Source organism: Oxyura jamaicensis, chromosome 20 (assembly GCF_011077185.1).
Source record: "Oxyura jamaicensis isolate SHBP4307 breed ruddy duck chromosome 20, BPBGC_Ojam_1.0, whole genome shotgun sequence".
Taxonomy (NCBI): Eukaryota; Metazoa; Chordata; class Aves; order Anseriformes; family Anatidae; genus Oxyura; species Oxyura jamaicensis.
Genome location: NC_048912.1, coordinates 13,461,250 through 13,601,767, shown reverse-complemented (window position 1 = coordinate 13,601,767; position 140,518 = coordinate 13,461,250). Strand labels below are relative to the sequence as shown.

General features: G+C 46.5%; 6 protein-coding genes across 25 annotated transcripts in view; 2 read left to right on the top strand and 4 right to left on the bottom strand.

Moving 5' to 3' along the window:
• COL20A1 (collagen type XX alpha 1 chain) overlaps positions 1 to 1,371 on the bottom strand; it is a 44,661-nt gene extending 43,290 nt beyond the window's left edge. For both annotated transcript variants that reach the window (XM_035344223.1, XM_035344224.1), the window contains exon 1: positions 997 to 1,371. The gene's annotated coding sequence lies outside the window, so the exon portion shown is untranslated. The remainder of the gene's footprint in view (positions 1 to 996) is intronic.
• Positions 1,372 to 3,641: 2,270 nt separating this feature from the next.
• Positions 3,642 to 20,534, bottom strand: LOC118176863 (DEP domain-containing mTOR-interacting protein-like). The gene is made up of 9 exons (XM_035344134.1): positions 20,255 to 20,534; positions 13,359 to 13,537; positions 9,922 to 10,045; positions 8,580 to 8,758; positions 7,793 to 7,978; positions 7,284 to 7,424; positions 6,907 to 6,977; positions 4,934 to 5,038; positions 3,642 to 3,915 (listed from the first exon to the last, which is right to left on the bottom strand). Exons 1-9 carry the CDS (start codon positions 20,338 to 20,340, stop codon positions 3,790 to 3,792), a joined length of 1,197 nt encoding a protein of 398 aa, XP_035200025.1. The 5' UTR covers positions 20,341 to 20,534; the 3' UTR covers positions 3,642 to 3,789.
• Positions 20,535 to 28,482: 7,948 nt separating this feature from the next.
• ARFGAP1 (ADP ribosylation factor GTPase activating protein 1) lies at positions 28,483 to 51,137 on the bottom strand. Of its 9 annotated transcripts, XM_035343861.1 has the most exons (15): positions 51,017 to 51,137; positions 49,410 to 49,411; positions 47,989 to 48,052; positions 46,984 to 47,093; positions 45,337 to 45,508; positions 44,376 to 44,476; positions 43,534 to 43,623; positions 42,732 to 42,828; positions 40,252 to 40,308; positions 39,888 to 39,920; positions 38,536 to 38,565; positions 36,635 to 36,691; positions 34,602 to 34,661; positions 33,398 to 33,474; positions 28,483 to 32,942 (listed from the first exon to the last, which is right to left on the bottom strand). In XM_035343861.1, exons 3-15 carry the CDS (start codon positions 48,046 to 48,048, stop codon positions 32,588 to 32,590), a joined length of 1,299 nt encoding a protein of 432 aa, XP_035199752.1. In that variant the 5' UTR covers positions 48,049 to 48,052; positions 49,410 to 49,411; positions 51,017 to 51,137; the 3' UTR covers positions 28,483 to 32,587. The 9 variants fall into 9 exon arrangements, with proteins under 9 accessions (XP_035199752.1, XP_035199751.1, XP_035199748.1 ...); XM_035343860.1 differs by lacking the exon at positions 49,410 to 49,411 and having other exon boundaries at positions 50,987 to 51,137; XM_035343857.1 differs by lacking the exons at positions 49,410 to 49,411; positions 51,017 to 51,137 and adding an exon at positions 48,639 to 48,659 and having other exon boundaries at positions 43,534 to 43,620.
• Positions 51,138 to 59,788: 8,651 nt separating this feature from the next.
• NKAIN4 (sodium/potassium transporting ATPase interacting 4) lies at positions 59,789 to 108,963 on the top strand. Of its 3 annotated transcripts, XR_004755489.1 has the most exons (8): positions 59,790 to 60,184; positions 84,106 to 84,243; positions 84,501 to 84,581; positions 92,513 to 92,710; positions 99,358 to 99,418; positions 102,522 to 102,606; positions 106,983 to 107,079; positions 107,531 to 108,963. XR_004755489.1 is itself a non-coding variant. In XM_035343664.1 (7 exons), exons 1-7 carry the CDS (start codon positions 60,131 to 60,133, stop codon positions 107,538 to 107,540), a joined length of 627 nt encoding a protein of 208 aa, XP_035199555.1. In that variant the 5' UTR covers positions 59,791 to 60,130; the 3' UTR covers positions 107,541 to 108,963. The 3 variants fall into 3 exon arrangements, 2 of the variants coding, with proteins under 2 accessions (XP_035199556.1, XP_035199555.1); XM_035343664.1 differs by lacking the exon at positions 106,983 to 107,079 and having other exon boundaries at positions 59,791 to 60,184; XM_035343665.1 differs by lacking the exons at positions 102,522 to 102,606; positions 106,983 to 107,079 and having other exon boundaries at positions 59,789 to 60,184.
• Positions 108,964 to 111,067: 2,104 nt separating this feature from the next.
• Positions 111,068 to 119,714, bottom strand: BIRC7 (baculoviral IAP repeat containing 7). Of its 8 annotated transcripts, XM_035343659.1 has the most exons (9): positions 119,380 to 119,399; positions 119,272 to 119,274; positions 117,812 to 118,337; positions 115,009 to 115,108; positions 114,334 to 114,412; positions 114,191 to 114,236; positions 113,010 to 113,225; positions 112,031 to 112,087; positions 111,068 to 111,542 (listed from the first exon to the last, which is right to left on the bottom strand). In XM_035343659.1, the coding sequence occupies exons 3-9, from the start codon at positions 118,326 to 118,328 to the stop codon at positions 111,340 to 111,342; spliced, it is 1,218 nt and encodes a 405-aa protein (XP_035199550.1). In that variant the 5' UTR covers positions 118,329 to 118,337; positions 119,272 to 119,274; positions 119,380 to 119,399; the 3' UTR covers positions 111,068 to 111,339. The 8 variants fall into 8 exon arrangements, with proteins under 8 accessions (XP_035199550.1, XP_035199549.1, XP_035199548.1 ...); XM_035343658.1 differs by lacking the exons at positions 119,272 to 119,274; positions 119,380 to 119,399 and adding an exon at positions 119,610 to 119,714 and having other exon boundaries at positions 117,812 to 118,342; XM_035343657.1 differs by lacking the exons at positions 119,272 to 119,274; positions 119,380 to 119,399 and adding an exon at positions 119,596 to 119,706.
• Positions 119,715 to 128,896: 9,182 nt separating this feature from the next.
• The window catches only part of YTHDF1 (YTH N6-methyladenosine RNA binding protein 1), a 14,652-nt gene continuing 3,030 nt past the window's right edge, over positions 128,897 to 140,518 (top strand). The window contains exons 1-4 of one of the 2 annotated variants that reach the window (XM_035343654.1): positions 128,897 to 129,261; positions 129,588 to 129,612; positions 130,904 to 130,983; positions 135,143 to 136,669. In XM_035343654.1, the coding sequence (XP_035199545.1) occupies positions 129,235 to 129,261; positions 129,588 to 129,612; positions 130,904 to 130,983; positions 135,143 to 136,669 (1,659 nt within the window). In that variant the 5' untranslated portion in view covers positions 128,897 to 129,234. Of the gene's footprint in view, positions 129,262 to 129,587; positions 129,613 to 130,903; positions 130,984 to 135,142; positions 136,747 to 140,518 lie in introns of both variants that reach the window. The other variant, XM_035343653.1, reaches the window with a different exon arrangement.

Here is a 140,518-nt window from a genome sequence, read left to right as displayed (position 1 = left end):
GATCCCCTTATTTGTACAGGAATTTTTAAAAATAGTCGCTTTAATTAAAGAAAAGAATAATAATTTCTATGAAAAAAAAAAAAAAAAAATCCCTGCGGTGTTTTTAAATCAGCACAGCTGGAAGTGGAGACTTTTGGGTACTGTGAATTATCTGCGTCCTCCACAGCCCCAGAAGCTGGCTCATGGCTTGGGGACAATTCCACCCTCCCTTATCCCAGAGGGTGCCACCAGGTGTCTGCAGAAGCACTGGCAGAAGCAATGTCACCTCATGGCCCATGCACAGGGCAGCAGCGGGGACCGTCCTGCAGCACACAGCCACCTGAGGTGCCACCAGCCTGCTGCAGGGAGCAAACCTGTCCTATGCTCCCTGGGAACTTTGCTAGCTAAAGGACCTAAAACAGATTAAGAAAGCCAACATTCATCAAACCCCGTCTGTTCTCTCCTGGAAATCTGTATTTCAGCTCCACTACTGAACAAAAGCCCTCAGTTACCCCAGCACCAGTCCCAAACTATAAGGGACAAGGTGTGCTTCAAGGCACAGACTTGAAGGTCCCCACAGCCCAGGTGGGTTCAGCAACTTTGGCAAACCCACACCATGCCTACAGGTGGAAGAAACCCACCTAGACCTGCCATTGCCAGCAAACCCTTCCAAGCACCATCCTTTTGGCAAAAAAATCCTGCAAGCTTTACACCATGGCCCACAAAAGAGAAGGAAAAAAAAAAAAAAAAAAAACAAACTGACCGCACGTCTCACACTCCAAAAGAACCGAGGGCTCTCTATAAAGCAGTCCCAGCGATATTCAGACCTGGCCTGCAGCAAACAGGAGTCCTGAGGCCATCGGGGCTGCTGCCATCCCTCCGGGCAGCCTTGCTGCATTGCTCCAATGTCCCCACAGCTGGAAATCCTGATGAAGTTCCCTGCTCTGATGATACTGACCCCAAAACAAGGCAGCCCCTCCTGCACCCCCATCCCCGCACACCGAGCGAGCCACAGACCTGCACGCAGCAGCACGGCTCTCCTGCAGGCAGCCGCAGGCAGGACGGATCCTGCTACATCCTCAGGTCCTGGGAGAAGCAGCCCCGGTGCTTTGGCTGCTTCTCAGCGTGGTTGAGGAGATCTCAGCCCCAGACGTCAGGCCAGCTAGGGAAGGAGAGGGAGGGGGGCAGCGATTCCCCCACCTCCCTCCACCACGCGGCAGAGCAGCGGCCCGAACGCGTGGCTAAATAAAGCACGTCTGGGAATCAAGAGCCTGTTTCTGCAAAAATCAGCAAACGGCTCGCAGTGTTTTTGCTAACTAAATGCTAAATTTCCATCTAGGAAGCCGCGTACTGATTTCCTAGAACTCAGCAACAAGTCGGGGCTCCCACCCACCGTCATGCTCGCGGGGATGAAGTCAGCCCAGCCGCATTCACATCCCATTAAATACTTCTGAGAGCCCGGCCTTTGCACTGAAGGCTAATTGTATTGCGTTTGTTTGAGGAAATTAAGCACATCTGGAGGCTTTGCAAGCCCAGGGCCTGAATCACAAGCTGGCGCTCCAGCTGTGCTCGCAGCCCTGACCTCCGGCAGCACGCGCGCTCCTGCCCCGGGAGAGCAGCTCCGCGCCAAAGCTCGGTCCAGAAAGATTTTCTCCTCGCTGCCAGGAACGGAACAACTGACTGCGGCGTTCCTCCTTACGACTGGAGACCAGATTTACAGCTGGGTGCCTGGGGACTGACGGCATCGGCCTCACACTGCAGCAGTGAGCAGCAGGAAACGTGCATCGCCCGTTCTCTGGGAAACACGGGCACCTTTGAAAGTGTCACACGGAAGAAAAGCACTGTTTTAAAGTATTTTTGCACATTAAACAAGTATTTAGTACTTCATTGAAGTTTGGTTTTATGGCCTAAAATAATTTAAATAAATTTAAATTTAAAATACTGAGTATTTTAAAGCATCAGAATATAGAAGAAAAAGGGTTCTATAAAAGACACTAAACTTTGAACTTTTCTTTTAAACACTAAAAGAAAACCACTTAAGTCTTTTTAAAACAAAATATAAAGCACCTGGTACCGGAGCCTTTGGAGGCAGAACTGGCAGTGCCCTACATTTAAATACCACCAATTTCCTCTGTTGTAATTCCTACCGGATTACAGGAGCTGCTCAGACTGGAGACAGTTTACTACAAAGCTAGGAGGTGAGAAAGGAAAGAGCACACACCTCCTGCACTTCACTTTCAGGGAAATTCAAAACTAGAGCCAAAAATTTATGCTGTTTATGAGAGAGAAAAACAAGTCTGCTTCCCGTGCTTACATTTGTGGTGTTCTTTTCTAGCCTCCTTTTCCAGGGTGCCCAGGCAATGCCAGAGTCTCCTGGCTTTGTCTTCAATCCGTGTAACTCTGGATAAAACCTTGGGGTCATCACAGGTGCCTAGCACCTCTTTAAACAGCAATACAAAACCTAGTTTAAAAAACAAAAAGGCAGAGGGATGCTGCTTTGTGCACAGAACGGCTAGATGGAACAACTCTGAGCAGGCTGACAAAAGGCTTAAAAGACTGCTTTTGCCTATGGTCTGGAAAGACACCTTGCTTGGACCATGCTCCAGGAAGACTGAGCTGCAAGTAGTCCTGTTCCTCCCCACCAGCACTAAGGAAGCACACATCCCTTTACACCAAAGAGAAAAAAGGCAGCCAGCAGTAATGCAATACCTTACAAGAGACTGGCACCGGATTTTCCAAGAAAGTCAGCTCCCATTCAAAGACAAATTAAAGTGATCAATAACCAGGTGCTTTTGCTTTTTGTTTGGTTTGGGTGGAGGTCAGGAAATCTGCACTGAGGGACCTGCCCTAAGCAGGACTGCTGGAAATCATCCATACAAGCAGGATGCTCCGTGAACTGGAAAGCAAGAAACCGTCCCAGATTCTTGTTATTACCTGTTATTCTATATTTGGTTCACTTTCAGAGTAGGTAGCATATGAATATTCCACATTGTCTACAAGTGAAGTCATCCTGGGAGCAGCAGGGCTCAGGAGGCCTGAATTTGAGTGCCTTTCACTCATTTCCCTTCCCTCCCAGAGTCAGGCTCTGACCGCAGCCCTTCCAGCATGTGGACCCTGCTCCAGGTCTCTCCTCTCCCTCTGCCTCCTTCCACCAGGTCAGTGGCAGCCTCTGGGACCTCTTGGACCTCTGCCCTGCTCCATGCCAAGATGACACTGGTTAATTAATTTACGCATCACAGGGAATTAGGGACACAGAAAGAGCTACTACAGAAGTCTCAGCTTTACAAGAAACCCAGCTGGGAAAAGCAACCAGTCCTGGCTGCGTGCCTACACCAAAAGTGTGGCTCTTGGTCTTCCTTTACAAGGCAGTGCACATCACTGCAGTCGTTTCCATATTTTTTCTTAACACGGATGATGGCACAGCTTACGGGGCCATCTGGAAAGCACGTTGTGCTCCTGGTAAACTCGCTTGGTCCTGAGCTTCTTGCTGCTTACCAGCCTGCACCGCTCACCTCGCAGCTCGCTGTGTGGACGGCTTGGTGGAAGGCTTGGCTTCGTGGTGTGCTGAACTCTCCCACCAGTGTCAGAAAGGGGCTACAGGAGCTCAGACCCTCTCAAGAGCAGGCAGAGCCACATATTTCAACATCAACCAAATCCAAGACTTGTCCTTTACAATGTATTTATTTGAATATATGTCAGAACACCTAACATTTCAGACCGAAAGGTCAAGCTCGGTCCCTCCCCACCGTCCGTCCTTGCTCTGCAAAGTGTCCTGCTTTTCCACCCAGCGGTGGCACGAGGCTCCTTCGCTCATTCAACGGCTTCCATGACTTCCATGACGAGCGTTCGTGGTCCTGTCATGATGAGGCTGCTGATGGTCTGATAGTCCAGGTGCAAAACATACATGCCATTCACGGAGAACACAAACTGGCACACCTGCAGGGAGAGGAGCGGCCGGTTACCTGCAGCCGCTGCAGTCACAGCAACTTCTGCTCGTGCCTGGCTGGAGCCAGGGGCTGCGCTGCAAATAACTTGCTACAAAAGGCTGCACACCCCAAAGCGTTGTCACTCTATAAGCCACGCTAATAATCCCTGGGCTATAATCACTGTATCATGAAAAGGGGGCCAAAGGGATTTAGATTGAGCTAACAGAGAGAGAAAAGACTCATTTGTGAGCAGTGGTTCATTTCACAAATGGAAATGAGGCACAATAATAACATTTAGTAATTTGGCAGCAAATGAGATTAGGTGAGGAGAAATGAACTGGGCTCTGCAGCAAATGAAACGGATTCAGCCATCTCCTTCCAACCCCGCCTGAAGCAAACAAGGAGTCACATGCTGCCTCTGAAGAATCCCATTATTTCAAACATCCACGTGGCTGTAGAGTTGTACCAGCCTGCAGAAACTGCTCCCTCACTGCTGGGGTTCTTGCAGGGGAACTCTGAAAATCATTTCTTTCATTTGTTCCTAAATCCAGGCCCCCGGCTCTACACACAAAACCCACACATGCTTGGATAGCAGGTCTGAGATGATTTTCAGGACCTCAGATCATTTCACCTGGGCTGCAAATACTGGGAATTACCTGACAAATCAAATCAGGGTATCAGTCTAAGGTTATTCATCTTTCACGAACACATAAAATAGTTCGATGCAGAACTACGGTGATAACAGCAGACAGACACAAAGAGCAATACATCTCAGGAGCTGTGAGAGCGGCGGGTGAGTCAAAATAAATCTTTACTCCTTCCCTGCTCACTTTGGCTATGTGCAGCAAGGCACTGCGCTCTGCCTGCAGACAGCATCCTTCCCTCGGCCTCTCACAGCACGGCCAGAGCGCTCTGCAGGCTCCATCTCCACTGCAGGAGGTGTGAATATCACAGGGGATGCATTCAGCCCGACGGTCTCTAGCAGGACATAAATCCTGCCTCGTGTCAAGTCGCCATGAGCAAAGTACCTTCATGCCCGCAGCAGCAGCGGGTCCTCCCGGGTCCACCGCCTGGATGTGGCAAGGTCTTCCTCCTCGGACCACAAACCCCCAGCCCACAGCATCGCCCACAATCTAGAAGCAGAATTAAAAGGTCTTAAATACAAAGGAAGGGGCTCAACAGAGGAGATGCTACGGTTCCAACTGATGCAGAGAGCTCTGCTCATGATCCTCATTTCCATCGTGGGTGGGGAAGGAAAGCAGGGTTTGCCTCAAGGCTCCGCTGACACCAGTAACAAATAGGACCTTCATTTCTTGTCTTCTGTTACATTAGCAATAGTTGTTGTCACCCGATGGCTCTTTCTCTATCTCCCAGATGGGAGGAGAACATCCTTGTGGGCACCAGGGAGCTTTCCATATCAGTTAAAAATCTCCGCCAGCTCCCTGCATGGCAGCTGGGGACTGATTGCTCTTGAAAAGATTGGTGTCAAGGGCAGCCTGTTTCTCTCTCTGCTTTTATTCTGGTGGACCTTTTCATTCACCTGTGCCAGAGTCTCTCAGCACACACTTGGCAACGACACATCCCTCCCATTCTCCCCATTCCCCCCATGCTCAGCCATGGGCAGAGATTAGCTTCAGGTTTCCACTCTGAATTTATGAAAGGGTTTTGAACAGGCACCACCTGAAAATACAGCATGTTGGAGGTCTTTGCCCTGCTGGACTATTTATTTCTCTGTCTGCAGGTATAGTTAATGGCAGCATGAAGCCAGGGCAAGGTGTGGACCAGGAGCACGCTGAGGGCACTTCCAAAGCTCGTGCATGCTGTGCCCTTTTGCTGGCACCAAAAAGCATTTCCAGGACGGAAGCAGCCACCCTTTTAACTTTTCCCACTCTGATCTCAGCCTGTCAAAGCAGTGTGCTCTAGTGCTGTGGCCATTTGATGTGACTAAAGGGGAAAAGGAATTCTCAAAGGACCTTGCACATTAGCCATATAAATAAATAACAGCAACTGCACAGCTAAGCAGAAGGAAACGAGCCATGAAAGGCCCCGGCTGGCAGAGTTGAAGGGCAGGGCAAGAACATTCAGGAGGAGAATAAATGGCATGTCCCCATACATGCCACACTAATCACCTGCTTTATTTTCTTTTTTCCTTCCTACCAGATTCTACAGCCCAGTTACCTTGGGGACCAGACCCTTCTGTAAGCCCACTTGCATCAAACCAGTACAGGGAGAGCCAGCACGCCTCCCCGCTGGCCACCACAGGTTCCTCCTCGTGGAGGTGAGCAGGAAAGGGCTGATATTTACCCCCAAATTACAGCATGCCAGGATCCTTGGGCAGGGGCTGTGGCACTCGCAGCCAGCTCTCAAGGTGGAGCTGCCTTGGCCAGCTGCAGCTTTCTGGTCCTACAGCTTCCGAAATAATTTGAACAGCAAAAGCCCCAGACTCTGGCTGTCTGCAGAATCACGGAGATTTTGTGGTGTGCTCATTTTGTTCATTAAAAAAGCCAATCATAATAAGGGAACAGTGGTGCCTGAATGCTCCACATCCAATTCTGCTCCATCTGCAGGTGATGGAGTGCCTCGATGTATCTGTTCTGGACCAGGAACCCAAAGTGAGTTAAATAAAGCAGGGCAGAAAGGTGACATTTCTGCAGCAGACAGGATGAGCATCAAAGTCTCAACTGTCACCAGACTTGACAGAATCTACAGTTTGCACAGAGCTGGATGAAACAAATCTGATTGTTCCTGTCCAGGAAACATTCTCTTTCCCCTTTGATATGCATTAAAGCGGAGGCTGTGACAGTCACCGCCACTTGCAGCCACAAGAGCACCTGAAGACATCGACCCGCCGAGGGGCACCAGGAAGGAGAGCCGGGATGAAGTGACATGCAATCAAAGTTTTAACATGCAAGGGTCAGAGCAGCAGGCAGAAAGTGATCAAAGAGCAGCCAGGGAGCTCAATACCATCAGATTAGCAATACCATTCGCTACGATCACTTACGGTTAAGGTCTTCTTGACATAGGGAGCCCCGGGGGACAGGAGCTCTTCGTTGGTGACAGGTCTCTTTAACACTAGGGCAGAAGGTGACAGATCCTATCAGAATCGTGGGGTTCATGCAGTAAAGCACAAGATAAGGTGGATTTGGGGCTCATGGGCTGGAGAAGAGATATCAGAATCTGCACCCAGAAACTTCTGCATTCATATTAACGTTTTTCAAGATGACCTCACAACTTCTCAAATCAGGCCTCGGAGGTGAGGCTGACCCTCTCCTCCTGCAAGTCACCGAGCACAAGGTGGAGGGTTTGGGACCTGAGGCCTGAGCTAGGTCGTGCCCAGAGGGAAGAGGCGCAGCAAGAGGGCCGTGCCGAAGCCCCGACCTGATTTGGGGTTGCACTCAGCCACGGGAGGGAACACCAGCGTGGGAGTAACGCTGAAGTAGGGGTTGGAGTTTCCAGCGAGGGAAGTGATGCTGCTCCTTCGAACTGCTGAGACGATTTTGATCTCCTTGTTGGGCTGCACTGAAAAAGGCAGAGAGAACAATTATCTGAGGAAAGAACAGACCAGTTTGGCAAACTTCCCACACCGGCCTGACCCACGTCTGAAGGGTACACATGCACCAGATAAGACATTTGAGTTTTTACAGAACAAAACTAGCTTTAAAGATGGACCAAGAGATGAGATGAGCTGCTGATGAGTTATTTCCCTGGGATTGGGAGCTGTGATAGAGACTGCCTCTGCATCCTGACCTCCTCCAAACCAGTCTGTGGGATGGGCAGTCACTTCATAGGATCCCTAATGCTCTGCTGGGGCTAATCCCTCGTCTCTGAGATGCTCTGGCAATGGAAGCCTTGGTTTCACCCCACTCCACCAACACAAGCACAGTTACCAGAGAGAAAGCTGGTGTTGCCCGGGTCCGGGTTGAGCTTGCGGAGGCAGAAGGGGCTGTCTGGGCTCTCGGACAAGGCACGGGAAGAGTTCTCGTTGAGCAGCTCGGTGAGACGCCGCCTGCGTCGGAAGTTGATCCAGAACTGGTAGAGGAGGTCACCGTCAAAGAAGTGATGCCTGTTGGAGACTGAAGAGAACAAGGGAGGAGGAGGAGGCTGAGGGGGTGAGAAAAACCTATGGAAAATATACTGAGGGGCCAAGGTGAATTGCTTTTAGTGTTTCTGTTTTATATTTCATATTTTCTGACTGTTGGAGAAAATTACCTGTAGGGAAAGAGGAAGAGCAGGGCCACCTCTCCACACAATGTCATTGCCCAGAAGCACAGCACTGAGCCGCAGCCCCCTGCCTGCCCCTGTCCCAGACACTCAGAGGACTCCCTGCCCCCAAATGGAAAGTTTAAACCCCGCAGATGGGTGTGATCTCCGACCGAGTGGAGCTGAACATTACATCCTCGCCACCAGCCCTCAGATCTCAGGGTGGATCCCAGGCCAGCAGGCTGGGGCTTTGAAGAACCGCAGAAATATGGGCTCGGATTCCAGCTCAAAGCCCCAGCGGGTGGTGGCAGCTTGCTCGGGCTTCAAAGGTCACCAGCTCCAAACATAGAACTGAAAAGGCCCATTGCTATCTCCAAGTGGGCACTTGACCAGCACTTGTTGCGTGCCATGAAAGGGGATTTGTTCCTGGCACGACAGCTATGCTCATCGCTTGCTTCCCTTCCCCTCGCTCACCGTGCTGAATGATCCCGTGCTCCAGCAGCGCCTGGCCCAGCTCCACCGCCTCCTTTCGGCTCTCGGCTTCCCCCTCCTGAACCAGCCAGTCGACCATCTCGCAGCCCAGGAACGTCCTCTGGTACTTGACCGAGTTCTCCTCCCTCACCTTCAGGATGGACCCCTCGGCACCGACCAGCCTGGCGGAGGTGGGACAAGGCGCCGTGACGCCGCGCGGCCCTGCCGCCGCACGCAGCCGGCCGAGGCAGGGACGAGAGCAGCGGGCAAAGCGCTCCAGCCAAAAACATTGCTGCTGGGGGGCGTCGGGAAGGGAACAGGAAAGGCAGAGCTGCAGTCAGGTAATTTTGTAAATCCTCAGCCCAGCAGTGGAGGCAGATTCAGGGAGATCAGTTCGGCTGCGACTTCAGCTAAAGCCTACGGGGAAAGCTGAGCAAGCAACCCAAGGCGTGCGCGAAGAGCTGGTGCCAGACTGGTGAAGAAGATGAGTTTTGGTAAGGCCACGTTCGTTTTGCAGCGCGGGAGAGCCACATCCAGTGCCTCCACGAGAGGGTGCAGCAGCCTCAGCCGAGAGACGCAGGATGCTCGCCCTGGCTGCTGCTGAGAGCAGAAGCAAACCACAAGCGATGCACAACGGTCAGAGGGGATGGGGACAGCAGGAAACCTCCCCTGTCCTCCGAAGGACACCTCCCTCCGTGCCGCTTCATGCAGCTGACTGCTTTGAGGATCAAGAAAATAGGAAGAGGCTGTTAAAGAAAAGGGGTCCACAGGGTGGTAGGAGGCTGAATCCGGTCTGACAAAAGGATTCCTCAGGTGTAAGGGAGGACAATTCAGATTTGGAATCAAACACCATCAGCTCCAGGAAAACCAAACACTTGGAGTTGTCTTTGCTGTCCGAGAATTAGCTTTTCCATTAGAAACGTTGCACAGAGGCTAAGTGAGGGGCAAGGAGCCAGGTCCAGAAAGGCCCTGACATTCCTGTGCCCTGCTGATTTTGCTGGGACAGAGCCGAGCAGGGCTGGTGGATGTGACTGGCCTGGGGCTGTGGGGGCATTGGGAATGGCCACTGGACGTGGCCCTGCTGGGGGTGCTTATACTGCAGCCTGGCCCCTCGTGCTCCCCATTACCAACCCCCAGCACGACAGCAGCTGTGAATTGAGAGCCCAGCACCTCTGCTAGCCCAAAATGTCCTGTGGCAGGGCTCAGGAGACAGCATTTCCCAATGCTGCAGCACGGGGAACAGAAAAGAAACAGCGAAGCTTGCTGTGGCAGCGGGTCCTGGCCACAAAGCAGCAGCGAGCACAGCCCTCGCCTGGAGCCGCGGGGCAGGGAAGGACTCACGCACTTCTCGTACAGGCTCTGCCCCCTCACGAAGACCTTCACATCCTTGTTGAGAGGGAAGGTCCCGTCGTCCTTGCGGAAGCGGTACAGCAGCTTGGCATCCTTGTAGTCCGAGTGCTCGTCGCACACTGGAAGGAGGAGGGCAGGGCAGGGAGGTGAGTGTTATGGATGTCAGTCCCTACGGGACAGACGGACAGCGGCACCGGGCACAGGCTCAGCTTTATCCCCAGGTTAGAAGCTCCAGGGGCCGTGCAGTGTCCTGCCCTCCACCTCCCGACCACGTAGCAGTAACCAGCATCCGAGCCCTCGGTCCCCAAAATTAGGGGATCGCGAACGGCCGTGGGAGAGGTCAGCCCCGTGGAAGAGGCCTTGGGAAAGCTTGGCTCTGGGGCCACGCTCTGACCCGGTCACTAAATTGCTTCGTTAGAATGGGGATATTGTTGATTTTAATTTAAATGCTGGTGTTTAGGTTTAGACTAAAAGAAAACAAACAGAATTGTCTCAATATTTTTTTTTTCCTCTAGAGAAAGCTACTGCCGTGTTTATGGAGACTTGGAAGAGGGGAGGAAAAAACCCTACATCACCACATCCAAAATCCCAGACCACCTACTTGCAAATTATAAGGTATAATGACAAAAACTTTTCCACACCATTTTGTGCCAGCCCTGCCCAATTCACTTGTTGGCAAGCTGACCTCAAAAGGGAGGTTTTTTATTTTCTTTTTTGTCCTCCAAAGCTAGGTGCACACAACTGGAAGAAACCAATCACAATGAAAAGTCCCAGCTTCATATTTACCTTGTGGATGAGAACACAGTCTATAAACGCATGGTTATTAAATTCATGTGACATTCAGCAGGCAAATATTTGGGATACAGTTCTGAGATAACTTGCCTAGAACAAATGCCTAGATTACAACTAAAAAAAAAATAGAAATCACAGTCCAGTTCTCAGATAAATCAGCCTGCCTTGCTTCAGGTCCGTTGTCTGAAGGAAGAAGGGAAAAACTTCACTGATAAAAACAGTGTAAAGAATATATCAGAAAACAAAGAAAACTAGACCAGAGAGAATGGAGAAAGACAGAGAAAAGAGAAAGCCACGCTGCTTTGCTCACTGAAGTAATGTAATACACCAGAGCAAAATCCAAATGATAGAAGATACTTCTTGTGAAAACTTTAATGCTTGTTCCTCCTCCTTCTGAGAAAACTGGCAAAACTTAATTCCCATTTTGGCAATGGGCTCAATGCCGAAGCCTGTCAGATTATCCTGAGATCCTAATTCCTCCTGAGCAGTCGTCCCGGTGGGAAATCAGGACACCGAAGCCCGTGAGTCATCAGGCAGAGGGCAGGTCAAGACGATGGTTTTGAAAAGTGAGAGTTGGGAACATCTTAATTGAAAGGAGCGGTGGTTTAGGCGCCTTTGCCATTGGGTGATAGATGGAAAAAGAGCACAAAATCTTACAGGACAGCATCCACAGGCAGCCAAAGCATTTTGCTGTGTGAAGACCAACACTTTTGCAGCATACAACAGAGCACCAGCTTGCACCACATCAGGCTGCCGAGAGGCAGCGCAGGCAGCAATCTGCATGAGATAATTATTGCCTTCTGGGTCCCAGCAGAGAAGAGGGCAAACAGTTTGGGCAGCCGATAGCAAAGCACTTAGCGCAGTGCTGCGGTTAGCAGACAGCCCGATTTCCATAGGACTAACGAAAATTAATGGTCCTAAAGTGAGCTGGAGAGTCAGCGTGTGTGTTCTGCGAGGAATTATCACGGGAGCAGGAGGGACGTGCCCACGATAAGCAATCTAAGCAGCACCAGCAGCCACAGCCACGCAGGTTTAGCCAGCTAATGGCTTTATTTGAAATTGTTGGCTGGAGAGATGGAAAAATAATCAGCTTTCGGTGTTAATGGATAACTGAGAACTCACCGCTTCGGTGTTATGCTTTTGCAATAAAGCACAGCAGCGGGGTTTATTTTTTTTCAAGGCAGCGTAACACAAAGGGCATGAACCCAGCAAGGAGCAGATGGAAACAGAGTGCATTGCGCTGGTCAAAGGCAGCTCCTAGAAGATGGGGGAAGAGAGGGCTGAATTTGGTGTCTGATGTCTGTTTCCATCTCCTCAGCTTATGACAGACTGACACCACACGCCAGGTTACTGGCGCTCGTGTCCCAGAGATCTCATATTAAAATAAGGTTTCCCTTCCCCTAGAAAACAAATCTGTTTTATTATTTTAGTAGGAAAAAAAAAAAAATAGGCCCAAAGCCTTAAGATTTCTTTGGAAAATCTTAATTAACATAAATCTGAAGAAATCTTCACTGAAACTGAGAACATTCCTGTTTAAGCACCTCTGCCCTTGCCTGTCCGAGTAGGAGATGCCTTCCAAAGGCAATGGCAGGGCTGGGGGAAGCAGCCCCAGATGTGGCTGAACACCTCGAAGAAGCATGGCCACTTTTGAGAAGTGTGTAGGCAGTCTGAGCATCACTGCCTCCATCGAGAAGGCACAGCCTACAAATATATTAGGAAAAAAAAAAAATAAAAATCAAAGGCTGAATAGCTTTCATCAAGCTGAGATTCTGGGCTCTCAAAAAAAAAGGAAGAGGAAAAAGCAACTCTCTCTGCCAGAAGTGAAGGCAGCTGCACACGCAGGACCAGGGCCTTCAGCAAGGACGTGCCATGCATGTTTTTGGAGAGAAAGGTGAAGGCAGAGGTGCAGGCAGGGCTGCAGCAGGTGTGTGTGCCACGGCTGACCTGAATAAGAAGAGTTGGGCTTGGGAATATGAAGCTTTTTTTTTTCCTCTCCACCTCCCCCCCCTTTTTTTCTTTTCACGGGTTCCAAAGAAAAGCCTTTGAAATTGCATCACAGACCTAATTTCCAAGGGATAGCTTTGCCCCCAGATTTACAGGTGGTTTTTTTTGTTGTTGTTTATGTGTTTTGGATGGTGTGGGCTCCACACCCCCTCTTGTCCTACCCCAGCATGAATGGGGAAACTGGGGAACACTGGGCCCTTACAGTAAAAAATGGGTTTTCCTGCAGCTAGGAAGCGTGCATCGTCATTCAGCTTCCCCTCCTGCCTGGCACAAGCACGAGCTAGACTAGCTTCTGCAAAAATAACCACCCCCCTGCTGGTGCATTTGCAGGTAGGTGAATACAGGTCAGGAATCACTAAACTTGCTTTCAGATAAGAGCCACCTGAGACGCTTTTACCAACACCCAGCCCCATTCCCTTTCTGCAGGACAGGGAACTGGTGCAGCCCCCAAAAGCACTGCAGCAGCTCTGATCCGACCCCATCCAGCCTGCCCATCACCCCCAGCTCCTCCTGGAGCATTCACCCATGGGATGGCCACAAAAAGGGACCTGATTGTGTTTCTGACGGCCACATGCAGTGAGCAGACAGCCAGCCACCCCCTGGGAAGGCTCAGTGGGTGCAGAGAAACCCACACACCGTGGTGGATGATGTAGTGGTCCATCAGCTTCTGCATGAGGCGGATGCCCGTCTCTCGGTCTGGGGCTTCTTTGTGGTCAATCAGCCAGTCCGTGAGCTCCTTGGCCACGAAGCAGTTGGGGTACGTTCGGAGGTGGTAGCGCCTGTCCTTAATGAGCTTCCCATCGTGGAGGCGAAGCCTGGGGAGAAAGACGGCCGCTGAGCCCAGCTGGTGCTGCAGGCAGCTCTCAGTCCAGCACCCAGCACCTGCCCAGCCTGGGGAAACCGCTGCTGATTTGGGACTTCTGGTGAGCACCCAGTGGCTAAGAAGTACAACCAAACCTCTTCGCTTTGCTAGACTGCATCAGTCCATCCTAAGGAGCCCCCCTTCAACATCCCTTCCTCTCCTACTCCCACTGCATGGTTTTTTTTATTACCTACATTGAGCCATACAGGACTTTTTTGCTCTAAACAAGCCCATGAAAAATACACAGCAGCTCACTGAAGCTTGTGAAGAAGGGCCAAAACACACACATAAAATAATAGCACATATATGTGTCCCCTTGACACGGTTCTGTGTCTAGCTCTCCTTCCCCATAAGTATGGGAGCAGGAACGTCGCTGCCACCAGGACAAAGGCTGGAGCCCAATCAATAGCTCAGGGTGGGACCGTCAATGGGAGCCCTTGCTTCTTCTGTCTCACAAGGACGGATGCCAGGCGGATCTGTGCTTTCCTGTGTTCCCGTACCAATAATCCACAGCAAACACGAGCAAACTGATCCGAACCACGAGCTAGCCAAATACAGCTCGCTCAGAGATAGCACTGCCTTCGGTCCATCAGTAGTACTGACTTGTTCTGGTTCAAACTGGGATAGACTGGGACAGATTTCACCAGAAGTACAAGCGTCCTACCCTGAGAACCGTGACGTTGTGGCTGGTCTGCAGCTCTGATGTAAAGATGCCTAGGAGTGAAGGTTGTTCAGGTGGGTACAGCCTTGACTTTTTTAAAAGGACTTTAACGACAGAGCGAGCCACAAAGCACAGAGATCTTGTGTGCTCACGCCAAAGCTAACCCAGCCCGGCAGGAGATCTGACCAGCAGCCAAACTTCTGCCCTGTAGTCACTGCTGTTCTCAAAACGCTCACCCTGAAAAACACCCTGTGCACGCAGCAGACTCAGAGCGGAGATGTTTAATTAATATCTTCTCTGTAACTTCAGGACATTTCTGGTTCCAAACTATTTATTTCAATTCACAGTTTTGCCTCAAGCCAGTGTATTTTACAAAGGCATTAATCACTGCAGCATTTCTTTGTTTAATTCCTCAAGCTCCTTTGTTCTTTTTGAAGAAGTTTGGTAGACACCACATCGTAGCAGCCTGTTGAACAATAGTTGCAAGCACCATATGAGAAATCTTAAATATCCTGAAATCTATCAGATAATACCGGATTATCCCACATTATTGGATTAACAAATGCCTGGGTCTCAAAAGTCTTAAAACCTTTGTTGGATAAAGATGTACTAACTGATTGCTGCAATTAGTGTTCAGGCTACTACAGGCCAATGTAATTGTTAATAGATAGGCTCAGACCTTCCAGGTAACACCCAAAGAAACGTGGCAGGATTTGACAATGCAGAGACACAAAGAAAGCAGCACAAATGACTAAACCAAAAATGTCACATTTCAGAATACTGCAGGAAATGCACAGATCTTGAGGGGAGGGGAAAAAAAATAAGATTTTCAGAAAAGAAGTACTGTTAAGAACTAGGATTTAAATACATACACATTCTTATTTTGAAACTATTCCACCGTGAACAATTGTCAGGAAGGGAATAAAGTGGGGTTTAAACATCTTGGAGCAGCACTGTCTTAGATCTTTTGTGCTGTTTGGAGTTTGTGAGAAGTTTGCCCTGCTGCCCACAGACTCAAGGCAGTGGAGGACACACAGCTCGAGTGTCCTTGTGGTCTTGTTCACTGTCCTCATGTTTCCCATCAACTAAGAGGAGACAGATCGTGTCCTTCAGAAACACAAGGGCAAAACATCAAGTGCATCTTTGAGCAGCTTGGCTGACACCCCCCTAAAGCAGCCTAAATACCACGTTGGAACAACAAAAAAGCTGTTGGTTTTTAAAAATATTTAACAACGCTTCCAAAAGGAGAAAAAAAAAAAAAAAAAAAAAAGTAAAGGAAGCATTTGTCATGCACTATTACAAATTTTCTACATGCCAAAACCTTTCCCACGTATATATTACTTCTTCAAAAGGACATAAAATAAATAAATAAAGGCACAGTACAAGGATAAAATACTTGCTGGAACACGACAGCCAACTCTTATGAAACAAGTTCCTTGTTTCTTTGTCAAGGTCACTAAAAAGACACCATCCTTCCCTCTGCGTGACCTTGTTGAAAGGCTGAGCTGCAGCAGCGTAAATAGAAAATAAATTGTAAGAAACCCTTGAGGGAGTCAAGAGTTTAAGTCCCCTGGTTGTTACCAACACCCTGAAGGATGCCCACTGCTGGGGCATGTTGCCAACCACACAGCTCCGCTCTCCAGAACTTGTGTGTGCTCACGTTTCAGAGTTTGGAACCAAGAGCGTGAATCAGAGGCAAACAGCAACACGAGGGCTTCCTTGCATTGGAAGGGGTGCTGGGTTTACTGCACGGGAGCTGGACAGCCAGAAAAATCCCTGAAACGAGAGCTGCCCTGCACCAAGAGCCCCATGTGTTGGCACAGAGCAGGACCCCTCACCAGGAGGTGGGGGGATCGCTGCCCACTGCTCCCCATCACCTCCTGCTTGCGTAAACAGGCCTTGAGCAGCCCAAATGCCAAGGTGAAGATCTCAAGGACGTTAACTCAAGTTTGCATTCCCACGGAAATTAAATATAAGTGAACGACCCTGAAGATACATCATCCAAATGATCTTTTATTTTCCTGTCTTTAGGGTGGGGGAAATAAAAAGCTGAGTGCTCAGTAGAAGGGAGCAACAGTCACAAGAGCACATCTGCAGAATAGCTGCTGGAGAGGAACATTCTTACAACCCAACCACTGCAGAACCCAGCTTGCTGCACTCCCCCTGCAAAAGCAGAAGTGCATTGGGGAGGGGAGAGCTTTGCATGACTGTGGCAGCCCACTCGAAGAGGTAGAGGTGTTTTTGTTTTCCTTCTTCTATTTAAATGCACGTTTTGGAAAACTGAACTTAAACTTCAAAAAGCAATTCCAGCAAGAAAAGCTCTGCTTCTTAGTCCTCTCTTTCACCAGCACTAAAATAAATATATAATATAGTAGCAGGCTTTCTGACCACGTTGTATGATCTTCCAAGTAACAGCCAGAAGTTCACCTGGTGACTGCCACACCAAGCACCTCCTGTGGACCCACTGTCCCAGCCAGGGATACAAACTAGGGCAGGTTCAGCTCCACACCTCGAAGTGAACCCAATTTCCAAAGCAGAGCATTAGCACTCTGTATAACAGCATCTCAGTCTGAGTATCCAAGTAAAACACCACCTTGGAATGTCCTGGACAGCAGTTGGAATCACAACTTGGTTCTTCGTAGGAGAAAACCTTCCTTCCCCCCCCTTTTTTTTTTTTTTTTTTGTCCAAGACCGGGTATAAGTTTACTGAGAATATTTCACATCTCCGAGTGATTAATGCAGCTTAGCAGAGTTACTGGAGAACAGTTGGTTCACCTGGCCGTGATGAATCCCCAGGGGAGTGCACAAGGACTTGTCTGTACTTGAGAAACCCAGCTTACAGAAGGGTGTGAATTCAAAGTGCAGTAGCTGTTCCCGGATATTTCTGTGCAGATAAGCCATTTGTTGCAATTAGAAGTGACTAATTGGGCCTCTCTCCTGGAATGCCACCCAAGAGCACTCAACACCCAGTAAAACTAGTGGGATTTTCATGCAAGATTACATGGCTGAAACGAAAAGACCGACAGCAGGAGACGCGAGGAATGCCTGACACAGCAGCCCTGTCAAACACAGCACCAAGATATCGGTGGAAATTAATATTTTTGTCTTTCTGATGGGGAGCTACTTGGGACCCAAACTTCTCTTCCCCCCCCACGGACCAGGAAGCAACATCTGTGTGGAAGCGAAGGCAGCCAGCAGCATGCAGCATCCTCCCCAATTTCTGTAGGATAAGTTCATCCCTGGCCATCCCCAAGAAGCATTTCCTCACCCCTCACTTGTGCAGCTATTTCTGGCTGGGAAATGCATCGTGACACTGAGCAGACTCATGGTTCCAGCCAAAGCAAACCGAGAGGGATTTGCAAACTTGCTGGGAAGCCAAAGAACCATAAAGACGGAACAAAGGTTTGTTTGGCTAAATACAATAGCAAGGAGGAGGCAGGGCAGGAAATGGAGAACAGGGAAAACAAATGTTTGAGGTTTTATGTAGATACAACAGCATTATTTGCTGATCAAGGCTTACAGAGCATGCACGGGAGAAGTCTGCGAGGCTCCTTTATGCGGTGCCATGATTCCTTATCCAAGGGCAAGCAGGGGAGCACAACACAGGCGTTTAGTCCTGTCCTTGCCTCAGCAAGGTCATCCAGCCTCTGTGCCTCCGTTTCCCCATCATTGCCTATCCAACTGGCCTTGGGAAGATTGGTGGCACTAAATCTTCCTTACCTGCCAAGCTGGAGGATCCCTGAAATACAAGAGAGGGACTCGAGCATGCAGCGTGCGCTGCTGTCACCCAATTCTCCTTTCAGCTGGACAAACTGAGCAGCAGGTTGCTGGAGTCCAGCTCTCCACCTTCGTGTCCAGCAGCAGTCTCCAGTCTTTCTGCATTGGGAACAAGCTCCTGCCCAGACCAAGGCAGAAGGATGAGACTGCTCTGCACCGAGACCCATTTAGGCCCATCACCTGCAAAGCACAGGTGAACAGCAGTGCAGCCGTGCTGGATGAAAGCCACCTGCTGCCCTCTACGAAACAAAGAGCTTAGAATCACAGAATCACTCAGGTTGGAAAGACCTCTAAGATCACCTGGTCCAACCTTTGACCTAGCACTGCCAAGCCCACTATAAAACTATGTCCCTAAGCTCTACATCTACACATTTTTTGAAGACCTCCAGGTATTTGTAGGGCGTGATAAGTTCTCCCCTGAGCCTCTTTTTCTCCAAGCTGAGGAACCCCAGCTCCCTCCGTCACTCACCATAAGACTTGTGCTACGAACCTCAAGGGCTTCAAGAGGAGCAAGGTTTGGTTCAGGACTGCAACCTGCTGCAAGGGGTCTGAGAACTGGGATTTTGGGAGCTCCCTAACTCAAACCAGGGAACTCCCAGACACTCCAGCTACAGGGAAAAAATACTTATATGGGTGTCTCAAGAAGTACCTGCATCTTGTCCCCCAAAGTACATACATCCTGTGTTTTTAAAGCTAAATGACACTTCTTTTAAAGCCTGGTGGCACATTTGCATTGGCAGTGAGGACCGAAGCTCCTAGACAAATAATGGGAGGAAAAAATGAGTTGGAATTGTAGGTTTTCAGAAGAATGTACCATTTGCACTGCATCTTTGCCTTACTTATAAGAACTAGAGCAGTGCACAGGATGGCAGAAAAGCTCTTTTCACAAATAGATTTATTGTCCCCATCTCCTCTTTACGGTTACAAATGTCAAAATGCTCCAGGATTTGACATGCTCCTGTCCTGCAAAAAAAGCTAGGAAGTCACATCGTCGCCCTTGCACACCCACTCATTGCAGTCTTAACACATGGCTCAGTTAATTTATTTTCTGAATACCTGACCCCTTCCCTTGGCCCAGGCTATAGTGCCCATGACCACAGTCACTCCAGATGAGTAAAACACTGGAAATATAAACATGAATAAGCCTGCCCTGCCCGTGGGATGGAAAAAGCAATAATTTAGTGTCACTTGCAATGAGTTATTGAAATGAAGCAACTCACTCTTAGATCTGCTGCTGCTCTTCCCTACAAGAGTTAAGCTCATTTTCTAAACCTCACTTTCAACACAGGCAATATTTGGGAAAGATGATGGAAACGTGGCTGACCATCGCGCATTTACATTCCAGCCACTTTGGACGTGGGCTGTGTTTCCAAAACGGAGCCCTATTTTTTAGCTGGAAATTATCAGTTCTTAATATGATGCAAATAAAGCTGAAGCTAACGTGAATGCTGAGGCTGGACAGCACAGTGGCACGGAGCTAATTTTAGGATTCTGGTGCTAACAGACACGGGCTCCGGGCTCTTCACATTATTCAAGGATATATTTCCTAGTTCCCATCCACATTTCAAAAATAAAACAGAACAGGTCCAGATACAAACAAGCCAACTCTGCTGGAGAGCGAGAAAAGCCTAAAGCTGCATGCTTAGATGCAGGGTTTTTTTCTGACCCCAGATGCACCAGGAGCACGCTTCTCAGCCACATGGGTTTTCTGCACAGCAGAACTTATTTCTGCCTTCATAAGAAGAAAGCTCAGAAGTTGCTCAAGAACCAGGACCACGAAACAGCACAAATTCCCGAAAGCAACTTTCACAAGACCCTTCAGGTTGCTCGGATTCAGGATCACGGCACCCAAGGGATGCCCTCCTGCATCACCCCAAAAGTCCAAGCCCCGTGGGCAGGGCTGAGCCAGACTGCCGGTGTCCCCATAGGATGCCGGTGTCCCCATAGGATGCCGGTGTCACTGCAGCAGGCTCTGGGCTTGGTGCAGGATGCCAGAGGAGCAGTAAACCCGCTGCCACCCAGAAACACCAGGTGATGCCCTGGCTCCTGGAGGCAGACGGCAGGAGCTGCCCGGTGCTGAGCAGCAGGACGGGGTGACACGGGGAAGGTCCCGCTCCTCCGGCAACTCGGTGCGAGAGAAGGGGGTGCTCAGCCAACCGAGCACCGGGGGGCACAGCTGGGAGCCCCCCGCAGCTGGGAGCCCCCCGAGCCCCCACCAGCCCTGCGTCCTACCTCAGCTGCTCCCCGGCGATCATCACCTCCGCCCTGTAGTGCAGCTCCGCGGCTTTCTTCTTCAGGCTGCCGCCCAGGCTCTCCATGCCGGCCGGGAGGCAGCCCGAGCGGGGCAGGAGCTCCGCACCCCTCCCGGGACCCCCATGGGCTGCGGGGCCGGAGGATGCTCGGTCCCAACCCCCGGCCCCTGCGGCGGCAGAGCGAGGCTCAGGTGGGCAGCCCCGAGCCGCCGGGGCCGATCCCGGCCTCTCCTCCCCTCTCCGGAGGCCGGAGGAGGAGCCTCCCGGCAGCCGAGGCCGCCTTCGAGGCCGGCCCAGAGGAGGCTCGGAGCTGGCCTCACCTGCAGGGTGCTCGCCCTGCCCGCACGGGTGCGGGAGGCTGCTGTGTGCTTGGAGGATGCTCCTTTGGTTGGCGGTGAGGAAAAGCAGAGACCCCATCCTTATGTTACACCTTTCCTAAGAAGGTCTCCTGCTGACTCCCAGCGTGGAGGCTGGTCCCAGCCTCTTCCCTAAGGGCTTTCCTCCCGGCTCCATCCCGCACCGTGGCCAACGCGGGCTGAAAAGAGGGCTCAGGGCAGCTCGGGTCCTTCCTCGTGGTAGCAACCAGCGCGGAGGGCGGATGGAGAAGCTCAGCCTGCAATTAGCAAGGGCTGGAGCTGATGGGTCTCCTGGTTTGGGCCATTAGAGCTTGCCTCCAGGCACTGACACCTCCTTCCCCCCTGCCTGATGTTTCCTCTATCGGAGATCTTTCTCTGCAGGCCAGAGCTAAAAATATAGTGACAATATCGAGTAAAGCAATAAGCAGAGGAACTGGGATATGGAGGTGATTAATTACGGCTGTCATTGCCATCAGATGCGTGTGCAATTATATTTCCATTAGTTAAAGGCAAAGTGGAAAAAAAGCGGCTGGCGAAGAGGATGAAATCCCTGCAATGTAAATTGGGCGGGGGGGGGGGGGAAGGAGCCTTCCAAAAAGAAAATGCAGAGGAGATGGGTTTGAGGGAAGGAAATTGTATCAATTAAGGAAACTCTACTTCAATTCAAAGTGCAATAAAGCATCAGTAAAGTCGATGCCATCATTAATTAGATAATCTCTAGCAGCAGTTTACCAGTGGGGAGCTTTTAGACAATGTCCCCATCAGTTTCCCCAGTCCACAAGAGATTGCTGGAATGGAACAGAGAATGTACTGCAGTGAAAGATGAAGAGGGAACTGGCAATGCCACCTCTCAGCACCCCGATGCTGCCCTTGTCACCTCAGCAGTGCCGACACCAGCCTGGGCAGGGGGGAGCAGGATGAGCCCCCCCGTGGCCACCAGCCCGGAGCGCTCTGCTGGGACCAGAGACGCAGCGATCTCTGCTAGTTACTGCAGGAAATGCCTTTATTTACACCAAAACCCTCTTATGCTGCCGCGTCAGTGCCAAAGCTCCGTACAAAGTCATCTTGATACCAGCGAGGCTGAGGAGGAAGTTTTGGGGCAAATCAGTGGCGACGTCTTCAGGCTCCCTGCAGCAGGCAGGGCACTCGGGGGTACTCCCAGCCCTGCCTGCGCAGCACCCAGCAGTTCCTCCATCCATCCCCGTTCCTTAAGGGACCATCTGGTTCTTTGAAATACCAGAAGGATACAAACCCCATTTTCTGCAGCAGTATCCGCGTCCTCACAAGCAGAGTCTTCCAGGTTTAAATTCCCCCCCCACGCCACAATATTGGTAAATCAAACAAGCTCGGGTCAGCGCTTGGAGAAGCGCAGCAGGCAGCAGGGTCTGAAATCAAAGGGAGAACTGTGTGGTGCCTTCTTGGAAAGAGCAGCGAGCTGGCACGTGGGACCACAAGGTCTCGGCATTCCTGAATGAGCTCAGTGTCCCAAAACCTGCTCGCTGTCTGTGGCTATAGGGCTGCATGCCGGCAGGACAGGCTCTGTGCTGGCTGAGCTGCCCTGGTCTCTGTGCCCCCAGTGTCTTTCTTACCTTTCCTGACCCCTTCCCTGAAGCAAACCACTGAGACACTTCCCTTTTGTCACCGAGTCCTAAGGGGGGAGATTTCAGATTCCTGGATGCCTACGAGGTGGGTGCTGAAGGGTTTCGGAGGGGGACGCAGATGTCTTGCAAGCTCTTCGGAGTTCGGGCTGGGGCACAGCATCCTGTTAACACCCAGCTCTGGATACAGGCACAGCTCCACTAATCCTTGCCAAGTCTGGAGGGGGTCTTAAACCCCCTTTACAAGGCTGAGGATGTGCCAGCAGAGGCACTTTGCTGGGATACAGGTGCTGCTGCTTTGCCATCTAGAGGCCACCAGAGCCACCCAAGCAGGGCAGAAGGCCTCGGCTGACCTGCCCTCTAGGTTTCCCACCCCACAACACAGCCCTGCCTCAGGCTTTCACTCTTTGCCACAAGAAGTGGTTCCACCATCAGGACGCAAGCACCCCGCAGGGGCACCACCACAGGGGCACATTGCCCGTCTCCAGCTGTCCAAGCACGGAGCTGAGTCTGAGCAGGTTGGGGAATGTATTTCCGCACACGGAGAGGTGAGGGCAGAGTGAGAAGGAGCAGCAGATTTGGGGTAAAGGCACCCTGCAGCTGTAGGTACGCTGGTTTTCCTCCGTCTCTCCCTGCTGCAGAGGTGAAGCCGGGGGGGTGGGGGGAGGGCTGACCACGTCTCAGCTCCTGTCCAAGCCAAACAGCGGCTGCAGCCCGGGGAGCACCAACAAGGCTGCTTCTGTGCAGGCTCTCCCAGGCATCCTCTGTCCTGCACCCGGGGAAAACAGGCTCCCCTTGTGCGCACAGGGAGGCTCGGCCGACTGATGGCCGCTCCAGCATCGCTGACGTTGGGGTGTCTGTCCCAGGCTGTGCAGTGGGCTTGGAAGGTGCTTTCAAGGCAGGTAGCGCTGCAGCATCCTTTGTAACACGGGCACAAATGCATGCTGACCGGGACAGCTGATCTGATGGATCCTGTGAGCACACATCTCACCACGGGGGTGCACAGGAGGGGTTCCCCCTTGAGCTTTCTTCCTGGGGCTGGTGTTTTTCTCTTCCACTGGGGAGAAACTGCTTTGAATTAGACCTTAATGTTAGTACTTAAGCCACAAAAAACAGCAAAGAGAAGCTACTAGAATATATTCTCTCCCCTTATCGAGCCCTGAGAGTACTCGGTGTGGATTGCAGAGAAGGTGACCATGGAGTCATTGTCCCAGAGAAGGTGACCATGGAGTAGTTATTGTCCCAGCAATGGCCAGGACCAGGCTTATGAAACAAGTCAGCAGAACTGAGTAAAACTCTAGGATATTTTTTTTCCTCTTCACCAGCATAAAATCAAACTATGTGATTTGTCACTGCTAGGTATTAAGCCTCAAAGTCTAAAGGGATTCAACAAGGGATTAGCTACATTCATGCAGGACAGGTCTCGGTATTGAACAGGATAATCCAGATGCTTACTGCTGCCTTCGTTGCTGGAAGCCACAAGGTGTCGGTGCAGAGGTTGCTCGCCTTTTCCTTTGCTCCTTCCCTAGCATCTGCCACTGCTCTGCAGCAGAGCAAAGACACAGGCCCCAAGGAGTACACAGCCAGGCCTCCTGCTTTTCAGCTCCCAGCCTTGGCAGAAGGCTTAGCACTAGCTGGTTGGGGTCGTTTGTTTGTTTTGTTTTTTCCTTTTCCCAAGCAGGGCTGAGGAAAGCACAGGAGGCGATTCGATGAGCTCATTTAGAAATTTGAAATACACGAGTTACCGAAAGGGAAAGAACTTGTAAAGTTCTCTGCAGCAGTGAGCACAGGCGACACCGCCAGCTGTCACCAGCATCCCTGTCAAAATCCCTGTCACCCCGATTTTAGTCCAGCTGCACAAGAAAGGGGTTTGCAGCCAAAGGGAGCTCTCAGCAAGGTGCCTTTGCCTGCAGGGCTGGGAGGTGCCGGGAGCTGGGCTCTGCTGCAAGAAGCTGGGGGTGGCTGCAAAGCTGCGGCTGCGCTCCTGCAGCGCCGCTCCGGGTGGCGGTGCCTGTGCCACGGGAGGACGGAGGCCAGCACACAGCAAACACCTCCCAACTCCACAAGAGCAAGGAAAAATTAACAACAACAACAAAAATCGGATCAGCAATACTGGGGGCACCCAACACGGAGCTAACACCAGATTGGCGCACAGCAAGGAAGCGGTGGAGAAAGGCCCTGCCCCAGCCTCCGTTCCTGTGCTGGAACCAGTAATGAGACCAGACAGCAGGTCTGTAGGGTCTGGGAAGTGGGGGAAGATTTATTGCCTTCCAGCAGCAGAAAAGGAGCAGGTTATTCAACAGTTTCTCATTAGCCAGTTATAAAACCGAGCTGGAGCTTTCGTGTCGTTGAGTGTCCTTTGTTTTGTTCCAGAAAATAAATGAGGAGGTGTTAGGGCATATACATGCTTCTTTCCACAGAAAAGAAAAACTAGTGCCCCCAAGCAATCAAACTTGGTAAAAAATAATAACAACAAAACCCAGCTGGCTTCAAAATAGCAAATGCGGAGGGGGGATTTTGTTTTCCTTGAAATGTTGATGAATTACAACTCGGTTATAGTCCTGCAAAACGTACAAGGAGTGGAGCTTTACATTAAGAAAAACAAACAAAAATAACACAAACATCCTAAAACCAAGAAAACACTGATCCCCCCCAAATAAAAAAAAAATAAAAAAAATAATAATAAAAAAACACCTCCCATGATTGCATTGCTTCAGGACCTGCAGCTTTAATGAAAACACCACCAAAAAGTTTATTTTGTAATGAACTAATTAACGTTTTTGTAAAAACAAAAAGAGAAAAAAACACTCAGCAAGTCAAATGAGTTTAATTCCCCACCGGTCCCCGTGAGATGAAGTTTGGCTGCTCCAGCTCCAGGAGCTGCCCACGGCAGCCAGGCTGCGGCCACAGCCACCCCGCACTTCTCCAGCGTGGCTTCGAAATCCTGGTCAGGGTCAGGTCAGGGCACGTGCAGAGGGTGATTCTGGCCCCGCTTTTTCCCCATAGCAGAAATTCTCAGGCTTTGGAGGAGGGAAGGATCAGCCTCGTGCTTTTTGGACTCCGTTCTAGAGCCCGGTATTTGTCATAGGCCGAGCTCAGACGTGCTGCGTCCAGCGCGGTGCATCCCGTCGGGGGAGAGGAACTCGGACCCCGTGGGCTCAGCACAACATGAAACGTGGAAGTCAAAGGCGGAGGACAGGCTGGGATGGAGGATCAGCAGATACACGAGAAGGAACAAATTTCCAGCCCCGCATCCAGCTGTTCAAAGCGTCCTTGGAGCTGGATTGCCCCAAGCCATACCTGGTGACGCAATCCCCTCTAGAGGAAGGAAGGAGAGGTGAGCCTCCTCCGGCAGCTGGGCATTGCCCTCTCCATCCCAGCAGCCAGAGAAGCATTCTGCAGCCGTTCAGTCTGACTCGGATATCACTGCCAGCCTGGGCTACACAAGTATTTATCCCACCAGTATAATCTGGGCGCTGCACCGAGGTCTGTGACCAGCTTGGAGAGACAATTGGTTGGGACAAGAAGCTTGACACTTGCCTGTGCTTTCAGATTCAGCCTCTCCGGACTTGTACTGAGGTGACACCGAGCAGCCAGCGTTGAATGGTTAAGCCCTGGCCAGGTGGAATAGGGAATATATTTTTGATTCAGCAAATTGCACGGAGGCACAGCCCAAAAGTGGCAGCTGATGGCTGGAGTCAGGAGGAGATCTGCAAAGAGTTAAACCAGCAATTCGCTTCTCAACTGAACAAGGTCATACGCAGAGCAAAACAGGGTTCTGTAAAGAACAGAATTCCTGGTTTGACCTTGATCACAACATCCCTCATGTTGTCTGCCACATCAGTTACATATATTAAGCATCCAGATCAGCAGACTAGAAAAATTATACACAAGCGGTTTTTGCCCTATATAGTCAAAATTGAACACACATTTAAGGCAGCTTGAGCAATCCCGTAAAGAACTGCTGATATTAAGCAGTGGCACTTTAATCAGCTATGAACCAGTTTTTTTATTATTATTTTTTCCCTCCAGAAAGGCACACTCCAGCCTTTCTGCGTTTCCTGGCAGAAGCTGATCTGTCTATTGCAAAATTCAGCAGCCTCAGCAGAGCCGAGCAGCCTCCCCGAGGGAGCACGGCTTGGCAGAGCTTAAAGGGAAAGACAAAGGCAGTTTTACAAACTGCCAAGAGCTGATAGCACTGGGTTTTCCTGCCTGAGCTGCGATCACGATCCTGGTGAGGTGCAGCACAAGCAGAGCCTTGGCAGCCTTTGGCTCTTCCCCTTAGCGCCTGCAAGCACGAGGTTTCCCCTTGGTGGTCTTCTCGGTATTTATTTCATCCTTTTCATCCATTTCACACCTGGCTGTTCTGGTAGTAGGAGACAGAGCATCATTGGAGGATAGAAAGAAATCAAAAACAAACAAACAAAAACAAACAAATAAATAACAAAACCAGGAGATCTGCATCCATCACCTAAAGCAAGCATCAGTCAGGAGAGGCTAACCTTTCTTCCCCCACACCACCGAGGGGATGCAGCTTCTTGCTGACACAGCACCAGCAGCTGGAGCCAAAACAGCCCCGCCACGTGCCTTGGCCCACTTGCAAGTTTGCGACTTAACAGATGAAGAACGATCGTGCCACATTTTTTGGAGCTTTGGGTTTTACTGCTTCCAAATGGGACAGCCCAGCTCCCCTTCACGTTCCTTACAGACTTCCAGCTCCCACCCTATGGTCACATCCTGGGGAAGGCAAAGGTGCCCAGCCAGCTCCTGGAAGAGCCAAGAGCACATCTCACACTAGATCCTGCTGCTGAAAATGCCGGAATAGCTGCGGCACAGGGGAAGGGAAACCCAAACCACTGAGCTGTTAACTGGGGCTGGGGCTTTGGATGCAGACATGTCCCCCCGTGCTGCCTGCTGCTGATGCAACGTGCCCAGGCTACATCTCTGCTGGGGGCTCTTGGACACCTCAGGGGGCACAAATGATTTATTCCCTAAAATCAGTGAGGTAGGGACCCAAGGAAACCCGGACAGCTGCTTTCTGAGCCTGCATCTGCTGCGGAAGCATAGAGAAACAGCTATGTAACAGCAAAACAGCTTGAAGCTGAATTTGCTCCTTGCTGGGATCACAGCACAGCTGGGACAGGATACAGGGAAGTTCACCCAGTGGAAGTGAGCTGGGCGTTGCAATGGCAGTAGCGGTCTGTTTTCCCTCTGGTCAATGACCGTGGCAGTTTGTGGTCTACAGACGTCACTTTTTCTCTCAGCTTTTACTGGTAGTGCTTAGAATAGATATTTTTCATGGTATTTTGTCCGTTTTCAGGTAATTGGCCTCCATACGCTTGCAGAACAGAGGGCCAAACAACCTCCCCTCCAGCACCAGCACATCCTGTTGGTTTTAGTCCCAGCCGGACGCTTTGCATCCAGCGCTCAGAGCAGCTCCAGCGCAGGATGGTAGGGCAGGAACAGACACAGCGTGTCAGTGGAATGACAGCAGCACAGTTACCTACCCAAACGTCCACCCTTCTGCGTGAAAGCCAATACAATCCCTTCCACAAGGCAAGTAGGATTCAGTCCTGCTGACATTAGAGATTTTAAATTTCCATAAAGCTCGGTGCAGCCACACATCAGCCGGAGCACTCCGATGGCTGTTTGGCAAGTGAAGGGATCTGAGGGTGAAGCATCGCCACCAGCTGAAGGGATTGTCGGAGGAACCTGGCTTCTTGCAAGACAGACTGCTTTAAAAATTACCTTTTCTCCTGTACTAAGTGCATTTGTAGACAAGCTATTAAAATCTTCCTGAACATGGACGTATTTGCAACGACTTTATGTTTTATAGTTCACTTCAAAAATAAGGAGGCAAATAATATCTTAAAACTGTTCCTAATTCAAATGGTTCTTAAACTGGTATTTAAAGTCAGACTATGAAGTCCAAGGAAATACAGCGGTGTCACACCTGCTGTTCTCTGGCATCAATGCTGGCAGCTTCCTTTCTCCTTCACCACTGGCAGCACTGAACACGCAGACCAAGGGCAGTTATTCTCTCCACCGAGACAGTTCCATGCTGATATTGGCACAATCCTTCGCTGATTTCTTAGTTATGAAGCACCCTATTTTGAGATGACTTTGTGATGCTAACTATACTAAGAACTGCTTCATTCAGAAGGCCACATCAGCTGCGTTAATGCAAACTGCTAAGTTTTCCAAGGTTTTAAAAAAGTAATCAAAGTCTCCTGAAAAAGGGCTAAACACCACTCTGCTCCATATCTTTTTGCTTTATTATAATGCTCTTTAAAAGATGACACTGCAGTACAAGCCTGGTACCACTCTACAGAACAATGAATAGTGTTCACTGAAATTGCCATTCCTGTGAACTTCACATAAAACACATCAGGAAAATTAAAGATACAGCACTCCAGACTGACCAGGTTTCTGCTGGCATGAAAATGAAAAAGGGCTCGACGACTAGAGATCACTGGGAACCATGACAATCAAACTCTGATAATGGGCATCATGAACGTTTCTTCATTTCTCTTTAAATCACTGATGGCTCAAGCTTTCCTTGACAGCATTAGCGGAATTTAAAATTGCCAAAACAAGGTGAGAACTGAAATACCTTGGTTGACTGCAATTTTCAAAGAGGACCACTGTATCTTTAAACGCATCCTGGAGCGAACAACAAATGTTATACCTACGTTTGTTATGTTATTGCACAGATCATTACACTCATAAATACATTGTGAACCCATGGAATGTTACATAGTCTGGCTGGGAAAATAAAAGCAGCAGCGTTACCCTTGAGGTATAAACCACCAGGAAGAGTTGGCCACGCACATCTTGAAAACATCGTGATTATTAAGAGGCACCAAGACACCAATTAATTATTTTAAAATAATCTCTAACCCCCAGGATTAGCCCCAGTTCCTGGTTGGGAACACTCTTTCACTCCTTTGCAAGCAGCATGTAGCATGAATGCCTTGATGTTTCCCTGATTTCAGTCTGCCTGCAGGAATCCAGCTGCTCTGTATTTTCCAAAGCTGATGCCATACAAAGGAACAAACCAGTTTGAAACATTAGGGAATTTAAATCCAACCTTGCAATGTCCAATTGTTCCAGTATCAGTATCACCTACTGCACTCTCCCCATGGCAAACGCTTGGACAATCTAGAACTGTTACTAAATGGTGTGGGATTGGAAGGAAAGCAAAGCTGCTCGCCCACCAAAAAGGTGAAGCGCACACAGCCATACCAAAGCTTTGCCAATCCGTGTACTCACTCAGATTCAACAGCTACATCTTCAGTTAGACAGGCAGCCTCAGCAAGCTGTGACCAGGGCCTGTTTACAATGCTCACAATCAGGAGAAAAGAATTGAAAAAGCAGCTGGGGAGAGGAGGGGGGATTAAAAAGTCCAATTAAAAATGCTCCCTCCATACACACACAACTTCAAACTGCAGAAGCTTCTGAACCACATACTCAGAAACAAGAAGAAAAGAGAATTAAAAAGTCCAGTGAAACAGGGGCTCTGTAACAGAAAACGCCCTCATTCCATCCTCTTTGGAAGACATCATAAAACATTCAGATTCACACGAATCATAAAAAAATACCGATTCGCCCATCAAACTGAAACCACTTGGTACATAGGTTTTGTGGCTGCAGTTACGCTTTATGCCATTATATTGGTTTTTAGTCTCTTCCACTAGCACCCTTCTGGGAGCTGTACCAAGTCATCGTGTCTCTACAGGACTGCAAAGAGAGAAGGCAACTGCTCGGCCACTGCCTCCTGAACTGGAAGAAAAATCACTGCCCAAAGCAATACCTCAGCAGGGCTCTGGCTATTTACTTTAACACAGAAGATAAAGTCTGAAAAACACAGAAATAAATCCAGAAGAACAAACCAAAGGCTCATACCGATCATAGCTACAAGTGATGTATAAATAAACCAGTTTTCTCCTAGGCAAACCACGCAGCTGCGACATCGCAAACACGTCACACCACTGCCGACCGAAATAAACGCTGCTGGGCTGAAATAAGGCCTGCCCTGCTGCGGGCTATTTCAGGAGGTTTGTGGAAGAGAAACTCCACCGGATTTGTACACAGGAAGCTGAATCAGCTTCGCATCACTCCAGACAGCAGTCAGACAACGCAACCCATCAGATGCATTTTGCTGTCACTTCACAAAGTGGGACTGATAGCCAGGACCCGCAGCAGCGCCTCGCAGATGTGCATTACAGGTCCGTGCTGTGCAGCAGGCAAGTAGGCAACAGCGGTATAATAAAAATACTGCGTTGCGTTTGACATGCAATACAGCCGTAACAAAGGAATAATGGGAGAAAAAGCTGAACAAAATCCTTGCGTTATAGTCAAGGCTGTAAGCTTCTGCAATGGCACCACAAGCTGCATTGTAAACAGATCTCTCACACCTCTTCTGCTCCCAAAGGGTCGGCATGTCAGCAAGGATGCCTCAGGAAACTCGCATGGCTCAGCCTAAACTGGTGCTTGGGTCACGAGCAGCACCACGTCCCGCTGCACGAGCTTCAGAGACCATCGTATCAATAGAAGCAAGGGGGGAAAAGAAAAAAAATCCTAACAGGACAGGGCTAGAGAAGACCAGAAAAATATTCTGATGACCATCTGAGGGATCATACCAATAAAAATACAGAATCAGGCTTCAGACACAGACTGCAAGCCTTTAATAGCTGCTGCTTTTGGGGGTGATTCACGATTCCCCTTCTCTTTCCCCTTCTTGCTTTTTTTTATCTGCTGAATATCATTACTTTTTGCTATCTGACATTATCATATGCTTGAAAACCTCTGTAACAAGGAAAAAAATGGAACATCATTTGAGGTAATTTCAACAACTTGGGTCAATCAGTTGCTTGAGCAATACACTAATTTAACGAAAGGCTTTTTGGGTAGGTACAAAGATTTACAAGGCCCACAGTAAAGAACTCCATGCCGCTACCAATACAGACTATGCAATGATATCATGATTTAAACTTTAAGTGAGTTGATTATTTTCAGGCAGTGCACATTTACAATCCACCCCCTAAAATAAAAGGGAATACACAGGACACCATTATTGTTAAAAGGAGTCACAGATCTTCTGTAAATGTTATGATTTGTATCATGCAAAGCAGCTTGCTGGGTCAAAACTGAGACACAACTGCATCTTCTATTCCATCCCTTAATGCTGACAAGGAGTTTCTGAAGTTTCCAAAATAGTATTTCTTTAACAAGGTCCAGGAAGAAAACGTGGAGAAGTACATGACAGAGAGAGAGACAGTTCAACATATTAAAGATTAATTTGGAAAACATCTGCTTAAATTAAGCTTTACTATTAAATCCAGACATCCACTCATCTTGAAGGGGGCTTGCTGCCAGCCTCTCTCCTCAATGGTCTCATATTTTCCGTGCATTTTTTCCTTACTAGATTTTTTTCAATAAAGTTGTTTCACTGCCAAGTTGCCAAACAGATGTCTGAAAGGCCATGAGCAGCAGAAAGATTTCATTTTTATCACAATAGATAAAACAGACGGGTAGAAGGGAGAAAAGACAGACCCTACAAAATACTCAAACTGTGGGAAGGGTGTAGGCAAGGAAGAACACACACCGTTGCATTACATCTGTGTAGGAGAGCTGCTCGTCTTGCTTAAGGGTTAAGAGTTTGCACAGGGCAAGGAGCAGCCATTCTGAATATCCCTTGACAGGCTGTCAGAACGATGCGTTTACACGAATAATCATCTAGCTCTAGACTCCTTACTAATTCTAAGGGGCGAAAATAACTTGTAAAGTCTAAAAATCTCAAAAAGTTTAAAAACAAAGCTGCAATAAAAAGTATCTCGACCGTTTCGAATTGCCAGAGCTCACGCTGTCACAGCAATCCGTAAGGCATTTGAACTAGATCTATTCAACTGCAGTCTGCTTTTTTAAAGGCTATCTTTTCAAGATACAGCCCGTCCTTTGTTTGCGTTAAACACCTCAGGTCATCTCAAATTATATGAAGACTGGATGGCTACCTGTGAGCTTACACATGCAAGGTTGTGGCATGAAAGTGTGCTTGCACTTATTTTTCTTTTGAACGTTGCTGTTAAAGCCAGCGTACCCAGCTTCAATAGTGCAAGGAGAATATGTATTTAATCACTACCCTTAAAACTGGAAGAACCATCTTCATGTAATAAAAGATTCAGACACTTTTTTTCCCCCCCTAAACTGAGATAAAAGGAAAGGAGAATGAATGGAAAGCACAAAAAGTAACAAATCAGTAAGGTCAACCAAGATACTCCAGTTGTGTGTAAAACTTTCTCCCCTCAATCAGCCAGCACAGTTTCCCTTTCCTAGCTGTGCAAAACAAGGTTAACAGTTCTACCAGTTCTGGTTATCCCACCCATCATCAGCTGAAGATGCTTTTTTTGTGGCCTTAGGAGGTTTTTTGGTCTTGCTCTCCCCTCCTGTGTTTTCCCAGTTGGTCTCCCAGTTTTCCCAACTGTCGCTGTTACTGTTCTTGTTGTTGGAGACTGTTCCTGAGCCCCACACGTCCCAGCTATCGGAGCTCTTCTTCTCTGTGGAATTGTCCACATAGGTCCAGCTCTCAGTGCTTGGAGATTTATGAGCTTTCGGTGGGTCTGAGTTGCCAAAGGTCTCCCAGAAGCTTTGATCTACAGCATTGTTCTGGTAGCCCTCCCCTCCACTGTTCTGGTAGCTGTCTCCCTCAGCTGGTCTTTTATTGGCAGGGGCAGAGACAAAAAGGAAGGGAGAAATAAATTAGTTATGACAGACATGACAGTAAACAGAAATGACCACAAGGTAAATGATAATGCTACTGTCCTTTGCTCAAAAATTAAAGACAAAGGCAGAAGAACTAGATGCACTGTTCAGAACGGCATAAGCTTATATTTTAGTTCACAGATTTTTTGGTAAAAGCCTACAATACGAGGGCAGTGGTGCATTTGGCATAAAATCAAAGTGCGGCACACTATTTTGCTCTCAGACTGAAAAGAGCTTCATGTGCCCCTGAATGACATTACGGAAGGACTCCTTACAAAGCTTTCCCAAAAGACAGAATAATTTCTGCATATTTAAAAAATACCTGGTGCTATTATGTTGCAGAGAATACAGAGGAGAATAAAATTATGTGTTTGAAGGGACGCAGAAAATAGTAGCAAAAAGAAATACCTTTCAGAATGATCATCTGGCTTGCCAGAAAAGAAAGTGGTGACATCTCGCCATCCCTTACTCCCAACTCCCTGAACCTAGAGAGGAAGAACACGCAATTCATCTGGACCAAGCCAACATCCAAGTCCAACAGCAAAATCCACAACACATTCTATTAGTTGTTGAGATGAAGATAAAATATTTCATGATAAATTTCACTCAACTTAGAACACAAAGAGAACACAAGTAACAGAACCATGCTGCTGGAAGTTGTGAGAAGTAGCAAAAATTCAGCATTTTCACCCACTTTTGTCACTAACAGCTTTTCAATTCTCTCCTATAATTTCTCGACAAAAACGCTGAAATTATATCTTACATAAAATTAAATTTCATGACAGTAGTGGTGTTTGGATGTTTCATTTAACGATTATTTATATTTCTAATGTTTTATAATCTACCTTTTTACATTATTTTGATGCTCATGTGAACAGGCCAAAAGTTGACTTCTAGAACGAATATGACTGCTAGGAGAATCCTTTCAGGGTTATTATTTTGGAGTGGCTTTGGATTAGGAACACAAATTCTGAAGTGACATCCATGGAAGTCAAAGATATGAAGGAAGAACCCCAGAATTCAGATTTCAAGTTGCCAGGCTCTAAGCAGAACAGGTAACATAACTTATTTTATTAAAATATTCCCAACATTCAAGACACTAAACTGTTACATGATAAAGCTTCTAGTGCTTGAAAGGCGAATCTTCCTAAGTAATATTGTACAAATTATCAAAACGCGTGTTAGGTTGTGCAGGATTTCTGTACCTAGCAGTTGTACAAAGCACTTACCACATTACCAAGCAATGATTGCAAAAGAAGACAAAGAAAAAAGGTAGAGGCCATTAGTAAGTTTAACCATACAAACGTAACGCAAGCTGTCTCCATATTCTACAGCAGACATTTATTTTTGTGTTTAGGATGCTGGTTGTCTTCTGGCTCCACATCATGTCCTCAGTGAAACCATTACGAGGAGAGGACTGAATCATACCCGTGGAGTACTTGTTAAAATACTGAACTACATGTTGAAAGTTGCATCGTCCAAATTTATCTGTATTCAACACAAGTACAGACTGAAGTTGTGTTGTGGTTTTATTTCACTAAAAACGCTTCATAAGAATATGGAGACTGGCTTGCTGTCCGGCCTCCTTACAGGGAAGAAGGCCTCTTCGTACCTTGCTGGCCAACTGTGACACCCCCACGGTGACCTCCTCAAAAATTTTCCCCTCTTTCACCTACACGAATCAAAGCATTGGTCATTAGTCATAAAACAAAGTACTGTTGAAGCCTTCAGACAAATTGACTTGTGGTAACAGCTAAAACCAAGTTTAAAAAAATAAAAACTGAAGTGAATAAAAATATACTTAGGTTAAAGCTATCAAGATTAAGTGACATAAATCCCCTGATCTCCAATGGAGCAAAGCTCAGTCCTCTGAAGTCTGGGGGAACGTATTACTGACATACATTGAACCTGAGGAAGGTATCATCACACTAATGCTGAGCATAAAGAAAAAGAAACCAAAAAGCTGCCAACTTGACATTTTTTTAAGTATATTTTACTACACAAAAGGACACACTTTGGAGAGATCAAAAACCTATTAGATCCATTTTATTCAAAATCTTTTATACGTGCTTATGTAAATACTAACAGGGCTTTGAATTTAGGTTAACCAGAAAATAACTGGTGTCTGTCACCGATTAATAAATGGCAGCTGTTCCAAAGCAGGTGACTTTGTGTAATCCTGTGTGTGTCAGGCAGGAACTACTGTATACATACCTCAGACACTAAGAACTAGCAGCACAACCTCCTAAGGGAAATAATGCCTTTTTTTTTTTTTTAAAATGTAGAGTCCAGTGTTCCTCATTAAACTGTCCTATAAAATAAGTCAGCTCAAGGAAACCTACCCTAAAAATACCGTTTCTAAGCATTCTGCAATGAACTGTGGATAATTCTAGGGAATGCAAAACCAATTAGAGTGTTCTCCAGTGATTTGAAATGCTATGTAAAGAATATTAAATTAATAAAGGTAATGCAATAGTATTCTGTTATGTGATTAAATCACACTTTTCAAATGCAAAGTTAATCCACATCTTAAAGTGGTGGCATCGCTTCTCTTATGAATGCAACGTTAACTGTTTTTATCAACTGATACGTTTTGGGCAAAGGTACGTAGGTAAGTAGATCACAACATTCTCAAAAATGACTTCATCAGAATTTTGGAGCTGATCCAAAATTCTAGAAGCACAGAACAAACGCATGACAAATGGGAAAGATGCACTATCTTCTTTTCTCTTTTCTTTGAACATACGAAACAGGAAGGCAACATTTGACACTAGGGTGAATCCTTAATTAAAATGGCATTACCAGCTATCACTAATGACTTATGACGACCGACCTTCCTGGGTTTTTAATATGCCCACTACCGCCTGTCTTTATTTCCCCAGGTATGTGTGCTTTCCACATAACTGCTGTTGGAAGCGCTATTAGCTACATGTTCCTGGTCACTAACCGCCGTAAGAGGAAGATAAAACAAACCTTCTTCAGACTATCTCAGTTTTCTGGAAACAGCACAACTAGAACTAAATCAGGGTTTTATTTCAGACCACGGTTTCCTTATGAACACAAGCAAAACTTGGTATTAGCTACCAGAAGGTTCTGAACGAATACTAAACAAAAGTTGCAAAAACATTTTTTTATTTCTATTGATAAACTGTCCCCATTCACCTGAAACACATACTTTGCTCTGAACTCTACTGCCTCTGATGAGGCAGCAGATGAACTGTAGTGGCTCAAAGATGCTTAGCTAAATTTAAAGAAATGCTGAGAGGAAGATGGGGAAAATACTATAAACTTAACGCCCAAAGATATTAATAATAAAAAAGTAACTGATTTATCTACCCATTTAGGGTGTATTTTCATCTTAGCACATCTTCCATTTTGAAACCATGAAATCTAAAGAAGAACATCTAATAGTAAAGAATTTAACAATCTTGTGGACATGGAAAATATTGGCAAGGGAAAATACATCCATTAACCTTTCTTGCTGACATACTAGGTCCGAGTTATTTGATGTTTCCCCTTCACTGTTGTGCTAGTTTATGGAAAAAAAAGACACTGACAACTTGGGCAGTTATGTCGGTAGGAAACAATCACTGCCTAAATCATTGTTATCATGTTCTGTAAGTAATTTACTAGATCCAAAGTTACCTTTTCCTGTGCAGGTTTGAGAACATTTTCATTTAATGTCTGACCTAACTCTGACGCCTATTTAAAAGCAAAAACAAAAAGTCAGTCAGTTATATTTTCCTTAAAACAAAAACAAAACACAGCCAACTTTTTCTGCAGAGTAGTTTCTCAGCGGTGTCTCCAAAAAGAACATGAAGCCTTGAGCTTTGATTTGTACAAGCAGAATGAGCTGAAAGCACACACAGCACGGTGCTGCAGAGAACAGACACAGATGCACATGGCAGGAGGTTGCTGGAGATGCCCAGAGCCCAAGCAAAATCTGACCTTGCACTGGAAGCAGAAGCAATGGTTCAACCAGCAACAGCCTGGAAGAGGGGACTCCTCTCTCTGCCTGCTGCTGAGAATTCGGAAGCACTGACCTCAGGTGCCTTTTTCCCCACTCCCCTCCATGACACTACTTGTAGAATTAGATTTTTTCAGACCATTTTTCACCAATTCTTCTGTCTTGTAGTGCTGCTGTTGTCATCTATTAGTAACAACTCAATTGTTTCCAAGCAATACACAAGAGGCAAGGTTGTGACAAAGACTTAAAGTCTCTTTTAAGGCTCCAGGTATGCAGAGGGAGAAAACTGAACTTCAGAAATCTATTACAGTCCAGAAGATGCACAAGCATGTTGCACTTTAGAGGCATGTTGTAAAATGTGAGCCTACAGAGCAAGACACAAAATGATGATACTGACAGAGACAGCAAGGCTTGCAAATATTTCATTTGAAACCATTCCTTTCCCTACTACCATAATAGGCCTGTGATTGATTTAAACTTCTCTTCAGAATTGCCACATTATACTGACTAATTTCTCAATTCAAGTAATTAGTCCAAAAGGGCCAACTTGCTTGCCAGAGAAACATCATTCCCAACCACTAGCAAAGACTAATAACGTTTAATTTCTTACAGGTTTACATCCTATACCTGAAAAACGTTGGTTAGGGTGTGAGTACCCATCCATCCAGGATGGAACAGCTATGAACATCTTTCCTCCACCAATTCCCAGGTGTCTAAAAAGCCCTTCCCTTAGCCCCATCAGTGCTAGGATCTCCCCTCTACCCAACCACCATTATCTCCAATACTTCTGGTCCTTACCAGCTCAAAAATTATTTGAGAAGACAAAGGAAAAAGCTAACCCCATTTCTATCTAGTAAGAAAAATGAAATGTAAATCACGTAAGGCTTGTCTACGCTGGAAGTGAGGCTAAGAAAGTGTTCAAGAAAAACAGGAAAGGGGATTGAATAGGATTTTTCAACGATAAATCCCTTGGAGTCTATTGAACCTGCCAAACTGACTGTTTGTGTCACAGAATAGAAAGTATAATATACCAACAGTTGAGCTGTGCTAAGTAAAACTATTGCTAGTATCAAGAAGAATTCTTGTATAAACCCATTTACTCAACCACTTAATTTCATTAACACAGCACAGGGAGGATTGGGTAGTCACGTTTCCTTCCAAATCATTTCTCTATCTTTACTGTTTTTGAATTTAGGATAGCACCTTACACGCCATTACAAACACTACGTAATGGTGCATTTATTAAAGAGATTGCCTTCAAGCAACACCCCGGAGTAGTTCTGTGTATCCTGCATTCCTCGATCAGACATGCAAAAGGAAATCCTGGAATCGCTGTTTATGAGGAGCATGGAAAGAAGTACAGAATGCTTTCTGAGAGTGCAGAGCCTGGACATCTCTATCCATTTTAGCCTATCTTAAGTAGGTTTGAAGAAACATTACCAGATGAAACACACAAAATCATTCTAAACAGACTTGACTCAAGGCAAAAAAAAAAAAAGACAGCTCAAGAGCAAATGAGCATATTCAGCACGAACAGTGACAAAGAGTCCATGCACAAGAACATATGTGAGGGCGTTACCGGCTCTGGCTGCTGCTTGTAGCCCCAAAACTTTACCCAGACAGCAAAAGAGAAAGAGCAAGGAAGGTAGAAGAAGCGGCTTTTAGCAAAAAATTGGAAGCACTGTTTTAGGCAAGTTAAATAGCATGAATCTTCTTCAACTTAACATCTACTGACAATACAAACAGTGCGTGCGTTAGGTCACTGCACACTAAATACACTTTTAGTCAAGTATTATATCAAAAAGATGTTAAATCCGTTTCACAGAGCAATAGAACAGATGTTTCAAGAACAAAATTTAAGCTTCAATAACACGGCTTAGGCTCCAGGGCACCATAGTGCTGTGGTTACTGTCAGTAGATGTGATAAGCTTTTACACTTAACATTTTATTTACGTGTTAATAAAAGTAAAGGAAGAACAGCTTTCTAAAAGAGAAATTGCTGGATGGAGTGGAGAAGGCAGACTTGTATAACATGTTTTTCTTAGGTAAGCCAAGCAGCAAATATTTTAGAAGCTTTTAAGTATCGAGTTTGGGTGCATTCACGGGACATTTGTGTTAATCTTGAAAAACATGTAGGTGTTTGGCAGAGAACTGATATCCTACTGCATGCATCTCCTGCTCGAACACCAACACCTGCAATTTCATATTCGTGTTGCACAATAGCATCCTAGCTGTATCAGAAAGCATCCCAGGCTACAGCTATGCATGTAAGGGGAGTCACAGTTAAAAGTACCACCCTATAAAATATATTCATACATACAAGCCCTCTCTCTCCGAGCATTGGAACTTTAAGAATCCTATTATCTTCCAGATTTTCACATTTGAATTTAAATCTTTTCTATGCAAACAGATCTTGCTTATGTCACAGCTCTGCATAATTCAAGTCTAGCTGCCTCTGCTTTAACTTTGGTTTGAAGGAGGAGATGTTTTTAGAAACTCTTTTTTAAATGCACCCAAGCAAGTTACCTTAACAATATTAAGCAGTTCACATTTGTAGCATCTTACTAGGATTTAGGAATGGCTTGCTTTACATTAGTTCACCTAGAGAATAAAACTACTTTAGGACAGACAGCATTTAAGCTTCACAAAAATATGGGTATTTCACATCCGCAAACGTGAACTGAAGCATTTCATTTTACTGCCTACTGAACACACCTGACAGCTACAAACACAGCAGGCTATCAGTGTTTGTTTCCTGCTTAGTTTGATCACAGTAGTTGATTACAATTCCCACGAAAATAAAAGCAAGAACCTAAAAATTGCTGTGCACCGTGAAGGATAAACACAAGAATCTGAATAAATTGGTACAGGCAAATGCGTGACATTTAAAGCCAATTATTGTCAGTAAGACCGAGTTAAATTTATCATCACCTTTTGACTTGCTTGAGATCCAAATCTGGTAGCCTGTGGAAAGAAGTAAATGCATTCAAATTTTAAAATGAAAGGTTTTATTCTTAGTAAACACACATTTGAAATGCTGTGTGATCCTTTCCAAGCTGAATGGAAAATTTACGATTTTGAAAGATGATTATATAGAAACATGAGAAATACTTAAGGCAGAGACAAACATTCACTGTGCAACTATTTCATATGGCATAGGCAAAGATAAATAGAGCAGAATTTACTCTATCTTGCTAATACTTTTAAAGATACATCCCTACAAGAAGTCAGATCACAATAATGGAACCTCTTTTAGTTTACAAGAATTACACTGAAATATTTTGTATTTACTTACACCCTCTTTGGCAGCTGAGGCAATCTTGCTTGCTCCAGTTGTAAAACTGCTCCATCCCTTTAAAAGAAAGTAAGAACGTGGTAAGCTGTACGTGAATGCTAATACTAGTAATAGTGAACACTTGATTGTTGCCTATCACACGCTAAATTAAGCCAAAATGTTCTCCAATACAGTCTGCCCCACGGTCATAAGAATTACTTGCTAGTGAAAACAAAAATGGTAGTCTCACAGGGGTCTGTAACAGACCAACAAACTTAAATTATTCATGCCAAAACACTGTGATGGCTGCACTTTGAAGGAACCTGAGTTTGTTATGTTTTTTCTGCTACAAATGACTACATGAAAAAAATCTTCCACCCTCAAGATAAGTATGGGAACGTAAAAACATATTAAAACCTTACTAATCAGAGATTAGCACTTCAACAATAAGCACTGAATGAGAAAAAAAATTAAAATCAATCAAAATATGAAGCCGCAAATAAAGCTTCAACTGCTCACTTCTTGCAAACTGCAGCTTTAAAAAAAAAGCAAAATTTCATTGTCTCTTTGGTTCTTGGAAGATCTGAAACCTACCATCACAGTCAAGATTTGGCCATTTCTTAGCAGACTTTTATATAATGAGCAAGAAAAGTTTTCTTCTAAGCAACAATTGTCAGATGCTAAGAAAAGAAACTAAAAGAAAATGAAGCAGGAAAGCAATTCTATTTTTTTAAACAACATCATCAAAAATCATTTCTCAACTGTTTCGATTTCATGTTTTGTTAGCAACGCATTCATCCAGAAACCATCCAGCAAAGCAAGTGAAAATAAATCATATTTGATGAGCAAAACCCAGAAATAAGCATTTAATACGTCTGTGGTTCTCTTTGTTTATAATAATGCAGATATATAGCAGGATTTTTTCTTTGTAGGCAAGGTGATGTCTTGTAGTTTTTATGCTATGTACAATCGCATGGGCCTCAAACTGAATCTAAATTGCAATTGTGTCTGTCAGTTACAGAATGAGTTGAACAGCATAGTGAGGGTGAATTAGAAACACAGAAAACAGAAATGCTCCAATACAATAGCGGTAGAAAATAAATGTATATAGGTAGACGTAGCATGCTTGGGGAAAAATAATTATACACATCAGAAGGATGTGCATAATTATACACATCACTAGGATGTATAATGTGTCTTAAAATTACGCTGTAGTATGCATCTGTGGTCACAAGAGGGCATTTTCATCGTAAGCTTCACTAAGATCATATATTCAAGTAATAGTTGACAGCACCTCAGACAACACAATACCAACTCTTGCTGTCTTAGCACATCTGCAATCCATTATAGACGTGGTTTCTAATTGTAACTCTCTGGCCTCCAGTTTATGACGTAAGTAGAAAATATTCAGCAGACATGTAAGTATCCTATAGGATCACCTGGAATACCATTCAAAGGCTCAGGCGTTACCTTTTTCTGTTATGTTCTAGAGGAGACTGGATATTCAGACTGTACTCCACTACACTAGTCAAGACTCCTGAGGGAATTACTTAAAAATTTGTGTCAGTTACAATAATTTAGTAGTTTTTCCTCACATGCCTCCCAGCTGCAGAGGAAGACAGAACTGTAGTGTGCTCAATGGGTAATTCAGTCCCCTGTCACATGCATCTAGACCCTTATGTTTTACCAGATACATCTTTAAAAATCCTGATTTTTTCCTCACTGTTAACTACAACCAGAAGTCTGTTCCAAAGCCCAATTGCTCAAATTTAAAGATTTGTAACCACCCATAACAACTTCCAAGCACATTAACACGTGCTCATCCAACTCACATGATGATGCTCTACAGAAGACCACCGACTACTAACCCTGGTAGAAAACCTTACTACATTTCAAAGCGATTGCAAATGCCAAATTTTGTCCTGCACTGTTACCTTCCAGCGTATCAAAACACCTGACTTCACTCCCCATGTTCTTTCAACAATACATCTCTCACCGTCTCTACTTCAATCATGACAACTGCTTGACCATATGCTGTTAGGTCTTCATGCCCTGCCAAAAGTATTTCAAATGTTTTCATCACTGTTCAGGCCTTCTAACACCATAGACACGAACGTTTCCATTGTTTTCCAGTGAACATAATACAGTTCATCTATTTGGAGCGTTACCACCCCAACTACTATTATCCTGTCAAGTTAAACTTGTATTTGTTTTTCTGTGCTCCAAGGGTTGTTGAGTATTAGCTCCTAATTCATTGCTATGTCCTCATTTCAAAGAGCTGATCTCAGGCATGATGCTTAACTTTTGTTCAAAATGTTCCCTTCTTTTCACCTGTTAAAGTCCTCCAGTATTTTCCTCACACTGAGAATAATCTTAGTCCTCTACATCTTTCTCTATCTACTTGCAGTCTTCAGTTTTTCTCCATTTAAATTCCAGTAACAGAGGATGAAACAGAATAAAATGCTACTTCAAGTCACAGAAATTTTCAAACGCTTCCTTACAGAGTACAGTGAAGACATGGCATTATTCAGGAAGTCATCCTCTTTTTTTGGAGGGGTTACTGTGTTTCCAAACCCTACGTAGCGATTCTCTTGGCCACTACAACAAGAAAATGAATAAATAGGATCTGTATTAGCATACATTCATTGAAATCATTAAACAAAAGTATAAAAGAATAATTATTTAACAGTCTTCAAAATACACTTCGAAAATAAAGGCCTGGTAGTGCTGACATCTGCATGAGCACTTAACTCCTAAGTCACCTAGCACCCAAAAACACAAAACCACCCACTTCAGAGAGACATAATACCCAAAAAGATCCACTGGTGAACCCTTGCAAATTAAGGTGTCTCCTATGCAAGCTAAATGTCTTCTTAATGTTTCTCCAACACATCACTCAGATCAGAAATCTGAGTAAATCTTAATGAAGATGTAAGAAAATTGAATGAGGAGGAAAGCAGCGTCAGCTTTATCAACATCGCCATTTAACCCAAAACACCGTAAGATGCTATATACATTAAGGATGTAATGAATGAAAGTTTGGAGCCTACCACAGTAATATTTGGATTTACTAGCTCTTTCCTGAATGCTATCCAAACATTTTTGTTACACAAACAAATTTAAAAGCTTCTTCCTTTCTCTTTTCCCTCATCATAAACTATCAAAATATTTTTAATAGAAAACAACTATTGACTAGTATAGCCCAGTGAATCAGCATCACAGTTGCAGAGCTGCACTGTAACATCCTACTCTTTGTAATACTATAGGGCCAGGCACACAGGAAGTTAATGAATATTGCATTACCCTTGATAGGAGTTGACGTCATCATTTAACCAGTCTTCAAAAGCCTTGTCAGAAGAGGCAGTTACGTTATGAGGTTGTCCAGCAGAACTACTGAAATGAAAGATTTAAAAGAATCAAACTGTGTAAAGCAAAAACTACTAGCTCAGCACTCCATCTTGTCATATATCATCATAACACAGGCGTAAAATTGATTATTTCTTTAGTCTATCAAGTAGGGAACTGTAACGTAACCACTAAAAGCCACTGGAGTATTGAATGAATAAAGCAACACAGCCTACGCTACTCAGACCACTGCTCGCCCACTGAACCTGCTGGATGACGGCCAGGCACAAAGCACTCGTCCATCTGATTTATAATTGCTTTTTCAGTTAACTTGATTCCTTCTGCAAGGAATAACAAACATACGTGCAGAAGCAGAAAAACAAAACCACAGTCCGGCTTTGATGCTCTGATTTGTAATTAGCACCTTAAGGAAAAGCCTGTGCTTCTTTGTCACCAGCACTCAATCAGGAACTGGAGCAGAGCTGTAGTTAAGGTAAGGCTGTGACACACTGTGCATGACTGACACAATGATGAATCTCAGGTGCACTACAAGTCAAGGGAAAAACTGTATGTCTTGTCCTCCTCTCTTACTCAACTGTTTCTGCCACATTTCTTTAAGATTAAGGTGGAGGGAGTGGGAATCACAGAAATTAGGGCTCTTGCTAAAGTTTAGGAATATGAGGAAGCAAAGAAATGCTTGTTCAGCCAACCCTATCAACAGAATAAAACCAGGAGACAATCAAGCATCAGCTTTTGATCCTGCTGTTGCTATACCACCATTATATAGCAAGAATACATACCGATGAGTGGAAGAGAGAGACGTTTTAGGCTGAGGTGGCGTCCAGTTCCTGGCAGGAGAAGTTTCAATGGACCACTCCTTGCCTTCAGCTACTGTAGCAACCTAAAAGGAGCAGGAAAACAATCAAAATCCTGGGTACAAACTTTCATGAGATATACACTGGTCCTATAAAGCAAGAACAAGTCGATTCACTGCCAGTTACAGAGATCAATTAATTTGTTTTCACAAGAAACTCTGTTTGCTTTTTTTTTTTTTTTTCTTTTGAATGTTAGGCTAGCAATGTTAAATTGAACACTGGTTTTACTTCAGATAACTTTCAGCACCTTTTTCCAAACTGGTCTGTTTGATCTGAAAAGCAAAGACTAAATTCAGAGACATCAAGCTCCGATCTCCTAATAATGGAGACAGTTGGATTTACACTCTTCTATAGGGTGGCTAAAACACAAATGCAGAATTTAAATATCCTCTATGCCTACTTCAAAGAACTCAAACTTCACTTCTTTCCCCTACACCGCTCCCCCAAGACGAGTCGTAGCTGTCAAGTAATGGCCTTGCCACAAAAACTCCACAGATCCCCACTTCGCATGCTTAAAAGGCCTACAGAACAGAACTTCAGAATTATTTGCCTTCACCAAGATACTTTCAGCCAGCTGTCTCTTATCCCTTGCAACTTCTGAAGAAGCAAAGAGACAATGCACATAACAAACCTCAAAGCTGCACAAGTACCCGTGAACACCGAATGTACCTTCCTACCACCTCAGTGGCAGGGTCAGCATAAAAATGCAGTATCCTTCTAAGTCTCTAAGCTCATGAGTTCAACTTGTCGTTTTTGTTTGTTTTTTTTTTATAAGCCACACACATAAGAACACTTACCAGCAACCTTTAAACACCAAGTGCTGACAAAACACTTGGAGGTTTTATCCCAGATAGCATGGGATGAGGACACACACCCCTGTACTTACCTGATCTCTAAAGAGAGCTGCAGCTTTGCTGTTGTACTTCTCTTGCATTGTCCAGCAGGGATCATAGTCATCTTGAGACTCCAAGAACTCCCGAAATTTGCTGTTACCTCCAGCCTTCATTTTCTCCAGCTCAATATCCTTCCATTTGTCCATAGTTACAGAGCGTACAAAACTGCAAAGCAATTTAATAAAAATCGCAGATTGTTATTATTTCCTGCTACATTGGCTGGGACAAAAAAGAACTTATTGCAATCTAGATCAAAGGTTGGGTGTACAGAAATGTTAAAAAAAAAAAAAAAAAACACTTTCAAAGTAAAGAAAGAAAGAGCATCTTAAAGAGGTGGTCAAATTCTCACTGAAATGAACAAAAATAAACTTCTGGCACTTAAAGGAGACTGTCAGGAGAAGGCAAGCAACAGAAAAAAAACGCTTTCTCCAGCAAGCTTATAAAAGAAACTGCACTATATAAAAGAAAACTTCTCCCATACTTCTTTACTCTGAAATTTCCTTTTCCTGTCTGTTTTCATGTTTTCACAGTTACACTCAGGTAATCTGCAAGTACACCTCCTGCCCCATTCACGCTTCTGCTCGTAATAACCATCAGGTACCGACAACTCAGCTGTCTCCAACAGCCTGCACTAACATTTACCATGACCTCATCCCAGGCATTTATGACTGCAGTTAACATCCCAACTCTGCTTTGGGGCATAAATTCTTGCTACTTACTGCTCATTAATCTGTAGTAAAAAAGCCCTGCTGTTAAATACAAGTCACAGAGGAAAAAAAAAAAAAAATGAATCATCCTCTTCAACGAGGGTCTTTAAAACTTGCAAGTTGACCAATTTCTTTCTTTTTGTCCCAAAATAAATACCCTTCCTCATATCTGTGTCTCAGTAATTTGTATTTTCTTTCATATAACACATGGAATATGTCCCACGCTCTCATTTCCTACACGATTTGTACTCACTAATTAGCTTCAGGATCACCTCCCTGAAAAGCAAAGCGCCTAATTCTGAATGGCCTCCTTGCTCCGGTGATCTCCTTATTGGACTTCACCTCTCTTCTTTGGGAAGCTATGCCATGTTCTGCCCCTACTATATATTGTGAGTCCCTGCAACACTTAACAGCTCTTACTCCACAGCGTCCAGGCTCAGTAAAGTAAGTTTAGTGGAAAAAAAAAAAAGTATCATTTCTATTACAAAATCCATATCTTGAATGGAATAAAATGATTTTATACGCTTGTATACACTACAGAAGCATTCTGCAACCATACTGTGACTGTTTTTGCACAACTCTCAAGCTGCTCTGGTACTACTTCAGTTTTAATTGATGAAGATTATGCAAGATTTAAAAAAAAATAAAAAGGAGGACTAGCGCAATGTTGCCAACCACCCCAGCACAACCTCAAGGTGTAATTGGAGATGACACTTTCTAGAACTGGGCCCAACACAGCTGCATCAATGCAGTATGTGCTCCGACTAATTACAGAGAATGCCCAGAGAGTAAAGCTCACTTTGGAGAGGAGCATGAGGCAAAACTGCCTGTGGAATGCTGAAACTGAGACATTCTACACCCCTCCCAAACCACCCGTTCTGTTCACAGCCATAGCGCACCCCAAGGTAACCCAACTTAGCCTGAAGGGCTGACCTGAGGTGAACTCCCAAGCCTCGGTGTTTTCCAGAGCACTCGAGACAGATCCAAATTCCATAGGTCACACTCACCCACTGGGGGTTAAACGCACCACACTCAAAACAGACCTGTAAGAGGAAAAAAAGTCATCTCTAGCTTGTAACCGACCCATCCCCACGTGAAGTTTTCAAAGTACAGCTCAAAATGTCAAGTCATGAAAACACCACACGCAGGAAATAAATTCAGAAGGGAGAGCTGCTTGTTTGGAAACACCTCTCCTTTGAGTAGAAGCTTTCTTTAAATATTTATTCATGCTGAATGGAAAGAAATACTCATTAACTTAACCCGAACTGGATTGTAAAATTACTCTACCAAGTACCAAACACCAGGAGGGAAATACAAATTAGTGACTTGAAATTAATGCACAAAAAAGTCATTTTGATTTCATACTCAGATTGTTTTGAATGAAAGGAAATTAACCAAACCGAATTCTTGAAGTTTACTTGGCAAAATCCAAACAAAACATTTAAAGTTTGAAGCTTTCATTCAGAGGTACTACAGCATGGCAGTAAATTGCAAAATGACAGCAGATCAGAATGGAGCTTGGCTTTCTTTTGTAATAGCTTTTTGCTCACACACCACAATATCTTCAGTTCTTATGAATGCAATCACCAGTCAAAAATTAATACGTAAACAAAAATGAACCTGTCCGTGGGCAGGGATTATCAAGCCACTTGAAATAGACAGTTTTAATTAAGTTATGCCCAAGACATCACTTGCTCAGGAACTAAGGGTTACAGCACTCCTAGAATCTCTGAAAGACTTGCACCAAACATACAGCCATGCGTTACAATACATATGAATACAAGTTACTAGAACCAACAAATATGAGACATCCACATTTCTATGTTACCATTAGACATACAAGTGCTGTAAATGGGTTAACTCTTCTGGACAGCAACATACACCTGGAGTAGATAAAAATTCAATTCTAGGAAACTAAAGATTATGATTTTTTCTCACATTATTCTCATCTTGTGCTCTGACTTCCTTAAGAACTTTCCTTGTTCTTGGACTCGCCATGATTCTACAAAGGAAAAAACAAAACGTGAGTCATGTTAAAGGGTACGATACTGGTAAGATGTTCAGCGCCACACAAGCATGATCTCTATGAAAAAGAGCTTACGAACAAAACCAATGAATCATAATCAATTACAGGGAAAAAAGAAAACAAAAAAAAGGAAAAAGAAAAACCCACAATCTTACTTCTCCATTTACTTCATCCACTTTGGGGAATTTTAGTCATCCTACCTCACTTGCTGGAAGGCTATAATTCAAACATAGCTGAAAAGGCAGGGGGAGGATAAATGGTGGAACTCTTCCTTCTATGGCAAGTGTCCCATCAAAACAGCCAGCGGCGCTGCTTCCAGAGCCATCCACCACCCTTTCTGAGAGCGCTTTTTTATCATTCATGATTACATGGGATCATATGCATACAAATAGACTGACCTAAGCAGAGAATAACAGAGACTCTTGCACTTAATAGCGCTGAACACATTGCTAAAAGAACACTCTATTAGAAGACAAACAAAAAAATCTTGATTTACCAGAAGGATTGAGTTTCCTTATCAAGGAAATTCTGACAAAATAAGGCAATTACTGGGGTCTCTTACACAAAACAGAATTGTAATTCCAGCAAAGTCATCTCTGGCTGGCAGACCACACCATCTTACTCTATTTGTTACAAAGCGTGAAATGCAGCAGCAGGGAGCAATGGCAAGCTACAGATAAAATTCACATTAAGAAAGAGATGCGACTCATAGTATACAGCCTGGAAAAAACAAAGGACACAAAACACTCATGACTGAAAGAAATGCAGTGTAGGATGCAGCAAAAGACTGCAAGTTAAGATAAGAAATGAAATCACATTTCCAGCTATTCAGTAGTACAATATTTAAATGAATTTTAAATAACATTTCTTCCTTTTTTACTTCCAGTGGCTTTTTTCACTTCTACTCCATAGAAGGAGCCTCTAAGATGTAATAAAACACGCAGAAGTCACCAGGCTGACTAGAAACAGCACCAGCTACTGAATGCCAAGCTTATTGGTCAGCCAAGACACAATGCAAAAAATAACAGGTCAGCGTTTCTACCAAATCCTGGTCTGAGAGGCAGAAGCATCTTCGCTTCTATGCAAGTGTTTGGCATTTGTTCACTGCGCTATTTAACTAAAGTCGTGAGATCTCAAATTATAAAAGGGATCGATAACTGCGTGGTAATTTTAAAAGGTAAATGATGAAGTTACAAACAATCACTGCAACGCAGCAGAGGAGGGAAGGAGAATATTCTTAGAAAAGGAAGTCTTTAAAAAAAAGAGTAAAACCCTACAAGTAAGAAAAGTTAACGTTAATTTTGTAGAATGTGACAGTGTCAATTTATTACACAGCTGTAAAGCAAAACAGATTTCCTGTGGATCCCAGCCACAGCAGTGCAATAGAACAGCGCAAATACAATTACACCCGTCACCAGCTAAGACAGCATGGTTTGGAAAGAAATATCCTCAAAATCTTACCTACGCATTATTACAATTAAAAGCGGAAGTTATCTGCAGCAGAACTCACTGCCTTTGTCTAAAGCACTGATTCCTTTGTAAACATTTTGTTGACAAGCGCTTAATTCTGTATAACTTAAGGGACAGTGTTTTCACTGAACTTTAGATAATGATTCCTATTTCAATTAACTTCTATTAAACAAAACCAGATAAACTGTGAAAGAAGTGTTTTAGACTGAATAGATTACTGTAATTAATGGTTAATGAGTAAAATTACCCTCCAAGCTGACAGAGGAAACAACTGCCCTTGGGTCTGCCATAACTGCTTTTTTGAATGAAATCCTTTTACCAAAATACCTTTGGCCAACTTCAGATTGAAAACATGCCCACCCTTGAAACACCAGCTTCCCTAATCAAGCCCCCAGGTGTCTCTGGTGGGATGGCAGAGTTTCACCACGACCACTTCATCCATGAAAAGGAGGGGATAACTACAGCCACCAGCGTCTCGCCTCTCTTCCACCCCATCATTTGGAAATGAAAGGAAGTGGGACAAGGATGTGGGGAGAAAAAAAAAAGTCAAGCTCCAAGTTTTGTAAGAGCACGTAATTGTTTTAGAGCCTAGTCTACTTTCAGCTTTATTTCACTACAAAATTGAAAGTGATCAAATTATCACAGTTGACCTGAGCCACAGAGTTGACCAGGCCCATCACCTTAACAGCAGCTTAACTTTCAGGCAGTAAACATCCACGTAAAAACTGGGTGGACAGCCTAAATAAGTACTGAGCACTTCCATCTCATGTAAACGCTCATGAGCAGTAAACAAAACAATTAATTCAGGAATAAATTTTCACTGAAAATATCAGTATCTTGGACTAAGGGTTGCAAGGTGGAAACATCCAGCTTCAGACCAGTTGACCTCATGCTGTTACTTCCCCGTCAAACAACCTGATTATGGTTGGACCAGATGATCTTGGAGGTCTTTTCCAACCTTAATGATCCTACAATTCTGGAGCAAAACTAGACGCGCACCATAGGAGCTTCCATGTGAGGAACGTCTAGTTCCCTAAAAGCATGCATAAAGGCAGGAGTGGCACCGTACACGTAAGTCGAAGTGAGCTGTAAAGGGACTTTGCTCCTCTGATGCAGCAGCAAATTCACACAGGGGGCCTGCATCGAGCTCCGTGATTCACCAAGCGCGCGATGCCCCTGCGTGACTTTGTGTGCCTCAAGGATCCCGGCAGGTCCCACCGGGGGAAAAGACCACAGGGGCTTTGCTGGCTGAAAGAAGTTTTTTAACCAAATTCCATGGAGCAGGCACGATCCATATGTATGTATTTATCTATTCATAGTTCACTTCAATTTATATTACATATATATATATATTCACATACATATATGCATGTTGACGTGGCAGTATACCCGTTACCAAAGGCCTGCAGCCCCGTGTTCTCGCACCCACCGCCACCTTACCATAAGCTTCCCAGCGGACGAAGGGCTGGCGATATTTTCAGGATATTTTCAGGCTAACCGTGAACCGAGCTAGCCGGATCCGCGGCGAATCCTGGAGAGCTGCCTCAGAACATGGCCAGGTTCCCCGCGAGCACAGCGCGGCTTCTCCTTTCTAGGAAAAAAAATAAATAAAATAGATAAAAGAGATGAAAACCGGACGCCGCTCGCAGCAGCACAACGCCTCCCCCTGCCACGCCAGCGGGCTCCCGGCGCCTCCCCGCCCGCCCGCCCGCCGCTCGCTGCCGGGGCAGCGGGGCCCCGAGGCCGGACCTGGGCGGCCCCGGAGCTGTGGAAGGGGCTCGGGGGAGGCCCGGGGAACGCAGCGGGAAGCCGGCCCCGGCACCCCCGGTGATCCCGGTCCCGCCCGGCGCCTCACGGCGCAGCCGCTGCCCCCGCCGCGGCCGGCGACGTTGCAGGGCCGCGAGGAATTGTGGGGCCCGGCCTTAACCCGCGACGGGCCGGGACCGGGACCGGGACCCAGCCCGGGGGGGGGAAGCCGGGGCCGGGACCGGGGTTGCCGGGGCTGATGCTCGGCCGAGGTCCCTCAGCCCCGAGGGGTCCCGGTGTGAGGGGGCAGCGACCGGTTCTGGCTGCCCGGGTGGGCTGGAGGAGGGAGGGCGAGCTGGGATTGAGTAATAAGGAAACGCGAGAGGATTGACTGCCGTCGTTGTGGGGTTTTAGAGCAAAAAAAAAAAATAATCGCCGCTGGGCTTGGGGTAAAAATCGTGACGTGAGAAGTGGATGAAAAAAAGTGGGAAGAAGAAATGTTAGGTAAAATATTGGGAGATTACTTTTTCAGAGGGCGGACTTCAGGCCTTCTGCGTTAACGTGAAGGTTTTCTGTGTGTGTTTCAAATAAAAAATGCTCATTAAATAAACTTCTTCTCAAGACTATTTATTTCCAAATCCTGCTTTCAGTAAAGGAGGTATTTTAAAATGTTAAATTATCATTTTATTTTTTTTCCTAAGAGAAACAGAACTATGTCAACCAACCAAAGCCAAGCTCAGCCTTGTCCATGGGCATCGTTTTTTTTTTTTTTTCTGGCTGTTTGCTTCGCTTCCAGACTGAAAACCTGGGGGCTCAGATCCCAACTGGTACTGGGGCTGCAGCCCTGCGGGGTGCCCCGCGAGTGAATTCTGTCGAGGATGGGGGTTTGGGGGACTTGCACCTGGGGCTGAGTGCTCCTTCCTCATTGCCCGGAGGAAGATTTCCGTTCGCTGCCATGCGGCGATGCCCTAAAGTTGATGGGGAATCAGAGGATATGAAAAGGGAACGTGGAAGCGTGATGGCTGCAGGCCTGTGCCCAGAGAGCACACAGATAATAATCACTAATTTCATTTTAATCATCAACTGTAGACAGTCCGGAGCAAGGCTTTAACATTTACATATGAATCCCACGGAGACTATATGCTGCTCGTTTTCAGTGCAACTCCTATTCTGGCCTTCATACTTAATAAGTAGGCTATTATCTTACTATCAGCGCATGGGAGATTAACAAGAGCCATTTTCATTACCGTTAATGGTAGCTACACACATAACCCCCTTGCATCGACAAGAAGATAATGGGCCCGTAAATGTGTGTGCATTCGAAGGAGGGGGGGGGGGTACGAAACATAAAGCAAACTCTACTGAAATAATTTGCTTTTCCAGTTAAGGACAAAGTGGTCTCTTCTGATAAGCACCATTATTTTCTGGTAAACATGAACTAATGGGCAATGAGGTTTCCATTATGCGCACACTGAATTATAAGATCTAATGAGAATATTAATCTTAGTTTTTCTGCATAATTGGTCGAGAGTCCAGCGATGACAACGGTGGGCTCGCATCCCGCATGCAATGCTTGTGCTCACAGCCTCAGGGGAGCAGTGTTGTGCAACATTTTTCATCCGTTGTGATGTGGGGCTAAGCCACCGATGTCTTCTGCGTTCTTGCCTGATTTACCAAATGTGCATGTTCGCACTCCGGGCAGCAAACCCTTGCAGTGGCAGCTTTGTCTTCCTGGGTATACAGTGAGACAAGGACTTACCTACCCGCATGAAGGCTGCAGGACGTGACCCCCTGGTTTTCAGCAGGAATGAAGGGAAGCCACAGGCATTTGCCTTTCTTAGCAAGCAAATAAATGCACGCCTTTCGCTGGCCCTTCCAGTTAGCTCTGGTCCCGGAATCTGGGCTGGGTGCATAGCTCTGTTCCCATCCCTGCAATGTGTGACAAATATCTATTATAAGATAACCGATAATGCCAGCAAGAAACGTTTGCAAAGACATCCGGCATTGTATTCCCAAATCTTCCCTTTCACTAGTTATGAATCTTGAAAAGAAATTACAAATATTTTTAGCACAATTGCCAGTGTTATCATTATTATGCCCAGAGTCAACCACATATGAAATGCAATGATACCGAACAAATTATAGGATAAAATAATGAAGCATTAGGCAGGCACAGGCTCTTTGAGCTATATTCCATGCTGAGATTTTGCAAGTAAAAGTAATTTTACTTGGCTACAAAAAGATAACATTCAAACGTGAAGCATGGTCTGATTTGAGAGCACAGAAAACTGAAGCCCAATTCCACAAAAAAAATCATAAATACATGCATCATCATTGCAGTGAAGAATAATCACAAGTGAAAGCTTAATGCTACAACCTACATAGCACGCGGTTTACTTGTAAGTGAATGATTTTGAATGATGGCTATGAAATTTCTTAGGTGTAAAAAAGTCTCTAGAAGAGGATTTAAAGCAAAGAATGCTCATTTTCACATTTTCTTCTTTTACAGCTTTCCTGCACCCTTTCTAATCTATTAATAAGACTTGATTTTGGCTAATTAATACTGCAGGCCCTGACATAAGTGAAGTAGTATTACTACCCAATTTAAATTCCATAAAAACACCTGAAAAAAAAAAAAAAAAAAAAAAAAAAAAACTCTTCTAAAATAGCTGTCAACATGAGCATGGGGCTGGGAGAGATTCTTCATAGCCCATCAAAGATTAAAAGGAAAAAAAAAAAAAAGAAAAAAAAAGAAAAAAAAAACAACTCCATTTTGACTTGTTTAATAACACCTACATGGGATGAATATGATAGTACTGGTAGCTCTTGTCGTGGACTAAGCCAATGGAGATTTTTACTGCCCCCTTCCCTCCCAGCGCACCTGAGATTATCTGCTGCATCAGGGCAAGGTGCAGGGTGTCACAACGATTAAATTGGAGGGGGGAAAAAAGGAACAGAGATACCTGTGTTAGATAAATCTATTTAATAAATCTGAAGAGCAGAGAGGAATAAACCTGTTTGCATGATAAATGCCCCCATTCGAGTTCTGCGTTGTCATTATTTATGATTTAGGTAACTGTAACTGTGTGAAGAATAATAAAACATGGAACTTTTAGCTCTATGAGTAGTCTCGTTAGTTGATTGGAACGTTGTAACACCCTTTTTTGGATGCTCTTTTGGCATTTTCATTTGTTGCAGGCTCTGAAGAGCACCCAGTGAACCTGAGCAGGTTGTCACCAAAGCCCCAGTCACATTTTTAAATGAATGGGTTCGAGGGCTCAGCGTGACTTCAGGCGGATGTCTTATTTTTGCAAATCGTTAAGGAAGCTCATTCCTACTAACATTATGACACAGAAAAAGTATAAGAAAAGCAGGACGGGAAATATTTTCTGCCATGGGATGAAACATCAATCCCGTTCTTATTAAACATTCATTTTTTATTATTATTTACTGCGCTGAATAAATAATCTTTGTTCATTATTAATTACAGCATTCAGGGCCATTGATATTCATGCACTTGGCAGGCACGACGCAGCACCCTTACCCAGCTCCAATGAATATTGCCACGAGGCTGTGGAAATGGCACCCACACTTGATGAAATAATCACTTCCCTCTCGCTGAGCAGGGGAACACGGCTTTGTCCTTCCTCTTCAGCTGAGAAATCTGTGTATACAGGCTTTTCTGATACATTTTCTTAGTTAAAGTGACTTTGCCAAAGCCATCACCACCTGCAGTTACCCTCTGGCCCTGCTGGTGCTGGGGCAGAAGTTCAGGTGAGTCCCGCAGCCAAAATGCAGGGCCCTGGGCCCTGTTAGAGGAAATTCACATCTACTGTGAGCTCAGTGCTCAGTCGGGGCACTGAGACTTCCTTTGTGCTGCTGCAGGGACATTTCATAGAGCTGGAGAAAAGCTTCAGCAGCCACTTGTGTTCGGGGACCTCCGCCGGACCTTCTGCCTACACACCCCTCATCACTCCGGGAGCCAGGCGAAATTTGGAAAGTCTTCGTGCGAGACAGTGGGGGTTCTTACCAGAAAAGCTTTGATTTAACAAGCAGGCACCTCTGTACGTGGCTGCAGCTCTGTGTTACCGTCCCGTAGGGGTGTGCAGCAGCCAGCACCGCGGTGCTGAGCCATGGCACGCGTGGCACCGCGCCGGGTTGGCACGGCCATGGCCACGGGCAGCAGCCTGGTGGTGCTGCTGGAGGGCTGCCGCCTCCGGGGGGATTCAGAAGGGACTTTTGGAGGCTTATTTCCAGGGCAATTAATTCTTTCTAAAGTAACTGTGTATAAAAAAAATGCTCCTTGAGCCTGGTGGCACCTGACACTGCTGACTTCTTAATGCGTGTGAGGTCTTACTGGCTGGGACTGGAAAGAATATGTCTGGAACAGGGCAGAAAAGGGCTGGGACTGGAGAAAATATGGTGAAACAGGGCAGAAAAGGGCTCTGGTCGGTGTCTGTGCGTACTGGACTGGCTGTGCTCCTGCTGTGGCTGCCCCCTGACCTCCCGCCCTTCAGCAGGCACCGTAAAAGAACCCCACTATTGAGTTCTTTTCCATCGCATCACATGAGAACTTTTTTAATTGTTTGGAGGAATTCTCCGAGAGGAAAACACAATCCCTAAGCACACAGGGAAGCAGCTTGTTGAGAAGAGAGCCTCCTAAACGGCTGCCCAAATTCAGAGGCTGCTCTCATCCTTTTGGCCCGTTTCGCCCTATCATTTGAGAAATGCAACTGTTGCACGGAAGCCTTGAATAATCGCTTGGTATCGATACCCAGGGACCTTGGCAGCTGTGTTGAATTACTTCTTGGTCACACTGCCTGGAGAAACTGCAGCTGGAAATGTGGCTGCAATCATGCCAGGGACTCGGATTGCAGGGGCCGGGCTGCCAGCTGGGACAGCTTGCTTTTCCTGCGGGAATTAACCCTTGGGGCACTCCCCTCCGCTTCACCCCAGGCTGGGCCGGAGGAGGCACCTGTGTCCTTTGGGAACGCGGGTGTGCGATCCCCAAGAGGAAAAATGCATCACGGTGTGATAGCGGTCAGGTTTCCTTCGTGCAAAGCTTTGACCTTAGGAACAGGGCGGCTGAGTCACCTAAATGTGGACAGGTCTTTCGCCTCGCTGTTGCTCTGGCATAGTGGAGAGCTCCGAAGCTGCCTCCCACCTCGGCCACCCTCCACCTCCTCGTCAAAGGGTGATGAGGATCCGTGCGGCTCAGCGAGCCGACAGGAGGGAAACACAAGCACAAAATGAGGATGATGGCGGTGCAGAAATGCCAAAGAGCCCCATCAGGAGCCGGCCCCCGGCAGCATCCAAGACTTCACAGGAACCAGAAGGAAGATGACAGATTCCACGCGCCGGTTCTGATCAATTTTACAGGTTGCCCTGGGCTGCTGGGAAACTATTTCCAAACATGAAAGTCACCGAGATTGTCTCCTCGCTTGCGTAGTGATGAGACCGATTTTTAAAACGCCGAGCTTCGCTCTCACAGCACTGTCCTGGTTTCCCCAGTGGTTTTGCTCGGCTGCAAAAGGAAGGGAAGAGCAGCGTGGTCCCTCTGGGCACCCCAGGCTGAGGTGCAGCGCTGCAGAGACGTGCGGTGATGCTCGTTTTGTGCTTCTCTGCCCCTGGTCCCTCCGGTGGAGGAAGGACGTGTGCGTACTGCTGCCACCACTCAGGTCCTCTCCTCGGGTACTCTTGGCTTCAGCAGCTCTAAACAACTCCCTTCTTATTACCCCAGGGTAATGGGAGCTTAAAAACGTCACAAATTAAAAATGAGAAGATCAAAAGTGCTTGCCCTTTCCATAATCTCTTTCTCTATAGAGATTTTTTATTTTATTTTATTTTGTCTAGCTGGCTCAGTAATCCTTTCCTATATAAAAACGTCTTCAGTAGGACACGGGAGTATCACAAAGTCCTCTTTCTGTAGTCAGCCCTTGCAGCCACCAGACACCTCCATCACTGCGGGTCAGGGTGCTCACAGCTTTTAGCAGGTGCTGGCAGCTGCTGTGGCCACGCCAAGCCAGGTGTCCCCGTGCGGTGGTCCATGGCACATCACCGGGGGCACAGCACACATCAGGGGTGGCACTGTGTTGTGTACACCTCCAACAGCACCTTGTGAATCCACCCGCTAATTAAATAGACCCAATTAAGATCTAAATTCTATGTGCTTTATTCACTTAGGTCCAAATTCAGCTAAGTTAATGTTTCATCACCGAGATAAGGGGCTTTCTGGAGCTCTGCAGGAGGCTTTTTAATTGGCTTGCAAATGACCAAAAAACCAGCCCTGTTGTCAGGAGGCTCAAACCTCACTCACCTCTGACGGTGCCCACCATCAGCCGAGGCTGAAGAGCAGCCTCCGACGTGGGGGCAGCCCCGCTAACCCCAACCAGGGGGGTACCTGGATGTTTCTGGGCAGATCCCCTCTGTGTGAGAGCCTCCTGCCGTACCAGTGCCAAGAAATCACCGATGCAGCTTGCACCACCAGGCGCTGGGAGCTCCGGGTCTCTCTCTGAGACACCGCTGCATTCTCACTGCAGTTTTGCCCTGCTTATGAGGCTAAGATGATTTAGTGTTCACCTTCAGATGCGTGCGGAGTCCCAGCCCACACGTAGTTGCCTTTTCCTTGGCTTATCGAGATAAAAGTGCAGGGGGTGGGGAAATCCTGCGTGTTTGTGTCAAACTTCTTATTTCAGCAGCGATACCTTTGGCTGTTTCTCACAATGTCTCCTTTGTAGCGCGGCTGTGCTGGAAAATAGCTGTGCTTATGGGAGGGTTTTAGAAGCAGGAGACAACAAAAGATGCAGAAAACCTCAACAAACACCCCAAAGGCCAGGTAGTAAGGTGCACAGCTGCAGCCCAGCAGTCTCCAGAGCACATCACACCCCTCCTGGTGGCCTTGAGCTCCTGTTACAGATCTGATGTCAGGCTGCCTGGCCCTACAGTGCAGGGGGACATCCCGATGCAGCTCGTAAGGCATGGTGCATCCACATTCATTAAAAAATGAACTCGTCTTTGTTCCTACTGCCTCTGCCATCCCAAATCCACCTTCCTGGGAGGGCAAATGCTGCCACAGCTTCTTCAGTCCATGGTTTTCTGGGGGAAGTAAATTGGTTTCTTCTCTGGATGTACTCCTTTCACCTATAATAAAGTGTGTTTTATTGTATCTGACTGCACTAATTGCTGCCCTCGTTATGCTCGGTGCACAGGTCAGGTAATCAATACACTTCACCATTTAAAACCAGTAGGACCTGTGATCATTTCAGAGCCTGTCTCCTAAGCTTAGGTATTCGCTCGTTTGTTTTTCTCCTTGTGGCTGATTAGAATCACAATAACCTCGTTAATACCAGGATTCTGACATTCGCAGCCCCTCAGGACTGACCCTGCGTCCTTCTGTTATAATCAAGCAGCGCTTCCCTCCAGCCAGATGATAGAGCCTTTGTCATCTCAGCTGCTGTCTCCTTCTCCCACCACTGTAATAAGCAGCGTGGTGTTTGTCCAGAGGGACGTGGAGCCGATCCCTCCTGGTACCAAAGTCACGCTCTGCTTGGAGGCAGGAGCAAACCCCGGTCTTGTTTCCAAGGAAGAAGGAGCAGTGGCAGAACAAACTTCGTCCCACGGCCGCTGAAGTCGCTGGAGGCCGCAAAGAGAGCACGTCGTCATCAGATGAGTGTCCCCCAAAGCTTCTTACCCTGCTGTGCTGGAGCTTAGCGCTCAGCAGGTCCCGCTCCCAGCACACGTGTGTGCGCCCTGCTCCTGGGGCTGGCCGGGAGCCCGTGGCAGGAGGCGACACGAGCCCGCGCCTCCTGGTCCCACTCCTCCTCCTGGGCAGGAGGCAGCGGGGAGGGCTCAGGGGGTGAAGGAGGTGGCTGGGTGCTGGTGGCTTTGCTGTGCTCTGTGAAGTTGAAGCCGAACGCCCTGCTTTTCTACACGTGGGGCTGAGATGTCCCCGGGGAAGCTCTCCATGCAGGAGGTGCTCCCCTGAGCATTTCTGCAACCAGCCAGGTGGGATTCGTGCACAAACCTGACTTTAAATACCCATAAATGTGCAATTTAAAGAATTCCTTGCTTTCTCCCCCAGCCTGAGTCTGTCTTCCCCGTGCACTTTAGCTGACAAAGTTTATGCTAAGAACCATTGCGTTTCAGCTTAATTCGGGGCTTAATGCTGTTGGGGTGAGTAAGCCAGCGTCTGCACGGGGAGGAAGGCGAGGAGCACATGCAGGAATGGGGGAAGAGGTCCCGATTCCCATCTCCTAGGACACCCTATGGACTCCGTGCCCTAAATGCACAGCCTGCCCAGCACGCCCCCTGCCCCCGCACTCACCGGGCACCCCTTTGCAGCGGGCTGCCCCACCGGGGCGACCCTGCAAATGATAATTCTAATGCAAATAAATCCAGGGGGCACTCGCAAGGGGTCGGGGATCTGCCGGGCCGCGGCGCTGCCGGGCTCAGCCCCGGGGAGGGCTCTGGGGGGGCGGCAGCAGCCGAAGTGGGGGGGGCTCAGGGGGCGCGTCCCAGCCCCGGCACCCGGCGGGACGGGAACCTCCGGCGGGGAATCGCCCTTTTAAGCAGGGGTCCCGCTGCCTCCCCGGTTCCTGGAGGGGCTCCGGCAGCCTCTCAGACCTCCGTCCGTCCGTCCGTCCGTCCGTCCCTCCTCCTCCTCCCCTCCCGCCCTGCCCGGCTGCCAGCGGCGGCTGCGCTCCGTGCTGCGGGCGGGGGCGCGGGGAACCGCAGGGCGGCGGTGGGGCTCTCCCTGTCCCTCTGTCCCCGTGTCCCTGTCCGTGTGCCTGTCCCTCTCCCTCTGTCCCTGTCCCTGCCCCGGGGCCACGCTCGGGGACCATGGGATGCTGCACCGGGCGCTGCACCCTGATTTTCCTCTGCGCTCTGCAGCTGGTAAGTGCCGGAGCTCCGGGGGCTGCCCCAGCCGAGCCCCCACCTCGTGCCGGGACCGAACCTGGGGGATGCCGAGGGCTGCCCGGGACGGGGAGGGGGCAGCCGGGCCGGGACGAAGCCCCCCGGTGCCCGGGGTTGGCAGGGGAAGGGGAGGTGGGGGCAGCCCGGGGCTCGCTGCGGTGCTTCTTGGTGCTTAGACCTCGGGGAAACGTGGGGTCGGTTGGCTTCTTGTTGGTTGCTTTGGGTTTGGTTCTTTCTTTTGGGTTTGGTTGCTTTGGGTGTTTGGTTGCTTTGGGTTTGGTTGCTTTGGGTGTTTGATTGCTTTGGATTTCATTGCTTTGGGTTTGGTTGTTTTGGGTTTGCCTTGGGTTTGGTTGCTTGTTTGTTTGCTTGCTTGCTTTTTAACTCCTCGATGTATAAGTTTGTGCTTATCGACTCCAACTACAAAACTCAGGCGTCCCGGCGGGCTTGGTGGTGATGCTCAAAAGCAACGCAAACTTCAGCCGTGTCCAGACCCACCGGGACCCTCAGCCGATGTTGAGGCACCCGGGTCGCACCCTGCATGGGATGGGGCTGTGCAGGCTGCGAGGGAATTATTTCAGCCAGCCTCGGGGTGGTGTGCTTATATACGATGTGCTTCCACATCCATTTATTTAGGATTAAGCTGCCTGGTGTGTTCCTTGTGGGGTCCCCATCCCTGTCCCTCTGCACACGCCAGTGGCAAACAAAGGTCTGGCTGTGCCGAGCCCTGCGCACCCCGGCTGGACCCGAGGGTCCTCTTCTTGTCCATGGCTGATGGGCTCCAGGGCTCCTCCAGCCTTAAAAAGGAAACAACAGCGTTCGTGCACTTAATTTCATGTAGATCTCCTGAATTTGCTTGATTTTGGAGCGCTAGGGGTGTGCAGGGAATGGCAATCTTTCTTCTAAGTTGTTGAAGAGTGAGCTAGAGCCAAGGAGCGAATCCAGTTAAAACTCTTTTGTGTTGGGGTTGCTTGCTGTGACAGCAGCTTGTTTTCTGCCAAGAGGCAGCGAGCAGGCACTTGGCTGAAGGTGGGAGAGCCTCTCATGAGAAAAATGGGAACCTGCTAGATTTCTGCCTTAAATGAGAGGGGAGCAGAGTGGGAATACCCCCGTGGACTGTGAGCAGCACAATCGCAAGATGTGGATGGAAGATTTGACTCAGAGTTAAACAAAACACAGAACAGAAGTTTTTCGCACAAAGCGCCTCACTAGGCATATTTATGAGCGGGCTGAAAGGCCGGGGAGTGTATTTAGCCCCCTGGATTATTTCTTTTGATTTCTCACCCGTGATCACAGAAGAAAGAAGCTGTGCCCTGTATTACGTTAGAAATTGGCATCTCAACCCTGACTGTCTCTTAAACCCATCACCATGCCATCCCGCTTTAAGGCACTCAGTCGCATACACCGGAGGAAAAAAATGAAAAAGAAAAAGCCACGGGCTGCTGGTGCTGTTCTTATTCCTGACAAGCGTGGGAGTTTTTTCGTATCCAAGATACGGGGACAAAGAACCCCCAGCATTTTATTTTCCTTAAGACCCTCCTCCTGGAAGAAAAGAATCAGTTTGGCTCATTCTTAAGCAAGTTTGGATGCCTCAGCCGTGGCGATTTCCCATGGCACTCGCTGGGTGAATCGGTAGAGCTGGAAAAATGTGAGCTATGGGGAGGGAATTCCTGGAGCTCCTCTCCGATGGGGGTGAGGTCAGGAGATCCTGGCTGGTTCCCAGCAAGTGCTTGGGCGAGGGTGAGATCCAGCCTGGTGCTTTTTTTAAAAAATTATTATTATTAATTTTATTTTAAGTGATGCTTGTCCATAAGTCTTTGCATTGTTTCCGCATCACTACGGCCAAGTGACCTGCAGGACTCACTGCTGCTCAGAGTGGGCTCTGCTGAGACAAAACACTGAAGCAATCAGGCCAAGATCATCAATAAATTATAATGACGTGAACTTCCTTTGTTCCTCCCGTGTCTCTGCTCTGCTTCATTTGATACTTTGAACCCTTCACAGTCTTTCCTGCGCGATGCCAAGCTCTGTGCCTCCCAGTGCCGAAGTCCCGGGGTGAAACCCTGGCTCCTCTCTGGGCAGTGGGTGTTTTGCCTCCAACTCAAAGGGGCAGAGCGCTGCCGCTGTGGCATTTCCCACTTCAGTTTTGCAGCACAGCCTTTGGTTTCTTTACATATTCTCATGTCAGTTCCTCCAGGCTGCACCGGGGCGTTTTATAAACAATGAATGGAAGCATGAAATAACACCCCCCGCCTCAAAAATGGAATAGAATTGCCTTGCCATGTGGGTTTTTTTTTGCAGTTTGCTTTATTATGAGGTGCAAGTAGCTCGGTTAGTGTGGGGGGAAGTGTTTGCAAACTGCCGTTTCAATGTTTCCCTGGGGAAAAACAAACAAACAAACAAACAAAAAAGCAAAGAGCAGAAAACGTATTAATCGCTGCTGTGTGCGCTCCCAGACAAAAAGTTTGTGATCCAGTGGCGGAGCAGAACAACGTGTGAATTCAAGGACCTGCGACACAGCGCGAATACCAACGAGGTCCTCAGCCCCCCACGGGCTGAGCGCTCGCGGCAGAGAGGCGAGCGGAGCCGAAGGCGGCCGGCTGCACAAAATCAGGGCTGGCTCCCCAGCGGTTTGCTAATCAAGAGGGGGAGAGGCGAGGCTGTAGTTTGAATAAATAATTCGCCGTGTTCCAATTTTAGGTTATTGTTTCCTCGCAACGTCCACCTTAGGCTCTTGCTCCTGGCTGCTCTGTGCTGGAGGGAGGCCACGAGGAGGTTGGGGCTCTACTTCCCCGAGGGTCCCGCTGTGCGTTGCTGTCCCAGATCCCTCCCTTCTTCCCCGTCCATCCCTGTCTTCAGCAGAAGTTTGGGTGAGCGGCCAGGCCGGGGCCACCCCACAGAGGGGCTTGTCCTCAGCCCCAGCACAGAACAGGGCCACGAGCGAGCTGTGGGGCTGTGGTAGCCCCGAGCTTGAGGAGTAGGTTAATTAATAGCTGCTGCAGCCTCCCACCCCAGTCCCAGCGGCAAAAGGGTAACGAGAAACACATGTCTGACCCCATCGCCGTGCTGGCCGGGCCTGCAGGGGGGTGCTCTGTCCTATTAATTTCCTCCAGTGTTGAAATTCCCAAGGGTTTTGTCACCGCTCGGTTCTAGCACCTCTCCTCCAGGTGCTAACGGCGCCTTCAGCACCTTCGCGCCCTCGCTAATCCTGCCCAGGGAGAGCCCCAGGCAAGGCTGAAAAGAGACCTGGGCCTCCCCGTGAACAGAGCAGCACCCAGATCCTGCAAGGGAGCCCCCGCAGGGGGTTCAGAAACGTCCCTGGTAGAAATTGGGGTTGGAAAGGGCTTGTCAAGGGCAGGCTTCATGTGGTTCGCAGCCAGCAGGGCCACGGGGCTGCGGCCTGGGTCACGGCGAGGAACCACAGCTGGGGCTCTGGCAGCGAAATATTTAAAATAATCCTTGTTTTGCTTCTTTCCTCCCCGACAGTCTGAGATTGCACCCAAACAGAGTGTTTTCTAGAGTAATAAGCGATCGTGCGCTGAAGGCACTCCGTGAATTTATTTCCACCAAGCTGAGCATGGAAAAATTCCCTCCCTCCCCATGCCCTGTCCCAATAAATCAAACAACTGCAGTTTCTTTACATTCTGTCCATGGATTGAGAGCTCAGATGCCAAGCAAAGCCTGGAGACAATTTTACAGATACATTATAAATCCCCCTAGAATAAGAGCTTCTAATGGAAAAAGTGACTAACACTTCAAATGAGCGCAGAACACGGCGCCCTGGGACGGGCCTGCAGATTGAGACTAACCAAAAGTAACTATATACCTTTATTTATTTATTTTCTTCTGCTCCTTCTCCCTCACTCCCTTCTCGGCAATGCCTTTTTAATCTCTTGCAGAAGGGGGTGACCAGTGCTGGAAAGTATTTGAAACCAGCACAGATCCTTCCCTAGCTGCTCCCTCGTAACCGGAGCGGTCGTGGCGGCTTGGGCGAGACGCGAGGCGATGGAGAGCACGCGAGGGGTCGGGGCAGAAGGGGAGCAGACGGGCACGTGGGGTCGCACAGAACATCAGGGAAGGCAGGATTTGGAAAAAAAAAAAATAAAAAAATAATAAAAAAAAAAAGTTAAAATGGGTGGATTCATGCTGGTCAGTGCCCCTGGGCCTGCGGGAGGCAGGTTGGCAGAGCGTCTTCCTCTCCAAGAGGCAAACAGGATGGTGGTGTCAGCATTTTGGGGCTGCGGAGGTGGTTTTCTCTCCATTTCAGGGAGATTTTGAATGGGAGGCAGGGTGGGGAAAGCGAGGCCCATCTCTCCTCCTCCGTCAGCTGCCTCCGGAGCCGGGGCAGTTGGATGCATCTCCTGGGGCAGCCCTGAGCCTGGGCAGCTGTGGCACGGTTGAGCACAAAGCACTGAAGGCGAGAGCAGGTGCAGGGGGAAGCACGGTGTCCCTTTGCTCATCAAGCTGGTCAGGCCCACTCCAAAATTGCCTCGCGCTCTCCCCAGCTGTTTATCTTCTCCAGGTTTTGTGCTTAGATTGCAATCCCTCTGGAGAAGGGACTGTCTTTTGTGCATACGCACAGCACCCAACGCCGAGATGGCTTGATCCTTTCCCGAAGTCCTTGAACAATACTCCGGGCTAAATAATAACATAAGTCTAAGGCTATATTTGACAGATGCTGTCTTCTCCGTGTCTGTTCCAGACAAAGGAAAATTAAAGCTGTGCCAATAATAGAGCTCGTCAGCATTTTCCACTGATGCTGACTTTCAGTAGAAACCTGGGGATTTGACTAAATGAATATTTTCATGAGAAGTATCTGCTTTCCATAGACAATTCTGAGTTTTTCTCCAAAGTTTTGGCCAGAATATTTTGGCGAAAAATCAAAAATGTGCTGGCAACGGCTTGCTGTGCTGGCGAACATTTTTAATTTTGGAGTTGTGGGGCTTTTCTTACAAAAAAGTTGAATTTTTGCATGCGGAGATCTTTTTTTTTTTTTTCTTTTTCCTGAACAACTGGAGTCAGTAACGCTGCAGCACAGCGGTCCGAGCCCAAAATCTGCTGAGCAGCACAAGGCGAGAGGGGTTCGGGGCACACGCAGGGTGTTTGAGGCAGCCCGTGTCCGTGTTCCCCATGGCGGTGGCACAGCCTGCACGTGACCCATGGGAACCAAGTTGCTCTGTGCCCTCTACCCAAACCCATCCAGCGCTTTCAGACCAGGAGTGACATTTGGTGAAGACCGAGCCAAAAAGCAGCTGAGGGCAGGGCTGGTGCTGAAGTCAACTCTTCTCGGAGTCCCAGGGCTTTATTTCGGCTGCGTTTGCCCGACCATGCTCTGCGGCTTTGCCTCCCCTTTTTTCTCTCCCTGAGCCCCGGGGCCACGTAAGAAGCAAAGGAGCTGGTTTTCCCCCAGAAGGGAGCCTCTCCCCTGCCTGGTGTGGGGCTGAGGGGCCGGGAGCGCTGCGCCTGCCAGGGGCCCTTCCCAGCGCGGAGCTGACGTTGCTCCATTGTGTGCTAATAATATACGGAAACGCGGGTCGTTTTGGCAGGGGTGCAGAATGGAGCCCTTCCAAGAATCTGCTCCAGGGGCCCTCCAGTAGGAACTCTTGGAGAATAAGCTGGATAACAAAGGCCAGATTGTGATCGCTTTTCCTCCAGGAAAACCCTGGAATAGCCTATCGCTTTCTGAGCGCTTAAGAAAACGCATATGATTTCGCGAGGTCTAAGTGCCCCAGCTGCAGCTTTCCCTTCTCCCATTAACGAAGCGTTGGGTTTGAGGTCAGTAGAATCGGACCTTTCCTTTTTATTAAAAAGCAGAGAGAATTTGTGATTTAATGTCCCTGTGGTTGCGGGGTTCCCTTTGTCCCCGTTCCTCCGGGGCTGGAGTAAATGTGATGAGCAGACCTGGCTGCATTGGTTGTGTCTACATTGAGGCTTGGTGGGAAGAACATTTTCAACAAAGTGGAAACTTTCTTTTTTGTCTCAAAGGCAGTGCATTCTTTTTCCATTCCCCATATCTAAAACACGAGGGTTAAAAAATAATAATAATTTTTTTAAAAGTACTTTTCTGGCCTGCAAATACTCTGGCATTTAGCAATGTTTGCTGAAGATGATGGGAGTTTTATTGTGCCAAACCCCGGCTGTTTTGAACTTGTCAGAAGTGTTTTCAAGCTTCTGTCAAAAAAAATTGAAAAGTCTCACCAAAAAGAAGTTTTGGTTTTGGTGTTTTTCCGGAATTCTGAGGTCTGAACATTTTTGTCTTCCAAGTATCTCTGATGCCATTGTGTTGGGAGCTCCGATGTACTTCCTAAGGACTGGGGCTTAAGGGGAGAACTTCTCAAAAAGAAGGCACAGGCTCTGGGGTTGCTGCAGTGCACTGGCTCGCTGGGTTGATTTGTTACCTGTTTATAGGACAGTGCTTTTTGGTGTATTTGTTGTTGAAGGAAACTCGGTGAATAACACTCAGTAGAACTGCCAATCTGAGCTAATTCATAGTCATTCAAAAATCATATTATAGTTCTTAAAGTTCACGAGATCTCAAACTAAGAATAAATGGCTCCTGCTTGGCTTGTTTATGGAGCTCTGATAAGGGTCACAATCTTATTTCATCTTCGTCTTGTCAGGGATGACAGCAACGGTTACGAAAGCAAGGATTAACAGCAGTACAAAGTAGAGAAGCGGTGCTAGTAAAGTAATAACAAGAAAGTGGGTATTAGCAGTAGGGATGAGAAAAACTGAAATCACTGAAACCCCGTTGAGCTGGGGTTTCTTCTTGCAGCGTACCAGCACCAATTTCCACGTTGAACACACTGAAGCCGATGGTGATGTCCTCTGGCTTCTTGCTGGGCTAGCTGACTTCTGGAAGTCCTCGTGAAGCGAAGAACAGAAGTTTTATTTCGCTTCGTGTTCCAAGTTTCGCAGCCTAGAGAGGAGCGAGCGGCAGTTCTCTGCCGAGGGGAGGTCTGTAGGTTGTCTCCTGACTTCCCTGCAGCTCATTAACATCGCGGGCTTTTCCAAGGGATGCTTTCTGGGCTCATTTCCGCACGGATTTAATTGCCATTTTCCTACGGTCTGCGGCTGGTTCTCAGCACAGCTGCTCCTGCGGCAGGACGTTCGACACAAATATGTTGTTTATCGGGGAAGCTCACGTCCCAGATTTTCTCTCAAAGGTGAGGATTTGTGGAAATGAGGAGAGAAGCTTCTCTAATCCCCCTTCCTCCTTCCTCCCGGATGCTGTTGGGATGAATCTCGCTTTAGTAATTGAGGTGTCAGATTCCCTGACACCTTTCGGCTGAAAGGCTGACGGTGTGGAAGCAGTGACCTCCGCTGCCATCTGCCACAGCTTAATGAAAATATACTGTGGGAATCAAGACAACAGCTTGCCTTCGTCACCTGCTTGGAGGAGGCAGGCGTCAGGAGTCGCTGTGCCAGCCTCCTTTGACACCTCTCAGCGCCTGGCCAGCCCGGCGGGCAGCTGCCCGCCTGCTCCCTGCTCTCTCAGGCCAGCAAAACGTCCGCTTTCCTCAGGATATTTTCTTCTCCAGTTCTTTGATGCAGTGCTCAAAACTCTAGAAAACCAGGAGCATCATCGGATGTTCTTCTGCCCCAGTGAGGCAGGCACAGAGATGCCGGTTTGCAGAGGAATTGAATACTGCTGAGGAAAGTTTGGATAAAGTTCTCCTCAGAAGCTAAGCATCCTGGCCTGTATAAGAAACAGTGTGGCCAGCAGGGCCAGGGAGGTGATCGTCCCCCTGTACTCGGCTCTGGTGAGGCCGCACCTCGAGTACTGTGTTCAGTTTTGGGCCCCTGGCTACAAGAAGGACATGGAGGTGCTCGAGCGAGTCCAGAGAAGGGCTACGAAGCTGGTGAGGGGCCTGGAGAACAAGGCTTACGAGGAGCGGCTGAGGGAGCTGGGCTTGTTCAGCCTGGAGAAGAGGAGGCTCAGGGGTGACCTTATCGCTCTCTACAGGTACCTGAAGGGAGGCTTTAGGTGGGGGTTGGTCTGTTCTCCCACGTGCCTGGTGACAGGACGAGGGGGAATGGGCTTAAGTTGCGCCAGGAGAGTTTTAGGTTGGATCTTAGGAAGAACTTCTTTACCGAAAGGGTTGTTAGACACTGGAACGGGCTGCCCAGGGAAGTGGTGGAGTCACCATCCCTGGAGGTCTTTAAAAGACGTTTAGATGTAGAGCTTAGGGATATGGTTTAGTGGGGACTGTTAGTGTTAGGTCAGAGGTTGGACTTGATGATCTTGAGGTCTCTTCCAACCTAGAAAATTCTGTGAAATTCTGTGAAATACTTGATAAAAAATGAATCGTGGTGCTCTGATGAATACACAACTACAGTGAATATAGGAAGCCTGGGACACTGCCTCCTGTGACCCCTTTCTGGGGAACAGGGACCTCTCCCTTGTCCCTGGTGACCCTGACAACAGCCTTGGGCCCCTCACAGTGCCTGGTACTGAATTACATTTCCCAAGTGCTGTTCTCCGGGGACAGTTCATCTGTAAGCACCGTTTCAGCTGAACAGGGGAGGTGAGATAGAGGACACTGAAGGAGGGGACGGAGTATTTAATTACTCACACAGAACTTAAAAAATATTGAGTGTAACCTTGCATGGAGCTCTGTATGGTGTGTTCATCCATCTCGGATAAACAGCCTCACGGCAATTAAGTTTGTCACTGTCTGTCCTCAGCTCCACCTGAGAATGGTCTCTGTGGTAGTCAGTGCTCACTCTCAGTACCAGGAAGGATCAGGAGGAACCCAAACCCTGGTCATGACTGGGCTTGTTCATCTTTGCGAGGTTTGGACATTATTTCTACAGCTCTACAAGTTCAGCAGCGAGATGGTTTTTCTGCGGAGGATATGTGGCAGGGCCTCTCGTTATTGCCGTGATGCTCCAGATACTCGGGAGCACCTCACTCCATGCCATGGGGCTTGTGAGCATCCTTGCCCGTCTTTACAGATTCTGTACCCTTAACACAACATCAAGAGGGAAATTGTCCTATTTTAGTGAAGGCATGAAGTCCAAATGCTCCAAGGAGAAGGACACAGTCGTGGACACACAAACCAAACCAAACCAAAACAAACAAGCCTTTGTCTGCTTCCCCAAAGGGAATTACTGAGTGAAGCTGGCTGGAGAAAAACTCCCCGTGAACCAAAGACCCCGTGACCCTCAGCAGGACAAGACAGGGCTGGCCTGGCCCGCCTGTGTGGGCTTTACTTGAAGTCCTCAAAAGTAGCGCAGACCGTATGTATGTATTTACGAGCTACCAGGTCCAAAGAGGCAAGGGCATGGTCTTTCAGCCGATTAACCCTGTGAAGAAGGACTGACACGTGAGCCCTCGGCCTTGGGTGGGCTGTGGCACTTCCCAGAACCCAAAACGTGTCCGAGGGTCTGGGCCAAACACCCCTTGTTCAGCTGCAGGGCAGAGGAGCAGCTCTCACGGCGCTTCCCCAGGGGACTGCGAGAAGAACGGACGAGTCTCTGGGCAGATTTGGAGGCTCTGTGCGTTTAGATAGCGCAAATACCCCAACTACTGGCTGCTTACCCAAATCAAACCCGGTTCCTAATTTCCCGTGGCTCCTGGTAATCCGTCAGCAGCAGATTCCCGTGTGTGAGACGAGAACGGGCTCTGACAGGCGGCTGGCACCCGCACCTCCAGCAGACAACGCGCTTTTTGTGGGATCCTTGTGGGAACAGCCACACACCTGCTTACATTGTATACGTACAGAATTAGGGGAGAAATCTGATTATCCTAATTACTCAGAAATGCTAAATATGTGCAGAATACAGTTTGTCTAATTAGCCTAGGAGGCTGCTGGCTGTTTGGGTGCTGGGGGAGCGCAGCAGGAGCTCACGGTGGGTCTGTTAGGTGCCCTCTGCTTTCTGAGCACGTGGAGAAAAGTGAGCATGGGGGTTTGGAGATGGCATTGCCAGTCTTTAAACAAACTGCAAAGCTGGGAAAGGGCATTTTTTAAATTATTTTTTAAGTGTGCCACTTCTTAGGATTCTGGGTCTTCAAGTTTCCCACCTCATTATTCGGAGAGGAAATGTTCAAAGGCAGGATGGGGCTGCCTCACTGTGCACACAGCTGCTGAGAGCCTGTGCCCAGCACCTTCTCAGACAGATCTTTTCTGTGTGCTCTTTGCTCTGCGTTGGTGCAGGTTCTCAGGTGCTCTCAGAAGCTTGAGGATGAAGTGCTGGCAGTTGGTTCAGGGAATGGTGCTGCTTCGTTTGCCTTTCACAGGCTCATTTGCACCACAGAAGCTCATGTTAGAAGACGTCTTCTGACCCCAAATGTGACTGCTCTCCCCAGAGGTGCTAGACAGGGCGGTGGGAGGCTCTTGCTGAGTACATCTCCATCACCAAGGTGTCTAGATCCAGAGAACCAGGCTGGTTCCTCCACCTCCATGCTGGACATACACCCAGGGACACCACGAGGATGCACGGGAGGGCTGGCGGGCTGCAGGGTCCTGCAGGACCTGGCACACACACCTCGCTGTGCTCCTGGGTCCTCCAGTCCACAAAAATCTCTGCCATCAGAGCCCAAACCCAGATCTGGATATAATCAGTGCACAAACATCACTCCTTGGGACCGTGCTTGCTCATGTCTTTAAATAAACCCGTGTGGCTTTTATTCCCTACCTAGCCAGAGACTGCCATGTGCCTCAAGCTGTTCTGGGAAGGTTAACTTTGGTGCTCTCAAGTCACCGGCCATATACTCAGCGTGCTCAGGATCAGTCATGCTGCCAGATTAAAACCACATTAGCCGCAAAGTTGGCTAGGAGAAGTTACAGGAGCGCTCGAACTTCCAGGGCTGCCACTGAACTAGCTTAAAACTGGGTTGTGTGACAGCCTGAAAGAACAGATAGGGGGATAGAAAAACTCTGCCATGGCTTCAGACAACTAAGCCTGTGTCTCTCCTCTGATGAATAATGGCTCTTTGTTTTATTCCTCAGATGACAGGGCCGTTACAACTGCTGAGAACTATTCCAGCGCTAAATATATGGCTGTGTAATAAAGGCTCTGCAATCTATGAACTGGGGCTGAATGGCTGCTTGAGTGAATCATTTAAAGTACGATGAATTTCTGAAGCAGCTCACAGTGACAGGAGGCGGAGGGGCAGTAAACTCGTTTGCAGATCGCCCTGCCAGAGGATGCTTTCCTAGCGTGAGACGTAACCCAGGTTTCACGTCTGCCAAGTTTTTCCCTCGTGGTGGCTCCCATGGCCGTGTGAAGTTCCTCACTCGCTTTGGGCACGGACCTACGAAGGGCGTTTCAGGTGGAGCCCCGGTGTTTGGCGGTGAGACGCTTCGTGGATTTTCTAGCAGAAATCCTGGAAACCCAGGGCTGGCAGACTAAGTGGGAATGGGCATGCAGCACCAAGTCCCTCATTCAGCTCGATGGGATTTTGTTGGACCACGTCAGAAACCGTGACAGTGCAGAGGTGCTGCATTAAGGAGGGTAATGCTGCTTCGTACCCCTGCGGTGTTTGCACGCTGGTAGGAGAGGTGACGCGTGGATGCTGTTACCTCTTAACGCAGTGGATTTCGCCTCAGAGCCTCCCTGAAACAACTTAATGTAGCAACGAGGATTTGAATTTCCATCATGTGGATTAGCACTTTTCTATTTTAGCTAATCCTTGCAGGCAGACCTGCAAGCAAGAAGGTGAAAGCACGTGAGCGAGGCGATCAGAAAGTTTGCAGCGGAGGCAAGCCAGAGACGCTGCTGGGAACCCCCAAGGGGAGTGATACCAGCAGCAGGGAGGCAGGGCCAAGTGTGGACGGAGCTTTTGTAAGAGATGTTAATAGAGGGCAAGTCTTTGTCCCCTTTCAGGGCTGGAGGAGGCAGAAATGCTCACGGGTGCCCTGCTTCAGAGCTGCCGACCCACGGTACAGGGCTCGGCCCCGGCAAGGTCACCAAACCTGCACGGCTGCGGCACGGCCGAGACTTACTGCTAAAGAACCGAGCTGCCAAAGTGGCATCTATTGAGCGGGCCTGTTTAAAAGGAGAGGGAGAGAGAAAAAAAAGAGAGGGAAAAGAGAAATTCAGCTCTGCTGTTGAATAAACCATGAGCTCAAGTCAGCAGGGGAGGGTAGGAGCCGTGCCGGGAGAGCAGGGCAGCGATGAGGGGAACGCGAACGTCGCGCGAGGAACACGGCCGAGGAGGGGCCTGGTGGCTGTGGGATGCTCCTGGACGCTTAACTGGGGAGCGGGCTGGTGGGGGGCCAAAAGATGCCCCCAGTAACACGGAGACACTCGACCGGACTGCAGAAAATCCCAACAAGTCGGGTAGCACAACAGAGGAGAGAAATTCCGCTCGTAAGATAAACCATGGCCGAGTGACGCTGCACAAACGGCCCCGCAGAAGAACGCTGCTGTTGTCTCAGCCGCCCTAATTGGGAGGCCGGGCAGCGGGCGGCCAAAACCCCGCGTTGCACATTTTCCCTTCCTAATGAGGACCATCCGCCCCCTCCCCCAAGAGCAAAATTCCCCCCAGTCCTATTTAGCTGAAAGGCCTGGTTTCAGTCCGCTTTCCCCCAGCAAACTCATCCTGGCAGGAGCCGCGGTAAGGAGGACGAGTAGAAAATGATAATAAATGGAGGACTCGCTCCCGTTGCACCTTGCGGCGAATCCATCCAGTGGGGGACCCGGGAAGGGTGATAAGAGGACGGACGGGGTTGCTGCTTTCCTTTTGACGCTTGGTCATGTGGAAAACAACCCCATTCCAGGCCTCGCTCAAAAGGGCTTTCCTTATAAAATAAGGCTTTTTAAAAGGCACCGAGTCCTTATTTACACCGCGGGGAAGGCAGCAGCTTGCCTCCATCAAACGGAGCGTCACGGGCCTCGTTTCATCATCTGCTTGGACTGAAATGCCAAAACAAAGGGAATGCTGCACAAAACGCAGTATGGTCAATGCCATTCCTACACGTCAGAGAACTTGTTAAATCTCGGGGGTTTTTTTTAGCACAACACCGTATTGCCAATAAATCCCCGATGAGGATCTTTTGTCTCGTTGAACTTCTCTCCAGTACAGCGTAGCTGACACCTCCAGGAACACACGGCATGTGGAATGGTGGGCACGAAAACCAGGAGCTGAATGACTTCCACCACGGCTCCTCCTCATGCTTTGAGGCAACCCCTGGTGCCTAAACCTTCCACCACCTCCACTGTGCTTCACCCACACTTGTTTAATCTGTTTGGGCAGTTTATGGGACTCTGTTCTCCTGTTCTTATTAGCTTAGGGAAAAGAGAGCTGGATCTGTGCTTCTCAGTCCGTAATGCCCACGGGGAGGCTGCAGCTGGGGAGGAAACCCGGGGGACCTGGCACCCAGGGGACCTGGCACCCAGGGAAACTCCAGGACCACGCCGCCGGGGCTGTGCGTGGGTTTCAGCAACGCCGAGACGTGGGTGGAACCTCAGGAGCCCCCAGCCCTTGGGCTTTGCTTCCTCGAGTGGCTGCAAAGAGAAGCATCCCTAGCATACAGGTCTTGAGGGAGGCGAGGGAAGCTGGGTTTGTTACCTGCGATTACAAAAGTAATTAATCCGTGATTTAAGCAGGATTGATTTCCTCCCAGTGAAGCAATCGGAAGATGAAAGTCAACAGTGATCGATTCATTTTCTAGCTACTCTGGAGAAGCGAAGTTGTTTGTGGGGACTGTGGTTATTGGAAAATTCCTGCAAGACCCCAGAAGCTTCTGCCAGTCCCTATTTGTAGCAAAATGGTCGTTTGCCTGTTTGTTCCAATTTCAAACCCTTCCTATCAAAAGCATTGTGCTGAAACCAGAAGCTGGACTGTCAAAGGGGTTTCATTTCCAAAATATTCTTTTCTTCCCGATGCTTTCTCATTTCGTGCTTTGATGACAGGCCTGGAAGTTTACTGGCACATTCTTTCGGGGCGAGTTGGTCAGCATGCGCCGATGGGGATTTTGGAACTGGAAAAGGGCTACATCTTCTCACAATACAATTTTACAGGGGGAATTTTCCCTGTGTCTGCTTTTTAACTGAAATAAGCACATTTTCATGTTAGTTTTTTGTTTTGTTTTGTTTTGTTTTGGCAGAGCACAAACAACAGAGTGTTACTAGAGATGATTAAAACTCGGCTGTCTCAGGACGGGTGGTTTTATCCGACCATAGCGTGCCTGAAGTGCAAGCAAATCACTTGGCACGCTTGTGGCCAATCTCCTAGAACACCTCCAGCTTCTAATCTGTCTGGAAACTTTCTGCATATTGTCAGGACGTGCAGAGGGAAAAGTCTCCGGGGTCAGATTTGATGTATAAATCCAATCACTTCTGCAGCATTAGCTCATCTGCTCTGTCCTGACTTCGCAGCTGTTTGTTAGGCTGAAGTTATATCCTCCGACCGCGGAGGGCAAGGTAACAGTAATAGCTGGAGCGGGCAGCGGTGGGGAGCCTGCACTGCCTCAGCGTCCTTTGCTGGGACTTGCTGAGCATCAGGACCCCATAGCAGGGCTGAATCTGGGGGGATGCATGCCTGGAAGTGGGGTGAGCGCTCGGCTTTGTGAACTTGATGGTGAGGGGCACGGTGAGGGGCTGGTGCTGCGATCAGCACAGGAAGGTTCCCAGCCTTGTAATCACTGTGGGCATGCTGGCATCCAAGGAAAACACCGTTACAGTGCTGTGGTTCCTGCTGATGCGTTAATATGAAATATTCAAGATTTTGTGCAAAATGAAGGCATTACTTCTAATTTCACTCCGTAGCTGGGAAAACAGAAGGTTAACACCTCTGCTGCAGCACTTCGGGGGAGCTGAATGAAACGCAGGAGATGGATCCTGGTTTGTCCTGTTCTCTTTGGAGCCAGGCTGGGTGTCAGCGCGTCTGTACCCGGCCTCCGTGTTATTCCCATGGGTTTTTCCCTCCTGGTCTCGCAGGGCGCTGCTGCACGTGGCTGCGGCTGGACGGACACCACGCCTCGCGTTAGCGGATGCTCCAACTGGAGAGAGTGAGGGCTTCTGTCCTCCTCAAGGAGCTGCTGCGCGTGGCGTTACAGTGAGGCAACAAGCATCACGTGTAGCCGCTGGCAGGTGGAATGGGGAAGCTGTAAAATCCTGGGAAATCCAGCCCTTCGGCTTCACGTGTCTTTCCCTGACCCCGCACCTTCACAGCCAGGCATTAGGAAGCAGAAGTGCTAAGAGGACTTCTCTGCGTCCCGGTGGGGGAGATAAAATCTTCGTCGCCTCTCTGCTTTCCATGAGAAACAGATGCTCTACGAGAAAGGGTCCGCTTGTGCTGTAATTACCAGTGGGAATTTCTGGGTGGCCGTGCTGTCTCCCCTCCCGCTGCGGGATGACTACAAATGGGCTTTTCTTCTGGGAGCGGAGTCGCAGCAAGACCACGGCAGCTCCCAATTTCCTAGATTATTAATAATAACAATATCATTTGCTTTCTCCCCTATTTCTCAGCCACCCTGCACTTTCCCATTAATGAATTCCCTTCCCGGGCTGCAGCCTCGGCAGTGACACCAGCCTGATTTGTAATGTAAATAGGCAGCCCAGCGTAAAGGCGACCTGCAAGAGCACTGCGGGGCTCTAATTATAATTTTCATTAAACTCCTTCTGTTTACGAATATCCAAGCAATCTGGCATTGCAGCAGGAGCAAGAGGAAATTAAAGCAACGCTACCACTTAGCTACAGTGTCGGGGAGGGGGGGACCCAGCTGTTGAGCAGAAACCGAGACAGGGCGCTGCGCTTTCCTGCGGACAAAGTTGGGAAGAGTTATTCCTGCTCTGGCATCCTTCCCCTCCCGAGCTTTGCCCCGGCTGCAGAGCTAGCATGTGTTTTCCCTTCCGAGGCCCAGGCTGTGTTTTGTGCATGATCCCTTCATGACCTAATTAAGGGGCTGAGCTGCTGCAGCCCCAGAGCTGCGTGCAGGGGGACAGCGGCTGCTGGCGCGGCCGGAGCGGGACGGGGAGCGCAGGGAGCTCTGTGCAGCATCACGGAGGCCCTGCTGGTGCTTTGCTGCCCTACACGCACACCAGGAAACATCCTCGTGTTCCCCTGGCTGGGAAAAGCAGCTTGAGGTGCTCCCAGAGAGGCGTTTTTTCTTGCTTATAGCCCACACTACGCCTTGTTGAAGGGAAAGTGCTGCAGGTGCCAGGCAAGAGTGAGATTTGTGCAGGGGACACCAACTGTGAACAATTTTGTCCGTTTAGCTAACGCTGGGAGATGTTCTCAGTCACTCGGACACAGCGAGTCTTCCTTGGGCTGCATGTGGGCAGGATGGGGAAGAACTGAGCCTGGCTTTTTGAGCCTGAAGCACGAGTTTCTTCCTCCTTTGGGAAACTGCCCGTGACGTATTTAAGGCTATAAATCAACTTTGGGGTAACCAGAGGGAAAATGAAATTGCAGTTTGCAAGCAATGCCTATAAAATAGCAAGGATAGCAATAATTTTGTCTAAACTGGGTGAGTCCAACTGGTACCTCATGAGCTTCATACACCCTGGGAGTCTTGGTCCATCCCTTGAATGGCTTTGAAACCTTTCTGGTCCACCTGGGGCTCTGCAAAATGTTCCCAAACCGCTGCTCCTACATCCAGGAGACTCCAGAGAGCTGCATGTTTAGGAGCCAGGCTGGGCAGTCCCAGCCCAGGCTGTGCATCCAAGCAGCTCTGTGTCCTGGGCAAGTCCTGGCTATGTGCCTGCTCCCTCCCCCCAGCAGCAAGATGCCACAGGAGGTTGATATCTGTCTCTTTTGGCTGAGCAGACGATGCTTAAGGTAGCAATTCAGAGAGTATAGGGCCAGTCCCTATAGCTACCAGCCCCTTTGCTAATTTTCAAGTATTTGTATTTTTTCCCTCCATCCCCGCCAGGCAAACAAACCCAAACTTTGGGCAGCCTTCCTGGCTGAGCAGGGGCAGAGACGACGGACTGTAACGCCCTGTTGGTGGGAAATAAATCTCTCTATTAGAAAATTAAATCCCTGCTGATCTCCAACACTGCTCTGCCTCACCGCCTCCATAGGGTTTGGATGGCTTCGTAAATGGCAGCGGATCTCCTGAGGGAAATGGCTGGGGAGTTAATGGCATGTCTTTAATATCCTTCGTTCAACAGGGAAATTCGTGCTCCTGGTGGGAGAAGGCTCCCCCCAGGCCCCTGCCCAGGGTTGTTGGTGTGAGGTGGGCTGGAGTCGGACTGCAAGTCCTGCGGCAGGAGAGGGGAACAAGGCTGCCACAGGCACAGAGCGTGGGGTAAGGCTGTGCCTTGCGGAGCAGCTGCCTGATGAAAATGTCAGGCACTTGTTGAAGAAACTCATTATTTTTGCGTCTGTTGGAAGCGGTCACGTCCCCTTTGTTCCAGTGCCCCCTCTCTGCTGCAAAGCTGGAGAGCCGACGCAGAGCTCTGAAACTGCGGGAGGAGAAAAAGCTGGGGGCAGGGGGTCTTGGGGGCACAACAGATCAATCTAATGATGTTTGGAAAACTTAGGTCTGAGTGTTGACGTAGGTTACCAACAGAACAAGTTTGTCATTCTTGTCAGAGCGCTTTTTTGCCTGGCTCACAAAGGCACCTGCTTATTAATTTAGGCTGATTGCTAATCTTGGCAATCAGCAATCAGAGCAGCGTGCAGCGCTCAGATGCTATCGGGAGGCACAAGCAGGAGCGCAGGGAGCAGCGCGGCTCCGGTGTCTGATGCTGCTGTGCACAAACCTAGGCTCTCGGTGTTACCAAGAGGCTTCTGCACCGCCTCGGTGCCGGTCTCATCCCTTGTGCTCACCGAGGATCGAGGATCGTGCCTCTCCTGGAATGCTAAGCAGCATTCAGGCACATGGGGCTGAATAATCACAGATCTTCGCAGCCAGGATGTTTGTGAAAGGCATCGGAGCCAGAAAGCCGCAGGGATGGAGGGCAGAGCAGCGGCACCCCTGAGCATCGCTGCCAGCAACGCTGGGAGGGGACAAAAGGGAGCAGAAAGGTGTCAGGCTGGGAGGAGGCGAGGAGGGCCCTGGGCTGTGCAGCAGCAGGACCCGACAGCAGGGCAGCTGTGCTGAGCCCTGCCGAGGGTTAAGGCTGCCCAGGCTCAGAGCAGGACGGTGACCCCACTCACAACGGCGGTGACTTCTCCAGCTGCCTCTGGCAGGCATTTGTCTCCCAGGCCCTCAGAGTGACCGGTTTGCTTCGGAGACGTAAGTGATTTAAAGATAGAAGGTCTGCTCCCTTACATCTGTGTGAATAGCGGGGGTTCAAGCAGCTCCCGGGGAGGAAACGGACCCAAGCGGGCAGAGAATGGGGCTTATTGTGTCCCGCGGGCAGCGGGACCGACCACGTCTGGGGGACAGAGTGACAAACGGAGACCTCCCGTGCAATTAGTCCCCTGACCTCTGCGGTTCGGCGAGGGATGCCGGGAAGGGAGCTGGGGATCACAAGGCCCCGAGGAAGGTTTCCTTGACAACACTTAGTGAAGAAAAATGAGATTTCGTGAAGGCAGCGTGGATCAGCACGTGAGACGCCGACTTCGGAAGGGACAAGGACGTGGCACCTGGCAAATGAGCCCCTCGGTCAGGGGGACGTGAAGCACCAGCTCAGTGAGTTGCTCTTTTTCAGACAAACTCAATTAAACAGCTATTAAGAGCATTAATATTTATTTAGAGATGCAGTCGCTCTGGTAAAAGCAAGCTTATTGTTTAACTCAATCATTTTTCTGCCCACAAAATCTTCACCTTGAATAAGCCCTGGCGCACAGAGAAGTTTCTGCGCACGGCTGCTGTTTCCATCGTACTGCAGCGTGGGTTTAGGGTTCTTTAGATCTCGTCTTGTTTCACCATTTACAAAAACAAGCAATTGTAGAGAGAGATAATAGTGTAATAAGAATGATAATGCCAATGACAATAATAACAGCAACAACAGTAAGCAGGGCGAGTCTCTGGCACTGCCAAACTTCAACTGTTCTGGAAGAACCAGGAAAAAAAATGTGTTCAAACCCCAAATAGACACATTTTAAAGTGAGACATTTGAGACTTTCTTAATCTCTTCCTGCTGTCTCAGCTATCTGGACTCAAGCATTCATCGTTCTGTGATGTCTCATCGGGACAGCAGTGCTGTGACTTTGCCCTGAACTCGAGCCATCAACCACCGCGTGGCCAAAATACCGCAGGAAATCAGCGCAAGTTTCCTCCTCAAGAAAAGGCCCGTGACCTTTCGCAGCGAAAGTCTTGGCCGCCCCGGTGGTGTTTGCACAGCAGACAAACAAAGAGCATCTTCTTAAAAAGCAAGGCCAGTTGGCAGGGAACCAGAAGCTGAGTCAACGAGTCGGGACTCAGCCAGGCAGGGCTGAAAATGAGGAGCGCGGTGCTGGCCGAGGGGTGCAGCTCAGGCACTTTTGCAGTTCGGCTTGGCAAGAGAGCAAATATCGGGGGCTTGTATCGCAGTTTTTCTGTGCTGAAGCTGTAGGTCCACACGCAGAGATCCGGGGCGGCTGTGCAGACCTCTGAACGAGGGCAGTGCAGAGCTGGAGCGGGCTGTGAGGCTGTGTCCTTGTGGTGAAAGTTACGGGAAGCACAAGAGCTTAAAAGTGGCTTTTTTATTGTCCACGTGGAAAATTGGCTGGGTTTCTGGGTAAAACATTCTTTCACATTTTGTATAGGGTGCGTCTCCCGATTTTAGGGAAAATTCAACCTCGTCAAAACCTGAAGGTACCAGATATCACTCCTAAAAGTCAGCTCCTGAAAAGTCTTAACATCTTCTGGAAGAAGAGGAGAGTCTATGCCCAGCTCAAACCACAGCTACGGGCCCAATACAAGGGCAAACCTCAGACAAACTCCCACGGCTACACAGCACTGGCTTTTGGGAAGGTTTGTCTCCAGTCATGCCTTAACACTACAGAAAACTGAAACTGAGATGATCCGATGGATTTATGGAAGAAATCTTTCCATCATTAAGTACAAAACTTGCCTCGTCCCTGTCCAAGGAAACCGAGAAGAGCAAACCTAGCTGATGGCATCGCCCCGATAGAAGAGCGTAAAGGACAGGGAGTTAAGGCATGACAGGTGACGGATTTGTTCACCAGCACCTCTTTTTCCTTAGCACCGTGGAGGCACAAGGGGATCAGGTCGGACTCCCCAGCATGACAGGAACAACAGAAGACAAAGATGAGGCGATCAGGAAGACGGCAAGGACCAGAATTTATACAAGCACCCCCCAGCCCACGTTAAATCACCCCAGAGTGTCCTGCCAGGGACACCGTGCTGCCAGAGCCATCACAAACACAGCTGGGACAGCCTGAACCCTCCAGCAAGAAAAGGCTCCACATTCAGAGATGTTTTTAAGGCCGTTTTCCTGTTCTGCAGGAGGGTCCATCAGGCGATGCTCCCCTCCAGCTCGGGGACAGCATCTCCTCTCTGGTGAGGCTTTAACGGCGTGAAGCCCTGGAGCACGTCCCATCCTGCTGGCTCACAAAGCCCTCCTCTGTGTGCGAGCCGTGCGATAGGGCTCTCTGTAAGCTGCAGAACGTCTTCTCCGCCTTTCTTATCTTTCCCAGCTGTATAAATGAACGACAGCCTGACGGAGAGCTTGAGCTCGTTGTGTTTGCAAGGCTAAGAGTTGCTTCACGTGCTTATTTGCTGTCCCAGTTTCACTCGGATCAGCAGAAATGTGGTTTATTTCAGCAGCAGCAGGTCTGCCACTGTTCTGATTTTAGTACCGCAACACGTAATTTAATTTAAGGAGTGAAAGGTAAAAATGTTTTATGGTCGAGGAAAAGGAAAGCAAAAAGAGCAGAAGGAATACTATTTTAATAAGAACAGCCATAAAGGAGAAAAAATTGTTCTCCCTGATGGAAAGGTCCTGTCAGCTTTGAATGGGCTGAAACCTGTTCCACAATCTGTGAAATTTCTCCTTACAACCAATATCTCCAGAATATAATAGGGTTTCTCAACAGAATGGCGTGAATCATCGTAAAGAACGCTACCGCGAGGGTATTGCTCTGCAGAGCCCTGGCAGCGGCATTTCCCCTGCTCAGCAAGAGGGGCTCAGTGGAGGGGTGCAGGTGTCTCTGTACACGTCAGCAGGGGCAAACCCTGGCCCTGCTGTTTCTGCCCAGACTGAAGGAAGCAGGCGTGAAGGCTCCGGCCGCATTCCCTGCGTCTGCTGCTTTGTTGCCAGCCCCAGACCGAGGCCAGCCCAGCACAAACCCCAGCCCTGTTTTCCTGCAGATCTCAGCAGGGTTTAATGGGCGCGCTTTGCACACAGAGCTGTGGTGTAATGAGTGAAGTGCTTGTTTGTTGGGTTTTAGCAAATGTTTTCTTAATTATCCTGGATTCCTAGGGGGACAGGGACAAGCCCAGGGTAACTTTGGGCTGCTTTTCTGACAGCTGGGTTGCAGCCCAGCCTCACTGCCTCTACATCAGTAATACAGAGCTGAGTTTCATCAGTAACATTTGAGCCTGTCATCAGTACACGTTGCAGAAAATTGCTTTGCTTTGTGTAAATGAGGAAGCAGCTTGCCTGAGCGCTCACGTCCCCCAGAAGTGTCCCAACCCAGCTCCCGCTCCCCTTAGCGGGCACAGCTCTCTGCGCCGGCTGAACCCTCCGCAGCTCCCAGGCACACAAAAGCACTTAAAAACGCAGGGTAAGGAGCAAAGGAAGGTAAATCGGGACAGAAACAACTTGGAGCTGAGGGCAATGGCAGTAAGGAGAAAGGAAGTATGACACGAAGCCAGTGGGCCAGCGACCTCTCCACGAGTTGTGCCCCAACACCACGTCAGCTGAGCTTGGCACGTCCTGCGGGAGCTCTGCTCATGCGGGGTGCAGGGACCCAGCTAAATCATCTCCAGGGCGGTTGGATACCTCTCAGGTCACGGAGCAATGTTTTCCCCGGTCCAAACATGCCAGGAAACATCAAGAAGATGTTGAAGGGCAGGCTGTCCCCTTTTATACAGCCCTAACAGAAAGAAGAAAACACTTTTCTAGATGTGGATGCCTTGATTCTCGAGTGCGAGAACCCCAGGCAGACAGCACGGGTAGGAAGGATCTGTCTTTATCCCCTTTTCGGGGGCTGAAGGCAGGAGGTGAAGCTGAGCGCTGGTACCCCCAGCAGCAGGGGATGTTACCTCTGCAGGGCACAGCCCCGCGTGTCCCCGCAGCCAACCGAGGCAGCGCCGTTGCCAGCTCCGGGCAGCACACGCTGCTGCAGCACCGCACCGCACAAAGCCAATTAAATGCCTGATTGGATGAGGCGCTCGCAGACAAGCGACCCGCTGCCAGCCAGTCAGAACTCCAAGCCCCCAAATATCGTTAAGGTACGTGCAGTAATCCCCTCCTGAAAGGTTAAGCGGTTAACCTGTTACAGCTGCTCCTGACGAGCTGCACACGATCTGTGCTGCGGGAGACGGGGCTGAGAGCGCCTGCCCTGGTCTGCCCACGGCCATCCCGCAGCATCCTCCGGGGGTTTGAACTGATCAGAATGGGCGTCTTGCTTCAAAGGGAAGGTAATTGTTTTGCAGAAGGCTCAGGAGACTGCCTCCGTTCCCTCCCCAGGCTCCTGCACCCCTTTGCAGGTGGAGAGAGATGTCAGTGGGGGAAAGCTGCTCACCACCGCACCGACTGATCCCCCTTGCCCAGGACCGATCCCCCTCACACAGAGTCCTTTGAAAAAGAGATTTGTGTTGAACTTCCAAGATAACGTTGAGAATTGCAATACCCTCACAGCCCAGAACAGACGTGAAGATGGTTTTCCCACTCTTTGGGAAAGAGAAGGAACAGTGGTCATTTGGAAGATGTCGCTTCCCTCATCGCGTGCCTTGGCTGGGTCCTGCAGCCGCTCACATCCTTACATGCCTTAAACCATCACAAAAGCCCCAATGCTTGGCCCCCACCTGCCATCTAAAAGCCAAACCAGGAAAAGATGTCACTTTTCATAGCTGATTACACATAGTAGGCTAAGATCATCCATGCTTGGTGTCTAATTAGCAGTTAAATTGACTATCAATGGTAAATTGTAATCATTTATTTAAGTGAAAATAAATATGAAATGTCATAACGTAATTGCAGCACACTACGCTAATGAAACACACGTTTGAAATTCACAGGAAAAGACGCTCTTTGGAATCCGCTGGAAAAACCTGCAGGAACCATTTTGCCCCCTCCACTCCCTGTTTCCCTTACATTATTCAAAGGCTGCGGGGATGTTAAGGCTAGCGTGCAGTTGTGTGTTTATTTTGCTCTTGCAGCTGCATGCCTAACACAGCCGCTCGGATCCAGATGAACAGTTGCTTGCCTGATACAATGGTTACAGAAGAAAAGCACATCTTTATGCAAATACGATTTGAAAATCAGACCAAGCACCTCAACAGTAGTGGAGTTTTATTTCTAAAACATAGCACTAGCCTTGAACCAGGCTGTTAGTGCTGGAGAGGAACGCTGTGTCCTCCCAAAAGCTGATGTGTTTGCAGAATTTCCTTGCTGGGCGGCAGCATTTTCTGCTGGGGGAAGGCAGAGGAGAGAATTCCCTCCTCCCTCTCACCTTGATGGATGTGTGCTGGAGAGCAGAAACCTGAGAGGTGTCAGGAATGATGGAGTGATGCTGACGGCTCTGATAAATGACTTCTTGGACGTCCTGCTGCAGCCGTTTAAGCTGCCACTGTCTTGCTGTCACCTCTGCCAGGGCAGCCTCCCCGTGGCAAAGCGCACAGAAGAGGCCGTGCCCCACGTGGGCGCTGGAGCTCACTGGTCCACATCGGCTCAGCCATCAGAGGCCAAGGAGAGGCACAAAGAAGGGCGGTTGTGGGTACACGTCCCGTCCTACTGACCCGGTTCATGGGCAGCAAATTGCTTTGGGGTGGGAGTCACCACTTCAGCTGCTGCAGTGATTTGCTCAGGGAGCGTGTCAAGACCTTGACAATGAACTTCATGAGTCCAGAGGCTGTAACTCTCCTTTTTCTTCTCCTTTCCAGCTTGCTGCATTAGAGAGGCAGGTGTTTGATTTCCTGGGATACCAGTGGGCCCCCATCCTAGCCAACTTCCTCCACATCATCATCGTTATCCTTGGCCTGTTTGGCACTATTCAATACAGACCTCGCTACATAGTGGTGGTAAGTAACGTCCGCTTTGTTCAGAGCCTTTCAAGGCCACTCACAGCCTCCTTGGAACTCACTCGTTCCAAGGCTCTGTCCCCACGTCTCTAATTAGGGAAGGGACCTTCTGCATATGAGAAACAGAAGGAAGGAAAATCGTTACGGTGCTGACTCGGTGCATTTCACTGTCCCCAGCTGGATCACATACATATAAAGGAATTCCAGTGACTTCCTCATGTTTATTGCTTCTCTCTCCCCGTCCTGTTCCCTTCTAGTATGCCATCTGGACTGCAATTTGGGTCACCTGGAACATCTTCATCATCTGTTTTTACTTGGAAGTGGGAGGGCTCTCAAAGGTGAGTAGGAGCTCTGGTAAGTGCCCAGGCTTTTGCAGCAGTGAAGGGTGCTTAGCAGGGAGGCAGGAGGGGCACAGGCTGCTGTGGGGTTAGGGTGCTGGGAGCTGGCCCTGGCCTGCTGCATACCGTGGGGCTCCTTTCCTTGCAGAGGGAGGAGCAGTGCTTATGGTGTGGAGGGCTAATGCGATTTCTGGAGTCCTTTGCTGCTCTGCAATTAGTGTAATTGGTCCTCGTCCGGGGGTGTTGTGAGTTGATACCTGTGAAGCTCCTGAAGGCTGAAATAAGCGAAGTATTGCTGCCTGCTCATTGAGGACTGAGTCAGAAATGTTAAAAATGGGAGGCAAGCCCTAAACTGAGCTGGGCTGTAAGCAATGAACCACGAAGTGTTGCTGTAGCTTAGCAGACTAAGAGCGATTATGGGCTGTGGGTTCACTTCAGAGCACTCTACATCTGGCCTAAATTCCCAGGTCGTCCATCTAAGTTGCAGGCATAATTGGAACCGCACTATGTTTTTTATTAGGCCTGCAGCGAGCTGTGAGTGACGTTACAAAGCCTTTGCAGATAAGGAAATGTAATTTCTTAATTCCTCAATTAATCTCCGTTTCCCCTCACTGCTATCTTTAGGAACTTTGAGGGAGCTCTTGCCCAAAACAGCGATTACTCAGGGGCTGGAAGCTCAGCCTGAGATGATCTTGGTCTTGGTCTTGGCTGTGACCAACAAAAAAAAAAAAAGAAGCTTATCTAACTATTTTAAAGCTCCCTTCTGAGAGCAAACATTGGCTTGAAAAACTGCTCTGGGAGCTTCCCTGACAGCCAGTGTTTGCTCCCATCCAGCTGCTATTTGCGTTTACTAATCCCGACCTGCCCTGTGCCGGCTGATTGCTGCTCTGCAATTCAAGCGGCGTTACAAACTTCGCCTTCTCCACCGCAGAGGAGCTTCGTCTCGTAACCTTGCTCTGTGCTGGGGTTTGTTTCAGCAAAGCCAGCACGTAAGGAAGCTTTATTGAGCCTGCAGGACGTCTCCTGTGTTAGGGGACTCTTGGTAGGACTGGGCTTTGGTAGGTGCTGTTACCGACCCAGTGGACTTCTCTCTAGAGCTGTAGAGAAAATGTCACACTGCTGCTTTAGTGGCACCTGGGGGGTGGGAACAAAACCAAAGATTACTTGTGCTGGTTTGGTGGTAGAATCCTTTACAGCCTTGCCTCTATTCTTCATGCGTTACTTTCATTTAAAAAGGCTGCCTTGTAAGAAAAACTCATGGTGCTGCTTTCTGTCCTCCCCCTTCCCTTTAACTGAAGCTATTTGGGTCTTGGCAACAACAAAACAAGACCTCATTTCCACATAAGAAGAAAAGATGCACTTGGAGCAGGAGTTAAAGTCTCTGTAGGACGGCGTGAGGTTTCACAGGCTGGCTAGACTTGGGCAGTATTGTTCTCCTGCTGCATCTCAGGAAACCTGATCCAACGCCAGCTGACATCTGTGGGGTCTCATTGATCTCATCAGTCCTGGGATCAGGCCCCAGGAGGACACCTGGGCTCGGCTGGGAATGTGCAGAGCTCCGGGAGGGGGGCGAGTGTCAGCTGGGGTGGGGGCACTCAGAGCAGCAGGCACCTTGGTGCCCTCGGGGCCTTGGCTTCTTGGGAAATCGAAGTTTGTGACGAGGCTGGCAGTAAGCAGGTAGATTCGGGATATTAGAAGAGCTTTGGAGCGATGCTGATGGAGCTGGTCAGGTACATGGTAACTCGTTACCTACTAGACTCCATAGGGAGCGTTTCAGACAAGTGTTTTCACACTTGCTGTGTTCCTGCACGAGTCCCTCGAGGGGCTGATAGTTCCGAGGGAGGTTTTTGGGTGCTGTTTGCTCCGGGATTCCTGGTGGGGCTGTGGGAGGGAGCAGAGGGAGGAGGTGAGCAGCTTTCCTGCCTGCACCGGGCTCGCCCCGCGGTGCTCCTGACAAGGGCAGCCTGCCGGGGAGATCTGTCAGCAGCTGGCTAATTTATACTGACAAAATGCAGAGAGGGCACCGAGATGGAAAGAATGGAGTTTGTTAACTCGGCGGCTAGCAGTGACAGCCCAGAGCAACTGAGATGGGATAACTCAGGTGGGGTGAGAAAAGGGAGAAGGGACCCAAGGGTTTCTGCTGCAACAAGTTGAGGATGTGTCTGGAGAATGAAAACATGAGGAGATTATGATGGTTAGGTGCACTTATTGCAAGTAATCCTCTCTGCTTTGCCTCTATCCGAATTCCCTGGTGAGAGTAGAGGATGCAGGCAGGGGAATGCCAGGCAGCGTAGGGCTGAGGTGGGTGCAGACACTTGTTTTTGTGCCTGGCTGACTGAATAAACAGAAACCAGGGACACCACAGCTGTGCCGTCTGGGAGATAAGGTCCTCTCTCAGCCCATAAACAAGGCAGCACAGGGGTTAAGAGACTGTTACAAACTGTGTCATCCATAGAACATGGGCTGTAGGTGCACCGTTGTTGAGCAGCACTTTGGGGGGCTTGCTGTTTGCCTGCCTTTATCAAGCAATTGCTCCTCCACTGCCCCTTTCCTTCTTTGGGTCGTCTGTCTGTCTCTTCCTTCTGCTACTTTCTCCTGTCTTTCACAATTCCTGAAGTGCTCCTTTGTCCCCTGGGGTCCTCCTGCAGCGCTTGCTCTCTCCTGGCCAAGGAAACCCTGAGGAAGGCTGTTCTGGCCAGCTGTGCTCAGGGTGGTTATAACTACTCTGAATTTTTGTAATCCAAAGGGAAAATGTTCTCTCCTGCTCTGTGAATCTATTCTCTACTTCTTGCAGAGCTAAACTCGCCTGATTTCTACTTTTCTACCCTGTCATTTTTTATTCTGTGATCTGTTCTTAGCAGGAATAAAGGAGTGTGAAACATGGCACAGCAGAATTTCATTAGGTGGGCAGACGCAAATAGATCTGCACAGGCGGCTACGAAAGCACTTCCCTTGCTGCTGGAAAGGCCTCCCTGGGCGTTAGCATATGCTAGCTTGGCTTTAAGCGCTTTGCCAGCGAGCAGGCAAGAGATACAGCAATCTGGATTGGAAAGGTTGCATCTCAGCACCGGCAGCGAGATGGGGACGTGCTAGGAGCGGCTTCTGGCAGCGCTGCCTTGCTGGCTGTCCCTGCTCGGTTCTGAGCACGCCAGCATCTGGGAGAAATGCTGTCTGAGAGCTCCGTACCGCTCAGTGTCGCTGTGCTTGGTGGGACGTGTGGCTAGCCCACTCTCCAGGCTGCTGGTCCTCCTCCTCTGGTCTGTTCCTCTTTTATCTCTTTCTATTTTGTCCATCTGGCCGTTGAGTAAGGGGAGCTGCTGGAAGCTACCTCCTGAATATCCAGGCTGTGCTCGAAGTCATGTGTTAAGCTTCTCCCCTTCTCAGAGCGAAGCACGCCCTCCTGCAACACCGCAGTATGAATTGTCAGCCTGGGTTAATAATTAAAATCCTGCTGGTAAGACATACGAGGGTCTGTCTGTCCAGCTGCCACGCTGACTGACTCTTCATCACCTACTTGAGAAGCGTTCGGAGACGTTTGAGGAATTGTTGTCTACTCACATTATTCCTTTGTCTCTCCCCCCTGGAATTATTCATCTTGTAAGGGTGATTTTTCACCCCCACCCTTTTTTTTTTTTTTCCCTCTCTCACCTCTACCCAGTGCTTTGATCTGAATTCAGAGCCATGGTGGTCTACATTTCCTCAAGAAACACGAGGAAAAAGCAAGTCCTTATCAGTCAGATGGGGTACGCGTGTCATTTGTATTCCAGAGACTCGGGGTGGCATCTTTGGGATAACTTTGTACCTGAATAAATAGGAGGCTGGTTAAAGGCATGCATAATCACAACTGTCCCTCAACCCCACCTGAATTTAGAAGCTGAAAGCCTGGGATTTGCCCTTTGAATGCGGTGGCATTGTCAACAAGTGTGCTGAGAAACACTGGAAGTGCTTCGCTGCGGTCTCAGGGTGATACAGCTATTCAGCACACATGACTAGGAGACAAACATCGTATTTCCCATTTTGATAAGAAGTGTTTCCAGCTTAAAAGATATAAAACTCTGCTGTCAAGCTCCAGGAGCTCTCATACAGCGTTCAACTTGTTTCCCAAGCCGTTATAATGCTGCCTTGCTTGATAATTAAGGAAAGAATGGGGGAGATAAATCAGAAGGATCTTCACAAGAAGAAATCAAGCCACCTCTGATTAGTCCCTTAAAAATAATGCCAGAAAAGCCTTCAGAAAAAAAAATGTTTGGAAAAAGGAAGCTTTCTAAGCACAGCTGCCTCCCTGGGGGTCAGAGCTAGGTGTGAGTTTCCCCACGGGAAGCGGTGGGGTGAGGCTGGGAGCAGAAAATGGACACTAAAATGCAGGTACGACCCTTTTAGTGCTGTCGTCTTCCTTCTCACGCTGCTGGCAAATAGATAGCAACGAGGCGCTACAGCGGTTCGGAGCAAAGTGTGATTTCGGGCTGGCCTTCAACATCCTCCCGAGGAGGAGCTCGTCGCGCTCTTTGCTCATATTTCTCCCGAGGCTGAAGGTTAAGGAGGAAACGATACCCTTCTGCTAGCAGCCTGCCAAGGAACAAGGGGGAGTGTAGTTGCACAGCTCCTCGCCCTCCCGACAGCAGGGCTTGCTCACTTCTGGGACTCATTAGGATCTTTCAACCTGCATACCACTTCGGGGGGTGTTTCGGTGTGTTTAGACTTCAAATGCTTTACAGAAAGGTCTTGGGAAACAGCTGCTTCCAAAATTTTCTCGTCGCTGATCCCTTTCTGGTAATTTTAGAGCAGCGTTCCTAATGCACAGTTACATTTCTCTTCAACCACCTCCTCGCAAATGATGCTGGCAAACCACAGGAGACATCCTGGGATTGTTTTCCCGATCTCCCAGCAAGCCCTGAACAACTGGAGGTCAATTAACTGATTTTCCTGGATGCTCTTTCATTACGCCTCATCCACGCAGGTATCCTCGGAGGACTCCAGCCAGGGAGACGAGCAAAGGGACGGCGTCGCTTTGCATGTCGAGGGCCTTTCGTTTGTGTTACCCTTATGCCCTGCCGTGCTGCAGCCAGCTGCGTGCTCAGAAAGGTGCCTCTGCGCTGTGAACCCGAGGGCATCCCTGCACAATCAGAATTCGTGTTCCATCTGCGATGGATGGCTCGTGTGTGCGAGCTGGGGGGGGAACCTTCAGAATTCAGATGTGCTCCTTGTCTCCGCTCTGCTCCTAGCCGGGTGTAATATTTCTGTGCAGAGCTGGAGGGTGCCAATAGGCGAGCAGCAGTGACTGCTGCTCAGGACCTACTGTTCTTCCACCTGCCCACCTCCAGCCCAGCGCTCATTCTGCTTTTTTAGGCTTCATTCACAAACAAGTTCGGCTTCTGCAGTAAAGCTAAGTCAGAACCAGTTCTGTAATGACTGATGGATGGTACAGAGGTTGCGGAAGGAGAGCAGCCTGCTCCTTATTTTGCCAAATACACACAGATGCCTCTGGAAGGAGCAGAGGAGAGCACTGGAGGGGCTCTTTGCATCAGCGAGGCAGAAGGTTTCGGAAAGCACCATCTGTGAGCTGGGAAAGGGAAGCCCTGGGGACCGGGGTAAAGAGTAGATCCTGTGGTGCCCTGTGGAATATCTTTGTTACTGCGCTAATTGGGGAAAGCCCCAGGCAAAGAAAAAGGAATTGAGTCTTTTTTTTTTCTTTTTTGAGATGATTCTCTCCTTCCCTAACTCCAGTGGTCTGTGAGAAGAGCCCAGCAGCTTGGAGGCTGGCTGGCTGCGGGGGGAAGAGCTTTTCTGGGGAAAATCCGTGTGTCAGATCATGCAGAGCTGGGAGAGAAAGAGCGAGCTTTGCAGGAAAGATGCCGTTTGGTTGATATGTGGGATTTCTGTGGGGCACCGAAGAGCAATGCCCAGCAGAGGGAGCAAGCTAGAGACTCTTCAGTCAAAACTGCATGAGCAAACTCCAGCGATGTAGATGGCACAGCACCTTGCAGTGTGTGTCATCCTGGAGCTGCCAACCTAATTATTTCCCTTGGCTTTAAAAACGCAGACAGCTCCCTTTAAACTCCCAACTGTTAAGAGTTTTCTCCATTGTCTTTCCTTTGCTATTCAGGCTGCTCGTGCGCTGGTGCCATCCTTCATCTCCATGCCCTCCTCCATCTACTGTAAACCACATCCCATCTGTTGTAGTGATTATGTCGGGAACTTGGCAGCTGCCTCCTCACTTAATTGTCCACATTTCTTAACATGTGCTTCCTGCAGCATATTTTAATAACAGCTTTGCAAACTGTTTCTGAGTATCCGTGGTGCAGCGGCGGGTACCGACACAATGCGTGCGCTGGGGCGGGCGGTTTCTATTCACGAGTTATCTGGCTGGCGTTCAGATTTTCTGCTCTTGTAACTCCAGTTTGCCCCTGGATGCAAACGTGGGTACGCAGAAGGGTATCCGCAGGCTTACCTGGCTACGCTCCCTGTACTGGCAGCAGAGACGAGTCCTCTGTGCTGAGGGTAATGCAGAGAAGGAGCCTGGAGTAGCTGCTCTCATCCTATGTTGCTCTCAGCCTGTTGTTCCCTCTGGACGGCGGGGACCTAAGGCAGAGGAGCTGCCACGTTAGGATTCCTGTGTTAGGAAGTGTGAATACCCCAAGCTCTGCTGCTGTTCCGGGAGCTGCCTCCCTCCTGTAGGCAGTCTGCATGACCCTGACATGACCAGTGCCAAGTAGCACATGGATAGGTGCTAAAAGCTTTAGAACCAGTTGGCTGGGTGTGTGCATCCAATATGTATTTCTACCCTGTAGAGGCACGTGGGCTCTCTGCCTGATCCACTTTGTAATCTAACCTTCGGAATAGGTTAGAACCCAGTCCCTTGTGGTTGATTCTGCATCAGAGTGACCCGAGAGGCCTGCCGGGGGCACCCAGCACTTATCACTCCTCTGTGGCTGCTCGTTCCTGACCCATTCTGCCAGCTCTCCGTTTGTATTTTGCCATCTGCAGGGAGGGCTTTGCCGTGTCCCATAAGCTCAAAATCCCAAAGCACTCCTGGACACTCCAGCAGGTCCCATGCTTTTCTCAAGTGTGTTATTTTTAAATCAGCAGCCGGTTGTACACGACTCCTGCACTACTTGTGTGATGTTTCACCATGTAACCCCCACGATGGCGTTATTTATTGAACTAGTGAAGCTCAGAATAAAACAACAACAACAAAAAGAGGTAGAGCTTATAAGGAATTGCAGCAAAAGTGTTTATAAGAAGCTGCAGCCACCACTGAGGTCAGCTCAGCTGGGTAACTTGACCTGAGGCTGTCAGTGCGAAGGTCAACAGAAGCAGCAGAAACGCCATAAACACACCATATGTTAGGAGTGGAAGGAAATGGGACAGTTAGAAACGGTAGGGGAACTTGTTAGGTGGGTTAAAAGCTAGGAACACAGGAAAATCTGCTGGGTTTTGTGGTTATGAAGTTCATCTCCTTCGTTTCTCTGTGTTGCTTCCATGCCTACAGCACGAGATTCTGTGACGGGGTGCTCTGTGCTCTCGTTTGCCTCTTTCTTCTAGATCTGCAAGATTAATCTCCCAAACCTAAAGCTAGAGGGTGCTTTTGTGGGTACAGGAACCACCAGCAAAGTGTTGATCTGCAGCCTAGAACTGTCTTTCTGCTTAGAAGCTGCTCAAACCTGCTTCCAAAATGTGCTCTGCTGTGGTGGAATAGCTTTTTTGGGTGTTGCAGGGCTGCTTCAGGAACGGTTCCCACCATGGGAGCCTGTATGCAAAATATTTTTAATAAAGAATGTAAGGCCAATGTATTTTGATCTGTGCTAGCATTTTTTGAGGGCAGGGATCCCAGAAGCTTCAGTTTTTCCATTGATTTTAATATGACCCCCATCCGGCAGCATGTCAGATGCTCTTGGAGTAAGCAGAGATCTCTTTGCAACTCTTCTCTTTAGGACAGCGAACTCCTGACATTCAACATCTCCCGGCACCAGTCGTGGTGGAGTGAGAATGGTCCCGGCTGTGTAAGGAAGGAGGCTTCAATGTCCGGCATCAAAGGACTGGACAGCCATTCGTACGTCTCGGTGATAGGCTGTGCCCTGGAGTACCGGTACATCGAGGTCATGCACAGCTCCTTCCAGATCCTGATCGCGGTGAGTACGCTGCTGAGCCCACGGGGCAGCGACTGCTGAGGAGCTGCTCTTTGTCTTTTCCAGGCATGGAGGCTGGCTGACGCTTTCCACCCCAGTTTGTATCATCTGATGGCACAGGCCTCTGAAAATGTTATTTGTTTGCTTGTTCGTGGGTCCTTATGAATGATATTGCTAGAGGAACTGGAAATGCATAGCAGCAGCCCAGGTAATGCATCACACAACCGGCCAGCAACAAGTCATCCTGCACCCCTGCTGGGGTGGGGAAATCCACGTTTTGATGGGGACAGAGACAATTCTGAAGGATTTCTTCTGTTCCACGGGACTTCGTGCTGGGTGGGGGAGCACATATGTGTGCGTTTGTTGTGAAGGAACAAAAGGGAGAAAATCCCTATCTCCAGAAAATGATATAAACTTTATGGGAGGAGAAAGTAGCAGGTTTTATTTCTGCTGACAGCTAGGATCTGCACTTAATGCCTTTAAAAAGAAGGGTAACTTGCTTCGATTAAATGTTAAAGGGTTACAAATCCAGAGAAATTCCAAGCTTCTGGAGTGCCAAGTACTTCTCTGCACATTTTTAGTACAACTTTCCACCGTCTTGATCCTGCATTTCCTATTCATGGAGATGATCCATGTCAAAGTGCAGGGAGCAGCAAGACTCAGGCTCTGCTCTTGCCGTCTCACAAAGCCAGGCAGGCAGAGTTGCTCCTGCTTCCCGAGCTGGAAGGGCTCCATGGCCTGTTAGTGTGTGGTGGGTTTTCCTTCAGGGAAGAGGATCCGAACTAAAGTGTCTTCCATGCACGTGTACGAGGAAGGAAAACCTTCGTATCCAAAAGATCAGAGCCCGTTTTCTTTCATAGAGAGCTGTTAGCTGGAGCAGGATTGATGCTGATCCGGTGCTGTTCCTGAATTTGGTGAAACAACCGAGAGACTCTGAAGTCAGAACAGGTGGACCTGAAGTGCAGAAGTGTGTCACTGTTAGCATCCTTCCACACGTCTGAGCCGCCACAAGCACCGTGTCCCAGGCTCGAGGTGCAGCCAACAACTAGTCCTGACGTGGACGGGGACAGAGCTTTGTTTCAGGGGGCCTCACTGACTCAGGCAGCGGGTCCTGAGCTCAGTGCTGCTCGGCAGCCTTTGTCTCCAGGAGCGTTTTCTCCTCTGCTTCCCTGGGGCACAGGACAGTACTCCCTCTGCATCTGTAAACCACCACAAGGGGCCAGCTGGGGAGACAGGAGGGAACTATACGATAAAATATGATTTAGGTAAATATTTTGTCTATCCTTTTCCCTGAGACTTAACTCGCAGTGGGTTTTTGCATCCGAAACCCTGGAAATGAGGCTAAAACATTTGTATGCAAGGAAGCCATATGGGCTGAGCTGTGCAGAGTGAAGTAAATTTCTACTTGTCCTGTAATAAAAGCAGAATATTGAAGCCCCAGGCCTGTAGCTCCTGCCAGCTCTGAAATGCTCACGTAATTTTGTCATGTAGTGGGAAAAATAGAGCTCTTCCTCTCTGCTTTGCTGAGGTAAGGCAGAAAGAAGCCTTTTTGTATTCTCACTCAGACCTCGCCTGAAACCAGTCAGCCACTTCTCTTCCCTTCTTAGTCTCTGAGGGTCAAACTCTTTGATCCCTGCCAGTATCTTTTTCTGTGCTCTTTATCTCATTTTAAGGCAGATTTTATTACAGGCTGCAGTCCTTCCCAGAGCGCCAGGCAGGTACTGAGCAGCAGACCGGCAGAGAGGCCAGATCGATAGTACCAAAGCCACGAGGAGGAGCTGAGGGCTTGGGGGATGCAGCCAGGGACATGACCTAGTTCCCTCCCTGTCTCCCACGCGTTTGAGACCTCAACAGTCAGCGCCGTTTTAAGGGGGAGGGACAAGCAAAATGATCCCATTCTGCTGGTTTTGCTTTGTACAATGGTTTTTGGAAGTTGTTGGGTAGGTTTTTTTTCTTTTGTTTCTTAAATTCCAGATACGGTAGCGTGATACCCATCTTCTTTATGCAGTACCCAGCTGAGGAGACTTGTTTTCAGGAGGTCCCAATTCCTCGAGACTCCTGAGGACCTACACCGCACCGTGTTGTGTTCTTGGGGAAGGCTGAGCTCATCTCACTGGATTTCATCGCGCATGCCAAAGCAGAGGGAAAGCAAACCTTAGCCCATATGGCAACTGCAGCGCTGGCTGTCATCCTGACTCCTGCTGGCTATGTTATTCCACTCCTGGGCATACATTTGAGGAAGATGCGTAAGGTCTCAGTCCGCCTTTGTTCTGAGCTTGTCTGTTACCCCTTGAAGGCAAAAGCAGCTCCTTTAATCTGGAGCGGGATCAAACTTGGGTACATCAGTCACCACACGAGACAAGTAGCTGTAGGGCCCAGAATGAAAATCTTACTCAGTGCTTTAGCACCGAAGACATCGGAGGAAAAGCTCCAATTAGAACAAAACCTCTTGAAGTCTGTACTGCTGTAGAAATGTAACTGTAAAACTAATCCTACCAACCTAATCGGGAAATGCAACAGCAGTCAGTGTCAAAAAATCTGCTTTGTTTTCATCTTACCAAGGATTCATCTTGCATCTCCCCAGCTCGCCAGCCAGCAGGGAGAGGAGTGATTTCTGGGTCTGAAATACCTGGCATAGCTCTGGGCCGTCCATATGGTAGTTCTGGGAGCGGGGAGCTCTAGGCTTTTCCTGAGGCTCCGTTGAATGCGGTGGAAATTGGAAATGTCTTCCCAACCGAGAGAGCTGCCTGTCTGCTGTTTTTGCTCAGAGTGACAGGTTGGAAGGCTCCCAGGAAGGCGGCAGCTCAGGCTTTGACAGCAGATGTTATGTGAGAAGCAAGGCGCAGGAGATGCTTTGCTGTTGGCAGAAGCTAGATTTTCAGTGGTTGTAATTGCATCCAAAGAGTAAAGAAGGTCGGGGAATCAAAGGATTTTGCTCCATTTTGACTATCTGGTCACAATCGCTTTTTCACAGGCTGGCTTTTGCTTTCTTGTAGCTTGGGAATTGGTCAGAAGTCTTTTTATCCCTCCCCCCCCCCAGTCTCTCAGTGAGAACGCACATGCTTCATTAGCTCTGATTAGAAGTGAAACCTGGAGTACATCTGCCCTGGAGAAGGAGATTCTGCACATTCTGTGTGGTGGAAAAAAAAAAGCAATGGCAAGTTTCTCTTTTCTCTGGAGAGAGGAGCTGAAGAGCCCAGAATGTTCACCAGAACAGATGCAGATCAAAGCTAAGATTTTATACAAGCAGCAGCAACACCTTCTAAAATTTGCCTTCCCATCCTTCAAGTACTTTGTACGCTTGCAGCCAGCTGGTCCCTTCCATGAGGTCTTCCTGTAATCCAGTCTTTGTGCCTCTGGTGCTTTACCTCAGTGCTGCTCTTCCATGAACACTCTTCAACTCAGTATTTAAAAGTTAACTCTGGATGACCGAGGAACTGGTTTGTTCCCTTGTTCTTTAGGAACACGTACTGCCTTTCCTGCTCTGCTGATCTGTCAGCACAACGCTTGGGACATCCCAGCTCCATCCTCTCCCTTGTTCGGCAGCGTGTGCGTTCCCAGGCTGTCCGACAGGCTGACTGAACACACCTGCCTGCAACATGTGTTCCTAATAAAAAGCTTAATCGGATACTTGTGCAGCCTGGAGGAAGCTGGTACTGAACATGCAGAACAAACGGAGAAACAGCAGCAGAGGCTAAAGCCCAGGAACATTCTTTGGGGAATTAGAGCAATGGCTTAGTGTCATTTTACATCACTGACTTCTCCCCTCCTCGTCCACCTTTCCTGTGTAATTCACAAAGATCTAAGAATTAGTGCTATTTCCCTGGGATAGCAGAGCTTAAAGCCCTCTTACTGAAATCAGCAATAGACACTGCGTTTTGAGCAAGAGTGAAATTACTTCTGAATTTCTTAGTCTTTGAAGCTTTCTGTTCTGTGTTAATTACTGCTAACCGTGGTGGTGTCTGGGGGCTTAACACATCTTCATCAAGAACGAAATCAGAAGGGAGCCACCGGTGTCTCTTGGAGTCTGCTCACCGCGTGCTCCAGCAGACTTTTCCACTGAGAACAACTGGGCGATAGGAACGGCATTTCTCTGTAACTGCTTCATTCACGATTCATGCAGGAAGCAAGATGTAGGGACTCCCAGGAGTTCACATCATCCCTGAGGTGATATGGTTAATTATAGTTTAGGTCAGCCAGCGTAAAAATGTGCTCACGTTTATCTTGTAGGTCTCTTCCCTCCTTTGCCATGGAAAATCTCCTGTTCTGGGCAGGCTGGAAGACTTGCAGAACTTACTTGAATAATATTAAAAAAGTTCCACTGAATAAACAATTTATTATTGATGAAACTTGTCAAGAAGAAATGGGTTATAAAGTAAATGCTAAGAAATTTTTAAACATCAGTCAGGTCACTTTGAAACCTTTATCAGGAGATCAAAAACAAAACTCACCTCCAGTGGAGCTGGAATTTGGAGTTCCCTGACCCAGACAGCAGGAATGGCAAACTTAGATGAGATTTGTGTGTATATGTTATAGCATATGATAATAGTGGGTGATTCTTGCCATTTTGCATGGCTCTTAACCCAAAGTTCCTACTCTGGGGCATGACAGAAAATCTGGGGAAGGAAAAAAACCTTCCTTGAGCTCCTGTGGAATCAGAGCATGCATGCAAGAGACACCTTCCCTGCTTGGGTATTTGTCTGTCAGCCCTGTGATTTGGCCTTATCTCTTGTGAAATACAAATGGCTGGACCTTCAAACACAAAACATGCCAGAGGATTTCTATGCAGCAATGGACTCCTACTGCGATCCTATGGTGGGGCAGCAGGTGTGCCCGTGGGCAAGTCCCAAAGTGCGCAGGTAAAACTAACTGGCTGCTGCACGTGGCCTCGCAGTTTCCATCATGCCTGGAAGGGTTTTCTTCTGAGCGAAGTGCTCTGGAGCTTGTAGAAACTTTGTGCGAACAGCGCTGGTTTGGGGAATGCCCAACGGGGGAAAGAGCGAGCCACGGAGCTCCCTCTCCTGTGCCGAGGTACGGGGACGTGTTTCCATAGGGCCCACCCAGAGCTGGCTCGTCTCTAGGACGATTATAGGAGATGTAAAGGACATACACGGCTTGATGATGCTACCAAAATATTCCATTCCCTTCCAACAAGGTCTCTTTTGTCTGGGAAAGCTGGAGAAATCAAGAATGCCTTATAACTCCCCAGCAGAAATCTCATTATCTTGCCTTTTGTTTTCTGGTGTGATGTATTTTTCTGTCATATTAAAAATGAATGGACTCTACTTTTCGAGCTTCACCATGCATCATCCTGTCTTCCCTTGGAGTGAGTCACTGCGTGTTACATTCTAACTCTTGTTCAGGAAAATTGAGTTCACAGTGGAAAACAATTACGTCTCACAATAACTTTACTAATACGGTTACTGTCAACCAAGATCTCGCTAAGTGGGGTGCTATGTAAAGATGTAAAATGAAGGATGGAGAGGATATTTGATTACCAGGAAGAAGGCAGAGCAAAATAAAACCTTGCTGAATCTAGAATGCTTAATTCCCACAGTACCAAAAGCTTATTTCTCTTTTCAGGCTGGGTAACAACTCGCTCCTGAAATTGAACACGGCAGTTCTGATACTTCAGAGCTCCTACAAAGCTCTATCAACTAAGCACAAACCCGCTGGGCTCCCATAAATTGCTTTTTTAACGTTCACTCTAGTTGTCTGCTCAAAGCACTGCTCCGAGCAATGGGTTGACATGAAGGCCGTGCCACGCCAGGACGGCTGCTATCTGAGAGGCACCCCGTTGTGTTACTGCTCCTTCCCTGCGTCTCTCCACCTCCCAGGAGGTGGCAGTTTCCTGCTAGCCTCTGCAGTTTGTGAATTAAGACCATCACTACCAGCTATTTTTTTTTTTACCATGCTCCAGCCTGTTTACTGTGCAGGCCCAATGCTTGATTGCTGCATGCAGCAGTGTGTATTGTCCATAGGAAGACTTTTAGAAAATGCAGAACTAGAGTAAGAGTGGCATTTCCTTCCAAGGAACTTCAGATCTCCAAGCCCACGTTACAAAAGATCTCCGTGGCTCCGAACATTGCTGCAGTACAGCACTGTTTTCATGGTTAACTAAGTTTCTGGCTCATCTGCATAAAAACTGCTCGCATCTTTTTGATTGCTCCTACACCAGTGTAATTTCTCTTCCCTTGCATTCCCCTTATCACGGGAATACAGAGCTGAGGAGCTCTTACTGCTGAACCTCTGTTAATAAAACCTGTTCCTGTATGTAGAGGTCTGTCTAAAATGTTCCACTGGGCAGTCTCCTACATCCCCACCGCTTCTTACAGAGCGTAAACTTAGCACAGGAGTTTCAATACCAACAAAGCCAGCCCGTGTTCTCGCCAACCACTCCAGTGACAGCAGGTTGCAACTCTGAAGGTGAGGATGGGTCTTTCAAGTTTTGAGCTTTGAGCATGCTCCCAGCAGTATCTTCCTCTAAGCCAACACCTGCACTCCCCACCTCACAGCATATGACTTGGCTCCACCATTACAGTAGTGCTGCCAAGTGGAGAATAAATATTGACTGCTAACGTCATGCCAAGTGGGTTTTGACCAGCCGTGTAAGATTGATGCTGAAATGATTTATTCTCTCTATTTTCCAGCTGGTGGGCTTTGTCTACGCCTGTTATGTTGTTAGTGTTTTTACAGAAGAAGAAGACAGCTGTAAGTATTTATCAACAGATCCCCTGGAAAGGGTTTATTAAATTTGCTTTCTATCTCGGATGTTCATCTATCAAGAATGAGTTGTCATCAGACTACTCTCCATCTCCCCATGTATGTGACGTGGTACTGCCTACCTTGCAAGGATCAGCTGTTTTTACTGTGTGATATTTCCCCCCCCCCCCGTCACTAAGTGTTATGTGCTGTAATCTGGCTACTCTTACAACACAAACGTGGTGTTAGCTACTCACTCAGGCTAGGCTTTAGAGAAACCGGGCAGCTTCTTCTGTTCTCAGGCTTCTATAGCTGAGGAGTGATGCCACTGAAATATAAGCAGGAGAACCTACAGCAATTAATACAGCCCGGTACTCAGCTGGGCCACCTGCTTGGTATCATGTGCCACAAGCCGAGGATAAAGCAGAGCATGAGATTTCTTGCCAGGAACCATCCTGACCACTTAGTTTAAAAGCTGAGGAAGCACTACATCTGAATTATGGGAAGGATGATGGAGCTGACTCTCACGTTTGGTGGGATCTATCCAGACACCTGTAGCCTGGTCCTGAATTACTGCCCCTCTACAACTCCCCTTGAGACCAATACTTTTGCAAACAAAAGAATGAATGCATAGGGTTCAAATAAATGTGAATTCTTCTTTTCTTGGCAATGAGTTGCCTTGCTGTTGTTGAATTCTGAATGTTTCAATTGGAATATTCTTGCTGAAATCAGTGGGTCTAGGCCAGTTTACTCCAGGTAAGGATCTGATTCAAAGGCTTTATATCCAAATATCACTTCCTTAAGATTTTTGTCAGGTTTGTGCAAGTAGCTCTGTTGTTTTAAAGACCAGCTGGCATGGATGTTAGCTGAAAAATAACAGCTTTGAGCTGACTATTTGAAAGTATGTGAAGAATGTTGATTTCATACGGGTGAGATGAGATGCATTGCTTATCTGACTTGTCCTCGTGTTTTGCTGTTGTTTCCCGTGCAGCTGAACTCATTCTGCTGGCTTTATTGATCATTTGTTCAGAGCTTGGAATTGCATTTAGTGAAGGTGCTGCATTAGAAGTAATATTTTTAAAATTACCCTATAGCTCTTCTGTTAGCTAAATAGCTTGAATTCTGAGCCTCTCTTGAATACTGCAAAGCAGTAACTTGACAGAGCTCATTTTTAGGGGAGGGATCCGGTAGGAGAGGCAATCACATGGAAGGAAGCATTATCTAGGAACACAGAGCTGTTAATTCCAGGATACTTTTTTTTTCGTTCCGCTAACAAATTCCTTTTTCCCCCCAGTTTCCCAGCTTGGAGTTAAAATGTCAGCTTGAATAATTAACAATGACAAACCATCAATATTTCACACTCACAGTGGTAGATCCTTCCAGTGACCTGAACAAATTTGAGCTGCTTTTTAATTTTCTCTTCCATTTGTGGTTTCTTTTAAATGTTCCTTTGATATGCAGCATGGAGTAATTATAAGTGCTGAGGCACATTAATCAGGAAGCTCACGCTAACGTGATTTTCATGAGAAAACACAGCAGTAGGGATCTACTAACACTGAACTGTGGGCAAGAATATTTTACATGTCCTGAAGCACTGAGATGTCTTGGTGGTAGCAACAGTGAACCACAGTTCAGATTTTCTCTTTAAGAGACTTGGCTTTTGGGCACTTCCACGGTTGGGTGCTGAGATGAGATGGCTCGTTTGTTAAAGGTAATAGAAACTTACTGTAAATTGCACGTCGTTAGGAAGGTTTCCTAATTTAGACGCTGCACAATTGAGGTAATATAGTTAGCATCTGTTTTTTTTAAAACTGCCAACTGTTTCAATTTTAAAATCCAGTTTTTTTAAGTGGCTAAGTAAAGTTCAGTCTCACTGGAAGAGCTGGGAAGGATCCCCCCAGTTTGCTTAGAATCTCTACAGATTTCACCCGTTATCTCACAGTTGTTCCAGAACCACAGTGTCAGCATGAGGCTATCCATCAAGGTGGAATTTGTGAGGTTACATTGTCCTTGGGTTTCTAAATATATTTCTAGATTTTTTTTTCCACTTCTTATATGTTTAGTAAACATTTTTTCTATTGTTTGTTCATAAAGAAAAAATATTTAGCTAAAATCTAAAATTATAGTGCCACCTTCAGGAAAGGAAAACGAACAGGCATTTATACAGTTAATAACAGCCCTGTTATATTTAAATGGCATTTGGATGGGATAGCTTTCATACTTCCAAACAAGATGCTCTGACTTGGCACCATGAAGAGGTCTAAGCTGGATATGTTTAAAAGGTTTTTGCAGGGCCTTCCAGGTTGATCACAAACCGTACATCATCCCTCCACTGACCCCACTGCGTTGGCCAAGCTCAGTAACGCAGACTTGGCCTAATTTCAGGGGAACTGAGAGACTTGGAAAACTGTTCCATGGTTACTAAGGGGAATTGTCACTTAAAACATTCCTTGTTTAGTTACATTGCCCTTCTGTGAGTACTGGAGAAGGGAGGCATTGTTCCTACTTGTATACAATTAAAAGAAATGGAGTTGGCAGAGGGGACCTGAAAAACAGCAGAGCTGAAGACAGTGGGGTATTTGCAGCTCTCCAAAGCTGCTGTCGTCTGTCTTGCAGGAAAGACAAGTGGGGCAAGAAAATTCCCACTTCGGTATATAACCTTCACGGGGACCGCTGTGCTGCCAAATTCTCTGCTGGCATTTAGTCACGAGCCAGCCCCCAGCTTCCTTCTCTTAGCACATCGCTGAATGGCCGAGGCTTTGCCAGCTCCGTTCTCTGTGAAGTCACAACATGGTAGCAATACCCAAGAAGGCTGAAGGAGGTCTTCTTGTTTTTCTGGAGCCTTGCTTGGTTCGGGTCTTTTGCTAGCTCTGTGCTTTGAGTTTTGCGTTAGCTGAATCTCCTCCTTGGCACATTTGCCCAGCCTCGGGGATCCATCCAGGAAAAGAGGACAGGGAGAACCTTCCCCCTGGCAATCCACACCTGAAGAATCATTTTTCTGTTCTCACTGATTTTTGTGTTATGCCACGACATGAACCGACTTTTCCTTTCATTTCCTTCCAACTTTCTGGCCATGTTTGTTTGTTTATTTGAGTTCTGATTTTTTTTTCAGTTGATTTCATTGGTGGATTTGATCCATTTCCTCTCTACCATGTCAATGAAAAACCCACCAACCTTTTGTTCAAGCAGACATACCTGTAAGTATCGTCTCCTACGCTCAGAGGCCGTGCGTGCCTCTGAGTTTGGCGGCTCAGGGGTGCCGTTGGTTTGGGGTTTTTCCTCCTCGCAGGTTGCTTTATCCAGCAGGCTTTCCAGGTACAGAAGGAACAAACAAATTGCAGAACACCAGAAAGGGTGAAACTGCCTCTGCTCAGCCCCTGGTTTCCAGGGCAAAGCTTGGTTGATGGCAGTGAGGGTTGATAGGAAGCACCTGGGCCAGCTGCAGGATGCTATTGTGAACAAGCTACTGGATGCCTTTCCCTTGAAGAAAGCAAAGAGGCTTTTATCAGTGAATGCTGCCTGAGCAGGTACAGGTCGGAGCTGTGAGGAAGCTGAGAATAGGTGAATGTTGAGAATAAGCCAGAGGAACAGCAGAGTATGATGCTCAATCCTAAAGTTAAATTATGGCATGGCAGGCTCAATGACAGCTCTCTACCGGGGTAAAAAAATGCAGCTTCTAGTTCTTTAAACCATGTCTTAGCTTTGTGGGCAGTCACGACTGAACTTAGAGCTATGCACCCATGCAGATTTGATCACTGGCCACATCTTTGTCGCCCTCCTATAATGGCATCATGAAGTCTGACTCTTGTATACAGTCTTCCTCTGTGCTTCTAGAGAGCCTGTAAGGGACAAAGCTAACACACCAGCAAATTAAAATGAGTATTTGTAGGCAGGATGGGGCACGTTTGCTCTTAAGGTTTCGTTTTTGTTGGAATTCTGTTGCTTACAAGCCCAGCAGCTTTATGTGTCGCATCCCAAGAGCTCAGCTGAGAGGGGGGAGCAGGAAAGGGAGTCATCCTCAGCAGCTCCTCTCATGCCAATGTAACAGAGCCGCTGTTGAATTCCAGCTTCTGCCCTCAGCTCCGATCCTTCCACTGCTGGGGGCACAAGAGTGCCCTTCTACACAGTCCAGCCTAAAGCTGGTACTTATTGAGAATCTCAAACAAAGGCTAGCGTTATCTGTTTAAGGCAGCAATAGGATTGAATTTTCGGTGCTTCTTGCATCAAGCTGCAAGAAAGCAGCTCAATCTGCAGGATTTTTTAAAAGCCTAGGAAGGTTGTTTTGGGGAATAATATTAGTAGAGAGCTCTGCCAAAAAGAAAGATGTAAAGATGGGGAGAAAAGTGGGGTTGAGAGAGGAAAAACTACCCTTAGATAAATCTGTAGATGTCGCCCTGTAACGTGGTATGGACTTACTGCCACTGCAGAGCACAGCGCAAGACCAGAATAAGTCATTGCTGCAAAGCAGCTAAATTCCCTGTAACTTTGGGGGTGCAATAGCAGTATTAGAAGGGATGCTACAGGAGATTAAATATTGATTTCCCTCTCATTTTGTCACAGTGGGATGGAACTTCCTACAGTCTGCAGAAGCCATGGAGCTTCTGTAGGCAGCTCCCTGATTTATTAGCTTGACACAGCAGTGTGCTTTTACAGTATGGGGCTTAGGCTGCTTTTTTTCTTAAAATGACAATTCTGTTTGTGAAAAAAGCTAATAATTATGAAGTTTTTCTGTATGGGGAGATTGTAATCCCCACTGAGAAGCTAGCAATGTAAAACTTCCTTACAAGGGTCTTAGTAAGATGGTAAGCTACTGAAGTGCACAGCTAATTCCATTCATTTCCATTGTTCAGACCATCACTCACGTACTGATAGCTTCTGCCAGCACAATATAATATTTCTTTCCTGACTAACTAGAGCTGAAAACAGCTGCTAAGGAGTAGATAAGGTGACCCTCTATAAATTTCACGGCAGCCAAACACTAATTTTTGTTTATTCCAGACTAGCTCTTGCCTCTCTTCCACATGCGGGAGTGGGAGTAGGAGTGGGTATTTAGGTCTCAGCTAACGATGCTCTGGAGTTTTACAACACGGGGCACTGAGGGCCAGATGCCCTTGTCCTGCTATGAAAGTCATTTAACAGTGGCTGAAAGCATTCTGTATCCTTCCAAGAAGATGCAAAACAACAAATACATCCAAATTCAAGTTTAATTTTTAGAGCAGCGAGGGGCCAGGAACATGTGCTTTGCTTTTTCTCCTTTTTGTCGATGGCAGCCCTGAATGAAGCCAAATGCATTTTATGACTGACTCGGAGCTAACTGCAGCTATGAACTTCCATTTTTAATTTTAGGATGGCATCACCCCATCTGTCAGTAGTCAGTTTGTCCTGATGATGGTCTTCTCCTGTTGCCACAACTAACAGGATCGCTTTCATTCATTCCCTGTCTAATGGTATTATCCTTTACTCTCCAGTTTTACCTGTCCTTTTCTGATGAGATCACACTCCTTCCTCTCTTCTTACTGTACCCTCTCCCTTGTCTTGGCTTGCAAATTTCCCTACTTTATCTCTCCAAATTAAGAATTTCCACACTCTGAAGGCCCCCCAGAACAGTGACACTGACATGCATTGCTTAAGTCTGGGACCAGACACGCAGCTCCTGTACTGACGACCCAGCCTCTGGGTTAAGTAACTTTTAAATACACTGTCAGAGTTCAAAGCAGAATATGTTCCTTGGTAACGTACTTCTGGGGTTATCAGCTGCTAAATTCAGTATTGAAAAGCGTGCACCCTTACGTCTGGCCTTCAGCTTCTACCCCCTGCACTGAAGGATGCTCTCACATAACTTTACCTTGAATTAGGTTGAAAAAACATCTCCCAACACCATTACTGACAGCAGATGCTTCCAGCCCATAATCCAGTTACCACCCAGCTTTATCTCTAGCTGAACTCCTTCACTTCAGTTGCAAGGAAGTGAATGGAATATCACACCAGTGATCAAAGCCAGGTGTTATTTCTCTTTGAAATAATGGGCAGTTTTGTACCATTGTTTACAACGCCATGATTTTAAGTATTCTTCATCTTAATTAGCCTCTCCACCACTCACACAGCAACACTGTTTTATAAATACGGTTATTTCAGGTTCCACAGCTGCTTCTGCTGTGCGTTTCATTGCCTTTAAGGGGTTTTGAATGTGATAACTCCTATTTCAAGTCACAGGCTTAAGAAAGCCCTCTGGAAGTTTGTGTGTAGAAGAATACTCACCGACACACTGCACTAATAAATTTTAATAATAAAATATTAGACTACTTGATAGAAGTTAAATCTTTAGCGTGTGACTTTCCGGGTGAAAGTACTTAACCACAGGATAATAAACCAGTTATTTAAAGCCAAAGTAATTCCCGAGACAAAAAGAAAGCATTCCCAATGAGATTTCAGGAAGGAAGCAAAGTCTGAGCTCTTGCCCTTCCTTAGCTAAAGACCAAATTCAGGCCGTGCCTGCTTCCACTACCATCTCCTCTCAGGCTTCATGGTAAAAGGCATCAGGGCTGCTTTTCTTGTTCATTTGCAGTAACAGGGCTCCCATTTGAAGCAAGAGAGCTCTCACATTGTCACCGTGCAAGGGTTAACAAAGAGCTTTGAAGTTCCTGACTAAAGCTGTTATCTCCAAGTACCCTGCTATGCCTGCCAAGACAGTAGGAGGTCCAGATCATCCGATAACTTGTCAGCACTTCCTGCCTGCTGCATCCATTCAGGCTTTTGACATCATTCTGAATGTTTCAGTACTGGGTGAGCTCAGTTAAATACGGAATAGTCTCATAACATCATTCTGTACATAATTTATTGCAAAACCAAGAGCTAGCTGGATGATGGGAAGTAGCCTCTACTTAAAATGTAGAGAGATGAGCAATAAATACATCTATAATAAATACAGCTCCCTGCCTTACACCACACTTCCACAACCAGTAATGAATTGCACAGCTGTAAGGCTCCTGTCCACAACATGGGCACAGTCTGGCACGTTGAATACTCTATTAAAGCTCCTAAGTTATCAATGTAACTTTCGTTTTGTAGCCAGATTTCACTGACTTCGCTTCCCTTAGATCAACCACTGGAAAGGGCCCGAGGGTAACCAAGGGTGTGACTTGTATCAGATGGAGCCACCGGTATTGACAGGGTAGCAACAGGAGGCACTGGCTGATGGAGGGATCCAAGGCTCCCAGGGGTAATTGCTTCCTTTAATAATCCCTCAGCAGCTCTCGTGCAGTGCAGCCTGCCTGCCAGCCCCAGGCACGAAGCAGCTGTGAGCATGCAGAATTAGAGGACTAGACCCCATACAGTCACCCACTTAAACTACATTGAGAGTGAGTTTGTCATTAGGTAAACTTGTACGAGTATGCAAATAGTATTCTTCAAAATCCAAACTGAAGCACTGGGGGAGGGAGTGGGGAAAAACTAAAACTTCTTTAGGATCGATTTTTTCCTCCAAATTTTATTTTTTAATGACCAAAATACTAAGCCCACTTTGGAAAAAAAAATGACACTACACACATCAAAATCCTTCTGCTTTTCTTTCTAGGTAGACTTCCCCCCCTTCCCCCCAACAAAAAAAAATGCTGAATATCAACCTGAATTTGCAAACTGTTTTGATCAACCTGAAGCTGCATGTTTAAGAGGTGATGTTTCAGCTGAAAGCCTTCACTCATCTTTAATGCTGGCTACAGAAGTAGATATGCTTATACTGATGCTTCTGCACTGAAGTTACAGTGATGTGCTTTAAGAAGCTACTTTACTCCAGAGACGGCCCTTAGCTTTTAAAATTCCTAACCAAGTTTTACACAGCTCCAAAGGCTGAAGATCCATGGATCTAACACTCCAGCTCATAACTATTCCTTGCTCTAACGGCAGTATATTCAGGTCTGGTATATACATAACATTTTTTCCAGACTTGAAGACTTAATTAACCCCATTACCTCTGATCTCAGTCCTATTCCTCATCTGTAATCCATTGTATTTAAAATCCCACAACAGGAAAAAACAAAAACAATTTTGTCCTTGTCTTCACAGTTTAACTCAAGTTTAATACTTGCTCTACATTGATGCCCTCCCTCACTTTTTCCTCTACAGGCCTGCGTAAATAAAGAAGAGCCAGAGGATGGATAAATCTTGCACTCCAAAGGTGCTGCAGGAAACAATCCCCTGTGGCCTGGATCTCCAGCAGAGGAAATGCAGGATGGAGAACTCCATTCCATTTTTTGTTCCTTGTCTTCTTTTCATATGCAATGAATGTACACCGAAGGATGACCACGCAGTCTGTTCTTAACTCTACAAGTGCCCTGATGAACCATTCCTACCGTAGCCTGGTGGTACTCGCCAACAGATGGCACCGGCCTGAAGACCTCAGGCAGAAGAAGTTCACTAGGAGCCTCTCTCAAGAGATACAGTAGAAGTCGGAGCTGCTTCCTTCTGCCACAGATCCATAGAGAAGGAAACACCATAACACCCTGGGACATCTCATATGTTCTCATATGTTTTGTAGTTAGTTTCTTTCCTTCTCCTTTCCCTTGTTCTGGAAAGAGCCTAAATCCCTTAACACAACCTCAAGTCTTCCCTGCCTGTATAGAACTAGGTAAGGGCTATTTTTATTTGAGTTGTTTAGGCTCCCTGCACACCCTCCGTTATTTTTTTTAAGTTATAGATGGGAGCTCTTTCCTTTCTTCCCCTCACCCAGGACTCTCTTCCCCTTCTCTGCTCTTTATCAGTTATTCACTCCTTAGTAGTAAGAACTTGTCCTGATTTCAGTGTTCTGTGACTTAAATACTATAAATGCTAAACAGCTAAAAAAAACCTAGTACAAGCACCAAATCTTTACTCAGCACAGAGCTTAGCCCCATTTCCACGTGCCAAGCCATTCTTGGAGCAGCTGTAGCTTACTCTGGGTTTGCCCATCCACATTAAATTAACACTGGTGTAACCGTATGCACAACTGATACCTGCTGCAGGACCCTGGAAAACGCCCCTAATTCCTCCTGGATCACATTTTTGTCCCTGCTTTCTTCACCACACCGCCACGCTTCGGGCACAGGCTCAACAGCTTCCTGCTGGAAGGTATTTCTGTGATAGGATAATTCAGAGGGGAGGGAACAGGGATGAGGAAAGGGTCGATACAACTGTAATTAAGTTGCAGCAATTAAAAAAATGTCAGTTTTGTTAACTAAATCTCCCAGCATGTTACGTGTCAAGCAGAGAGAGTGCTCGTCCAGCCATTCATGGCATTCTTTGGCTGGTACATTCCACATGCTGTTGTGATTCTGACTTGCCTAGTCTAAGATTCCTTGGGATTTCTGAACGATGCTTCACAGAAGAGTCGAGCCAGAAGCCACGCTAGGGAAGGGAAGTGCGATGGAAGGATGAAAAGAAATAAAAACATTAAGTGCTAAAGTCAAAGACAAAATGATGCACTTTTATTTGTCCCGTTCTGAAGGGATCCAGGAGACAAAATGCTGTGCTGTAAGATTATTAGCACTAATGGAATAAACACCGCTTCTGTGAAACTTGCATTCCAGATGCCCACTGCGACCTGACATTTCATGTTCTGAGCAGGTGCAGATAGAAGCAACATGTTCCTGAAGCTTTCTAAGGGTATTTTTCCTTCTGACTGAGCAGGACAGACAGCTGAGAGTTGCTGCTTCACCGCTAGTTTCATCATTTGAGGGAGAGAAAGCTCTGCCTGACAGAACATACTACCTCCACCTTCAGTGCTGTGCCACTGCACAATTAAAAAGCAGAACACAAGTTACTCCACCATTTAGGCAAGTGGCATAGCAGCATGGGTACACAATTGCTTAGCACTTTCCCCACCTCAGCTTCGATTCAGCCCCATTCCTGTGTTACACTTCCCTACTTGACCCACTTGATGTTCCCTGACGGGGCACAAAAAAAGTGCTCATCATCAAGAGTTTTCCATTAAAACTTAAAGGGAAGATGAATTTTAGAGGCCCCAGATAAACACGTAGAAAATACTGAATTTACACTTCCTAGTTTAATAAGAATCTTTTCCTCAGAGAAGATTGTTGTCCATCAGATGCCAGCACTCTTTACTGGTCCTGTTTGAGAACAGCCAAAACTCAGCACAAGTGGTAGAAAAAGCAGCGTTTCAGCTCTGAAGAAACAAAGTGTTTTGCTGATCATTTAGTGAAGGAATTATTGCACAACCAGCTAGAATAATTCCTGTGTAAAGTCAAAAAGGAATTCCTCAAGTTATTTTGTCATCTGTATGTTTAATACTCTCATCTGACCAAGACTTAATGCCAGGTACTACAAGAACCTAAAACACTTGCTAAGTACTTTAACAAGACTAAGCACAGACCTACGCACCTAATGGCATGCCTCTTGACTTTAAAGTACTGCAGTAAAGATTAATTGTATACAAGTCTGATGACTGGATAGCTTCACAACGACCCTTTCCATTCTGTGATGAACACAGGTAATTAATTCCATTTCACTAGAAGTAAAACAAAGGCTCAGGTAAGCTTGTAATATTTAGTACTGGCAACTGCCATGAAAAAAGTCACTCTGAAAAGACAAAGCAAGACAAGACGCTACGGATCATATTCCACACTTAATTACCTCTTCTGGGTTTTGTTAGCGGAGACATTCATCCTTCATACTCACAGCCCTTCTTGCTGGCCTGTTTATGCTAGGTCTGCTACTCTCGGTACTGCAGGACTATGCAATAATTTTGTTTTGTTAGGGCAGAAACTCCCTGTTTGCATCTCCAGCACGCCGTGAGGTTAAGGACCAACTGAAAGCTTTGCTCGTGTGGGTTCCCTTGCCAGAGGTTAGGAGTGCCCTCTGTTGGTGACAGGCATCGCCTGGGACTATACTAGTCAAACCAACTTTAATAATAATAAAAAAAAAGGCCCAGAAATAGTGGCCAGTTTAGCATCCTGTCATCCAGCTGCTGCTCAGGCTGGGTTCCAGCCACACGGAGCTGAAGTTGAAGAGGAAATAACACTAATCCAACACTGAGCTGTTCTCTTCTCCCTTCACAGATTAGCACACCCACTTAAAACATACACAGCTTTTGCTGTTATTTTTAGTGGCAAAATAAAGCCAATAATAGCTTGAACCCAGATGCAATGCTTAATTTGGCACAGTGGTACAGCTCTGCTTGCTACAAAAGCTGCAGGCTGGCAAGAGACCCACCAGCTCCTCAGAGTTCAAGAGTTTAAGCCCCTCAGCTGGTAGTTTCTCATCTTGGCCAAGCACTGCATTAACATTTACCTGACACCTTAGAATTAAGGAGATGATCCTCTGACCCTTTTCAGTACCCAGGGTTGGACCTACAAGTGACTCCAGAGCCAATGCTCCAGTCTCCACAGATACGTTTCAGAAACAGGTGTCAAATCTCAGTCAAGTTAGATGCAGAATTATTCCCACTTACACAACTTCACATCCTCCTCCCTTCTTGTGCAGTCTGGAGGTCCCACAGGATGTCTTCTGTGAATTCCCAAGGAAACTGGTGGATGGTATAAGGTTGTTTCTCCCACTCATGCTTCTGTAACTTGAATTTCCCTCCTTCAGTAGAGGGAATCTACAACTTGATTCCACTCTGACATTGCAAGACCCCCACCAGCACGTGCTAGAATCAGATACTCAGACCTCCATAAGATAAGCCTTTTATTCAGTGAAAGAACAGCTAATTTTAAAACATCCTTCCCCTGCAGTTAGCAAGCTATAGTTCTGGCAAACCTTTCTTTTTTGCTACCTGATAGAATACTACATTTAAAATCACGTTTTCCAGTGCCAGGAGTCACACTTAATAAGTTTCAGGCCAGGCTACCCTGCTAATAAGTCAGTATCAAACTACTTTTCTTCCTCTGCCTTATGAGTGGATTGTATAGATTTATGTTTCCTCTTTAGCACATCATAGCTCAGGACATGAAAGTCCTCACACTCTCCCGGATGACTGCTCTGCAGATAGGGCACAGTGTCAAGCTGAGGGCACATTCTCCACAAGCTACCAGGTGGCCACATGGAACAAACACAACAGACACATCTCTGTCCATGCACACTTTGCATATCCTTTCCTCTTGCAAGCGGCGGAGCTGTTCTTCCGTGCTCAGTGGAGGTTCTTCTTTACCAAAAAGAGAGAAAACCCAAAGTGTTAGTATTGTGACAGCTCCGGAGGGCCAGTCCTGTCACCTTAGGGAATCACAAAGCAATTTGCTCATCATTTTGTTCAGTGGCTGACCGTGAAAGTGTCGGAAGTACCTTTCTCAGGCAAATTTCACTTAAGCTGAAAAGCTACAGCTATTATAGACTCAAACTTACCTACTTAATACAGCATATCTAATCATGCTGGACTGAGTAGGGACAGATGTCAGTATCTTTATACTGCAGTATGTGACATCCCTGATTAAGAAACTACTTTAAAATAACAGCCTGCTTCACAAAGGAACCCTAATTCCTCAGCAAGGTCCCTATGTTCTATCACCATTCAGGCTGCTACATATTCTCAGGATTAAAAACAACAAATACAACAACCACTGATGGTACTATAAAAACTTATCCTGAGTGTATCTAGGCACAGTTTCCTCAGCCACCACTGTCACCCCAGTGCACCTGGTTCCTTTTGTTGCACAGACTGCATTTCTCCTCTTGAACGTGAGGTTTCAGTGTCTCTCTCAACAGCATCTGTATAACCAGGAGAGAAGATGGCATTAAATGCTACCCCTTTCTTCCCTCTTTGGAGGACACTGTTGAAAGAGATGTCACGTCCTTGATGTCAGTACCATTCAGTCAAGCATTTCTCTACAGGACTGTTAACCTCACGCATTCAGCCTGGTCAGGCCAATGCTCTCTGGTGCTTATGCCACTGTATTTTTGGAAGGAGGTTAACACACGCCCACATCTCCTCAGAGGTGGTTTATCTGTCAGACAGCAGGAGTCATCAGCTGCTCACTCACTGCTATGTAATCACTCTCACCTTTGAGAGAGTCGTTTTATTTTCTGCCTTAGCTAAAGGGGTGGTGGACTGATACAGAGTCAGGAGCTTTGGAAAGCAGGCTTGTACAAGAAAAAGTCTATGGGAAGCTAAATCTTCAAATAAACTTCACTTATCACAGAGACTCCATAAAACGGGTAATACAAGACAGACAGACAAGAAAAATACATAATATCCAAACAGAAGTATGGGTATTTTTGATGAAGCCCTTGATTCAGTTTCAAATAGGCTTTGAGTACACATTCTTTCTAAAAGCCTTGCTTCACACAACTCCTTCTGTCCACCCATCTGCATCCACTGATAGGAATTTGTGCCGAAACCCTACAATGTACATCTGCCACTGCAGTTACAGGCAGACAGCTTCAATACTTCCTGCTACACCACAGCCTACTGGAGAGGGGCAGTTGCTGATACTACAGGAATCACAGCCCCTCATTCTTCAGCCTCCCAGAATAAGGCAGGCTTAGGTGCATGACTGCTCAATTAAGACTAGGAAGAGAGGAGGCAGACCCTCAGGACAGTCCCAGCAGTGCTCAAGATCAAGTGAACAAGAGGTTAAACTTCCACCAAGAGCACGGGTGGGCAAGTCAGGCATACCTCTGCTTTCCTGCGCACTGCTCTCTTCCCATTCTAGCTGGAGCAGATCAGAAATCAGTTCAGACTCAGACAGGTAGTAAGCCCCACTCAGCATGTATCTGTTCTCTACCAGGCTAACCACCCAGAGGGGGTCGAAGCCCATCTCCAGGACATTGTGCGCTATGGAAAACTGATCCGGAGAAGGAAGAGACAGCAATCTCCAGTTCCTTAGGAGATCTGTAAAGCAGTGAGAAGATACTTTACCAAAAAAAAAAAAAAAAAGGGGGGGAGAGGGGGGGGCAAAGAGCATGCCACTCTCTGAAGTCGTTATACATAAATTGGCATTAATTTCACAACATTCCTCAAGTTATCTATATAGACAGACCAGCATCAAGATTTACAGCTTTTACTTCCAACCATAACTCACAAGAAAATCATTGAAAGCAATTCCATAGGAGCCAGGAGACTAACTTGAGATGTTTTATTGAACAGTGTCAGTGAATGAAGTCTCCGTGTCTGGCCCTAGTCCAGAATCTTGTTTTCATATCCTAGAACAGAAGACTCAGAACTGCTTTCATGAAGATCAAGAACACTCCAACTGAAGCCTGTCTCACCTCATAATCCAGCTCAACCATTCATCAGTTAATAGTAAGTGGGAAATTCAGCTGGCAGCATGTTCAGAGGCGTAAATCTTTCTTACACTCACCTAGTGGACAGGCTCTTCAGGAGAACGAGCAAATCAGTTTTCCACAGTTACACAAGTCAAAATTTCACCTGCTTAAGTTCTCAGCAGCAAATAACAGATGGTAATAGATCCCCAGAACCAAGCTGGGACCTTCAAGTTGTTCTCTGGTCTACTGAGTACACTCAGATGCTGCAGTCTGAACAACTCCACAGACAGAAACAGAACCATCAGAACACAGACAAGTCAAAGTAGGGTTAGGCAAGCAGCCAAAAGTCAAGTCATCATCCAGACTCGCTAAATATGTTTAGTCTTAAACAGGATAAAAGGTCTCAAGAGCAAGTACATTTGCTTCCTGTGCTAGAGACCATTTCCTAAGAATGAAGAGAAACTGCTTCTGGAACATCAAAACACCTCTCAGAAACAACAAGTCTACAGAGTGCACAGAAACTGGGGTGAGGTGGAAGAACGAGCAACACTTTTGACAGAAGACAAGACACCATGTAATTACAGCACCAACCTTGGGAAGCAGAGGAATCTTGTTCAGTCTGATCCCCCGAATATCCCTGAAAATGTCACAAGATGGTCACAGAAGAGCAGCACGTGTACCAGACTTCACCTAACAAACTCCCATTCACTACACACAAAGTATTCATGACTCACTGGAGGTCGAGTGCTGGCAAAGGACTCCTGAACACTGTTCACAAATTCTCTCCCCCTTGACCGCAACAAAAATTCACACCTATAAGCAGAAAGTTTTGAACACATCAGTACAGGGTATCTCAAGAGCTGGCTCTAAGACTACACATGCAGACAGACTCCAAACCCACAAGCTACATTTTAGGGTGGGGAGAATGGGAGAAACAGGAGAGTCAGTAGCTGAGAAGACATGAGGTTGTCAGGCCAACCTCTGGTTCTCCCACATGAGGGGGATAGCACAGACTAAGTGGCAGACCTAGAAACAAGTTTTCCCATCTTGGCCCAGTACTAAAACTGGAAGATGGTCTCTTACCGTGAACTTCAGCCTTAAGGATTCAGAGACTCTCAATGTCCCAGAGATTTCCAGAGGGTTACAGACTATAGCAACAGTTTATACAGTTAAACATGACAGAGCTTACTCAACTAGCTTCTCATCCAGCTCTAGCTAGGTAGAAAAACCTAGAAACTAAGCTAATAACAGGGCCTGGAAGCAGCACCCATCACTCGTACACCTGTGACTGGCTGCCTTGTCCCCCAGCTAGCAGTACTTCTGTCTTATGGAAGACAAAAGACACTACAACACACGATGTGTCTTTTGGCCTTGCTACAAGGAAGATTTGTCAGCCAAGACCGAATTACCTTGGATGCCACTTGGCATGTTCCCTCCACGGGTCATCTCCAAAGGCCCAGTTCCTCATACTTCCATTACAGTAAAAACACCTCACCACATCCCCTTGTCCTGAAAGAGACAAACAGTGTATGAGATCTCACGCCACCCGATGCTCCCCTAGCCCTAGATCAGAAGCCGAGGAGAGATTCAGCACAAACCCCAGGCTCCAGGACAGACCAGGTGAGCACATGACAATTGATCAGCATTGTACAAGTTGTTTAGAGGCAGGAAATCCAAAGACAGAACTCCCAGAGCTGCAGCTGGTTGAGACGATTCCAGAGCTGGGTCACAAGCTCACAGCCTGCATGTGATCATCCAGTACATGTGCGCACACACCTACCCAGTCCCCTCTTGCCTACATTTAGAGCACAGCTATAACCAATTATACCTACAGACACACTGTTTCTAACCATGGCCTGCTGGTTATGGCAGATAACATGCACAGCTGCTACCCCATAGGCATAAAGTTTTATGGCAACATGGTCCCGAGCTCCCCACCTTGCTACTGCGGGTCTCTTCACAGTCTGATCACAGATATCAAAGCCAAGCACAGCCGAGAACTGCCTACAAATGTCCTGCCCTAAGGATGATGACAATTTCAGTGCAGCCTGAACAGTTTCAGTAAGTTTGGGCCAGAGGCATGTTCTTCCAAACATAAGGGCACCGCTTGGCTTATTTTGAGCATTTGGTTCCACAGCTCTCCAGCTCAAGCAGCAGCAGAGGACTGCTATCACAAACTGCTTCCTAACAGTCCCCAAGTGAGCCTTTGCGTGAGCCTCAAACAGCAGACCTGCAAGTGAGAAATTGAGTCCAGCACAAGACAGGTTTTAGCTGCAGACAGTGCTTTACAGTTTATCCTGTGCTTCTGGCCAAGCTGCTCTTTTCTGTTCCTTGAAACTTAAGGCAGAAGCAGCAGCAGGTAAGCTGAAGTAGCCGATGCTCTTCTGCTACAGACATGCTGCTCACTGCTATGCCTTGAGAAGACAGATGCAGATTTTTAGTATTTAACTGCATTTATAGCAAGATTGAACTTACAAAGTTTTACCGAAAATCTTGCAAAAGTAGAAAGATATTAGCAAACAAGCCTGTTTAACTCACGCTAAAGAGAGCGGGTCAGTTATTTAGACAGCCCTTCCTATGTGCGTGCCACTGAGGTGCGGATTTGAGATGCAGCAATCACATTTAGAGATGAAAGGAAAGGGCAGCCTTGCTAAGAAATAATACTCAGAGAAAGAGGCAATTCAGTTTTACTGCAATGACGACAGCATGAGACGTTCATGATAACCAGGATTTTTTTCAGAGGGAACTTTAGTCTGTAGACCCAGACTGCCACTTCCCTCATCTCAGTTATTGATGTGCAGATATGAAACCCATAGATTCCTTCGTCACACGGAAGAAAGACCATTTCTAACACAATTATCACTACGTTAGATTGCAAAAAGAAGAGTATTCCCTCCCACAGTATTTAATTATAGTCCATCATGAATACACTAGGAGGATTTCCTCCAACTCAATCCAGGAAGCAGTACTTACTCAGACTTGATACCTATCCAGCAAAGCTTTCAAGGAGGAGCAACTGAGAATATGCACATATTCATATGGTAACAAGAAACACTGCCTATTTTGCTCAAAAAAGGCATCTTTTCTAGTTTGGTAATACAAGTCCAGTGTCCTTATGGACACAAGCCACAAATGGGTTATTACCTACCTACAAGTTTCCTTGAATTGCATTTTTGAGAAGAGAAGGCTGAGGGCTTACATGAAACATGGCATACCAAGAAGTGCCTCAAATCCTTCAAAGAGTGCAAGCAACAAATAGGTTCAACACACACTAATGCCAGTAAAACATATGCTTAAAACATGTCATTCTTCTATTCCTGCCAATAAGGGAAGAGAGACTTAGTAGGGGATTCATCAGTACCCAAAACCAGAGTTCTGCATACTCTTAGCATATTCTGCCCAAGCAGTACATAAAACAGCATGTGCAGAAGGAAGGATGTGGTTTCTACCTATACCAAGTGTACTTGCAAGTATCTGGGCAAGTAATAACATTAAAACAGTGACAACTTCAAAAACTAACTTGAATAAGAGTTTTAAAAAATGCAGCAGATTTCAGAGTAGTGCTTCAGCTAAAAAAAAAAAAGTGCTAATTCATCAAATTTCCTTTTGTGTCTAAGAGCTACAAGCTGGTATAAAGATACCAGCTGACATACACATTCATATCACCAGAACAGAAGCAGAAAAGTTTCACCACCAAAATGCTGGTAAATACCTCAGCATAAAGCTACGAGCAGCACCTAAGGAAGCAACACCACAGCCAGGCAGGCATTTTAAAGTGCTGCAGGATCCCAAATCAGCAGCACCTTTGTGAAGATACTGCTTGACAGCAAGATGGAAATGCAACTGATTCTGCTTCACAGGGGACCACAGTTACTCTGCCAAAGCCCTCAAAGAAGCACACTTTCCTCCATATGTTAGGTTGACGTGCAGTGTGGATAGAACACTCACACTGTGCTGTTACCAAGCAATCTCAAGTACTCAGTTACAGCCCCTGCAGAGCTTTTGTTGTTTGCTCTTCAGAATGGTTCAGGTGAGCAAAACTTGCATGAGGCACGGTCAGCTCCTCTTTCTAGCCAAGATTTCTAGTTTTGCATTTCTTCCAACATTTGGTACACTAAATTAAAATTTAGCAGTGGGTTCCCAGGAAGAAATATACACAAACATACTTTTACAACATTACACAGACAGAAAGACTTTCTTGGCTGTTCCTACCTGTGTAAAAAAATCCTGCTCTAGCCAGTTGTTCAGGACACATCTCACTATGTCGGGGCCAGTTCCAAAATGTTGACAGTCTCATCTCCTCTGTTACCATTTCTGGGTGTGCTGCTTGATCGGGCAGGGCTGTCTCCTCAGTGTCTATCCACTGCAAGAGGCTGAGGATCTGCCCATCCACACAGTCAAATGTTCCCTGGAGAGGAAGCAGTTGCTGGTTGTGCACAGCCTCATAAATGAATTTACAGAAAGGGAAGAACTTCAGGTGCTCCACCATTGGGCAATCACCAGGTTTCCAATCCTTCAGGATACCACCGCAACAGAAGCACTGTACATGGTCTCCTGGACCCACAAAGAAAAACCCAGCCTTGGCCAAATCCCAGGCAGACACCGGTGAGCTGTCTGGCCACTGGGAAAAAGTCCTCAGTCTTCTTGCTTCGTCCTTCATACTGGAACTGAACAGCTGGAAGTGAGCAGCCCCGAGACGAATCTCCTCTGCTGGTACCGTGTCTGCCATGCCCTTGTTCTGAAAGAGAATGAGATAATCCAGAGCAGTCAGCTGGATTCCCAGGGTCAGGCAGCACTCACCCTGCATTATTTGTCCTACATCCCCAGCACTCATCCCCATGCATATTCTGGAAAACTCGTGCTCTTGACAAAGCTGAGCTTGTTTCAGAATTGCAGCCTAATCGTAGATCCGGTGCCTGTGTGCTTTGCTGCTAGAGTTCTGCTGAGTCCTTGCCAGTGTGCCTGAAGGGAAGAGACCTGCACTTTCTGATCCCCTCTGCCAGTTTACCGGAGAGATGCTTGTGGGAACAGATAGTGGAGGGGGAGGGCAAAACCTGTGCTACCTCTTGCTGAGCCAATGCAGCTTTCAGCCTCAGGTCTGTGGGATAAATCCCCAATCCTTTTGCTCAGCCTTCACGCTATCATTAAAAGCATTGCAATTTTCCCCCTAAAAAGCGACACAACAGAGCAGAAAACAGCCGCACCCAAGCAAACACCGAGACCATGTCCAGTTCACAGTACCAGACTACTCATAACCTTATTATTCCAATTAAACGTAACAGAGAAACATCCCCCTTACAGAGTACTCTCCAGGAAACAGTCCAAAATAAGTAAGTTCAGCTGCTAGAGGGAGGCATCCTTAAATCAAGGAAGGATGAGACTTTCTGCCTGTACTAGTTCTACACAAGGGGAAGCTACAGTTAACAAGCATCCAGTTATCCAAGCCCTCATCCTAATTAAGAGCCCTTCTCTGCAAAAGCTGGATTGTAACTCAGCCTCTCTTCTAATGCTTTCTGTAGGGGTTGTAAATCCACCTTGAAGGGTCATACAGTCACACAGCTGAGGATCAGGATCAATTGAACTGATTGCCACCTAGAAGGTGACCAACAGAACAGAGCATAGACTAAGCTTCACAGCAAAAGGAAAAGAGAGTTACTCCACCAAAAGCTTACCAGCTGAATCTATTTATTATTTTTTTAAAGAAAGATATGACACAGAACAAGAAGATGTGTATTTAGTTTTGGCTTACAGGGGATAAAAACCTGCTATGGTTTGCCTACTTTAAAGGCATTACATCTTCTACAAATCATATAAACAGCTACTAACAACTCTCCACACCACTTGATGTATTGAATAGCTGTAGCACAAATAAAGACAATACTCTCTCATTATCCTCTGCTTACACCTATTTAGCAACATACTTTCAAAGCCACATTTCAGCTAATATCAACGATTCTCTACAACTAGGGAAATAAAAACACACAAAAAACATACACCTTGCTTACCTAAGGTAAATTGCAAACCACTTCCAATAACTAAAGTTCTCCCAACCCAAGTTTCAAGCAATGCTCTTCTCTGTAAGGCAGAGACCTTTCCCCAAAAGAACAGAAGCCCTTACACAAGGCAAGTGATGCCACCTGATGCAGCAGCCATTTCTAAGGCATCTTTTTCCCTGATTGGTTGGGTTTGTATTGAAATTCTCTGTCGGCCTAACAGCCCAGGTTTCCTCAATGCAAGTTATCTGGCAAAGATGTGAAGTTGATGCTGAGGGCCTTCCAGAGTATAACAGCTTGAGCCTAAGAAACAAGTAAGTCCTGTGACCTGGTTAAAACCTAGCGTAATGCTGGTTGTGGCATCTTAACTTAAGATAATACTTGCAGTTCTCCTGTTTTGATGTAGTGATTTTGCCCCTAAATCTGGAGGCTGACCACTCAGGGTGTGAGGTTCCTTCTCCCTGGTGCAGGGCTTCACAAGAACACCCAGCCCTTCTGCTCTGCTATCTCCCAGGAAAATCACTTTTTGTCCTTTTTACATGACTTCTTTTCAGTTAGCAGCCATGATTTAGACAGTCTTTGTGCTTGTGAAGAAACCAAATGTGTTTTGGCACTCCTGGAGATGTACAGATAACTACTGAAACATACACACATGTGGTAATAACAGTAGCGACTACAGCAGTGTGGTGCTAAAGGGCTTTGTGCTGGGATGGCTCTGTCATACACTTCAACTCCAGCTGCATTCAGCATGCTCCTGATTTTGCAGGTATTAAAGCAGCCTTCCAACAGGCAATTAAGTGAAGGAGCTGCTTAGAGACTTGGAAGACTCAGGCTGTCAAAGGCTGTGCCTCAGTTTCCCAGTCGCTCAGATAAGGACTAGTGCATCTTCTACCTCAGAACCATGGTCTTAAGGATTAATTAGTCTGATTCTGATGTCCACTGAAAACTCTGTGGATCCTGACAACGTAATGGAGTCTTTAAGTAGACACAAATTATCTCTGTAGCAAATGTCTAGCCATGTTAAGACAGCGTTCCAAAGCCACATTGAAACAGAGGAATTTTATTATCAGCTGAATCAGGTCCAAACATCACTCGTGCACTGAGATCCTCTGTGGGGGTTGCTTTCAAACCACAGCAGATGACACTGATCTGTGCCACGCCAGAAAAGCGTGGGAGCCTTGGGAACATGGATTGCTGCTGGAAGTAAAAGGGTTCTCAGTAGGACTACCAATTTCCCTAAATTGCTGATGTCTTGTGCAGTTATGATTTCTTCTTTAATTTTGATTTCATAAAACAGAGACAAACATAATCATATTTTAAAAGGAGACTGTCAAACATAAGTTATAACATACATCAAATATGCCACGATGTCACACGGGGCATGACAGCAGCTCCTCACCAAGTGCTTGCAGTAATGCTGTGACTCTAACAGCATTACTCTATCTTCTTCACCTTGCACTCGCACACATATGCTTTGCACCCTACAATTTCCAAGAAGATGTACTATAAAATGAAAGCCAAGAATTTACTCAAGAGTGCTTGAATAGATTACATTGCCCTTACTTTGGGGATAAACACTAATTCTTTTGTTACAATCACATCTTTGCAACTGGAAATCTTTCTATTCCGTTGCTTTCCTGTGCTCTTAATTCAGAAGGAAGGATTTTAAGGTCAGTTTTGAAAGGTGCAGTTACTTGAAAATGTGGTTGTCTCTACTAACTTCCTGCCTTCTTATTCTAAACTATGTATTTGAGAACACATAAATTGCTTCTGTTAACATAAGAACACAGGTGTTTTATGCTCATAAAAATGATAAATTGGGAATTTTCTTCTAAGAAGATCCATGTCCTTTTCTTACAGGCAAGCCGATACAAATAGTTTAATTAAACATTCTGTTGTTGAAACTTTTTTTAATTAAATAAACATTTATGAAAATCCCTTGAGCAGTAGGGGGCAGTGCTTATATGTGCAATTTACAGAATCTTTTAATGTGAAGGTGGCTCATGTCATTTGTCCACAATGAGTTTATATGTAATTGCACATTATCTTCTGCTCCACATGTCCTGTTCTTGAAGAATGTATCCTAAAAATGCAAGATACAGAGTTAGAAAACGTCCCTCTTACAGAGGCTGTTTGGGGACTACTAATGGCTTATGGCAAATTACCTGGTAATAGGTAAGAATGATCAGTTCTCATCTTCTGACACATTTTACAAGCAATGAGCTGGTTTTGTACCGCTTATAACTGCCTTGCTTCTAAAATTTGATCTCGGGAGGTACTGGGGACATGGCAGGCTCCTGGATCTGCTTATTTCACAGTCACACCCAGGCCTCAGCAGCAGTCTGCAAGTCAGGGATGTTTTCATGGAATGCTTAAGAAGTTTGACCACAGCACAGGGCAGCACTGGTGCACCAGCTGCTGTGTTGTTGTGGAGGTGTACTCAACTGCCAGGCCTGTACAATTCCACTTCTTCCAGAGGGAGCCTCCAAGGTGGCTGGGGCTATGGTTCCCCGTTTAGTCTACATCAAGGGCAACTATCTCAAAATTCATCACAGATATCCTCTGCCTCTATTTTAAAGATGGCACTGTCAGGGAAGCTGAGTAACTCGTCAGATTTATAGGGTGCCTTGGGCAGTGTCAAGAACAAGTTCTTTTTTCTACATTGTCCTTTCCATATCCTCCAAGCTTGTTAAAGAGGGAGCTGTATATGAGTTCAGAGGAGCTGAAAGACAGCTTCTAAGTTAATTTACAAAATTTGACTGATTCTAGCAGTGATGATCAGTTTTTTAATTTATTTTTAAATAATTTTTTAATTTATTTTAATTTTTAATTTATTTTTTTTAGTTGCTAATATAGCATTCTTTTAACATCATACAAGCTTCAAGACAGGGTTAAGCTTAGTTTTCTTTGGGGGACACTCATAACAGATCTTGGAGGGAACATTTCACCAACAAAGAAAAGCTCATAAGGACTCCTGTAGCAGAAGATGAAGTGACAAGTATGATGCAAAGAGAAAAATAAAGCAGCATGCTCAAGGACAAGTGATGGGGTTTTATTTTAGCACACCAAAATTTTGAAAGCAAGTAACATTCAATAATGTGTCGTATGAGACTAAGATTGGTCTTTTTTAGCAATCTGTATGTATTTTTTGTTCCTTTTCAGAGGATTAAGATGTCCTACTGAGTTTTTGAGCTTGTCTTAAAATGAAGAGCAAAATGAGCTAAAGACAAACAAATGTGGAAAACAGTAAGCATCAACCAGGAGGCCAGGACAGATCAGTGATAATGGCCAACACCATCACCACTGTGCCCCTGCATGAGGAAGGTATTAAATTCTACACTGCTGAGCTTGTTTCAGGGGTAACTGGAAGCCCATGCCAGGCAGTGCTTTGGAACACTCTAGGAAGAAATAAATGTAAATGTAATTAATCAAAAATATATTTGCTAATATCAGCCTGATTTGGAAGGAAAGCAATCCTTCCTTTTGGAAGGAAAGCAAAAAACAAGGGCCAGAGTATAGCTGGAGACAGCCTAAAAGGGCTGAAGTGACAGGAACCCTTGGAAAAACTCCAGTATCTCTAATCTTAAGGTCCTACACGTATGTAATGGGATAAAGCTGTTCTGCATGGTTTAGCTCAAGGAAGACTATTGTGCTTTCATTGCTCAGCTAAGAGTGAATCAAAAAATCCTGAGGAAAGAGGCTTTTGTAACAGGGAAAAACAGTGTATCAGCTGGCATTATTAAAGAAGCAAGGAGGCTGGGAACATGAATTGAGATGCCACCGCTTGACACTGCAGCTGATCTGTAAAGGGGCAGGATATCAAAGAAACTTACAGCATAATTCCTGTTCCCATTTGTTCAGAACCACCCTTAACTGCTCCATGGAGACAAGCACCCATTTTTCAGAACAAAACAGGGCTCAGTTCAAACCTTATGATAGAACTGCTCTCTGGGCTGAGGCATTAAATTAGTTGCCATAGAAGTAGGTGACTTCTTCTGTTTCTCCATTTAGGGTCTAGCTGTTCATCTTCTGGCTGCCTCTTCCTTATCTATTACCCTTGATCTCCCTTCACACTGCATGGCCAGCTGGAATCATCCTGCAGCAAAACACCTGCACTCTGCTGCTCTCATGAGAGCTGCTGGCAATGTATTTCCTGCACCACTAAAACCTTTCAGGACGCCTGTCTGTCCAGCTGCTTTCTAGTGCACTGAGGGACCACAGCAGGTTGCTTGCTGTCTGTTGACACCAACTCCAAGGCATCCATAAAACAAATCCGCTGCGAACAGGCAGCATGATCCAATTCAGTGAATAATGGCAAGGCACAGTGAAAAGTGACTGGTCACACCAGAGACAAACACAAAGTCATTCCCCTAGGGCAAACCTTAAAGTCTCACTTTGCTTCTTCATTCAGCTCAAGGTCCTTTCTTTTGCCAAAAAAACGAGTAGTGCCACATATCTAAAGGGATCTTCTCTGCTTATCAGTCTCCCTTGCTGTGCTTTCCACCTGATGACTGGTCATTTTTAATCCTCACTGGGTATTTCAACAATAATCAAAAACAAATTTAACATATTAATAACATGATAAAAGATTAATCCTTCCCTATGTTATCAAGCATTCATTCAGGAAAGCTGAAAAATGTTGCTATAAATACACTTACAATAAACTTACACTGCCAGAGCTAACGCATAGGTAACAGATGCATGTTTTAAGTGATTTCCTAAGGATTCCAACCTTTTAATCTCCTCCCCTAATACTTTCTTTCAACCCTAACTACCGCAGCATCTGATTGCCTCAAAACTTCATGTATGGTAATAGTTAGGAACAGCTCAAATGTAGCTTGCAACACTAATCATGAAAAGTGCTTAGAATCAAACGCTATTTATATACCAGCCCACAGGAACAGAGCACAGTACATATCAAAAGAAAAATCTGCACAGCACAGCAGATATCTAAAAAATCAATAGAAGAACTGATAGTACTGGGGTTTGAAAGAAAAGCAAACTAACATTCGAGTTCCTTGGAACAAGGAAAATTAGTGTTTGTGCCACACGTCATTATTATGTTTTATACGGTTTCCTAAATTCATGATTTCAGTGTTCAGCCTATTACAAAAATATGCTATAGAAGATAGAGGGGATTGAAAGCTGTTTAACACTTTTTCAAAAGCTGTTTGTAGAAAATAGTTGCTTTCTTACTTTTCTAGATGGCTTTTTGAGATGAAAAAAAAAGTTTATTTTTCATGGACCTCTTTTCCTCTTTTTTCCCTCTTTAGTTGGTTTTCTGCTGCTGCTTGTCTTTGGCAATGAACACAAACATCGTCAAAAAAAAAGGCACAAAACCAGAACTCACCCATTATCATTTAGGGTTTTTTCTGTTTGATTCCCACAACATTCTGAAGTCTTACAAAAATATGTAAGAATTCAATACTGCCTCAAACTGCATGAGCTATTTTATGTTTTCAGCAGCACAATGCCATATCCAAAGAGCAAGCAGAGTGCTTAGAGGGCTGAGCAGTAGCACAGGGATTAGAAATACAACTTACAATTTCATGAGAGAACTGGCTGGCTAAAAACAATTCCATGATGAGCATGGAAAGCATGAATGATAATCCTTTTCTCCCTTCCTTTCTGAGTAGGATCTGGCTGGCTTTCCCAAAGATCAGCTGTGCTTCCCCTTCCTCACTGTTTCTGTCTCTCCCGGCTTCCTGTTGTTTCCTGCTTCTTTCTGACTCTTACACAGAGGAGCTTCACACTTGTGCTGTATTCCCTGGCATTCCCTGGCAGGAGGTATAGGAACAAAAGATGTGTAGCCTCATCTGAACTGCATGGCATTGCTACTCCAAATTCTTCACCAAACCAACATGCTAACTAATAAAACTAACAAAACTTTTCAGAAGATATTGCTATCAGCTGGTGACTAATGCACATTCCACCATTCAGCCATTAGTTACCTTTAAAGAAGGATTTGTCAGACATTGTTAAGACTTTAACAGAACACATTTTTTAATTGGTGGAAAATCAGCCATTAAGGAATATGGAACATGTAATTTTCCAACTAAATTCTGCTATAGATTGGAACATGTTTTTATTGCACAGAGATGTGCCTAGCTGCCTATTACTTGGGCAACAGGCAGACAGGTGTATTCTTGAGCTATTCACACTACCAATCGCCTATTTCTCCCACGCAAATTGACTCAGAATAGGTTTGCTTTGCCCCATATCAATAATCGATACCAAGAATGAAGAAAGATGATAGACACTGCAGAAAGATGAAGTGAAAGAAAAATGGTTGAGACAATTCAAAAAAGTAAGCAAAGACTGACCTTACAAGTTCATGGAAACTACGTAACAGCAACAAAGAGTTGCTGATGACAAAGAACGAGAGGGACACTTGTGATCAGTCGTTGCTCAGTTGAGGTCCTTGCTACAGCTTTCCAATGAAGTTGTCTTACAGAGAACAGCATGTGATGAAGACGTCAGATATCTGTTCACAGGACACGCTCTTTGCATATAGTTTTCCTTCTCATGTTTTCACAAAGCATGCCAGTGACATGAAAACCAGGAAAGAACAGATAGTACTTCTCTGTGTGACTGCCCTTATTTTACCCTAAAGTGATGGAAATTAAAACTGGATCCTTGCTTTGGTTACATTCCACAGGGGTGTGGGGAGCAGAGAGGGAGATGATTCCAGCATGACAATGCTTGATTTTATCTCCCTGCTCATAGCAGAAAGGGCTGCATAAGATTCCTGTAAAATCCAATTTAAGAAAAAAATGATCTTCTGTAATTTACAAACTCTTCCAAGATTTCAGAGTGTTAACAAAGGAAGAAAAAGGTATCCTTACATATGTCTTATATGAGAAGAACATACCACTGTGTTTGATCCAACAAAGCCAAAACAACCAAAAAATGTGCTAGCCCACAGGTTACACTGTTACTCTCCAAGAGTATTCTGAGAAGATATAAAACAATTCAATTTAGCTGAAACCATTCTAAATATTGCATCTTACCCATGTGCTTCAGTTGAGACTCACTGGTTTGTTCCTAAAAGATTGGGTACTTCTCAATGGACAGGCAAGATCATTCTTAAAGTCACCAGGAAGAAGCAGCAACTCACATTTTCCTAATGCAAAAGAAAAAAAAAATCCCACAAACATGGATTTAGACAAACACATACATATACACCTGACATGCTCTGACTTTGAATCTAAAAAAACAGGTATAGTCTAATAGCTTTAGTTCTTTGTACCTTAGGGTGCTGAAACAAATACAGTTCTAACATTCTGCCTACATACACTCATGGCTAGGATGATTCATAGTCACATAGCTGCTATATCAGGACTAGTGAACATATATAATCACATGGACTTCACAGCAGTGCCCATCACCCAAGTATTCAGGACAAAACTTTTCTTTCTGACAGATGTTCTGCACTCATGCCATGCTGTTTGATTTTTCTCACGTTTGTTTCTGAAGCAATGTTCCCTGGATGGCCTTTCCAGCTCACCCAGGGCCTCTGAAGAGCACACACTGTGTCCATAACATACACCATTTGGCAAACAATTAAAATGAAACATGCCAATTAATACTTGCAAGCTAAGACAAAGAATTTAAAGCATCTCCAGGTGCTGAGCATTCACACAATATTCTTTCTTATCTCTTGATGACTGCTGACAGAATGTGGACTGCACATTTCAGATACTTTATTGGAATAACAAATACAAACTCAAACTAACAATTCCTGAACTTCTAAAGACAAAGAAAACTTTGGTTTTAACTCTATCTAAAAGAAGGGATGGTTGCATTGTATAGTACCATTCACAAGGACTAACATTTATCAATTTTATCCCCAAAATTAAGCCATGAATAGGTAACAAGAAAGGTTTGTAATCTCTGGAACTACTGGTTAGTATGTCAGTCTTAACTCTGAGCATTGTACAAGTTGGTACTAGGCCTAGTTTGGGCCTAGTTATTACCTCAAACAAGTACACAATACATTATGCGCATGTTGAGGACCTAATTTGGATTCAATTTTCTCTTAAACATGTTCCTAATGTAATGTGTATCTGGTAACCGTAAACGGTGCATGTTTGTATTAATAAACCCACACAAGAAGTATGTTCAAAGGCAAGAGACTTACTAAACTAAATCCCTGCAGGTATTTTGATACTTTCAAGAAAAAGTCAGGTTTCTGGACATCTATTTCTGTTCTCCAGATGTCAGGAACCTATATAACATGTGACAGGACAGTTTCAGTAACACTGTTAATCAGTGAAAATTCTGTTATAGCTCTTAGTACTGCACCAACTTCCAAAGAAGGCAGAATTATATTCTACAAATATCTAATACCTACTAACATGTTTCCACTGTTCTGTAGAAGTGCTCAGATGAAACTTACTTTTTGTGTGTGTGTGCGCGTGGCTTAAGAGGCTCCCAGTCCACCAGACTCCAGTCGAGCAACGATTCAACGATCACTAAGTCTAAGTTAATAGGGCAGTAAGGCCTCTGTCATTACGAAATTATAAGCAGTAAGATAACAACACAGTGCTGAGTTCTGTCTCATCACAAAATGTTTATGATTTGTTCACCAGACCTCAGATATAAAGCGGATTGTCATACAAGTTTCTGTATTACGATAAGTAATCTAACAAACAGCAGGGCCTTGGGGAGGGCATGGGCCACCTTTTTGTTCTGTGCAGCACCGAAGAATTGTGTATTGACCAGAGGGTTCTATGTGGGATCCTAAAAGCTAACAAGAAGTTGCAAAAGTTCTTGTTGTTACGTGTTCTACCCCTTTAGGAAAAAAACAAAAACAAACCCTATGCACCAGCAGCAGTTGCAATTCAGTTGATGACGATCCAGAACTCAGATACGAGAAGGGCACTGCTTTTATTTCACCTGATTTCTTGTTAAGAAAACACTAGCCCACCCCGAAAACTGCTAAAATTCAGCTTCAGCAGAAGCCATCACTGAGCAATTGTAACTCAGCAGCTTTATTTGCCACTGCTTCATTTCCCTACCAAGCCCCACAGGGGTGGGGCCTGCCGAGGGGCTATGTGAAGGGATTACAAGCTCGTGAGGGGCTACGTGAAGGGGATTCGGGGTCGTGAGGGGCTGCCCTCGGTGGCGTACAGCCGAGGAGGCGCTCGGAGGCCCCGCCGCCATTTCCTCACGGCCCCAGCGGTGGGCGCGGGTGCCCGGGGGCCTGCGCGCACCGCGCATGCGCGACAGGTGCCGCCGCGCTCTGCGCGCCTTCCCACCCCCCTCCCCTCCCAACCCGGCCGTGCGCTCCCGGCGTGCCCCGCGCTCTGTGGGCGCTGACGTCACCGCCGCCATTGGTAGTCGGCGGCTCCGGCTCCGTGGCTGCAGCGGGGCGGCGGGGGCAGGGCCCGGGGGGATGTGAGGGGACGGGGCCGCCGCGGCACGGCTCGGTGAGGCACGGCACAGCTCGGCGAGGCACGGTTCGCTCCCCGTCGGCCCTTCGTCCGGTCCCTCCGTCCCCTGAGGAAACGTCGAGCGCGGGCCAGCGGCCCCCGTCCCTCCCCCTCGGCCCGCGGCCGCCGCCTGAGGGGAGAGGCCCCGCCGGGCCCTGCCCGCCTCCCGCCCGCTCCCGCTGCACCACGGCGGCCCCGTGCATGAATTATGTCTGCCACCAGCGTGGACCCTCAGGTAAGAACCTCGGGCCCGGCTCGGGAGAGGCTCTCCAGCCGCCTCGTGGCCCCCCCACCCCGGGCACGGTGCCTCGCCGCCGCCCCGGAGCGGTGGCCATGCCGGGGGGAGGCCCTGAGGCGCCTCGGCCCCAGCTCACACAAACCCCAGCAGCGCCTGAGCAGGCCCTCAGCCCGCCCCCCTCACCTCAGCCCTCCCCCGTCGGCCGTGGGTTTTGCAGTGACGATGTAACCGTTTGTCTAAAATTAACTTTTTTTCTTTCCTTTTCTCTCTTTTTTTTTTTTCTTTTTTTCTTCTTCACTCGATCATGTGCCGTGGCTTTCCAGAGACCGAAAGGACAGGACAACAAAGGTGAGGATTGCGCGGAGATCTGGCCGTTGGAATTGTTACTGCAAGAGTTGGGTTATTTGCATACCTGTAGGTTAGCAGGAAGGTGTTGCTGTTTGGCTCTGGATAACAAAGGAAGCTGGGCCTTGCTGCAAAAATACAAAACGGCTATTCATATGAATTTTCTTGCATCCCACTTAGCGCTACAGAATTTACCATGCAAAAAATATGTTAGTGCTAATCACGTTTATAATAAAGATCCTAATTTTCTTAAAATAACCCAATTCCATAAAAGATTATGAAGGAAGGCCTGTTCAAGATCTATCTATCTGTATATACCTATATATATACTTTGCATGCTTTTGCTTAGTTTCCTTCTACTTGATAACAGTCCTGTTACTGGACTCCAGTTGACTGCGTATGTACTAGATGTCATAAGTAAGGCGAAAAACCAACTATTTTTTAAATTTAAAGTTTCTTAAATAACTGCTGGAAATAATAAGCTTTTTAAATAATACCTATGCTTCATTTGAAATTTAATTTCAAAAACAAGTTGTTCAAGAAAATGCCCTGATTTGTGCTATGATTGCTAGTAAGTGTGTAAACGTTTAGACTTCAAAACTAGCAATGTCTTTCATTTCATAAGTGCTTTTAAATTTATCTTAACTTGCCTTAAAAATCCAGCTGCCTCTACTCACAATAAATTTGATGCTATTTCCTATGTTTGTATGCTCTCTTTTGCCTCCAGTCTCCCTGGCAAACTTTCCAGAAATATAAATTCTCAAGCTTGCTTGCTAAACACTGTGTTTTGTGTAGTTTTAGCTTAGTTTAGCTGTTCTGTGAAATAGTAGCTATAAGTAGGTGTTTGATTCAGGCAAGTATCTGTAACTTAGGCATTTAAAAGATGAGATTTAAATTTTGCCTGAAAATGTCAGAATGTCAGGGCACTAAGCAGTCATTATTTTATAATTAAATGCAACCTCATCTGATTTCATTTTAGTCAACTTAAATGAGAAGTAAACAAAACATGCTGGGAAAGCTGTGGATCAGTCTGAGAGTTCTAATTATGTACCAGAACACCTGATGTTGTTACCTTTGTTTTTCACAACCTTTTTATAGAACTATTATTTCTTGGTTCAGAGGGAGTTCTCAGGGGCTGCCTATTCCCCTACCTGTAGGAAAGTTTGGGTTTCTAACTTACTCAAGTTCAGTATAGCTTTTCATAAACTAACATGAAATGGAACAGTTTACTGTTTTTTTTTTTACTTGCTGCTAAGCAGTGTTATAATGTGTTTTAACTTTTTTTTTTTCCTAGTACAAAATGGTTCATTACATCAGAAGGATACAGTTCATGACAACGATTTTGAACCTTACCTTTCTGGGCAGTCAAATCAGGTTAGTGTATTTTTAACCTTTTTTTTTTTTTTCTTGGGCGCTCAATTCATAGGATGTGTTAAGGGAGCAAATTCCTTAAATAGAAATGGAAAAAGAAGTGACTGGCGTATAGTGTTACTTCGTAATACAAGTGCTTGTGCTCACCCAACTAATACTGCTGTGCGTATCCAGATGACCACAAGTGAAAATGAAGTTAATGCTCTAACTAGTGTCTGCTGATGGCTCCTCAAATTGCAGGTTATTGACATAGTTGAGCTGTGACAGACCAGTTAGTTTTGCAGCTATCTGAAAGATGAGTTGCATGGGAGAGTCTGGAGGTTCTGCTTTTAGGGTCTCATGATTTGTCTTTTTAAATAATCCTGGAGATTGCCAGAGTGTAAACTTGGATATTGCTTTTGAGAAAAGATTGCAGAGATCTCCTGCCTGCTTTATACACTTAAGCAAATATTGCTCTTTTGTGTCCTCTGAAATATCTTAAGACTTGGAAATGTATTGTTTTAAGAATAAAGCACTGTAATGCAAACTCTGAATATAACTTAGCTCATTATGATGTACATTAAATCAACATCCAGGACTTAAATAGCATTGCAATTGAAAATCTTCTAATATGATAATTTTGGACTTAAAATACAAACTTTGTAAAGTGAACAAAATGTTTAGAAAGTGGGTATGCAAATTTTTTTTCACACACAAATCTGCTTCAGTAAAAGGGAGGCATGGCAGAGGTACGTTATTATTTCTTGACAGAAAGGATTAGTGGTAGGTTTTAAAAAGTAAATCTGTAATTCAGCCTGAAGCTGATAAATGACACTGTTTATACTGGTGACATCACTGAACTTGCTGGCAAAGGAACATTCAAGTACATGCTTTAAAAAAAGGAAGAGGATGAAAGAACACATGTAGCGTGCTGTCCTGTTTCATTTGAGGAAATTGTGATTTAATCTTGAACAGTGAAGCAAACTGCTTCAATTCTAGTGCTGCCTACTGTATACTTAAAGGTGCATTAAGCCTTGTGTTAGGGCAGCCAGAGGGAAGAAACTGTGTTACATGTTTTAGATCACTGCAACTTTCTGAATGCTGCTAACTGTAGCGCAGCATAGATATTGCTGAGCTCACTTCCATCCTGGAAGCAATCTAGGTACACCACTGTCGGAGTTGGGACAAACACATTTAGGACAACATGGGCTGTGTTAGCTCTGCACTGTGTGGACTACCTGGTATGCAGGTTTGGTATGCAACATAGGCACATGCTCCAGGCTTGCACAAAGTTAAAATCATTCAAGAAGCACGTTCTCTTCTCTAGAACTGTGTTGAAGAATGAATGAAGCACATTCTCTTGTGATGTGGCAGGTAAAAAAGCATGAAATTTGTGGAAAAAATGAAGTAAAACTATCTTGTGCAAAATTAGTTTTGAAAGAGATCAAGGTTGTATCCTTTCTCTGATTTCTTGAAATCCCACTTCATTACATTTGCATGTAGTTTTTAGTTAAAAACAAGATGTCTTGGAACATTTACTGTACTGAGCATTAAACTCCACATAGAAAAAAAATCAAAGGCTGTCTATGACAGATAATTTCTAGGAAATATTTGTTCTAGCTCTCAACAAGCCCAATGATTAGGTTTAAAATGGAAAAAATACTATGATGTAGAACTTCCATAATTCTAATGAAGTCTAGATACATTAAAGCATAGCTGCATTGACTGGGACTTAGGCTATGACAAGAAGTTGGCGTGCTGCAAGAACCAACTGTGTAGGTGGTCTTACAGTTCTAACTGGAAAGCAACGGTAATGTTAAGTAGGACTGAGATTTTTGTAGTGGACAGCCATGAACAAAGTCTTACCTGGTTATTTACTCAGACTAATTTAGTCCTTTTAATTACTGTAAAATAAGGTAATGTACACAAGAGACTCAAAACTGAACTATTTTTAAAAAATATTTTAAAAATAAAACATTCTCCTAACACAAATGTGTATTTGACATCAAAGTTCAAATGTAGGTTGATAATACTGTATTAAAATTAATACTTTAAAATTACAAATTAGTCTTTAAAATGAGTACCAAGCATGTTACATAATTTAATAAAATGTAATTGTCCTCCATCTTTCTGCACTTCATTAGGGATGCCTTTTTTCTTTCCACAAAAAGGCCCAGTATCCAAATAGCAATAGTTAGAGAGTTGGAGAACAAGTTCCAGGTGTGATAACTGTTGTTAACTCCAGTAAAAGTACTCTTAAGTGAAACAGTAACTCTGAGTGTCTGATACCCACATACAAAGCTATGCTCAAAGCAAGGAAGGCATCCCCCGTGTACTGTCAGCCAGAACCAAAAGATTTTTTATAAGTGTCGGTGTTACTGGCAGTGTGAGTACTTCAGGAGGAAGGATTCCTTTCCTAATTAATTCAGTGGTTGTTTTTTTTTAATAGGAAGGGTGCAGAAAGTTCCAGGATAAATTTGTTGAATGCATGTACCACTGTTGCAGTGAAGGATTTCTGTCAGGGTTGCTCTTACATGCTCTGGCATAAAGCCAGTCAAAGTAGATCAAATGCTTTGTCAAGATGTCTGCTGAAACTTTCCCTTAATCTTGTTAGAATCCTTGCGGAAACTTTGCAGACTGTTTACAGGAGGTGACAGTCTCAGGAATTGTCTAGAAACAGCAGAAATATTTTAGGATAAAACCTGCCTTCTTTAGATTGATTCTTACTGCTCTTAAGTTCTTTATCTGTGGAATATGGAAGGATAAGTATCTCCCTCCCACAATGTATGTTTCTACTTTTTTCTGATATTAATAACTTAAGAAATAATACATTGATATCAGTCACAAAGAAAAGTCTCCCAGGAAAAAAAAATCATGTCAAACATTCTTTTGGTTTGGAAATCTTAGAAAATGTAATGTGTTTTAAAGGATCTTGTCATGGGAAGGTAGGTAGTATTCCTCTTGTTAATGATGGATATAATTTGCATATAATGGGAGCATGAGCAGTGGCAGAAATTGTCTTTTGAATCAGTAACGTTGGACTCAGGCTGTTGAAATATCAGTAGTGTATGTAAGTCTTGGTGGCATTTCGTGGTATCATTCTTTATATGGAAAATAAGGATGTTATTACTTGGGGTGTCATGGAAGGGAGTCAGTGAACAATGAGGAATAAAACTGACCCTTAAATTTATCAGTTGGGTATTATGCTCATCTATGCAAGGAGTCTTTTTACTTCCTTTTCTGAATAAGCTAAGAAATAATTGTAGGTTTGGAAAAATGGAGGGGGCTTCTGAATCTGGTCTAAAAAATAGTCAAGAGGGAGAAAGGGAGGAAAACGTAGAAATTCGGAGAAGGATTTGCTCATTGGTAACAAGTCAGTCTTTTATTTCATAGAGTGGAAAAGGTGGCCTGTTTGGAAGGACGGTCTGAAGAGCTCTTGCACATTTGTAACTTTACTACTGAGGGAGGAAAAGACTTTCAGAAACCGTTTGATAGGGTTTGTCACAAATACTTTGGGTGGCTTACTGGAATATGTCACGTGCTGTATGTGTATGTAGTTGTCTCTAGCACGTGGTCTTAATTTCAGTTTCTAGTCATTAGGTCTACTTAAATCAAACTTGGCACACTTCTTAGAATGCGATCTCACTCTGATCCTTTGTGTGTCAGAAGTAGCCTTTGCATGTTTTACCACTTCAGGTATGGTTTGCTTGTTAGGAACTGTTGGCTCTTCAAAACAATCCCATAATAAGGACTGTGACTGCATTTTCTGTGTGCTGCCATATTAAAGCAATTTAATCTAAAACTTCTTCCATGCAGCTCTTCTGGTAATCAAGATAAACTAAATATCCTTAATGCTGTGAGACACAGAATGTATCGGTACATAAGTTTCTTGAAATATTTGGAGTATTGGCAGATGAAATAATTCTAGACGAGGCCACAAAACATCCCATAATAGTGTAACTAAGCTTATATGATTTCAGGTACTAACATCACTGTGAAAAATAGCACTGGAGTGTATTGTGAGTGTTCAGATAACTGAATCTTTCTTGCAGTGTGAACTGAGATCTTTAATTAGAAGTTAATTACCTTGTCCCTATTGTTTTCTGTTTGATGTACAGTGTTGTGGCTATTTATAAACAAAGTTTTAGATATCTGAAGTTACCTTTTTTTTTTCCTTTAACAGAACAGTAGCTATCCATCAATGACTGATCCTTATCTGTCCAGTTATTATCCACCATCGATTGGGTTTCCCTACTCTCTCAGTGAAGCACCATGGTCTACGGGAGGAGATCCTCCAATCCCATATCTTACCACCTATGGACAGCTCAGTAACGGAGATCATCATTTTATGCATGATGCTGTTTTTGGACAGCCTGGGGGTCTGGGAAATAATATCTATCAACACCGTTTTAACTTCTTCCCTGAAAATCCTGCCTTCTCAGCTTGGGGAACAAGTGGATCCCAAGGACAACAGACTCAAAGTTCAGCATATGGGAGCAGTTACAGCTACCCGCCTAGTTCCCTGGGTGGTACCATCGTGGACGGACAAACAGGATTTCATAATGACACATTAAATAAAGCTCCTGGAATGAACAGCATTGAACAGGGAATGGTTGGACTTAAGATTGGCGGAGATGTTACAACTTCGGCTGTGAAAACAGTAGGTTCTGTTGTCAACAGTGCTGGGATGACAGGTGCTCTCTCTGGTAACGGTGGATCTAATGTAAACTTGCCAGTATCTAAACCAACCTCGTGGGCGGCTATAGCTAGCAAGCCTGCAAAACCACAGCCTAAAATGAAAACAAAAACTGGACCTGTGATTGGAGGAGCATTGCCTCCTCCGCCTATAAAGCATAATATGGACATAGGTACTTGGGACAATAAGGGTCCTGTGGCAAAAGTTCCTGCCCCCCAACAGATACCTTCTCCTCAGTCTGTTCCACAGCCACAGCAACAAATTGTTCAGCCTGTTCCAGCTCAGCCTCCTCCATTGACTCAACCACAGTATCAGAGCCCTCAGCAGCCACCCCAAAATCGCTGGGTAGCGCCTCGCAACAGAAATGCAGCTTTTGGCCAAAGTGGAGGAACTGGTAACGACAGCAACTCAGCTGGCAGCACCCAGCCTAACCCTGTTCCGAGTGGTGAGTCCCATCCTGTTCTCGAAAAACTGAAAGCTGCTCACAGCTATAACCCTAAAGATTTTGAATGGAACCTTAAAAATGGACGTGTGTTCATAATAAAGAGTTATTCTGAGGATGATATTCATCGTTCCATTAAATACTCTATTTGGTGTAGTACGGAGCACGGCAACAAACGGCTGGACAGTGCTTTTCGGTCCATGAATAGTAAGGGCCCAGTCTACTTGCTATTCAGTGTCAATGGTAGTGGACACTTCTGTGGAGTTGCGGAGATGAAATCACCTGTGGACTATGGCACCAGTGCAGGTGTCTGGTCTCAGGACAAGTGGAAGGGCAAGTTTGATGTCAAGTGGATCTTTGTGAAGGATGTGCCCAACAACCAGCTCCGACACATCAGGCTGGAGAACAATGACAACAAACCCGTTACAAACTCCCGTGATACACAGGAGGTGCCCTTAGAAAAAGCAAAACAAGTGCTTAAAATTATTGCTACTTACAAGCACACGACCTCCATCTTTGATGACTTTTCTCATTATGAAAAGCGCCAGGAAGAGGAGGAGGTGGTGCGGAAGGTAAACTTATTAAAAAATTTATTTTATACACAGATATGGGGAAAGTGAAATGTGAAGGCTGCTTTGGTGGAAAAAATGTAAGTAGGAATTCAAAATGTTTTCAATACATCTCAGCTCGGTGATTTTATTTGTGTTTAACAACACCGCAAACTGATGCTTATTTGTCTGTGACATGATTTCATAGCAAATGCGTTTCAGAACAAAAGGTCAAGCAATGATGCAGGTAAAGGATGTCAATGTCCATTTTTTTTTAGTTATTTTTATCTTAAAATGGTTAATAGATTAGAAACTAGTTTGTTTTTCGGAGTGGAGTTCTGTCAAAGGTGGCCATGCAAGCTTTTTGCCGTACAAATATGAGGTGTTTTAGAGTTGTTTGACTGGAACCAGTCTATCAAAATCGATAACTGTTGTGGCATTTGTTGTATGTTATCTCTGAGAGCAAGAAGAGTCTTGCCTCGTGTTGTTTGTTCAGTTGACCTCTGGAAAAGGGGTTGCATAAAATTGCTGGAGTAATGCTAGAAAGGTTGTTTCTGCTGCTGAAGTCACATGTATTATTTGGGTAATTAAAGGCTTTCAGTTCCCAGGTCCAATCTGCCTACTAATTCTTGAAAAGAAGTCATGAGTGAGGATGTATGAAAAACTGGGGCAGTAACTGGGAAAGTGTGGTAAACCTTTTCTATTTGCTTTTATGGCCCCAAGAGTCAGCTGTCCCCTGACCTCAGTTCCAGGAATGCCTTTCTCCAGTTAGGCAGTCCGGAAGTAAAGGACTGACAAAATAATAGGTGTTGGGACAAAATATTAGTGTAGTTACTAGTTGCGTAGTGCTTAAAGTTGTTTGACAGCGTTTCATACGCTTTTTTTGTATGGCGTTTGAAATAAAGCATGTATTTGACAGGCTGGTTTAATGCAGCTCGTTTGCTTCAACATCTTTTTGGAGCAAAAATCAACAACGGAATATGTATTGCTGGGCCTGAAATCAAAGTTGCTGTTCTAAATGTTTTATTGGCATTTAAAAATGGAGATAAAATTGCTTTAAGCTGTATTCATAGAATGTACCCTTAAATTGTGAGAGAGAAGGAGATCAATGTATTAAGAACTTTGAGCTCAACCTTTTCCAGCCATCTGATACAACATGCCTAGCATATTTCAACACAGCAGGGAAGGAGAGCTTAAGATGTGAAGTTTTTCCTCTGTACTCTCCACAGGGTTCCACAAGCTAAAACCTGAAAGCCGTTACCTCAATGCTCCATTTGTTCTGTAGACAAATAGCAATTCAATATTCAATGCAATGTGTATGTTGAAGAGCTGCTCCCATATGTGGGAGAGAATCCTAAATGATGATAGAATGGTTGGGGTTGGAAGGGGCCTTTAAAGATACCTGGCTTCAACCCTATGTCCCGTGGCAGGGACCCCTTTGGGCGGCCTGGACCAGAGCCTCACCACCCTCAAAGGGAAGAATTTCTAACTTATATCTCCTCTGAATCTCTTTCAGTTCAGAGCTGTTGCCCCTTGTCTTGTCACAACCACCTCCCCTTATCAGGGAGCGCGATCTCTTATTCCAGACAATAAAAACTGTCTTGGAAAGTTGATCCCCATCCTCCCCGCCTTGAATAAATGGGTTTTAGGAGTCCAGTTGATTACTAGAAGAGTTTCTTTGCAGGATATCCACACAATTAAACTTATTGTTGTGAAGTTCCTGCTATTGAAGTTGAATCCTCCCTAGTACGCCAAAATTATCCTTCCGATGAGAATTTTGGAAGACTCTTACTGCCAGTTAAGGTAACCCTTATGGCTCAGACGGCTTTTTCCAATGGTTGTTCGCATATGTACCGTCTTAATTGGTTTCCAAGTCGCCGTGGTTTTTATTCATCGTACTCTGTTTAGCAGTAAAATTGATAACCGTTTGCGCTTCTGTTTCACCGCTGTCGTGATTACAAAAAGCAAGAATTCTTAAAAAGCTGTTAATGGAGAGTTGAACACTTCATTTATACCCAAACGTTCAGAAGGGAAGAAACACTTAATGTAATGTATTCAGTGTGAGCCACTCGCGTTCCAGGGTCTGGGTTTTTTGATGTTCATGGCTTGTTGCTGGCCACTGTTCCCTTAAGTAAGGGGTGCAGTGTAAGCTGCAGTGTGCTCTCTGAGTTGAACTCATCTAGGAACACCTGTGTTCCTTGAAATCCTCAAATGAGGATTAGTTGGGTGTGATGTGATTCTGGGTGAAAATCTCTGAAGTGCCAAAGAAGCAGTGCTGGTCATGCTGATGAACAAGGGCTGTATCATGTAGATCTAAGTCCAGCTTCTGATTTGCCGTAGTAATAACCTGTTTTCTCCCAGTCCCATCTGGAGCCTGAGAAACGAGGAAGCCAAAGAACGAGGGGTATGAAGTTTCTTCTGGCCCCTGCTTGCTTTCTCAGTCATTTCCCTAGGCCACTACAACATGGCTGTGTCTGCAGGGAGCAACTGCCCTGGTCAAAGCTCTTGTTCTTAAAATGTAAAGTTGCAACACGTGAGAAAATCTTTAAAAGGAAAATCCAGTGTGATGTGGTCTTTACAAAATGCGTGGTCTTTACAAAATTGTCTTGCAAACTAAAACAGCTTGTAAAGAAAACAAACTTGTTGCAGATTTTTGTGTAGTCGCTGGCAACTCATGGTAGGACAGGATTGAGTGTAAAATGCAGCCATTTGTCCCCACTGCTGTGTGTTCCACTAGATGGTCCCCGGTATAGTGCTAGGGCTGCTGTGCTCTCGCCTCTCGTGTGTCATGGCAGTCAGCTAGTCCAAGGTCTGTACCTTCGTGTTGGGTGGAAGAGCTCAGTAGCTTCATCTCAGAAAGTTCTTGGTTCAACAACTTAGCATTTCTTCTGTTGTGTGAGTACGTATCGTAAAGTGTTAGCTAGTGCATGCTGACAGGAACACTCCTTGTCTTCTAGCAGTGTAAAGATCTCCTTTCAGTAAGCTCTGTGAACGCGTTCGTCGATGTAGAACTTCTAAGGATGGAATATTGTCCTTCCTCCGAAACTAGTTAAAAACATGGCTATTTTACAGTTGATACTAATTATTTCCTGACACAAAAATCGAGAATGCTTTCATCCAACTGGCCTTAACAAGTACAGCTTAGCAGGAAGATTACCAGCTGCTTTATACGGGGGTGCAGGGAGCAGAAGTTTTGCAGGGATGGGTGTCTCCAAAATAGAAGTTACTGCAAGTTTGGTGAAAACCAGGCTTCCCTGTGCCTGATGACTGCACGTATTAATGTCACCAATGAGAAGCAGCATGCAACAGGAGCTCCCTGGTGAGAGATCAGAGAATTCCCCTGGAGAAGAGAAATTATGAAGGCTACGAGTGGATCTTAGGAGCCAAAAGGAACAAAGCTTTTTTAGTAACTTACAAAGTTGCTTGTACTTGCTTGCAGTAGTGCCAAATAGCAATGCAGGAGAGAACTTGAGTTAGATCTTCCAGAGATCTTCCAAAGAGCAGCCATACTCAAGAGCATGAAGAAGTGTTGCGTCAGGCACCTCCCTGTCCATCTATATGGATTCAGACACTTTTAAAAAGGAAGACTCAGAGTAGCCCCTGAGAGAGGGGGAAAAAAAAAAGAGCAGCAAGGTAGGAAGAACCGTGTAATAATTTTCTCAATAGATAGTTATCTTTGCTAAATTTTAAAGCCTGAGCTGAGTGTCTGAGTAGTCTGTGAGAGTGAAAGACACATTTTTTAAAAAGTGGAATTATAAGAGTCACTGGACAGATACCAAAAAAGTTGCCAGAGATGACAATGGGAATGGTTTACAGGGCATGGTAGGGCAATGAGGTACAGTAAAGGTTATTTGCCACCTTAAAAATAGAAGT

Bases quoted from the DNA above. Each gene is read 5' to 3' on its own strand.
- BIRC7 (XM_035343655.1), bottom strand. The intron at 115,109-117,811 runs GTAGGAACAGCC...TGTCTCTTTCAG, and splicing joins AGCAGGATTTTTTTACACAG to GACAAGGGGATGTGGTGAGG. The intron at 113,226-114,190 runs GTTGGTGCTGTA...ACTGCTTTACAG, and splicing joins AGATTCCTCTGCTTCCCAAG to ATCTCCTAAGGAACTGGAGA.
- ARFGAP1 (XM_035343860.1), bottom strand. From the start codon at position 48,048: ATGGCGAGTCCAAGAACAAGGAAAGTTCTTAAGGAAGTCAGAGCACAA. The intron at 45,509-46,983 runs GTCAGCCCTTCA...ATTGCTTTGCAG, and splicing joins GGCTTGGGAGTTCACCTCAG to TTTTGTACGCTCTGTAACTA. The intron at 33,475-34,601 runs GTACGAAGAGGC...CTTCCTCTCTAG, and splicing joins TGTCACAGTTGGCCAGCAAG to GTTCAGGGAGTTGGGAGTAA.
- NKAIN4 (XM_035343664.1), top strand. From the start codon at position 60,131: ATGGGATGCTGCACCGGGCGCTGCACCCTGATTTTCCTCTGCGCTCTG. The intron at 60,185-84,105 runs GTAAGTGCCGGA...TCTCCTTTCCAG, and splicing joins TCCTCTGCGCTCTGCAGCTG to CTTGCTGCATTAGAGAGGCA. The intron at 99,419-102,521 runs GTAAGTATTTAT...TTTTTTTTTCAG, and splicing joins TACAGAAGAAGAAGACAGCT to TTGATTTCATTGGTGGATTT.
- LOC118176863 (XM_035344134.1), bottom strand. From the start codon at position 20,340: ATGGAGAGCCTGGGCGGCAGCCTGAAGAAGAAAGCCGCGGAGCTGCAC. The intron at 13,538-20,254 runs GTAGGACGCAGG...CTTTCTCCCCAG, and splicing joins ATCGCCGGGGAGCAGCTGAG to GCTTCGCCTCCACGATGGGA. The intron at 10,046-13,358 runs GTGTGTGGGTTT...TCCTCCTTCCAG, and splicing joins CCACTACATCATCCACCACG to TGTGCGACGAGCACTCGGAC.